Raw genomic sequence first — 144,179 nt, forward strand, 5'->3', positions numbered from 1 at the left:
TGCTGGATCAGGCCGTAGATGAGCGTGAAGAGGAAGAGGAAGAGTTGTGGTCACCATCACCACCACCAGAAACAGCCTTACCATCGATTGCTGGACCTGCGGCAACACTGGAAGAGGAGTGTGAGGAAGAGGAGTCAGAGGAGGAATGTGGCTTTGAGGAGGAGGAACACCAACCACAGCAGGCATCCCAGGGTGCTCGTTGTCACCTACAGTGGGTACGGAAAGTATTCAGACCCCCTTAAATTTTTCACTCTTTGTTATATTGCAGCCATTTGCTAAAATCATTTAAGTTCATTCTTCTTCCTCATGAATGTACACATAGCACCCCATACTGACAGAAAAACACAGAATTGTTGACATTGTTGCAGATTTATTAAAAAAGAAAAACTGAAATATCACATGGTCCTAAGTATTCAGACCCTTTGCTGTGACACTCATATATTTAACTCAGGTGCTTTCCATTTCTTCTGATCATCCTTGAGATGGTTCTACACCTTCATTTGAGTCCAGCTGTGTTTGATTATACTGATTGGACTTGATTAGGAAAGCCACACACCTGTCTATATAAGACCTTCCAGATCACAATGCATGTCAGAGCAAATGAGAATCATGAGGTCAAAGGAACTGCCTGAAGAGCTCAGAGACAGAATTGTGGCAAGGCACAGATCTGGCCAAGGTTACAAAAAGATTTCTGCTGCACTTAAGGTTCCTAAGAGCACAGTGGCCTCCATAATCCTCAAATGGAAGACGTTTGGGACGACCAGAACCCTTCCTAGAGCTGGCCGTCCGGCCAAACTGAGCTATCGGGGGAGAAGAGCCTTGGTGAGAGAGGTAAAGAAGAACCCAAAGATCACTGTGGCTGAGCTCCAGAGATGCAGTCAGGAGATGGGAGAAAGTTGTAGAAAGTCAACCATCACTGCAGCCCTCCACCAGTCGGGGCTTTATGGCAGAGTGGCCCGACCGAAGCCTCTCCTCAGTGTAAGACACATGAAAGCCCGCATGGAGCTTGCTAAAAAACACCTGAAGGACTCCAAGATGGTGAGAAATAAGATTCTCTGGTCTCATGAGACCAAAATAGAACTTTTTGGCCTTAATTCTAAGCGGTATGTGTGGAGAAAACCAGGCACTGCTCATCACCTGTCCAATACAGTCCCAACAGTGAAGCATGGTGGTGGCAGCATCATGCTGTGGGGGTGTTTTTCAGCTGCAGGGACAGGACGACTGGTTGCAATCGAGGGAAAGATGAATGCGGCCAAGTACAGGGATATCCTGGACAAAAACCTTCTCCAGAGTGCTCTGGACCTCAGACTGGGCCGAAGGTTTACCTTCCAACAAGACAATGACCCTAAGCACACAGCTAAAATAACGAAGGAGTGGCTTCACAACAACTCCGTGACTGTTCTTGAATGGCCCAGCCAGAGCCCTGACTTAAACCCAATTGAGCATCTCTGGAGAGACCTAAAAATGGCTGTCCACCAACGTTTACCATCCAACCTGACAGAACTGGAGAGGATCTGCAAGGAGGAATGGCAGAGGATCCCCAAATCCAGGTGTGAAAGACTTGTTGCATCTTTCCCAAAAAGACTCCTGGCTGTATTAGATCAAAAGGGGGCTTCTACTAAATACTGAGCAAAGGGTCTGAATACTTAGGACCATGTGATATTTCAGTTTTTCTTTTTTAATAAATCTGCAACAATGTCAACAATTCTGTGTTTTTCTGTCAGTATGGGGTGCTATGTGTACATTCATGAGGAAGAAGAATGAACTTAAATGATTTTAGCAAATGGCTGCAATATAACAAAGAGTGAAAAATTTAAGGGGGTCTGAATACTTTCCGTACCCACTGTATCTGGTACCCGTGGTGTTGTACATGGCTGGGGGGAAGAACACACCTTCAATGACATCAGTGAGGACGAGGAATTGGACATGAGTAGCTCGGCATCCAACCTTGTGCAAATGGGGTCTTTCATGCTGTCATGCCTGTTGAGGGACCCTCGTATAAAAAGGCTGAAGGAGAACGACCTGTACTGGGTGGCCACACTACTAGACCCCCGGTAAAGGCAGAAAGTCTGTGATATTTTACCCAATTACCGGCAGTCGCAAAGGATGCAGCAGCTACAAAATAAGTTAAAAAGTATGCTTTACACAGCATATAAGGGTGATGTCACAGCACAACGGGAATACAACAGGGGAAGAGGTGAAAGTAATCCTCCTCCTACCACCACAACCACGCCGGCAAGGACAGGACGCTTTACAGACGTCTTGTTGATGGAGGACATGCGGAGCTTTTTTAGTCCTATGCATCGCCACAGCCCTTCGGGGTCCACCCTCAAAGAACGACTCGACCGACAGGTAGCAGACTACCTTGCCTTAACTGCAGATATCGACACTCTGAGGAGCGATGAACCCCTTGACTACTGGGTGTGCAGGCTTGACCTGTGGCCTGAGCTATCCCAATTTGCCATTGAACTTCTGGCCTGCCCCGCTTCAAGTGTGCTGTCAGAAAGGACCTTCAGCGCAGCAGGAGGTATTGTCACTGAGAAGAGAAGTCGCCTAGGTCAAAAAAGTCTTGATTACCTCACGTTTATTAAGATGAATGAGGCATGGATCCCGAAGGGACTGACAGTGGGGGATGCATTTGACTAAAAAAGGCCTGGTGATGACTGAGATGCCTTGGCCTAAAAATGGTCCACACGCTGCTGTATATAATCATTCTCTGCATGCCGGATGACTTACGTGACGTCTCCGCCACCAACTACGGTTCAAGCCGCAATTTTTTAGTGCACTTTCTGCCTTAAAACCTCAATTTTTCAGGCCGCTGCTACAGCAGCGGCTGCAACAATACCTGCTTTTTCATGCATGTGTACATGCCTAATTTTTCTGGCCTCTGGTGCTACACTGTGGCTGCAAAAAAACAAAAAACAAAAAAAAAGGCATATACATGTGTCAATTCCCCTTCGTGATCGTTACCTTGTCGTGGTGAAGGGGCTTGCGCATCACAATGAAGCGATCACCTCTAGGATTGTGTTGGCACACCCCAGATGATAAGGTCGTTGCTTCATTGTGAACAGACCAAAAGCGATCTGCAGGATAATTTTTCATAGAAAAAACATTCATTTTCTTTCATTCTTTCTGCGGAGCTGGGTATTTTTTGGCCGCGTTACTGAATGCTCATGAACAATGGCTGTAGGCTCATGCGTCCTTTTGCGGAGGTGACAACCCTGGTGGTCAGTCGAACCCAAGGCAACATCATCGACCTCATCCCATATGCGTTTTTTCTGGAGCGTGCCCTGCGAAGAGTACTGGATCAGGCTGTAGATGAGCATGAAGAGGAAGAGTTGTGGTCCCCATCACCACCAGAAGCAGCCTTGTCGTTGTCAATTGCTGGACCTGTGGCAACGCAGAGAGAGGAGTCTGAAGAAGAGAAGTCAGAGGAGGATGTTGGCTTTGAGGAGGTGGAATACCAGCCACAGCAGGTGTCCCAGGGGGCTTGTTGTCACCTTTCGGGGACCCTTGGTGTTGTACGTGGCTGGGTGGAGGAAGAGACCTTCAATAATGTCAGTGAGGACAAGGAACGGGACATGGCTAGCTGGTATTCAACCTTGTGCAAATGGGGAGTTTGCGGTTGTGCAAATGGACTGACTGACTGTTAAACGGGGAGTTTGGTCTGTCAGAGTTTGGTCTGTCACTGTGAAGCGGGCGACGGGCGTAACCCTTACACTACTTGACCGATAAAACATCATACCTGATCGTATTCACACACTGGATATTTTAGTGCTGGTTTACACTGCCGCTACCACTAAAGTAGCGTCGCTTCCAGTGTGACTTTGGCGCGACTTAGCGAGACTTTGGCGCGACCTCATCGCGAGGCGACTTTTTATTTGGCCAATCACAATATCATGTTTTGTGACCGTCACCTAATTTCCTTTTCCTGTTTTTTGTTTTACATATTTCCCCATGTGTGCAGTGTTGTCTGTGTCATAGCTCAACTGATAGGCATGTTTGCCTTGGCATATCATATTTCAGCTTGCCAGAAAGAAAAAAAGACAGCTGGAAAGACACTGCATTAGTTTTCTACTAAAAATTATAAGAAAAATGCTGTTTTTTTGGGGTTCTGGACATACTACAGAGCTGAAACTTGACAGGTACACTTTTTAGACCCCCCAGACACTAAATACAAAAAATGACATGCCTGCCTAAAAAAATGCCCGATAAATGCCTGCAAGAAAAAAAGCCAGCCGCAGAGAAGCCATATTCCTGAAAATATAAGAAAAATGCTGTTTTTTAGGGGTTCTGGACATGCTACAGAGCTGAAACTTGACAGGTACACTTTTTAGACCCCCCAGACACTAAATACAAAAAATGACATGCCTGCCTAAAAAAATGCCCGATAAATGCCTGCAAGAAAAAAAGCCAGCCGCAGAGAAGCCATATTCCTGAAAATATAAGAAAAATGCTGTTTTTTAGGGGTTCTGGACATGCTACAGAGCTGAAACTTGACAGGTACACTTTTTAGACCCCCCCAGACACTAAATACAAAAAATGACATGCCTGCCTAAAAAAATGCCCGCTAAATGCCTGCAAGAGAAAAAGCCAGCCGCAGAGAAGCCGTATTCCTGAAAATATAAGAAAAATGCTGTTTTTTAGGGGTTCTGGACATGCTACAGAGCTGAAACTTGACAGGTACACTTTTTTAGACCCCCCAGACACTAAATACAAAAAATGACATGCCTGCCTAAAAAAATGCCCGCTAAATGCCTGCAAGAGAAAAAGCCAGCCGCAGAGAAGCCGTATTCCTGAAAATATAAGAAAAATGCTGTTTTTTAGGGGTTCTGGACATGCTACAGAGCTGAAACTTGACAGGTACACTTTTTAGACCCCCCAGACACTAAATACAAAAAATGACATGCCTGCCTAAAAAAATGCCCGCTAAATGCCTGCAAGAAAAAAAGCCAGCCGCAGAGAAGCCATATTCCTGAAAATATAAGAAAAATGCTGTTTTTTAGGGGTTCTGGACATGCTACAGAGCTGAAACTTGACAGGTACACTTTTTAGACCCCCCAGACACTAAATACAAAAAAATGACATGCCTGCCTAAAAAAATGCCCGCTAAATGCCTGCAAGAGAAAAAGCCAGCCGCAGAGAAGCCGTATTCCTGAAAATATAAGAAAAATGCTGTTTTTTAGGGGTTCTGGACATGCTACAGAGCTGAAACTTGACAGGTACACTTTTTAGACCCCCCAGACACTAAATACAAAAAATGACATGCCTGCCTAAGAAAATGCCCGCTAAATGCCTGCAAGAGAAAAAGCCAGCCGCAGAGAAGCCGTATTCCTGAAAATATAAGAAAAATGCTGTTTTTTAGGGGTTCTGGACATGCTACAGAGCTGAAACTTGACAGGTACACTTTTTAGACCCCCCAGACACTGAATACAAAAAATGACATGCCTGCCTAAAAAAATGCCCGCTAAATGCCTGCAAGAAAAAAAGCCAGCCGCAGAGAAGCCATATTCCTGAAAATATAAGAAAAATGCTGTTTTTTAGGGGTTCTGGACATGCTACAGAGCTGAAACTTGACAGGTACACTTTTTAGACCCCCCAGATGCTAAATCCAAAGAAATTTTTTATTTTTATTTTTTTTTAATTTTTCCAATAATTTTTAAGAACTTTTTTTTGCGTGATCCCTCTCCGGCATGCCACAGTCCAGGTGTTAGTCCCCTTGAAACAACATTTCCATCACTATTGTGGCCAGAAAGAGTCCCTGTGTGTTTTAAAATTCGCCTGCCTATTGAAGTCTATGGCGGTTCGCCCGGTTCGCCGGTTCGCGAACATTTGCCGATGTTCCCGTTCGCCGTTCGCGAACGGCGAATTTTAGGTTCGCGACATCACTAGTGAACGCCTGTGGGCTAATTTTTGGGGCCTGTAATGGCCGACACTTACTTCTGTATCCTGTGAATGCCTAATTTTTCAGACTGGAATTGAAAATCAATGGGTCTGTAAACGTTCCGCTAAATTGTGGAACGGATGCGGACCCATTTTCCAGACGTGTGAATGGACCCTATATCTGTTTGACATGTATTTACCGGCTGCTGTCAGTTCTGGCTGATTTTGGCCAAGCTATTACACTAAAACCGAGCAATCTTACAAAAAAACTAAATACACGTTATAACTGTATAAACGATTTATATAACTTATAAAAAAAATAAAAATGTATGGCAACCTTTCCAATAGCAGGATCATCTCCTGCACCCCCTTCATAGCCTGAAGTTGCCTCTCCTCCAAAGCCTTCATGCGCTCCTGAATTGACAAAATTTTGCAGATAAAAAAAGAATGCTTGTCAATCGCAGATTCGCTTAATACTTCTGCTATGTCAGTGTCCATGTTGTGGGACTATGTGCGCACAGCTAGTAAGTATTTTGTTGCTGCAAATATGACCTGGAGGTTTTTCATGTTCGCCTGCCATTAAAATGAATGGGACCCTCCGCAAACCTGTGGTTCGCGAACATTTGAGCGAGTTTGCGCGATCGCATTAGCAAACCGTCCCATCAGATATTCGTCCATCACTACATGTAAGGTGAAGTTTGCTCATTTGACATTGAATCTTTTGGACATTTTCATTAACTGTACTGTTTTTTCTGATGAGAAACAATCACTAGGATAATGGCTTTTAGTTTTCAAGTGTTTTTTTTTTCTGTTTTAATAAACTTGATGAAGATTGATTCTTCGACAATTTCTATTGCTCTTTGCTTATATTCCAACATTGAAAATAACATCTGAAGATACCGCAATGATCAGTCTCCTGCGCTGTGCAGTAAGTCCCCACGTGGTGTCAAACTCCTATCTTGAATGTTTATGTATGTGGATATGCATTCCTCTTTGCCTTCTAGAGACTGGGGATGTCCAAGTAGACTGCAAGTATAGAAAAACACAAATGGCATGTAGGCCCATCGCATTATCCTTTATAAATAAAAATAGAAACCAGTGCAGCGCTAACCATGACACTGCAAACATGTCATACATAAAAATGCATGTACCATAGAAACAGTATTAACAAGCAAACAAAAGGGGGGGGGGGGTGAATATACAGTGAAAACTTTCTATGGTGCAAATAAAGAAAGTTCCAAGTGCTGGTGAAAAAAGTCCAAATCAGATCCAAAAGGAAATAATAGTGACTTTTAGAAGAATCCCACACCACCAAAACTTGAATGCGCTCACCAGAAGGTATGGACCCAAATTACTGTATAGTAAATGGGTCATACACGCTGAATAAGGGATCTCCACAACACTGAATACAGGGATGTCCACAACGTGTCTGGATCACTGGATGAGCCGAGGTATGGTGTCCACAGAATACTCCAATAATGTTGCCAGGAAATCCCACTCACAGGCGTATATGGAGGGATAAACCAAACAACAGCGACATAGTGTAAAACTGTTTGGACAATTTATTAAGGATAAAGAAATACACTTACAAACTTCCACAGAAAAGAGGCAGTCAGTGTACAGGATGGCACTTGTGACGTTCCTGATGCGTTTCGTTACATATAACATAATCATAGGAGGTTGCCAACTAATAAAGGGGATACACTTACAAACATGCAGGAACAAGAGCAGTATCAAAGAGACACACAGATCAGGCAGTCTTTGGCATGGTCCTGGCTGCCATAGGCAAAGTTCTGACACGCTTCATCAAATATGACTTTATCAAAGGTAACGGCCACATCAATGCATGGATGACGTCATCCCGGCTCCCCCCCCCCCCCCCCCCGCCTCTCAAAGGACAGCCCTGCCGGCTGCCAGTGCACTCTAAAGTTAAAACAAATTAGTGTCAGTGACTCCATTTCAGGGACCCTTCCAGTGTGTAAGGGTTAATGTAAACTGATCCCTGATTTTACCTTATTATCTCTCCGGTCTTTTCATCACCGTCAGTCAAGTGCTATTTGGCCTCCGATCTCCTCCAGCCCCTCCTCCCCGTCGACCTGCGCGAGACTGACGATGAAAAGACCGGGAGATAATAAGGTAATATCACTCAGGCATCAGTTTACATTAACCCTTAAACACTGGAAGGGTCCCTGAAACTGAGTCGCTGACACTCATTTTGCAAATATGTGCTGAATGTGCTAGTACAGTCCTGATGTGAAAAGTAATACAGTAGATCAAACGGTATAAAGGTGCTAGCAAGAATGTCTAGTATAAAACATATATGAACTCACCCAATATAATATATAAGTGCGAAAAGTAGTGCAAATTGGCAAAAATAAATCACAATATATAATACAGTGCAAGTGACATAGAAAACCTCTAGGAATAATAATATCAGTAATAGAGGTTTTCTATATCACTTGCACTGTATTATATATTGTGATTTATTTTTGCCAATTTGCACTACTTTTCGCACTTATATATTATATTGGGTGAGTTCATATATGTTTTATACTAGAGATTCCTGCTAGCACCTTTATACCCTTTCATCTAGTGCTTTTCACATCAGGACTGTACTAGCACATTCAGCACACATTTGCAACATTTGAACACCATTTATGTTAGTAGCGCTGTATCTTTCTATTCATTTATGACCCTTCTATGTGCAGTGATTCATACAATTTGATATAGCTGCTGCGAGTATTATATTTTCTACTAGTGTGCGATTACACACATAGTCGCACTGATACTTTCACTTTTTTGATTACTGACACTAATTTGTTTTTAACTTTGGAGTGCACTGGCAGCCGGCAGGGCTGTCTTGGGAGTGCAGGGGGGGGGGGGTGGAGTCTGCTATATAATGTAAATTGGCTGTGTTATGTCAATGGGGGTGTGTTATGTCAATAGGGGGGCTGTTATGTAAATGGGGGACTGTGTTATGTAAATGGAGGCTGTGTTATGTTAATGAGGGGCTGTATATTGTAAATGGCGGGCTGTATAAGGTAAATAATGTATAATGTCTGTACATTGTTCAGACTTTCCTATATGTATGCAGGCCACACAGGGGAGGACTGGCAAGGGGGGCAGGGTGGCAATTGCCCCCCGGGCCACTTTGAAAAGTGGTAAAAAGGCCGCACTCAGGGTTGGATTAATGTAGGGGCCAGACACTGTATACAGCTGTCAGTCCAAAACCAGGTGGGCATGAATGGTGAGCTGATTCAATGGTTCAATGGGCCACTTGACTGGACTTGCCCCCCAGGCCAAAGGCTGCCAGCCCTCCCCTGAGGCCACAACCAGGGTCCAGGGAAGTGTCCTTTAAGAGCAGATGAAAATAAAAATGATTCTTTAATTTTTGACTTCTTGATTGTTTTTTTTTTTTTTTTTGCTAAAATTTTGGGCAGTGGGCTGGGCATGGGCATTGGGCAGTAATCGTGATGCATCGTGATATCAAATCGAATTGAATCATTGCCTTGATAATCGTAATCAAATCGAATTGTGAGACGAGTCAAGATGCGCAGCCCTAAATAGAAGTGTTTGTTCACCAATGCCAGAAATCTGCCAAGCAACAATCTACTGTATAATGCAATGCTTTCAACATACTCAATGGTATCTACTCAGACTCCTAGCCAATGATCCTCCAATTGATATTCCAGACCTAAAATTTAAGGCCTCCCTCTCTTCCCTTTGCTTTCTACTTACTAGTCTGACCACCATCCATTCAAATATGTCTTAATGTACACCACTAGACCCAGCACTGATAGGTCTCTCTCAACTTATACTAACATACTGTATACTGTCTTTCTTGATTTATCTTGTAGGCCAAATGTTGCGGCCATTGTTCTTGTTAATTGCATTCTCGCAATAAAATTAAATAAAAAAAAAAAAAAGGAGAATTGGAAGCATGGGTGCTGATGCTGAATCCTGGCTTCATTCTTCACATGACTAGGCTATTAATATTCCTAGCTATGTTCTCTTTTGGAGAGACAGGGTAAATAAAAAAGGTGGTGGTGTCTGTCTCTATGTGGGAAATGATCCTAAAGCGAGTATGAAAATGAGCCTTGTAATTAAAGAGTGTAATGGACCTGAGGTATTCTGGGTGGAGCTGCATTTAGGTGAGGGTACTTCAAAGTTAGCTATGGAAGTTTGGTATAGGCCATTCTGTCAGAATGAGGAGATACTCAGCTCCTTGCACAGATAGAAAGGACTGCAAGGGCTGGGACAGTGATAATAATAGGTTATTTTAACTACTCTGAAATTGACTAGAGTAATGGCACCACTGGAACAGTAAAGGGTGGAAATGTATAAGCCTATTAGGCCCCTTTCACACTTGTGCAACCTGGCCGCAATTTGCTGTGACTTTGATGCAATTTTGATGTGACTGGACTTGAAGCAATGCCTGTGTAATCTTGAGGTCTTTGGACCTCAAGTCGCATCAAAGTCAGACCAAAGTAGTGCAGGGACTACTTTGAAGTCCCACAGATATGAACGATACTCTTTGGAAATCATGGTGTACGACCTGTCATGTGACTTTGCAGTTCCAACTCACAAGACAAGTCACACAAGTGTGAAAGGGACCTTACGGGACTATTTTATGGTACAGTTTATAGAAACCCTAACTAGAAATGATGCTCTGCTGAACTTGTTAATCTCAAACATTGTGGAGGTTGTTACTATAATTACTACAAATATTATCATCATACAAAAGAACATCTGGGTAGCAGTGTCCATAACATGATTTTAATTAATACAACAGGGGGGGGCGTAAGGATACGCCCCCCCCCCCCTGTTGTATACAATATTAGGGATGGAGGTGGTTGCTGTGATGCTTTGGATCATGTATTTTTTCATACATATGATTTTATTTAATGTTAGCTGTAAACAATATGCTCAGACTAGAAAAAAAAACACTACATTTTATGAGTGCAAATTTTCTAAGGCTGAGGGCTGCTCAAGACTTAGGCAGCCCATTATTTTTTTTGCTCAACCAGTGATTATGCAATTCCCCTACTTTCGCCTTCCCAACCATTGGATTGGGAAAAACCTGACAGGCTGGTTGTACAGAAGTCGAACAGTAGATCGACTTCTGTACAACCAGGGAACCCATACATGGATTGAAATTTAGCCAAACTCTGCTGAACCAGCCAAATTTCAGTCCATGTATGGCCAGCTACAGAATAGAAATGGGAATGTTTAACCTCTTCCCGCAAACCGACGTACCTGTACGTCGGCTTGCATAAGTGGTTGTACTGGGATGATGCCTACAGCTGTAGGCATCAACCTGCTACTGATTTTTAGAGCCTGCAGTCGGCCTTTAGGAGATAACAGCCGATTTATAAAACTGTCAGCATACAAAAATGCCAATTTCGGCATTTCAAAAACTTTGAAGTGCAGTGGAGGGGTCTGGGGTCTTTTAGAGCCCCGATCTCTCCATAAAGAGTACCTGTCACTGCCTAGTACTGTCACAAGAAATGTTTACATTCCTTGTGACAGCAAGAAAAGTGATCAGATTTTTTTTTTTTTTTTTAAAAACAGTGCTAAAAATAAAAAATTAAATAGGAAAAAAAAATGTTTAAAGCGCCCCCATCGGCACTAGCTAGTGCACGAAATAAAACGCATACGCAAGCCCGCAAATGAAAACTGTGTTCCAACCACACGTCAGGTATCGCCATTATCGCCAGAGCGAGAGCGATAATTCTAGAAAAAGACCTCCTTTGTAACTCTAAACTAGTAACCATTAAAAACGTTTAAGCCGTTAAAAGCTTTCTAAACCGTTAAAAGCATCTTTTAGCTTTTTAAGTACTGTAGTTTCCCGCAATTCCACGAGTGTGCGCAATTTTAAACCGTAACACGTTAGGTATCCATATACTCGGCATGATATCATATTTCACAATATACAAAAAAAAAAAAAAACTGGGCTAACTTTACTGTTTAGTTTTTTTAAATGCAGTGAAATTTATTTTTTCCCAAAAACATTGCGTTTGAAAGACCACTGCGAAAATAATGCGTAACAAAATTTATTGCAACGCCCGCCATTTTATTCTCCACAGTCTTTACTAAAAAAATAAATGTAATGTTTGGGGGTTCTAAGTAACTTTCTAGCACAAAAATATTGATTTTACCTTGTAAACAACATGTGTCAGAAATAGGCTTGGTCCTTAAGTGGTTAACTTCAACTGTATGCAAACATTATATATTCCCATGAGCAAAAAGTTTAAAGGCTAAACAAAAAAAACTCATGTACAGTAGCTCAAGTAGAAAGCTAAAACATGCTATAAATAATAAGAAAAGAACATTTAAAAAATGAAGGAACACTATCATCTTTTAAAAGTTACAAAGAATATAACAGAATATGTAAAAAGGAAATCAAGGCTGCAAAAAATTCAAACAAACCAACACGTTTAACAAGAGAGTAGGACAAACCCCCAAACATTCTTCAGATATATTTATAGTAAAAAGGCTGTCATATTCTAATGATTCACAGTGGGGTAACTCTTCTTGGCTTCAGAGGCAGGAGGAGTGTTTCCAGCTGAAGACCTAGGCGTTTTCTGCTGGGGCAAATGAGTACTCTTACCGCCAGTGATGTGCTTTTAGAAAGTAGTCTAAAGTGGCACCAAAGAGATGTTCACCACATTCACCATCTATCATTGGGGTACGTTGGCCCTACAAGAATACTGCCAGAAGAAGTTGCGGCTCCTGACCATCTTGACCTGTGCTTCTTTTTACGGCACAGGTATGATCCCTAGGAGACGCAATGATGGGACTGGGAGCAGTGGTGGGATTCAGCCGGTTCTCACTGGTTCCACCGAACCTGTTACTAACATTTTACAAGTTCGTGGAACCGGTGGAAGCCGAGAGCAGCGGCAGAGACGGCTCTTTAAATAGGCAGTTGCTAATTAAAGAGCCGTCTCTGGGGGTGGACAGCAGAGCTTCCTGCTCACCTTCGCGCTGGCTGCTCCTGGTCTTGAGTCCCCCCCCTTCCTGCTCCACTAAGCAGCACAGTCTCCTCTCCTCCCCAGCCAGAGTCCAGACCTCACTCCCCCTCTCCCTCCCCCCCAGTCGGCTCCCGCGCAAGTGAATGAACTGAAGCACACAGCCAGGTGCACTAAGAGAGCCGGAGGACACAGCAGGGATGTCTGCAAAGCTAGCCCCCCTCCTCCCCCCTGTCATATCATACACAGGTCGCCCTCGGAGCTGATTGCCCATCCATGCTGCTGCTGTAAGAAGCCCAGGTCGGTGACTGTGGATGAGTGTCTTGCAGCTTGGTAAAGGTGAGTGAGATGACCCCATCCCCCACACACCATCCCATACCCCACACTATCTCCCCTGGGGACAGGGACCCCTTCTAACCTGGGAAAAGGGACCCCTTCTCCTCTGGAGTCAGGGACCCCTTCTCCTCTGGAGTCAGGGACCCCTTCTCCCCTTGGAGTCAGGGACCCCTTCTCCCCTTGGAGTCAGGGACCCCTTCTCCTCTGGAGTCAGGGACCCCTTCTCCCCTTGGAGTCAGGGACCCCTTCTCCCCTTGGAGTCAGGGACCACTTCTCCTCTGGAGTCAGGGAGTCAGGGACCCCTTCTCCCCTTGGAGTCAGGGACCCCTTCTCCCCTTGGAGTCAGGGACCACTTCTCCCTTGGAGTCAGGGACCCCTTCTCCCCTGGAGTCAGGGACCACTTCTCCCTTGGAGTCAGGGACCCCTTCTCCCCTTGGAGTCAGGGACCCCTTCTCCCCTTGGAGTCAGGGACCCTTTCTCCCCTTGGAGACAGGGACCCCTTCTCCCCTTGGAGACAGGGACCCCTTCTCCCCTTGGAGACAGGGACCCCTTCTCCCCTGGAGACAGGGACCCCTTCTCCCCTGGATACAGGGCCCTGGACAGGGACCCCTTCTCACCTTAAGGCTTCTCCGTGGCCATCTCCCACCAGGAGCTCCTTCCCTACAGGGGGTTCTGGGGGACCTACTGCTGCCCGAAGGGGATGATGAGACCCCTGAGGTGAAACTCACACAAATCAATTTTTTTATCATTTTAGGCCAATTTGTTATCTGCTAAATCTTTTTGGTTAAAAAAAAATTGCAATAAGTATTTTGATTGGTTTGCGCAAAATTATCACGTCTACTAACTACGGGAAGGATTTATGTCTTTTTTTTTTTTTTTTTTACTAGTAATGGCGGCGATCTGCGATTTTTAGCGGGACTGCGACATTTTCGGCAGACAGATTGGACACCTTTACTGAAAGTCGAAACTGGTTACTAAAATTTTTGAATCCCACCACTGACTGGGAGGGTCAGTATCTGCCATAGCCTTGTCTGCATTTTCCTAAAAAGAAAAGAGTAGAATGTGATCACTAATTTTAATTCACACCTCATGACTAAATCTAAAGAGAGAAATGCCGGAAGATTCCCGGCCTGACTACTGGTAATTTTGTTGTCACATGTAAACCAATAAACCTATGTTACTGGTCAAAGGTTTTAGGGAGGTGTGGATAAAATGTTCCTTGCAGCTTTCGGGCCCAGCGAGATGTAATACAGCTCATTGAAGGTGGAAATGCGTCCACCTAACATCCAGCTGTGGGCACTTGGCAGGGGGCAGCTTTTAGTAAAATTGAAATACCTTGTCTGGACTAGGGATGATTGAACTTTTGAAAAGTTCGGTTCGGCCAGAACACCCGAACTTCCTGAAAGTTCGGGTCGGGATTCCAGAACCCCATTGAAATCAATGGGACCCGAACTTCGGTAATCAAAAAACACCATTTTGAAGCCCTAAAACCCAATAAATGCCCCTAAAAAGTGTCTAGGGTTCTGGGTCATGCCCCAGGGACTATTAATCACACAAAAAAAAAGTTCTTAAAAATTGTCGTTTTTGATAGAGAGCCAATTATTGAAAAAATTATTGAAAAAAAAAAATGAGATTTCTTTGGATTTGGTGTCTGGGGGGTCTAAAAAGTGTACCTGTGAAGTTTCAGCTCTGTAGCATGTCCAGAACCAGAAAAAAAAGATCATTTTTCATGCCTGCCTCCAAAGACGTCCACAAAAAAGCCCAATAAACGCCTGAAACAAAAATGCCCAGGTGTGAAAGGAGCGGAGCCCCATCCCTGCTCTACTAATAATTCTAAGAAAAATTATCTTTTTCTAATGGCGGTCACCCTGACATGGATGAGTTCTGTCACCCTGGCATAGCAGTCAGAGTCAGTTCACCCTAAACTACACTACGGTCACCCTGACACTTAACACTTTCCCTACAGAAACTAGATTATTGAATCTAACTATAGTGGTATATAGTACCCTAACTACACTGCATATCCCTTTCCTCACACTAATAATTGCTAAATGACACTGGAGCAGCAGGAGTAACAGAACTGCTTCCACTCTCTTCCACAGCCTCTCTATTACAGTGCTAGAGATTTGGCGGGGCTATGTTATATACTGGGGGGCGTATTCACTACTGATTGGCCTCTGGACCCCCTAGTCACTCCAATCACATTCCTAGCAGATTCTTGCCCCCTCAATTGGCTTTTACTCACGTTTCTGATCCAATCACGGGCTTTTAAAGCCCAGTTCCTGTCCCATTGCATTTTGGGCGGTTCTGGTGCCGAATTCCGAACATTTACCGCAAAAAGTTCGGAATTCGGCCGAATTTCGAACAGTCAATGTTCGGGTCGAACCAATGGTCGACCCGAACCGTTCGATCACCCCTAGTCTGGACCAAGCAGGTCCAAATGCACTATTATTTTCACTAACAGATGCAGTGGCTGTGAGCGCTGTATGTAGCCTCAGTTACATACATAAGATCTCCTGTTTTTTCAGGTTGAATGACAAAGCAGCATTACTCAACCGAGAAGACAGAGGAAACACTGGGAGTATAGAGTGCCACAGTCCTACCTCCTTCTCAGTGTCCAAAGAGCGGCACTGATGTCATAATATCATTGCTATTTCTGCATCATTCAGGACCGTCCACAACCACAAGACCGAGGAGGACCCTGTGCATCCCACAACTGGCCAGAAGCTAAGTAAAAAACAAAAAAATGAAAACAGGCATAAAATACAACTATGGAGTGCCTCAATGAGATGGGGGGGGGGAGAGGCACTGGGGAAGGCAGAGCACAGAACTCAAATTTGGTCTTTGATGTATTTGTTAATATCCGTTTGGAGTTATTTTGTAACAGTAAACATCAAGCATTTGGTAAAGGGATATGATTTCCTTTTCTTGAAGGATGCTCAATGCAGGCGGTATATAGAAACCCTCAGAAACAAATTAGGAAAAAAAAAAAGAAGGAATTTCTTGGGTGTAATAACTGGTAGGAACACGGACACACTTTTTGCCGTGATGCACTTTAATGGCCTATGTAAAACTATCTAGTCCAGAGACAGTCTCTGGATGATACCAGAGGTGCACTGGACCTTTATTTTGCTCTGCAAAAGGTGCCAATTTTCTTTAGACAAAAGGACATCAATTGGTAATGCACCAGTAGTCCCTCTGATAGCCATATCTCTTTGATTTCCAGCCGATGTCTAAGACAACATTTCTTTGTCTCCGTAGGTGGCAGAAAGAAGCACAATAACCAATAAATATTCAGATGAATGTACAGGAATTTCTGTAAAACAAACAAAAATATCAGGAAAAACTCATTACACCAATGTTTTATTTCTTTAGTAAGGCTTCTCTTTTTGGTAGCCAGGGAGACTACCTGATTTATTTGTAAAGGTAGCAAAAATGTATTAAATTTCATGCAAGGCATGTTGCTAAATGCACTACTGTAATGCATTAACTGCCAAAGGATTTGTGATTCTGTCCTGCCCGTCTTGTGATCCAGCTGTTCCTGTCAGATATTACTAATAGTCCTGGGACCTCCCTGCCAGCTGTAATACAGCGAAGCTATACCACGTGTTTCAGGACCAACCCCAGCCTGAGATTGGAGCAGTAGCATGTTCATAAGTCCATCCCTGTGCTTCTCTGTCCTGTAACATATTCACTGAGCTGGACTCACAGCACTGTACAAAGTAGTAGAGGGTGCTGTACTTCCTCCAGTTTTGTTATGCAGAGGATTACAGGAAACTGATATCCAGACACCTAACAAATATTGATGTCGTGAACCTAAAATTCACCGTTCGCGAACGGCGAACGCGAACATCGGCAAATGTTCGCGAACCGGCGAACCGGGCGAACCGCCATAGACTTCAATAGGCAGGCGAATTTTAAAACACACAGGGACTCTTTCTGGCCACAATAGTGATGGAAAAGTTGTTTCAAGGGGACTAACACCTGGACTGTGGCATGCCGGAGGGGGATCCATGGCAAAACTCCCATGGAAAATTACGTAGTTGACGCAGAGTCGGGTTTTGATCCATAAAGGGCATAAATCACCTAACATTCCTAAATTGTTTGGAATAACGTGCTTTAAAACATCCAGTGTGTGAATACGATCAGGTATGATGTTTTATCGGTCAAGTAGTGTAAGGGTTACGCCCGTCGCCCGCTTCACAGTGACAGACCAAACTCTGAAAGACCAAACTCCCCGTTTAACAGTCAGTCAGTCCATTTGCACAACCGCAAACTCCCCATTTGCACAAGGTTGGATACCAAGCTAGCCATGTCCCGTTCCTTGTCCTCACTGACATCATTGAAGGTCTCTTCCTCCACCCAGCCACGTACAACACCAAAGGGTCCCCGAAAGGTGAGAACAAGCCCCCTGGGACGCCTGCTGTGGCTGGTATTCCACCTCCTCAAAGCCACCTTCCTCCTCTGACTTCTCTTCTTCAGACTCCTCTCTCTGCGTTGCCACAGGTCCAGCAATTGACAACGACAAGGCTGCTTCTGGTGGTGATATGGACCACAACTCTTCCTCTTCATGCTCATCTACAGCCTGATCCAGTACTCTTCGCAGGGCACGCTCCAGAAAAAATGCATATGGGTTGAGGTCGATGATGTTGCCTTGGGTTCGACTGACCACCAGGTTTGTCACCTCCGCAAAAGGACGCATGAGCCTACAGCCATTGTTCATGAGCATTCAGTAACGCGGCCAAAAAATACCCAGCTCCGCAGAAAGAATGAAAGAAAATGAATGATTTTTCTATGAAAAATTATCCCGCGGATCGCTTTTGGTCTGTTCACAATGAAGCAACGACCTTATCATCTGGGGTGTGCCAACACACTCCTAGAGGTGATCGCTTCATTGTGATACGCAAGCCCCTTCACCACGACAAGGTAACGATCACGAAGGGGAATTGACACATGTATGTGCCTTTTTTTTTGTTTTTTTGCAGCCACAGTGTAGCACCAGAGGCCAAAAAAATTAGGCATGTACACATGCATGAAAAAGTAGGTATTGTTGCAGCCGCTGCTGTAGCAGCGGCCTGAAAAATTGAGGTTTTCAAGGCAGAAAGTGCACTAAAACATTGCGGCTTGAACCGTAGTTGGTGGCGGAGACGTCACGTAAGTCATCCGGCATGCAGAGAATGAATAAATACAGCAGCGTGTGGACCATTTTTAGGCCAAGGCATCTCAGTCATCACCAGGCCTTTTTTAGTCAAATGCATCCCCCACTGTCAGTCCCTTCGGGATCCATGCCTCATTCATCTTAATAAACGTGAGGTAATCAAGACTTTTTTGACCTAGGCGACTTCTCTTCTCAGTGACAATACCTCCTGCTGCGCTGAAGGTCCTTTCTGACAGCACACTTGAAGCGGGGCAGGCCAGAAGTTCAATGGCAAATTGGGATAGCTCAGGCCACAGGTCAAGCCTGCACACCCAGTAGTCAAGGGGTTCATCGCTCCTCAGAATGTCGATATCTGCAGTTAAGGCAAGGTAGTCTGCTACCTGTCGGTCGAGTCGTTCTCTGAGGGTGGACCCCGAAGGGCTGTGGCGATGCGTAGGACTAAAAAAGCTCTGCATGTCCTCCATCAACAAGACGTCTGTAAAGCGTCCTGTCCTTGCCGGCGTGGTTGTGGTGGTAGGAGGAGGATTACTTTCACCTCTTCCCCTGTTGGATTCCCGTTGTGCTGTGACATCACCCTTATATGCTGTGTAAAGCATACTTTTCAACTTATTTTGTAGCTGCTGCATCCTTTGCGCTTGCCGGTAATTAGGTAACATATCAGAGACTTTCTGCTTATACCGGGGGTCTAGTAGCGTGGCCACCCAGTACAGGTCGTTCTCCTTCAGCCTTTTTATACGAGGGTCCCTCAACAGGCATGACAGCATGAAAGACCCCATTTGCACAAGGTTGGATGCCGAGCTACTCATGTCCAATTCCTCGTCCTCACTGATGTCATTGAAGGTGTGTTCTTCCCCCCAGCCACGTACAACCCCACGGGTACCAGATAGGTGACAATGAGCACCCTGGGATGCCTGCTGTGGTTGGTGTTCCTCCTCCTCAAAGCCACATTCCTCCTCTGACTCCTCTTCCTCAGACTCCTCTTCCAGTGTTGCCGCAGGTCCAGCAAGCGATGGTAAGGCTGTTTCTGGTGGTGGTGATGGTGACCACAACTCTTCCTCTTCCTCTTCACGCTCATCTATGGCCTGATCCAGCACTCTTCGCAGGGCACGCTCCAGGAAAAAACATATGGGATGATGTCGCTGATGGTGCCTTCGGTGCGACTGACTAGGTTTGCCACCTCCTCAAAAGGACGCATGAGCCTACAGGCATTGCGCATGAGCGTCCAGTAACGTAGCAAAAAAATACCCAGCTCCGCAGAGGCTGTCCTAGCACCCCGGTCATACAAATACTCGTTGACCGCTTTTTCTTGTTGGAGCAGGCGGTCGAACATTAGCAGTGTTGAATTCCAACGTGTCGGGCTGTTGCAAATCAAGCGCCTCACTGGCATGTTGTTTCGCCGCTGAATATCTGCAAAGTGCGCCATGGCCATGTAGGAACGCCTGAAATGGCCACACACCTTCCTGGCCTGCTTGAGGACGTCCTGTAAGCCTGGGTACTTCTGCACAAAGCGTTGCACAATCAGATTCAACACATGTGCCATGCACGGCACATGTGTCAACTTGCCCAAATTCAATGCCGCCAACAAATTGCTTCCGTTGTCACACACCACTTTGCCGATCTCCAGTTGGTGCGGGGTCAGCCACTGATCCACCTGTGCGTTCAGGGCGGACAGTAGTGCTGGTCCGGTGTGACTCTCTGCTTTCAGGCAAGTCAACCCCAAGACAGCGTGACACTGTCGTATCCGGCATGTGGAATAGCCCCTGGGGAGCTGGGGGGTGCAGTTGGTGTGGAGCAAGATGCAACAGGAGAAGAGGACTCAGCCGAGGAGGTTAGCAAAGAAGATGGAGTAGGAGGAGTAGAGGAGGTGGCAGCAGGCCTGCCTGCAAGTCGTGGCGGTGTCACCAACTCCTCTGCAGCAGAGCCACGCATTCCATGCTTGGCAGCCGCCAGCAGGTTTACCCAATGCGCAGTGTAAGTGATATACCTGCCCTGACCGTGCTTTGCAGACCAGCTATCAGTGGTCAGATGGACCCTTGCCCCAACACTGTGTGCCAGACGTGACATGATTTCCTTTTCCACAATAGAGTACAGGTTGGGGATTGCCTTTTGTGAAAAATAATTTCGGCCGGGTACCTTCCACTGCGGTCTCCCAATAGCGACAAATTTTTTGAAGGCCTCAGACTCCACCAGCTTGTATGGTAAAAGCTGGCGGGCTAAGAGTTCCGACAAGCCAGCTGTCAGACACCGGGCAAGGGGGTGACTCTGTGAGATTGGCTTCTTACGCTCAAACATTTCCTTGACAGACACCTGACTGTGGGCAGGTGAGCAGGAACTGCTGAAGGTGAGAGGCGGAGGGGCGGGTTGTTGATAGGGGGCATGGAGGACAGCAGTGGTTGACGTGGCTGAAGATGCTGGACCTGGAGGAGGATGGTGGCTTTCAGTTTGTGTGCTGCTTTTACTCATGTGTTGATCCCATAGGCGTTTGTGATGTGAGATCATGTGCCTTCGCAAAGCAGTTGTACCTAGGTGGGTGTTGGACTTCCCACGACTCAGTTTCTTTTGGCACAGGTTACAAATGGCATCGCTGATATCAGAGGCAGACACACAAAAAAAATGCCACACTGCTGAGCTTTGCAAGGACGGCATTCTGGTGGTGGCAACAGCTTGCGTTGATTGGCATGCTGTCTGGCTGACCCCGGGTGCCGAATCTACATGCTGTCTGACTGCGCCACTAGCTCCTTGCGATCACCTCCTCCCCCTGCTTCCAACTCGTCTCCTCCTCCTCCTCTCTGTCTCCCCATCTGAACTTTCCCCCTCTTCTTCTGCTCTTCGAGCAGGCACCCAGGTGGCATCCACAGACACACCGTCATCATCAGCCGCTTCACTTGACAACTCAGCAAAGGCAGCAGCAGCAGGTACAACATCATCATCATCATCACAATGTACGTCCATGTGTATAATGCTGCCTGACTGAGACATATCCCCGTTATCTACATCCTCTGGCACTAATAGTTGCGCATCACTTATTTCTTCCAACTGATGTGAAAATAACTCCTCTGACGGATCAAGTGAAGCGGCTGTGGTGCTAGTGTTGGTGGTGGTGCCCGGCGGGCTTGCGAGTGGTAAATTGAGAGGTGCCCGAAGCTAAACTGGAGGAGGATGGTGTACTAAGGTTCCGAGCGGAAGCTGTAGACGATTGGGTGTCCTGTGTAAGCCAGTCAACTATGTCCTCAGAATTTTTTGAGTTCAGGGTCTGTGGTGGCCTCTGAACACTGGGCATTATTCTAGGGCCTAAGGAAATCACAGCACCACGACCATGACGGCCCTTGCGGGGTGGCCTGCCTCTGCCTGTCATTTTTTTTTTTTAATTGTTGTACTATGAGTGAAAGGTGCTGTGCCACCCTATAGGAGTGTTGGGCAGTGGGTACAGTACACTCTGTGGGCCTGACAGTCACTGGCACCCAGGCAACTGCAATTATAAAATAAATATATATTTTTTACTTTGCAAGCTGCTGTGCCACCTTATATATCAGTGGTGGGTGGGCAGTGGCACAGTACACTCTCTGTGGACCTGACAGTCACTGGCACCCAGGCAACTGCAATTATAAACAAAATATATATTTTTTTACTTTGCAAGCTGCTGTGCCACCTTATATATCAGTGGTGGGTGGGCAGTGGCACAGTACACTCTCTGTGGACCTGACAGTCACTGGCACCCAGGCAACTGCAATTATTAACAAAATATATATTTTTTTACTTTGCAAGCTGCTGTGCCACCTTATATATCAGTGGTGGGTGGGCAGTGGCACAGTACACTCTCTGTGGACCTGACAGTCACTGGCACCCAGGCAACTGCAATTATTAACAAAATATATATTTTTTTACTTTGCAAGCTGCTGTGCCACCTTATATATCAGTGGTGGGTGGGCCACCCCGAAATTAGTGTGGTGTGCACACAGTACAGTCTGTGGTGGGTCTGTGGCCTCTCACACACAACGGGCAGGCAACTGCAGTGTACAATAGATATATATATATATATATATATATATATATATATATATATATATATATAAAAAGGAAAAACTCAATTACCAGCCCTTAAAAGGGCTTTTGGGGACACTAGATATTGTGAGGGATTAGCTCGGTGGCGGGTGTGGATGACCCCTTGGGGGGTGCGTTTTCCCAGAGAGGTAGCCGACAAGTGCTTGCAAACAAACAGTGTGGTTTATTAAATGGTGTTTTCTTCACCAGGCTGTATGCAGCAAAACATCCAAAATAAAATAAAACACAAAATAAATCCTGGCCGCTGTGGGCGTCTACCTTCTCACAGCTGGAACCTACCTAAGAAGTCTTCCCAACCTACTGTTGGGCCGACACTGCTGATCCTACAGCAGACACTCAAATGTCCATTTGTTTGCTTTTCACACAGCACAAACATTGTCCATTGAACATGTCCCTTTGTTTTCTTTCACACAGAAACACTTCGTCTTCTCACCTTTGAGACGTCTTCACTCGTTTTTACCCTCCTGAGCGCACACCGCTTCAGGAGGTCTTCCCCATGCTCACTCAGCTTTCAGGGGGCACACAGGACTGTCCTCTACCCACATGGCGTCAGGATGCAGCCGTTTGTCTGCCTTCCTCTCCCAGCCCACACGGCGACAGGAGGCAGCAAACAATAGGAATTTCTCTGAACAAATTATAGAGCCTTAACTCCCTCATTCTGAACAGGTGAAGGCCTTTCAACTTCCTGCTGGCTAGCTCTGTAGCCAACACCCTAAATTAATTAATGGACTTTCTAAATCAGGTGGAAATGTATCTCCTTCCTGTGACTACATTCCCAGATTTAGCTGACTTCCTGTTACATACCCCCCCCTCTTGTTTCAACCCTAGGGTTGGGACACAGATTTCCAGGCACGCATGTGTCAAGCACTGCTGACTCACTGATAAGCCTCCTATTATCCTCAAGCTTCCGGATGAAACTGTTTTGTCATCTTCATTGACGGATTTCTCATAAATGCCACACAGTTTGTCTCTCATCTCATATACACATTCTTCAACTGCATTTTTGGCATCATTTTGCTCCTTCTCGTTTCTGTCATCTTCATTGACAGCTTTCTCATAAATGTCAGACAGCTTGTCCCTCATAACCGTCTGTCCAATCCACCATGGAGGACCGTGATCCATAGGCAACTCAATTGGGCTAGTCTTAATGTCTTCAACATTCTTAAGACGCCTCTCTCTGCAATCCATAAATGTTTTCCACAAAACTTTGAGAACCTTTGCTTCACTAAGCTTTGTTCCAAGTAGGGACTCTTGACATCCCTCTGTGACTTGAGTTGCCTCTCCATACAGCTGTACACAATCATTGACTTTTTGTTGTAAAAGGGAATGATCTTCCTTCTTGAGCTTTGCTTGCTCTAAGATGCTGTGCAGAGGATTTTCCAATTGAGACAACAGGCTGTCACACATTTCTTCAAAGTGACCCCTGTTCCTTTTCCCAGAGATATCAATATCATTCACCAAACATTTCATATTCATAGGCAGATCTGAAGCATTTGCACTCATCAACTTCTTAAACTTTTCGCCCTCCTGAGCGAGTCGCAGTAAAGGCCTACTATTTGATTTGATATTCAGTTTATATTTCTTGCCAAACTCTTCACAGAAGTAGTCAACCAGAACATCATCAACTTTCCTTACACCAACATAGGGGTTAAAGGCAACAACACAGTTGAACCCAGCGATCTGGGTGGTATCCATTATAGACCTCCTCTCTGCATCAGTGAAGAAGCATGGAACTGCAACACATTCTTTTACAGGTTTCTTCAATGCACTTTCTGCTGAACTATTTGACCGCTCAAAGTCACCTAGTTCTTTTTCTCTATCTGAATTCCACATGGAATGCATCTCAAGATCACGATCAAACTTCTGCCACCCGTCTTTCACCAGTTCCATTTTGGAAACACTCCCTGAAAGGCACTTATTCATTTGCTTCACGTTTTCACCAACAGCCTTAGTTTTCTCCACTAGGTTTTCAGCCTGAACTGAGAAATCACCACATTTCTTACTCAGCTCCTTTGTTTGCTGAAGCTCTAATGATACATTTTCCAATGCTTGAAGTTTTTGAAGGAACGGTTTATTCCAAAGGGGTGATTCAAGCCACATGTCGTCACATTTCTGAGGCTCACTCAGGACAGACCCCAAAACACTGATCCTTTTAAAAACTGCATCAGGCACACTATCCCCTCTTTGGGACAGATCCTCTGTTGCCTGGAATTCCTCTTCCAGTTCCTGCAACGGAATCTTCATCTCTTCTAGTTGCTGTTCTAAGGCTCGCTTAGACTTTTCTAGCTCCTGAACGCTTTTCACAACATCATCCTTGGAGCTGACCAATTCTTCCATTTCTCTACGCAGCTGTTTAACACTTTCTAGTTCAGCCTTACACTCTAGAGCTTCCTCCAAAGAGCGAGCCAAGAACAGGGCTTTGCTCTCGTTATCACGCACCTCCGTTTCTGCACGGGCGCGTTCTTCTGCATATTTTGCAGACACAGTCTTCTCTTCACCAAGCATCTGATCAAACTTCTTTTTCACATCTTCAACACACTGTAATGAACCAACGCTTTCTTCCATGCGTTTTTTCATATCCGCTATCTGAGCTTGCAATGTTGCGACTTGCTCTGATAGGTTTTTCTTTGCTTCCGCCTCCTCTTTTAATTGTTCCAGGAAGCCATTTTTCTCATCTTCCATTTGTTTGAGCTTTGTGCTAAAACTCAGCCTTTGACACCTCTCTTCCTGTAAGAGTTCCTGCGTGTCTTGCAGCTGCGATTCCAAGATAGAAAAATCTTCCGCAATTTCTCTAGATTTGCTGTCTGCTTGAGAAAGCTGATTTGTAACATTGTCCAACTCAACCTGCAGTCGGTTTGCCTTCTCTGACAGCTTAGCACACAATCGGTCACCTTCTGACACCTTGACTTGCGATTCCAGAAGCTGTGCCTCTACTTTTTCCCTCTTATGTTCACAATCTCCTTTTCCCTGCATAAGAGCCTTCACCTCATTGGCTAGTTTCTGGGAATGAGACTGTAATTCTGCCACACAGGCTTCTTTCTCCTTTAACTGCTGCTGGAAACGTTGGGCTTCACCTTTCCAACTTTCACAGTCTGCACGTAATTCATCTACCACATTGCTCAAAGTGGTGAGCTCATACACAGTACTCAGTAATTTAGCCTCTCTTTCACTTTTCTCGTTGTCGCTGAGAGACAATGTCGTTTTCAGAGCGACATTCTGTTCCTGCGACTCCTGCAGGTCTATTTTTGTAACTTCCAAACACTGAAGACTTTTTTCCAGCTGATTACGCAACTCCAACATTTCACACATGCTTTGCTTCTGCAAAGTCTGAATTTCAATTTCCTTTTCCATGAGGATGGTATCTTTCTCCATTATAGTCTCTCTGCGTTTTTGCAACTCGACCAAAAGAAGAGCAGTGGATTCTTCCCACTGTGACACATGAGACTTGAGTAGTTCATTCGTTTCCTGCAAGTTTCTATGCTCCATTTTAAGCAATTCCACGGCTTGTTCCTTTTCTTCCATTTTCCGTTGCAAGGCATCCAACTCAGCCCTGCACACATACTCGGTTTCTTCCAAACCGATGGCCTCCATTGGCTGCTGGCGTCTCTGTTTCCAGCCTGCCATGCTCTCTTGGTGATCCTTTTGTTGAGCTGCAAAGCTCCGTTGTTTCAGCATCTCCCCCATTTTGAGTTTACTTTTCATCCGAGCACACTGCGTCTCCAAAGCAGTTTCATCAGTGTTGCTAGGGACAACACCCTTCCTCTTTAGTAGACTCTCTTTAGGCATGGATGGGGCTGGTTCAGACGGTAGCATCCCCTCCATCCATAGAATCCGGTCTCTCATTTCATCTATCTTTGCATTTTTCAGGCGTTTGGATCGCCCCATCTTCAATAACTCCACAAACAAATTTTTCACAGTCCAGCAAAAAAATTTTCAGACCACTGTCTCTTTAACACATGTAGTTGTTCTCTCTCTTGCAAGATCTCTTTTCCTGCGCACACAGTTTGTGCAGTCACTTGCACCAGACACAACAAAGTTCATCAAATAATTTTGAGACCGCTGTCTCTTTAAAACACTTTTTTTTTTTTCTGTCAGGATCTTCTCTCCTGCACACATAGATTGTGCAATCTCATGCACCAGATAAAGTTCATCAAACATTTGCACTTCCTTGCAGGGATCTCTGCTTATGCCCACTGCATACCTCCACCATATGTGAGGGATTAGCTCGGTGGCGGGTGTGGATGACCCCTTGGGGGGTGCGTTTTCCCAGAGAGGTAGCCGACAAGTGCTTGCAAACAAACAGTGTGGTTTATTAAATGGTGTTTTCTTCACCAGGCTGTATGCAGCAAAACATCCAAAATAAAATAAAACACAAAATAAATCCTGGCCGCTGTGGGCGTCTACCTTCTCACAGCTGGAACCTACCTAAGAAGTCTTCCCAACCTACTGTTGGGCCGACACTGCTGATCCTACAGCAGACACTCAAATGTCCATTTGTTTGCTTTTCACACAGCACAAACATTGTCCATTGAACATGTCCCTTTGTTTTCTTTCACACAGAAACACTTCGTCTTCTCACCTTTGAGACGTCTTCACTCGTTTTTACCCTCCTGAGCGCACACCGCTTCAGGAGGTCTTCCCCATGCTCACTCAGCTTTCAGGGGGCACACAGGACTGTCCTCTACCCACATGGCGTCAGGATGCAGCCGTTTGTCTGCCTTCCTCTCCCAGCCCACACGGCGACAGGAGGCAGCAAACAATAGGAATTTCTCTGAACAAATTATAGAGCCTTAACTCCCTCATTCTGAACAGGTGAAGGCCTTTCAACTTCCTGCTGGCTAGCTCTGTAGCCAACACCCTAAATTAATTAATGGACTTTCTAAATCAGGTGGAAATGTATCTCCTTCCTGTGACTACATTCCCAGATTTAGCTGACTTCCTGTTACAATATATATATATAAATAAAAAAAATCCTCAATTACCAGCCCTTAAAAGGGCTTTTGGGGACACTAGATATATATATATATATATATATATATATATATATATATATATATATATATATATATATATAAGAAGAAAAAACTCAATTACCAGCCCTTAAAAGGGCTTTTGGGGACACTATATATATATATATATAAAATTACACAAATACCAGCCCTTAGAAGGGCTTTTTGGGGTGCTGTCAGGAATAGGATGCTGTCCTTACAGCAGTAGTGGACCAAGAACACTGCAAGACCAGGAACACTGACTAACTGTCCCTTGCTTGACAGCAGCAGCAGCAGCTCTCCCTGCTCTCACTAACACACACTGCTTCAGAATGATCTAAGATGGATGCTGCCCTTGCTTATTTATAGGTGGTGGGAGGGTGTGGGAAGGAGGTATGCTGATTGGCTGGAAATGTGCCTGCTGACTGTGAAGTTCAGGGTCAAAGTTTGCTTTAATGATGTATTATAGGGGGCGGACCGAACATCGCATATGTTCGCCCGCAGCGGCGAACGCGAACATGCTAAGTTCGCCGGGAACTGTCCGCCGGCGAACAGTTCGGTACACCTCTACTAACAAATGTAATAATTTACAACTAACTTTTGAGCAAGGGAGATAGCTTAGCATTTATCATTTTACCCTATATCTAGCAATCTAGTGACAGTCTTATTGTTTCTTTTTTAGCAGCCTTTAAGTGAGATTGTAGACACACTGAAGTGCCCGGTGTAGTTCCACAAATCGGCCACTAGATGTCCCAATAGGTAGGGCTGGAAATATTCTAGTGAAGACGAGTAGGCAGTGTAACTGCCTAGGTAGCCATTACAGCTTCCCAGAATAGTGAGTGGGGTGTACCATTTATAATGAGGAGGTATCAGCACTGCCTAATGCCAGTTGGTAAAAGGGCTTTGCATAAATGGTCTGGTTGGAGTCCACCCAAGGGGAGTTGGTCATTGGAAGCAATCCATAGGCCAAGGCATGCAAATGTGTAATCTTTGATGCTCTAGCTTCTAGGAAGGAGAGGTGCAGGACTGTTGGGATCTACTCACATCCTGTAGTGATTGGATGTAAGGGACTCAGACAAAATTCCTAATGGTATAAACAGCTCCTTAACTGGGCTCTCATCTCTGCTGTTCTTTATCTGGTTGCAACTAAGGAATGTGCCATCACCACTAAGATGACTGAAAGGATGTATATATGTAAGTCAACGTCATTTCAGTAAATAAGTTAAAAGGCTTTCACTGTTTGGAATTTTCCCTCTTCTAACCTCAAGGTGAAAGAATCTTCAGAAAGTAAAACTTGTGCTGGGTGAGGCTGCTATAGGATCCATTGCTGTAAGGAATGTAAGTATGTAATGGACTACTAGTGGAGCTGCTTAGGTCAAGTCAGGGGCCTTCTGATGGTCCATCTGTATGGCACTCAAGGGAGGATTCTGTGCCCATAATGCTTTAGTGAGTCTTAAGGGAACAAACTTTTACCGGGAAGGAATAGGGTAAACAGTGTAGGTGCTCCACCACCACGTGACTGTGCAGGTGGAGGACATGCTCCCCAGCACACAGCCAGGCTGTGACACAACAAGATTATGTTCCAGGAGAAGAACAGATGGAATCCAGGGCAGTAGCTAAACAGGTGTTGGGAACCTGCCAAAGCCTTAGCTTAATTGTTGGTCTGCTTTGGGGTTATACAGTGGTGTATTTAGGTTTTGTGCTGCCCTAGGCCGGACTAAACTCGTGCACCCCCTAATTTAACTACGACCCACCCCTTCCTGTGAAGGCCACACCCTTTTATGTTTCAGACCCGCCCTGTCATCTGTAAATCCCACCCCTTCCTCATTAGGCTCCACCTTTTCCTCTTAGAGCTCCATCTCTTCCTCTCTGTACCTTAAAAGTGGGTACAAAGTGCCTACTTGTATATTTTGTGGTTTTGTATGGGTACGTCATTTTGGGGAGCGTTCCTGGGGGCCCCGCTAGGCAGCGGGGATGCCAATCCACAGGGCCGGTGGCTGCAATTGCCGCCGGGCCCCCGCGATCACTCCACACTGAGAGAGAAGAGCAGTCCGCTGTTGTACACGCGGCAGACTGTTGTTCTCTCTGAAATGATCACAGAGCGCCTGTGATCCTCCTATTTAGGATCACATGTATCTGTGGTCATTTCACAAGTCCCCCCCCCATACAGTTAGAAAACACCCCCTAGGCTCACATTTAGCCCCTTGATCACCCCTGGGTTAACCCCTTCCCTGCCAGTGTCATTATTACAGTAACAGTGCATATTTTTTGCACTGATTACTGTAGTAATGTCACTAGTCCCCCCAAAAGTGTAAAAAATGTCAGTTAGAGGTCCGATCTGTCCGCTGCAGTCCCGCTAAAAATCGCAATTGCCGCCATTACTAGTAAAAAATGAAATAAATGAAAATGACATTTCTCCTACTTTGTAGACGTGATAACTTTTGCGCAAACCAATCAAAATACGCTTATTGGGATTTTTTTTTAACAAAAATATGTAGCAGAAAACAAATTGGCCTAAAAGGATAAATAAAATTAGATTTTTTTAATTTTAATAACAAAATTAATAAAAATTGCAGAAGTGATCAAATACCACCAAAAGAAAGCTCTATTTGTGGGAAAAAAGTACATCAATTTGTTTAGGGTACAGCGTCGCACGACCGCGCAATTGTCCGTTAAAGTAATGCAGTCCTGAATTGCAAAAAATGGCCTGGTCAATAAGGGGGAAAATCTTCCAGTCCAGAAGTGGTTAAAGCTTGGAGCACTTTGTAGTACATGAACTTTCACTGCCTGTGAACTGTTAAATGCATTGATTTCAGCATGCATGGAGCACTTTGTACACGCTGAAACCAATGCAAACTCTTTTACCAGTTCACATGCAGTGAAAGTTCATGCACTGCAAAGTGCTCCATATTTGTTAAAAATATATTTACTGCAAAAATGTAATGGAATTACTAATTTATAATTGTAGCAATAGCAGTGGGTGGTAACCTAAAATCGTGATTCCTACCTGCTGTTGGATGTCCTGACCTGGATGGGGGTTCCCTTTTCCTCCTCTCTCTCCTCCTCCTCGACATAGATAGACCCTGCCCCGTGGAGAGGTTAGTCCCTCTTACATGCCGCGCGGAGGGTGGGTAGGTGGTATCCGCCCCCACCCACTCATTGAAGTGCATCCGTCTGGCCACTCACTGCCGCTCTATGGGGGCAACAGTCCCTCCCTGCCTGGCAAGTATGTACGCCCCTCAGTGCTGGGACATGGCCATCCAGATTCCAGTGCCCTGGGCAAAGATGGCAAACTGCGCCCCCCCCATGTGTATTCACAGTTCACATCTCGATGTTAGTGTGACACCCGCTGGGAGTGAAGGCAGCTTCTCTTGTCTCCAGTCATGTGATATGTCAAATGATAAGACAGTCTGCCCTCACTCTATAGTGGCACTGCGCTGAGACTGAGGCATTGCACGCAGTTCCGGGGAGTTTGCAGTGTGGCCCCATTCACTTGAACAGGTTGCCTTCAGCAGATGGTAGTACATGCTGAAAGTGACGGACGGTATAATTCCTGCCACTGCTGCAAATCAAAATATTACAGCAGTGGCATCTGTAAACCTCTAGCTGCTGCCTCTGCAGCTTAAATGACAGGAGTGATAGGGAGCTGTATTATGAGGCTCAGCAGCATGTTTTATTGCCCGCCCGCCAACCGCAAGTGTAAATGAGCCCATGGCTAGGTTCACACTGTTACAGGTGGTTGCATGTGCGGGACAGCGTGTAAATGGCACCAATTCCCACAACCACCTGCAGGAAAAATTCCCTGCTCTTTTACAGATGCACAAGGCTGCCATTTATTCTTATTGGCACCCCCACACATCTGAAAATGCAGCACCTTTTTTGGTGCGGGACATTGCATGGTGCTTTTGCACCATGCGATTTCCCTTCGGCTGCATTTTCATAAAGTTGCAGGGACCTGTTTCCTGCAGGTACAGTAGTCCATTTAAATGAATTGGCTGCTGTGCCTGCGCAAATGTGAGTCACAGCAAACACATTAGAGTGAACATGACATAAAAGTCACCTAAAAGGAAAATACATACAGCAAGGTGCCTCCAACATATTGTACTTAATAGCACAATGTCACTTTATAAAATACTTCTGCTGAGTACTTCCCTAATTATCAATAATATACACAGTGCTCAGATAAAAAGAGCAGAACATCACTGCATTGTACCTGTAATTTTCAGAGTTCTTGGGTTTAATCTGGGCATCTTCTATCTGCTTCTGTCCCCCATCTGAGTGTCAGCCTGCCCTCCACCTGCATTGCTTTAGTATTCTTAGCTCTGCCATGAGTCCCGACATTTTCTTCATCTTCTGCCAGACTCTATCCCCGCCCACTGGCCCGCCCACCACGTACAGCACTTCCCTAGACCATTAACTACAGGTCTGATAGGAGGTGGGCGGGGACAGAAGATGCAGAAAACGCCGGGACTCAACCTGGACACAGAGCTAAGAATTCTAAAGCAATGCAGGTGGTGGGCGGGCTGATGGTCGGGGACAGAAGCAGACAGAAGATGCTGAGACTAAACCCGAGCCCTAAGCATACAAAAGCCTTGCAGGTGGTGCTCACATTATCAGCACTTCACCTCCGCTGCGCCCTCCGTCCCGCCCACCCCTTGTACGAGCCCTGACGCGGCGACGCCCCTTCACTAAAAGCTGGAGAGTGGAGACTGTGTGTGTGGGAAGAGGCGGCGACAGGCAGGCAAGGACCAGGGGAGCAGACAATGAGGCGGGACTCAGCACGCAAAGTGACAGGAGCACTGCAGACAAGCAGGCGAGCCTCACAGAGTGGATCGTTTTTTTTTTTTTTTATGCGGGGACGGCGGCTTTTTTGCCGCCCCCCCGCAAAGTGCAGCCCTAGGCCTAGGCCTTGTCGGCCTAGGCCAAAATACAGCAGTGGGGTTATATACGGACTCTCCTTCCTACTGACCCCTGAACTTTGTGTCACTTACTACTTATCTCTGCTCTCTGCATTACTTACTACTAACCCCCTGAACTCTGCATCACTTATTACTAACCTCTGAACTCTGTCACTTACTAATGACCCCTGTACTCTGGTTCACTTACAACTGACCCCTGAACTCTGCATCACTTACTGCTGACTCCTGCCCTCTGCATCACCTACTACTGACCGCTGGGTTACATACTACTAATCCCTGAACTCTGAGTCACTTACTAATGACCTATGAATTCTGCATTACCAACTGCTGAACTCTGCATCACTTACCACTGACCTCTGTACCCTGAGTCACTTACTATTGACATCTGAACTCTGCAATACTTACTACTGATGTCTGAATTCTGAGTCCCTTACTACTGAATTGTGTACTCCGCATCACTTACTACTAACATCTAAACGATGCATCACTTACTACAGAAGCTCTGCACTCTACTAATGAACAACTGCACTCTGTGTCACTTACTACTGACCTCTGAACTCAGGGAGCCACAGCACATTGTCATGACCCTCACCATCTCTCACTTATGACTTATGAGTATTGTCACGATTTCCTGTTTTTACTCATATATTGTCATGATTACTGATTTGTTGCCCATGTATTGTAGCAATGTCAGCATAGGTGAGAAGAAAAAAACTTGGGAGGTAGTGGCATCTGGCCCAGGGAAATAACTAGTCAATGTAAAACAATTCCAAGCTCGGTTGATACAATTCAGGGAGGGAAGCAGGAATTTGTGCTGGAATGTGGAGTGGAATATATTCTCAAGAGGTACTCTACTTACTTCTGACCTCTACACTCTGTGCATTACTTACTCATGGCCCCTGCATTCTGTACGTTATCATGATCCTGGGACTCATGCATTATGAACTCTTGACTGGAAGCAAAGTAGGCTCAGGTTTTATTTCACCACTCCCCTATAGGCCCTTCATTGTTAGCACAATTTGGCCACACCCACCATATTGTGCTACTAGCCCCTCCCCTGACTCACCCACATTAAAATGCTTTCAAAAACATATATTTTAATTGTTTATTTTTATCAGCTTTCAAAATGCAAAGTAAGCGAACACAAAAAAAATCTAAATCAAATCAATATTTGGTGTGACTACCCTTTGACTTTAAACCAGAATCGATTCTTACACTTGCACACATTGTACACTTGCACAAAGTCAGGCATTTTGTAGGATTAGAATCAGGTGTATGATTAACCAGTTAGACCAAGCAAGTGCTAATGATCATCAATTTCATATATAGGCTGAAATACAATCATTAACTGGAACCGAAAAAGCTGTGTATGAGGCTTCAAACTGGGTGAGGAACATCCAAACTCTTCTAATAAAGTGAGGTTGTGAAAGACAGTTTCATATCACAGGTCATACAACACAGTAAGACTGAGCACAGCAACAAAACACAAGGTAGTTCCACTGCATCAGCAAAGTCTCTATCAGGCAAAGATTTCAAAGCAGACTGCAGTTTCAAGATGTGCTATTCAAGCTCCTTTGAAGAAGCTCAAAGAAACGGGCAACAATGAGGACCAGAGACGCAGGGCCATAGGGCTGAAACAATGAATCTACAAACCCAATTCCAAAAATGTTGGGACAATGTACAAATTGTGAGTAAAAAGGAATGGACTATTTTACAAATCTCATAAACGTATATTTTATTCACAATAAAGTATAGATAACATATCAAATGTTGAAAGTGAGACATTTTGAAATGTCATGCCAAATATTGGCTCATTTTGGATTTCATGAGAGCTACACATTGCAAGAAAGTTGGGACAGGTAGCAATAAGAGGCCGGAAAAGTTAAGTGTACATATAAGCAACAGCTGGAGGACCATATTTCAACTTATTAGGCCAATTGGCAACATGATTGGGTATAAAAAGAGCCTCTCAGTGTGGCAGTGTCTCTCAGAAGTCAAGATGAGCAGAGGATCACCAATTCCCCCAATGCTGCAGCGAAAAATAGTGGAGCAATATCAGAAAGGAGTTTCTCAGAGAAAAATTGCAAATAGTTTGAAGTTATCATCATCTACAGTGCATAATATCATCCAAAGATTCAGAGAATCTGGAACAATCTCTGTGCATAAGGGTCAAGGCCGGAAAACCATACTGGATGCCCATGATCTTCGGGCCCTTAGACGGCACTGCATCACATACAGGAATGCTACTGTAATGGAAATCACAATATGGGCAAAGTAATACTTCCAGAAAACATTGTCGGTGAACACAATCCACCGTGCCATTCACCGTTGCCGGCTAAAACTCTATAGGCCAAAAAAGAAGCCATATCTAAACATGATCCAGAAGTGCAGGTGTTTTCTCTGGGCCAAGGCTCATTTAAAATTGACTGTGGCAAAGTGGAAAACTGTTCTGTGGTCAGAGAATCAAAATTTGAAGTTCTTTTTGGAAAACTGGAACGCCATGTCACCCGGACTAAAGAGGACAAGGACAACCCAAGTTGTTATCAGCGCTTAGTTCAGAAGTCTGCATCTCTGATGGTATGGGGTTGCATGAGTGCGTGTGGCATGGGCAGCTTACACATCTGGAAAGGCACCATCAATGCTGAAAGGTATATCCAAGTTCTAGAACAACATATGCTCCCATCCAGACGTCGTCTCTTTCAGGGAAGACCTTGCATTTTCCAACATGACAATGCCAGACCACATACTGCATCAATTATTACATCATGGCTGCATAGAAGAAGGATCCGGGTACTGAAATGGGCAGCCTGCAGCCCAGATCTTTCACCCATAGAAAACATTTGGCACATCATAAAGAGGAAGATGCAACAAAGAAGACCTAAGACAGTTGAGCAACTAGAAGCCTGTATTAGACAAGAATGGGACAACATTCCTATTCCTAAACTTGAGCAACTTGTCTCCTCAGTCCCCAGACGTTTGCAGACTGTTATAAAAAGAAGAGGGGATGCCACACAGTTCTAAACATGGCCTTGTCCCAACTTTTTTGAGATGTGTTGATGCCATGAAATTTAAAATCAACTTATTTTTCCCTTAAAATGATACATTTTCTTAGTTTAAACATTTGATATGTCATCTATGTTGTATTCTGAGTAGAATATTGAAATTTGAAACTTCCACATCATTACATTCTGTTTTTATTCACAATTTGTACAGTGTCCCAACTTTTTTGGAATCGGGTTTGTACATAAAATAATTATAATGGATAATAAAAATAGTTAACTCAACATATCTTTTAATACCCATTAGTTGGTCAGCCGATTCATTGGCCTGCATACAGAATGCATTATTTGTTTACATGTCAGTATGTACAGTGCAGCACACATAAAGCTCAGTAAACCATCTATACACATTAGTAAGTGACTGAGAACTTGTGAATGTGTGAGGAGTAGTGCCTCATGGTACATGTAGCCCTGAGCAGGAGAAGTAAGTGATTCTAAAAGCAGAAGGTTTTCGTTTATCTTAATGCAATCTATGCGATCTTCTGTGACCTGCTCCCCACCCCCAGCCCCCCCCCCCCATATGCGTACACCGATCTTGATCCAGCACTGTGCCTGAGAGAAGTTCAAAAGCGCCAATGAGGGACCCCAGAAAAGGAGGATCAGGGCTGCTTGATGCAAAACTATTCAACAGAGCAAGTAAGTATGACAGGTTTATAATATAAAAAAACATTTTTTTTTTTTTTAAATTTGACAAATTTTATTGGGTTTTATTTTTTACAGATACATACCAATTGAACCATAAAAGAATAAAACATACATCAGGATAAACAACAAGAAAAGAGAAAAAAAAAAAAAACCCAACACACCTCCCCCCGAAGTGTGAAAAAAATTTATTCATCATTATGCTCATTGTGAATCCAAACTCAGCATATCACACTTGTGGCAAATCCAAGCACACCCACAAAAAAAGAAGAAAAAAAAACCCCCACTAAAGAATAATCTAAACAAACGTGCACGTGTTCAAATAATCCCCCCATGAAAGGGGGTAATAAATAAATTGAGAAGACTCTTCCTTGGGATTTAGTGCAAATGTGTCTTTCCCCCTAATGGGAATATCGTGTATTTAGAGGCATAGCCAGACCTTATAAGACCCCCTAGGATCTTACATAAAGAAAGAAAAAAAAAAGAAAAAAAACCCCCCTTGAAAAATTTGACAACATAAAAGGGTAAGGGTCGGGAGGGGAGGAGGGCACATACCCATGCAACGCAAAATCTACACCTCAATAGAATTGGAGTAAACCTCTGACCCAGTGAAAGATACCCACGGCAGCCACCGAGCTCTAGTCACCTCCTTTGAATTTTTTAACACCGATGTCAGTTCCTCCATCTTATGAATCTCTTTAACTTTTTCGAACCACATTTTCAGAGAGGGAGTCTGAGTTTGTCTCCATAGAATAGGTATGCATGCCTTCGCAGCATTTAAGAGTCTAAGTGTCAGAGATTTTATATATTTTTTTGATGATCCCTTTGTAAGATGCAGAAGACATAAAGCGGGATCATCCTGTATCTCTACCTCTGTCAACTGTTTAATTATTACAGCGATTTTCATCCAAAATACCCTTATCAGGGGACATGACCAGAAGATATGGACCATAGTCCCTACTTCCGATCCACAACGCCAACAACTGTCCGTGTATTTCTCATCCATTTTATGTAGCACCTCAGGGACTCTATACCACCTAGTGAGTATTTTGTAGCCCATCTCCTGGATCTTACAATCCATAGATGTTTTATGAACTGTAGCCAAAATTTTGTTGACTTGCCCAGGGGTTCAGGATATCTCAAGCTCATGTTCCCACCTCTGTATAAACGAGAGGTGTTGATCTTCTTGCTCTTCTGACAGCCATGTATAAAATAGAGATATCAAATGTTTGGGCGGGGCCTTCGAGATACATATCTCTTAGAAAGGGGTTAATTTCCTAGGGACATACCCCCCTTTCTGATATGTCCTCAGGAAGTGTCTTAATTGAAAAATACTGAAATAATCCAGATCAACATCTGGCCATTCCGCAATCTCTTCCTGTGTAGGTATTTGCCCCTTCTTCCATATATCATATATACGAACTTTACTGATATGTGCCAAACTTCGTACCTTTGCGCTTACACATCCCGGAGGGAATTCAGGGTTCCCTAGGATCGGTATCAATGGGGATGGACTGGGGGATATCTTAGAGATATGTTGAATACGTCTGGTTTCCCGTATTGTCGTCCCTATAGTAGGCTGTGCATACACCTCGTCCGCAGAAGAGTATATCGACCATGGTGCAGGAGGGGTCATTTGGCCCGCCTCCTTTACCTCAAGCCCAACCCATCGTTTAAGGGCCCCATTGCAATTCCAGTCCACTACCCGTGTCAAGTGAATAGCTCTATAATACCTACGAATATCCGGAAGTCCTATCCCCCCCCCCCCGGTCTTTGGGGAGGTGCAGGGTCTGTAACCGGATCCGCGGGGATCTTTGAGTCCAAATGAAAGAGCGGAACATCGTCTTAATCTGCTGAAAAAAAGTAGACGGAATTGCAATTGGTAGGGCCTGCATTATGTATAGAATCCTAGGTAAAACATTCATTTTTAGTGCATTACACCTACCAAACCAAGTTAAAAATAGCTGTTGCTAGCTTCTCAGGTCTCCCTTGATCTTCCTCAATAAAGGTAGAAAGTTTTTCCTATATAAATCTGAGGGGTCTGCTGTAATCTGAACCCCCAAATATTTTATCGAGCCCTCAGCCCAACAGAATGGGAATGATGTGTGAAGTTCCTCCTGTATTGACATAGATATGCTCAGTGCCGACGACTTAGTAAGATTAATTTTGTAGTTAGCTAAAACTCCGTATTCTCTGAGTGATAAAAAAACATTTTAACTTTACCATAACTTCAAATTGTAGATGTATACCAGTGCTAGGTGAAGAATTCTCTGCAATGCCCACACTATATTGGTAAATGAAGGCATTGCAATTAAATTTTAGTAAAAGTTTACTAGTATTGTGCATTATATTTTAAAAAAATATTATATCCATGCAAAAAAGTCTCAGCCTTTAGTCAGACTTTAATATAAACCTATTTATATCCCCTCCTAACACTATCCTTCAAGTAGCTTCCAAAAAATAATTGGCCAGCTAATTGATTATGAAAATAATCCTTAATTACAGCCCTAGTCGGCCAAGGAAACCTAATGCAGCAGATGAAAGACGCATCATGCTTACTTCCCTTCGGCATTGGAAGATGTCCAACAGTGCCATCAGCACAGAAGTGGTGGAAACCAGTGGGACTGGTAAACTGATAAACTGTCAAACTGATAAACGGATAAACTGTAAACTGGTAAACTGATAAACTGTAAACTGATCTACTGTTCAGAGAAGAGTGGCCAGAAGTGGTCTTCATGGAAGAATTGCAGTCAAAAAAACAAACCTCTGACATGGAAGCAAGGGCTAAGCTACTTAACTATGCATGAAAATATAGAAACTGGGGTGCAGAAAAATGTCAGCAGGTGCTCTGTACTGCATAGTAGTCATCAGTAGTAAATGACACAGAGTTCAGACATTAGTAGTACAGTAAGTGATGCGGGGTACAAAATTCAGTAGTACAGTAAGTGACACAGAGTGCAGCTGTTCTTTAGTAGAGTGCAGAGGTTCAGTAGCAAGAAGCCTAGAATGCAGAGGTTCAGTAGTAAGTGACGCAGAGTTCAGACATCAGTAGTAAGTAACACAGGGTTCAGACATTAGAAGCAAGTGATGCAGAATTCAGTAGTAAGTGACTCAGAGTACAGAGGTTAGTGGTAAGTGATGCAGAGTTCAGTAGTAAGTTACGCAGGGTTCATAGGTCAGTAGTAAGTAATGCAGAGTACAGAGGTCAGTAGTAAGTAATGCAGAGTACAGATGTCAGTAGTAAGTGATGCAGAGGGCAGGGGTCAGTTGTAAGTGAACCAGAGTACAGGGGTCAGTAGTAAGTGTCTTCAGGCAACAGTGAAGCCCAAGTTTGGGGCTACATTGCTGCAAATGAATTTGGAGATTTGGTTAGGTTCAATGGTGTCCTCAATCCTGAGAAATACAGAAAGACATTTATTCATCATGCCATACTATCAGGGAGGCATGTGATTAGCCCCTAATTTATTCTACAGCACGACAATGGCCCTAATCATACAACCAATGTCATTAAGAATGATCTTCAGTGTAAAGAAGAACAAGCATCCAGGAAATGAAGGTTTGGAGCAGCCTACTTGTCTAGTTCCTTGAAAAGCTGTGTGCAAGTGTACCTAGAAGAACAGATGGTGTTTTGAAGGCAAAGAGTGGGCACACCAAATATTGATTTGATTTGGATTTGGATTCCATTCATTTACTTTCCATTTTTTAATCAATAAAAATAAACACTTCTTTTTCTGAAAGCACCAGTCAATTCAAAAGTTTAAGGTGGTGGCCACTGCACCCCTTACTCCCCTCCTATTTGTAATGTTTTCTACTTCTGAACTCATTCTGAGAGAGAGAGAGAAAAAGAGAGAGTCTCCATAAATTTAGAGCTAGAGTCAGACATTGTACACACCCTTTATTAACCCTTTGCCGACCGCCGCACGACTATATATTGCGGCGGTCAGCCCCGCCTGGGCAAAGTGACGTATCGGTACGTCACTCACCCACAAGCCTCTAGGGGGCGACTGCGCGCCGCCAGAAGCGCGCTCCCGCCCACGCTCGTTCCCTGACATCCCCGCGCGAGTGACCAGCGGCTCCGATGTCCGCCAGTCACTCGCGATCTCCCACTAGAGAGGGAGAAAGGCAGACGGCTGATGTAAACACAGCCGTCTGTTATTTTCCCTGATGTAACTGCAGAGAGCATAGCAGGATCGTATGTCTCTGTGGTTACATCACAAGCCACGCCCCCCCCACAGTTAGAATCCCACCCCTAGGGATACATTTAACCCACTGATCACCAATAAAGTTAACCCCTTCCCTGCCAGTGTCATTTTTACAGTAACAGTGCATATGTATAGCACTGATTACTGTAGTAATGTCACTGGTACCCCCAAAAGTGTAAAGAATGTCAGTCAAGGGTCCAATCTGTCCGCCGCAATGTCGCAGTCCTGCAAAAAAAAATTGCAGATCGCCGCCATTACTAGTTTAAAAAAAAAAAACAATAAAAATTACATAAATCTTTCCCGTAGTTAGTAAACGCAATAACTTTTCCGCAAACCAATCAAAATACGCTTATTGCGATTTTTTTTTTTACCAAAAATATGTAGCAGAAAAAAAATTGGCCTAAAATGTTAAAAAATTTTGATTTTTACATTTTTTTGGGGGAATTTCATATAAAAAAATGTGAAAAATATTGTTATTTTTTCAAAATTGTTGCTCTTTTTTTGTTTATAGCGCAAAAAGTAAAAATCGCACAGGTGATCAAATACCACCAAAAGAAATCTCTGTTTGTGGGGAAAAAAAAGACATCAATTTTATTTGGGTACAGCGTCGTATGACTGCGCAATTGTCCGTTAAAATCACATAGTGCTGATCCCAAAATAGGCCCTGTTCTTTGAGCAGCCAAATCCTCCGGGGCTTAAGTAGTTAAGCATGCCAAATAGTATGGAGAGGAAATGTGAAAAGCATTGTAGGAATCTCAGTGCTGGTCAGGCAGGCAGTGAAGGAAGTCATAGGGTGCCCAACACTACCGGAATATTAAAGGGCCATAGTTAGGGCATCATGAACAATGATTCTTCTTCTCACTTTTAATGCGTTCACTTTTAATGCCTTCTTCACAATTTATGCCCTAAAATTCATCACTACTCATATCAAAGGGACAGTGGAAAGGGGACTCACAACTAGAATGCAAGGTCTTCTGGGCCACCAAGGGCCTGAACAATGGTTACATCCACCCCTGTTATATTAGCTAATAGGTGCACTTTATTTAATTAAGTTGATTAATAATTACAGTAATATCAACTCCATCATAGGATACTGTGTGTATTTTACTGTTGCTCAGTACATACTATTCTATGTACATCACGTAAAACCAAATAATGAACCTCTTCCAGGACTATAAGTGTCTCTCTTGTGAAGTAACCATAGTGATGAGCAGATCTCTAGGTATATACCTGCCAAGCCTTAGCACATTTCAGTAGCTGTCGTCATATGCCAATGGGTACGACCAACCACAGTTCTTCCAGTTATAGCTCAACAAAAGCAATGAATAGAACACTAGGTGCCAGTTTTGCCAAAGGCAATAACTACATATCTCTAACCACAAATAAGGGTGTGAATCGAGTCCTAGAGGAAAAGAAGACCTGTTAATAGAATTAGGATTCCAGTCTGAGCCAAAGACACATTGTTTAAAATATTCATTAAAAAAACTCATCTTACTTGAATACTGCAGATACAATAATAATGCTAGTCTAACAGAGAAACAGCATTCAATTAGTCAAAATAAGGGAACATCCCCATGCATCATGACTGCTAGGCTTGTTTTCTTGGTCCACTTATGACATACTTTCCATACGCAGACATCTTACATAAATCAGAACAAAAGAAGACTCCAATGCATCATGGCTGCTAGGCTTGTTTTCCTGGTTCAGTTATTACAGTATGTAATAGTGAAGTTCCCATGCATGTGCAAAAAAAAGAAGTGTAGTGGGGTACTGCCTGCTGGCTGTGTTTTTTATGCCACCCTTCCCCCACGGGGTGTGCTTCCGGCTGTGTGGAGGAGCTGGTTGTGCTGAGGATCAGAGAGCTGGCTGTGCTCTGCTCTCACAGCCGTTGTTCTGCTGAAAACTCCATCTCGCCAAAATCTCCAACCACATCACTTCCGGTGACTGTACAGCAGCAATAACTGGAGATTTCATTGAGTTGCTGTTTTTACAGAACACCGGCAGCCTAGGGTCAAGCCCTCGTTGTCCCCGGCTCGCTTAGCCAGGAAAGGATGTTTTGCAATGGAGCACAGGGGAGACGTGCAAGGTCTTTTAGACCCTGTATGTCTCATTAAAGAGAACCTGTCACCTTAAAATCATCACATAGGGACTGTTTGTAAAAAAGTTAGAGGATAAGTCCACCTAACACTTAAGTCCCTGCATCTATAGACCTTCATGATCTAACACTAACCTATCTAGCCCTGTAAAGAAGAAATCAGTATACTTACCTTTTTTGAAGCCAATCCGACCCGATCCCACCCTGAGCTGTCAGCCGCGGCACGCTGTGTAGGCGAGTGCAGAAGACACTGCTGACAACAGAAGCCCCAATGTAAGTCTATGGGTGACGTCACACCCCATTCACTTCACAGCCGTTGTGTCCTCTGCAGAGCTGCTGCTGCTGCTGGCGATCGGATCGGCTTCAAAAACAGTATATATACTGATTTCTTCTTTACAGGGCTAGATAGGTTATTGTTAGATCGTGGAGATCTATAGATGCAGGGATTTGAGTTTTAGGGTGGACTTATCCTTTAAATAAAAAAAAATGCAAAAAAAATAAAGTTACACCCAAGCACAAAAAATCCTCCCCAAAAAAATGTTGAGGCCCCCCCACCCCCCCATATACGCACATACGAATGTAAACGTATGCATCGGGGGGCGCCTACGAGTGAAAACGTTGATTGCGGTACACATTACATATCGCCGTGCACGCCAGAGGGAGAGCAATAATTCTAACACAAGACCACAAGACACTAAACTGATACCTATAGGGGGCTTTTGAAGCGTCACCTATAGAAAATATAGGTCACTGAAGATTGTCACCCTTTCAAGGGCGCACGCAAATTTAGGGTTGGACATGTAGGGTATTTATTTACTCAGTGCAACCTCATTTCTTATATTTTACCAATAATTTAGGTTTAGTTTATTGCATTTGTTTGCCCTAAAATTTACTTTAGTGTGTTTTCAACTGACATTTTATGTTCCCTAGACTTTTGCAGTAATAACGTGTGACATAAAAAATTGCAACTACCACTATTTTATTCTCTACGGTGTCTGCCTTCGGAAAATATATAATGTTTGGGGGTTTTGTGTAATCTTTAGGCCGAAAATTATTTTATACACGTGTGCAAAAAATGCAAAAAGGGCTCTGGCAGCGAAAGGGTAAAAGGGACAACTTCAGGTGTACCACCTTACAGAAGGGCCCCAATGATAGGCGGCTATTCTGATAATTAGGCACCAGGTACTTTGTAGCCACCTTCAGAGTACCCCTTTTCAGGAATGCATACACCCACCCATTAAAACACTGTGTGTGCAGAGGGTAATAGAGGACGTTTACTTTTGGTTAGCTATTGGTGCTACTTTTAACCCTGCTTGCATTAGTTAAAAAATGGCTTTTTAATTCATATTTACCTGTAAAATCAACCAATCAGAATTGATGACCCCCTATATAACCCCTCCCACACAGGAAGTACCTCAGTTTTATAGCAAGCAATAAAAGACCCCATAAGAGAGGGAAGGTACCTCTGTGTCCTGTGATGTTCTCTGCCATTTAAATGCTATTCAGCAACAAACGGAAAAAGGTAACAATAATATACCAGTTGCTGAAACTCAGAGGAGTTGAGTTGATGTACTAAAGGCAAATAGGTCGTTTGTTCACTTTGCAGGGAAAGTTGCACTTTGCATGGGAATTTGCCCCTAAACTTAGTGATTGAGGTGAGCATCTGCTGCGTTCCATCATCCAATCATGTACAAGCAAAAATGCTATTTAGTGTGGTGCTTACCCCCACAGGAGCTGTTGATGATGATGTGTCCTTTATTCTGCCTCTTTTAACTGCTCTGCCCCCCCACCCCCCACTGACACACTTGGTTATACACTAGAACCGTTTCAACCTGTGGACTACCTAAGGGTTAGGCTACCATGCGAATGCCTGGTATACACTATCAGTTTTTTTTAATTCAACCAAGTGAGCTGAACGAAAATAGACAGAGGAGGGGCTCGCTGTACTAACGACTGTACAATGACTTGGCGACTTGCAGATTCCAACCATCAGGTCCCAGATCCTTACACAGGCTGCAGTCTCTCAGCTTGATCCCTGAAGGCAAAGCGATTCTCTCTCTCTCAGCTCAGTCTCTGAAGACAGTTCCAGCAGCTTCGGGTTCAGGTCCATCCCCTTTCCCTGATGTGGGAGAACATGGGAGAACAGGGACAGCAACAGGTCCTCTTAGCTCCTATTTAATGGCTGCGGGTCAATCGGCTGTTGGGCACAGACCCTGGCTGCAGATTTGTCCCTGTTGCTCTCTTTCAAGGACTGCCCAGATCTCAATCAGTTTACCCAGGAAAAAGTTAAATCTTCTCCTATTGATGCAGGGACATGTGGGAATTAAAGTCCAGTAGTCGTTAATCTCCGTTCACAGGTATGGACCAGCACCCCCTTTAAGACTACAGCTCCCATAATCAGTTACACTTGCACAGGAGACTAGTGATGGACGAACATCGGCCGGGGCGGTTCGCGAACGTCAGCCGCAAATTTTCTCAAAAGTCCGCGAACCGCAAGTTCGCGGCGGGCCCCATTGACTTTAATGGGAGGCGAACTTTAAAAACCTTTAGGTCATATTTGCAGCCACAAAAGACGTATTAGCTGTGCACAAATAGTCCCAGCACATGGACAATGTCATAACAGAAGTATTGCAATTGAGAAAAATTGCCCTAAGTTCTTTTTTTTTTTTTTACAGCAAAAAATAATTTTTTTTTTTTTTCATAAATCAGCCAGAACTGACAGCAGCCGGTAAATACATGTCTAATACATATAGGGTCCATTCACACATCTGTAAAATGGGTCCGCATCCATTCCACAATTTGGCGGAACCTTTACAGACCCATTGTTTTTAATTTCCAGTCTGAAAAATTAGGCATTCACAGGATAAAGAAGTAAGTGTCGGCCAGAATTGGCCCCAAAAATTAGCCCACATGTGTTTACCTGACAGCTAAGAACATAGTATTCTGTGGCTGAAGGTACATTAGGCATTCACAGGATACAGAAGTAAGTGTCGGCCAGAATTGGCCCCAAAAATTAGCCCACATGGGTTTACCTGACAGCTAAGAATGCTGTATTCTGTGGCTGAAGGTACATTAGGCATTCACAGGATACAGAAGTAAGTGTCGGCCAGTATCGGCCCCAAACATTAGCCCACATGGGTTAATGGCTGAAGGTACATTAGGCATTCACATGATATAGAAATAAGTGACGGCCATAAAAGGCCCCAAAAATTAGCCCACATGCGTTTACCTGACAGCTAAGAACGTAGTATTCTGTGGCTGAAGGTACATTAGGCATTCACCGGATACAGAAGTAAGTGTCGGCCAGTATTGGCCCCAAAAATTAGCCCACATGGGTTTACCTGACAGCTAAGAATGCTGTATTCTGTGGCTGAAGGTACATTAGGCATTCACATGATACAGAAGTAAGTGTCGGCCATAAAAGGCCCCAAAAATTAGCCCACATGCCTTTACCTGAGAGCTAAGAACGTAGTATTCTGTGGCTGAAGGTACATTAGGCATTCACTAGATACAGAATTAAGTGTCGGCCAGTATTGGCCCCAAAAATAAGCCCACATGGGTTTACCTGACAGCTAAGAATGCTGTATTCTGTGGCTGAAGGTACATTAGGCATTCACATGATACAGAAGTAAGTGTCGGCCATAAAAGGCCCCAAAAATTAGCCCACATGCGTTTACCTGACAGCTAAGAACGTAGTATTCTGTGGCTGAAGGTATATTAGGCATTCACAGGATACAGAAGTAAGTGTCGGCCAGTATTGGCCCCAAAAATTAGCCCACATGGGTTTACCTCACAGCTAAGAATGCTGTATTCTGTGACTGAAGGTACATTAGGCATTCGCATGATACAGAAGTAAGTGTCGGCCATTAAAGGCCCCAAAAATTAGCCCACATGCATTTACCTGACAGCTAAGAACGTTGTATTCTGTGGCTGAAGGTACATTAGGCATTCACTGGATACAGAAGTAAGTGTCGTCCAGTATTGGCCCCAAAAATTAGCCCACATGGGTTTACCTGACAGCTAAGAATGCTGCATTCTGTGGCTGAAGGTACATTAGGCATTCACAGGATACAGAAATAAGTGTCGGCCATAAAAGGCCCAAAAAATTAGCCCACATGCGTTTACCTGAAAGCTAAGAACGTAGTATTCTGTGGCTGAAGGTACATTAGGCATTCACAGGATACAGAAGTAAGTGTCGGCCAGAATTGGCCCCAAAAATTAGCCCACATGGGTTTACCTGACAGCTAAGAATGCTGTATTCTGTGGCTGAAGGTACATTAGGCATTCACATGATACAGAAGTAAGTGTCGGCCATTAAAGGCCCCAAAAATGAGCCCACATTCCTTTACCTGACATCTAAGAACGTAGTATTCTGTGGCTGAAGGTACATTAGGCATTCACAAGATACAGAAGTAAGTGTCGGCCAGTATTGGCCCCAAAAATTAGCCCACATGGGTTTACCAGACAGCTAAGAATGCTATATTCTGTGGCTGAAGGTACATTAGGCATTCACATGATACAGAAGTAAGTGTCGGCCATAAAAGGCCCCAAAAATGAGCCCACATGCGTTTACCTTACAGCTAAGAACGTAGTTTTCTGTGGCTGAAGGTACATTAGGCATTCACAGGATACAGAAGTAAGTGTCGGCCTGTATAGGCCCCAAAAATTAGCCCACATGGGTTTAACTGACAGCAAAGAACGTAGTGTATTTGATGGCTAGAGGTACATTAGGCATTCACAGTATACAGAAGTAAGTGTCAGCCTGTATAGACCCCAAAAATTAGCCCACATGAGTTTAACAGACAGCAAAGAATGCTGTATTCTGTGGCTGAAGGTACATTAGGCATTCACAGGATACAGAAGTAAGTGTCCGCCTGTATAGGCCCCAAAAATTAGCTCACATGGGTTTAACTGACAGCAAAGAACGTAGTGTATTTGATTGCTGGAGGTACATTAGGCATTGACAGAAAAAATAATTGTCGGCCCTGAAAGGCCCCAAACATTTGCCATTCAATGGACATGAAATGTCTTTTATGCCGCTGTATGTAGCAAAGCCAAGGACCAGGAATTGGCAGATATTTGTGGCCTGGCATGAGGAATTTCAATGAAACATGGTGTCAGGGAATCCCTGTGAGACGTCTGGGACATGGCCGTGCGCATGCGCAGGCTATTCCCATTAGAATGGCTAATGGGCGTTCGCGCGAATGCGCAAACGTGAGTGCGCTTGGCACCAGATGGCCTATTTAAAGGAAGTTTAATCCTGTTTCCTTTGCTGACTGATCTTCAGCTGTGCCCTGTGACCTGATGATATCTGTATGCTTCCCTGTTGCTGACCTGGCGTGTTCTGGACTTGACTTTGGATTCTGCTTCTGCCTCTCTGCTAAACCTGACCTGGCTCCGTCCCCGACTTTGGCTCTGCTTGTGATTTGGTACCTTGCTACACCGCCTGTTGATGACCCTGGCTTTCCTGCAACGCTGACTCTGTCTCTAACTTCAGCTCTCAGAGCTACCCGAGTGCCTGCCTGGCTGTCCGCTGCACCTGTTCCATACATCACTGCATGTTCCAGTTTCCGGGATCCGGACAAGCTGCCTATCCTGACCCATCAACAACTACAGGCACTCGTGTTCCTCCTGTCCCTTGACACCCTCTTTCTCACCTTCAGTGGGGTCAGGGCGGGAGATATAAGAGAGGCCGACCTCGTCAACTCAGTCTCCTCCCAGGTACGTGACACATGGTCTACTGGTCACATGTGTTGAATTCCTCAGAGATCCATGCCTCATTCATTTTTATAAATGTGAGGTAGTCTACACTGTCATGAGCTAGGCGAGTGCGCTTATCGGTCACGATCCTCCCTCCTGCGTTGAACGTCCTTTCGGACAAGACACTGGACGGGGAGTAAGCCAACATTTCCATTGCAAATTGTGCAAGCTCTGGCCAGAGGTCAAGCCTGCCCACCCAGTAGTCCAGGGGTTCATCACTCCTCAGAGCGTCCACATCGGCCGTTAATCTGATGTAGTCGGACACCTGTCGATCTAGGCATTCCTTGTTGCTGGATCCAGAGTACAGCTGTCGATGGTTCCGCTGAAAGAAGGATCTCATATCTGAAGTGACCAAGACATCTTCAAACCGCCCTCTACTTGCAGGCGCTGTTGGATTGCTACCCGCAACTGTCTCTCTGTGACTGGAAATTCCTCTGCCAGCGTACGCAAAAGCAGAATGCAGCATTTCATGCAGCAAGGCCTGGAAGCGCTGCATTCTGACTGCCCTCTGTGATTGTGGTAACATTTCCGCCTTTTTATGATTGTACCGGGGGACTAAGTATGTTGCCACCCAGTACTTGGCCTTTATGCATTTTATAGGGAGGTCCCCCTTAAAACACTGGAGTATGAAGGCCCCCATTCGCACTAAACTGGAAGCGGTGTAGTGGCCTGCTTCCAGCCCATCACCCAGGATAATGTCGTCCTCGTTCTCCTCCCCCCATCCATGGATAACACCAGGGATCCCAGAAAGGTTTAAAGCATGCTCTTCTTGCTCCTCCTCATCCCCCCCAGCACCATCCTCCTCTGACTCCTCTTCAGACTCCTGCTGTTGATTTGTCTCAGATGGAGTAGCACCCACTGGGAATTAATCCAACATTGCGACTTCCTCCTGCTCCTGCTCCTAGACGGCTTGATCAGTGACAAGACGCAATGCACGCTCCAGAAAGAAGGCGTAAGGTATGATGTCACTTATGGCGCCCTGGCCGTGACTGACCAGTTTGGTGATCTCATTGAATGGCCGCAGAAGTCTGAATGCGTCGCGCATGAGCAGCCACTGGCGAGGTGAAAAAAACCCAAGCTCCCCAGAACCTGTCCTGCCACAGAGTTCGTACAGGTAGTCGTTAACTGCACGTTTCTGCTGGAGCAGCCTATCAAGCATATGCAATGTTGAGTTCCATCGCGTCGGGCAGTCACAAATAAGACGCCTGAGGGGCAGGTTGTGTCGCCACTGAATGTCAGCAAGGCGAACCATGGCTGTGTAAGATCATCGGAAATGGCCCGAGATTTTCCTGGCCTGCCGCAAGACGTCCTGGACCCCAGGGTATTTGCCAACGAATCGCTGCAACACCAAGTTCAGGACGTGTGCCATGCATGGCAGGTGTGTTATTTTGCCCTGTTTCAGTGCACTCAGTAGATTGGCACCGTTGTCACACACCACGTTACCAACTGTCAAATTCAGGGGTGTCAGCCACTGATCTGCACGTGAAAGGAAAGCTGAAAGGAGTGCAGCACCAGTGTGGCTCTTGGCTTCCAGGCACAACAGACGCAGCACAGCTGTAACGCTCCTGCGTTTTTGTAGTAGGCTGGATATGCAGCTGCAAAATCTCCACTCAGTAGTCATGTAGAGATGTGTTGAATAACCAGATCCAACTCTCCAGACTCATCACTGTGGGCCTGTCAGCTTCAACATACAGATATATACACACTCAATAAGGTGTTCCTGGAGTGGTGGAATGTATATGACAGTATGAAGGTGTTGTGCTGAAGGGACAGGTGTGAACAGAAATAGAGATGGTAAGTACTTGATAGGTTTGTTCAGGAGAGTACTAGATGGTATTAGGTAGAGTGCAGATAGGTTAGTAATCGAGTATGGTGACAGGTGGTAAGGACAGCAGATGACAATTACAGGATAGACTAACCCAGTGCAAGGATAGATGGTAGTAGACTCAAGAACTAGCAAACTATGTAGCAGTGCAGATGATAGATGGTAGTAGACTTAAGAGCAAACAATCTATGTAACAGTGCAGATGATAGATGGTAGTAGACTCAAGAGCTAGCAATCTATGTAACAGTGCAGATAGTAGATGGTAGTAGGCTCAAGAGCTAGCAATCTATGCAACAGTGCAGATGATAGATAGTGTAAGTAGGTTATGGAGGATTCCCCTGTGGGGTACTTATCACTAGTAAATGTTAGTAGTAGAGGGGTCCAGTAGAGAGGGGAAGATCCGGTAGCGAGATACAGGGATCAGTAGCGAGGTTCCGGTCTGCTCCAGGTAGAAGCAACCAGCTGGAGGTTCCGACAGCAAGACAGGCTTGAAAGCATGTGGATACACAAGGCAGGTTGAACGAACGATGTGAGTGAGAACGCCGGCGGTTGAAATAGCCGCTCTGCGGCGCTCAGCGATGACATCATCTGTCTTAAAGGTGTATGCGTACCACCTAGTAAGAAAGGTGGGACACATATTTGGAAGGAAATAAATTATTAAGGGTACCAGAGGTACCAGAATCTTACAACAGCACGGCAACATATCACCTGGCATGTGGAATAGGTTCTGGGGATCTTGGGCGGCGCAGTGGAAGAGACGGTAGCAACGGAAGAGGAGGAGTCAGCCGTGGAGGAGAGGGAGGATGGAGGAGGAGGAGGAGGAGAAGAAGAGGCAGGCCTGCTTGCAATCCGTGGCGGTACAACTAAATCTACACGGGTGCCACGGGTTACATGCTTGACGGCCGTCAGAAGGTTCACCAAGTGGGCAGTAAAAGTGATATACCTTCCCTGCCCTTGTTTGCTAGACCATGTGTCTGTGGTCAAATGTATCTTGGCACCAACACTGTGTGCCAGAGATATATTCACTTGCCGCTGAACATGGCCATACAGCTCTGGAATGCCCTTCTGCGAGAAATATTTCCTGCCTGGAACCTTGCATTGTCATGTTCCAATAGCCACAAATTTACTAAAGGCCTCCGAGTCCACCAGTTGATATGGCAGTAGTTGGCGGGCTATTAGTTCCGACAAGCCAGCAGTCAAACGTTGGGCAAGAGGGTTATCCGGCATCATCATTTTTTTCCGCTCCAACAGAAGCCTGCCTTTTTCCAGAACTACGTGACGACGGCATCATGGCAGGTGGAGTGGAGGACAAATGTGAGGAGAGAGGAGAAGAAGAAGGAGCTGGACGGTGAGCGCCTGGAGTGTGGCTTTGTGGGTTCTGACGGTGTTGCTCCCACTGGGCTCGGTGATAGGAGTTCAGGTGCCTTCTTAAGGTGGTTGTCCCTAGGTGAGTGTTGGACTTACCGCGACGTATGCGTTGACTGCAAATGCTGCAGATGGCAACACTTGTCAGCAATGGACACATTAAAAAAAGCCCACACTGCGGAGCCATGGGAGCGCCAGATGTGACTGTACATGGTTGATGGCTCACTCCTGATACATTTGCAGTCTGCTTTGTACCTCTTGTGCAATGCAAGTTCTGCCTGCCTCTCCTCCATATCTGCCGGTCCGTCTCTTCCTCTGAACTCCCCTCCTCTTCCTCTCTTGTGGCCACCGACGTGACGTCCATAGACATGTCATCATCCATGTCACCTTCCCCACCACTAACATTCGAGATCTCGGAGTAGGTAGCAACAGCGGGGACAAACCTCCTTGGGCTGATCTGGTTACTGTCGTCAGACTGCTGGATGGCGGCTGTTGCTACCTCCTCTTCCTGATCCGATTCCAACAATGGCTGTGCATCACAAACGTCTTGTGATGGATCGGAAAATAATTCCAGTGACTCAAGCGGAGGGTATGTGGTGGAGGTGGTGGTGTCTTTGGGGATGCACACAGCAGAGTGTGAAGAGGGTGCAGATAGAGAGGATGAGGAGGGTGCAGAAGAGGAAGGCTGAGTGAGCCACTCAACCAGGTCTGGTGCGTCCTTTGACGTAATTGCACGCGCATTTTGAAACTTCACTGTTTGGCTTCCAGTCTACTGCTCCTGCCCTACCCCTACCACCCCTGCGTACGTGTCTGCCTCTTCCTTTGCCTGTCATGTTTTTTAATTACCCTGTGACAAAAGTCTCTAGAGAATTGCAGTATATCTGGAAAAAGGTAGATAACACCCCGCTTCAATCTGTGGTATTGGGGGGCCACAGGTTTATCACACCAGTTCTACAAATAATTGGCCAGTAACTGTTGTCACTGTGTGTAGCACAGTTAACACAGCAAAAGAGTTTTGCAGGACTAAAATATACTCTTAGAAAAGTATACTGTTAAATAACACCCCACTTCAATATGTGGTATTGGGGGGCCACTGGTCTATCACACCAGTTGTTCAAAAAATTGGCCAGGGAGTTTGGCACTGTGTGTACCAGACTTAACTCAACAAAAGAGGCAATATTGTTGCAGGACACAAATACACTTGTAAAAGTATACTCAGATAACACCCCGCTTCAATGTGTGGTATTGGGGGGCCACAGGTTTATTACAACAGTTCTACAAAAAATTGGCCAGTAACTGTTGTCACTGTGTGTGTGGCACAGTCAGCACAGCAAGAGAGGCCAAATTTTTGCAGGACTAAAATACACTCTTAGAAAAGTATACTGTTAAATAACACCCCACTTCAATATGTGGTATTGGGGGGCCACTGGTCTATCACACCAGTTGTTCAAAAAATTGGCCAGTGAGTTTGGCACTGTGTGTATCAGACTTAACTCAGCAAAAGAGGCAATATTGTTGCAGGACACAAATACACTTGTATAAGTATACTCAGATAACACCCCACTTCAATATGTGGTATTGGGGGGGCCGCTGGTCTATCACACCAGTTGTTCAAAAAATTGGCCCGGGAGTTTGGCACTGTGTGTATCAGACTTAACTCAGCAAAAGAGGCAATATTGTTGCAGGACACAAATACACTTGTATAAGTATACTCAGATAACACCCCACTTCAATATGTGGTATTGGGGGGCCACTGGTCTATCACACCAGTTGTTCAAAAAATTGGCCAGGGAGTTTGGCACTGTGTGTACCAGACTTAACTCAACAAAAGAGGCAATATTGTTGCAGGACACAAATACACTTGTAAAAGTATACTCAGATAACACCCCGCTTCAATGTGTGGTATTGGGGGGCCACAGGTTTATTACAACAGTTCTACAAAAAATTGGCCAGTAACTGTTGTCACTGTGTGTGTGGCACAGTCAACACAGCAAGAGAGGCCAAATTTTTGCAGGACTAAAATACACTCTTAGAAAAGTATACTGTTAAATAACACCCCACTTCAATATGTGGTATTGGGGGGCCACTGGTCTATCACACCAGTTGTTCAAAAAATTGGCCAGTGAGTTTGGCACTGTGTGTATCAGACTTAACTCAGCAAAAGAGGCAATATTGTTGCAGGACACAAATACACTTGTATATGTATACTCAGATAACACCCCACTTCAATATGTGGTATTGGGGGGGCCACTGGTCTATCACACCAGTTGTTCAAAAAATTGGCCCGGGAGTTTGGCACTGTGTGTATCAGACTTAACTCAGCAAAAGAGGCAATATTGTTGCAGGACACAAATACACTTGTATAAGTATACTCAGATAACACCCCACTTCAATATGTGGTATTGGGGGGGGGGGGGGCACTGGTCTATCACACCAGTTGTTCAAAAAATTGGCCAGGGAGTTTGGCACTTTTTGTAGTATTGCTGCAGCAACGCTCAGTCACCACACCTGTCACAATGCTGCACAGTGCACAATAATACTACTAATCCACTATAATATGCTTTCTACAAAGTATATTACACTGTGGATTACCCCCCCCCCCCCTTTTTAGTGCACTGCACAGCAATACCAAAAAAATTGCAGCCCTTTAAATGACTTTCGTGGACATTAACAGTGCGATTTGTGTGACTGCTGCCGATCTCTAACTGCCCCTAAAGCACAAACTGGATTCCTGCCCCTAACCTGAAAAGAGACTGGACCTTTACCAAAAATTGCAGTCCTTTAAATGACTTTTGTGGACATAACAGAGCGATTTGTGTGACTGCAGCCGATCTCTCTAACTGCCCCTAAAGCACAGACTGGATACCTGCCCCTAACCTGAAAAGAGACTGGACCTATACCGAAATACCAGCCCTGAAAAGGACTTTTGTGGACATTAACAGAGCGATTTGTGTGACTGCTGCCGATCTCTAACTGCCCCTAAAGCACCGACTGGATACCTGCCCCTAACCTGAAAAGATACTAATAGACCTATACCGAAATACCAGCCCTGATAAGGACTTTTGTGGATCTTCACAGAGCTATTTGTGTCTGGCAATCTCTCCCTCATGAACACAACAGACCTTTCCCTACGCTGGCAAAAAGCAGAATGTGAAATGGCCGACAGCTCAGGTCTATTTATAGGGTAGGGGGCATGTCCATGTGCTTAAATGTTTTGATTGGCTGTCCCGTTCCACTTGACGGCTGTGTCATGGATCAAAGTTCTCCCCAATGTAAACTAATATGGCCGCCGCGAACAATGCCATGTGTTCGCAAATTTGGCGGGTAGCAAACAAGCAAAATTTGCCGCGAACCGACCACCGGGCAAACCGCAAGGCCATCTCTACAGGAGACCTCTCTAATTCTCCCATTGGCTCTTCCTCTCCTTTCCCCCATTGGACCCGATCCAACTGCAGATAAGAGGGGCGAGAGCGAAGAGCGAGATGAGAGGAGAAGTTCACACAGAGCCTGCAGCCGGCAGTTGCTCAGCACACACACACACGTCTCCCTTTGCCGGGGCTGGTAAGGAAGGAGAGTGAGCACATAAACAGCCAGCCATAGGTGTGTTCACTGGACAGTGAATGAATGGGAAGTGCTCTGTGATGAGCCGCTTCCTGCTCATTCACAAACTGAAGCATAGTTTACTATGCTCCCTTTATAAATGGACACAGTGAACAAGAGTGTTCATTTAGAAAAGGCGAGGGGCCAGTAAATTACATATTTACCAGCCCCTTTCCCTGCTCTCCATCTTGAAACATCCCTCACAGCAGCCGGGGGGAGAGGAGGGAAGCCAGCAGGACTCTGGGGTGGGGGACAAGCCCGGGCAGTAGGGGGAATCCACACCGCACAGTGATTAGGGTGTGCCCAGACATACCTGGCACACCCCCCTGCACACTCCTTTCCAGCAATGTTTACAGTGGGAGAGGGGAAGTCCAAGCCGGCACTACAATTCTTTAGTCAATGAAAGGTAGAGCCGGCATTAGCAGTTAGCAGCCCGCTTTGTCTCTCTCTCTGCTGACAAGCTGATAAGCAAGGGGGGTGGCTTTGGAAATCGGCTGTTCACTACATTTATTTTCCTTTATGTGGTTAAGTATTGTTTGCAAAGTGAAATTTCACCACATTTACTAAGCTCTGGGGTAAATTAATTTGCTAAGTGAACAGCCTAATTGTCTTTAGTAAATCATCCTTGTAGTAAAAATAACCTTCTCTAAACTGCCCTTGCTACAATATACTGAAAATTGGTTGCATAGATTAAAACACTTTAAACATCGTTTCTCTTTGCAATGCCTTTTGCCTGAGCCTATGCTGTTGGCATTAGCAGAACTCTGGGAATATAGAATTAAATACAGTTTGTCTTGTCAGTTTGTGCAGTGACATCTTTTCAGATTACTAGGGACATGCCAGTCATGTATGATAGAGAACTGCTTGTGGTGATGGGTACCTGCTGTTCCCAGCATCTGTGAGTGACATCTAACAATGACAGCAGTACTCCCAGTGCTCTTATCAGGAGCAGGGATGTATTTCCTGACACTATCACAGTGACCTAGAGGAATCCGCAGGAAGGGTCTGCTTTGAGCTGTTCATATTACAGCACAAATCAAGCAAAGAAAGCAGATATGGTTTTCCATTACTGTCAAGCTGTCCTACGTTTAGCAACAGAATCCAAATTTGTATGCCCTTTATCTTTATAGTTTATTTTTAACGACTGCCCCCAGGATTTAAAGAACATATTTCATCCAAGAAAATTAAAGGGAACGCATAGGCTTTCCAATATTCTAGTATATACCTTGTGGCAGGTTAAGCAGGCACACTAATGGCTCAGGTGTGTTCTGGGTTTGTGTTAGAGCCAGAATTAGAGGTGAGTGGCCCCATCCTCTGGACAGGGTCAGTGTGTGAAGGGAGCTGTGGGGGGCACATCTCCCAATACTGTCCAGGCCAGGACAGACAAAGGACCCAGCCTGTGAGGATATAGCAGCATGGAGTTGCAAGAGAAACAGTCAAGAGCTGACAAAGGTACAGAGTTTTGTTCACGAGCACTGAGACTGTGTGTTTCAAGGTCTGGAGACCCAAGACAGGAGGCCTAAACAGTTGAAAGGTTGAATATTGTTTGTTTTTTTGCATTTATGGTGAGCAGTGTTGGGGAATGGTCATAGGGCTCCCAGGCCAAAGAAGCTAAACCGCTCCTCCCTCCCCCTTCATTATGTGTGAGCTTAAGGGATGATACCCCCAGCAGTCATCTGCTTGTCAAAATGCTTTGTATCAGAATGAGCTCACTGGCGCCTTCATTCATACAGTAAACCATTGTGCCCAGGGCAACTGCCCCTCCTGCCTTTTCATTTTCCCAGCCCTGATGGTGCGAACCCCCTGTGTGGGAATACATCCATGTGAACCTTTGTGTTTCTATTCGCTTTGTTTTAAATAAAAGTAGGCAGAAAAATCCCTGAAATTCACTTCTGGAGTGAAGTAACGCACTGTTTGGTGCTACCAATGGGCTACAAATTCCCCAACTTGTCACAACCTTTCGAAGAGATCAGCTTTATGTAAATATTCCTATCAATATGTGAAAGCTGAACTCTAGGTATGATTCTTTATTGTATACTTACATTGGTCTAGCTTGGACCAATGTAAATATCCATGTAAGCGTAGGGGGAAGTAGGGTGCAGTGGTGGTTGTCACATTCTCCGTGTTTCCCTCCTCGTTGGGCGCTAAGCAAGGGTCACATGATAGGCCTACCCCGGGGTGTGTTCTTCTGGCTACGCTAGGCACCTTTTACAGGATCACTTTACTACACATGGGGTACCTTTGTTTTGTGCCATTTTCACCAATGCCCTGGGACAAGGCTGAGGCTTCCGTGGGGGAACTCTTGACCTTAGGGCAGGCCTCTACTCTTGGAGATGAACGCATGCCATTTATACTTGCACTGCAACTGTTCTCCAGTCAACTCTCGGGCCCCATTGACAATGACACCTTCACTGTAACTTGCATTTAGGAGGGACATGCTGAGCCTTGTCCACATACACCTGTCCAGCTTTTCCACTACCATTCCCCAGTAACAAAGTGGTCCCCCTCCGCACACCCTGCATGGGCTCCACACATACACTTGATATAACTCTTGAACTTCCATACCTCTGTACAGGATGGTAACCTCTTAATCGTGAATCCGCCTCTCGTTGTTCTGGGAGACAGACCGCTGGCAGAAGGAGTGCCGAAAACATTTTTCTCAATGATACAGGCCATTCCACCCATAACAGGTACACACTACCAAAGGACTGCAGTGAAACTTCCATTACCCTAGGTAACCACTTGTGTCTTCACACTGCTCCTTCCAAACTGATGTCTTCATACCCCAATATATTTAAACCCATTCAATATTTTGTGCCGGTTAGTTGCATTACACCCCTTTCAGTAACTTCAGACTAGGCAAGAAAACTTTTCTAACGCTTTACTTAGAAAAGTGCAAAAGGGCAATTACAGAGTCCAACTTTCAAAGGCATAATACTTTCCTACATCCCTAAAGGCTGTGTGCTGCTGCCCCAGCACACCTACAAACATAGTGTTCATGTAATGCAGAGTCCATCAGAAGCCTTCTTCCAGAACTAGTGTCTTCGGTGCAAACTCCAGGTTCAGATTACTTTACATGCAGGTAGTAGAGAGTGACATTCTTCTGTTCCTTGTGGGTGTCATTCTCTGTCTCATTCCCTTCGGACTTCACATGGGCCTTGGACCTCTGGTAACTCTCGTAGGGGCTTTTCTGTAGCCTCTTTGCTGGGCCTGTCTCAGGGAACCTCAGTACCGGACCACAGTCCTGTACATACAATATCTCACAAAAGTGAGTACACCCCTCACATTTTTGTAAATATTTTATTATATATTTTCATGTGAGGGCACTGAAGAAATTACCCCTTTGCTTCAATGTAAAGTAGTGAGTGTACAGCTTGTATAACAGTGTAAATTTGCTGTCCCCTCAAAATAACTCAACAGACAGCCATTAATGTCCAAACCGCTGGCAACAAAAGTGAGTACACCCCTTAGTCAAAATGTCCAAACTGGGCTCAAAGTGTCACTATTTTGTGTGACCACCATTATTTTCCAGCATTGCCCTAACCCTCTTGGGCATAGAGTTCAACAGAGCTTCACAGGTTGCCACTGGAGTCCTCTTCCACTCCTCCATGATGAGCTGGACCTTCCATTTGAGGATGCCTTACAGGTGCTCAATAGGGTTTAGGTCTGGAGACATGATTGGCCAGTCCATCCCCTTTACCCTCAGCTTCTTTAGCAAGGCAGTGGTCGTCTTGGAGGTGTGTTTGGGGTCGTTATCATGTTGGAATACTGCACTGCAGCCCAGAATCCGAAGGGAGAGGATCATGCTCTGCATCAGTATGTCACAGTACATGTTGGCATTCATGGTTCCTTCAATGAACTGTAGCTCCTAAGTGCCAGCAGCACTCATGCAGCCCCAGACCATGACACTCCCACCACCATGCCTGCTTCCTTTGGCCCTCTAACCGGCCGGCAGGTGGTGCTGTGGAGCAGAGGAGCAGAGCGCGGGATCAGAGGCTGTCAGGGCGTGCAAGAGAGAGGAGTGTGTGAGGAGTGTGTGCGTGACCGACCACGTGTGAGTGTGTGAGTAACCCCCCCCCCCCCCAGGAGAGCAGCGGTGGGGAGTGGCGCTCGAACCCCCCCCCCCCCCCAGAAGCGAGCGGCGAGCGGTGAGCGGGTCGGTAACCCCCCCCTCTCTTGTCGCGGGTGGCGAGCGGTACAGTAAACCCCCCCCCCTTTTGCGGCGGGCGGCGAGTGGTGCGGACCCCCCCAGACAGAGAGGGAGCAGAGGAGACTAGCGGAGCAAAGGCTGACCGGGAAGTGACAGAGGAAGGCGGGTGCAGAGCGGAGACTGACCGTCTGAGGGAAAAAAAAAAAAACAGCCAGGAACTGCTAGTGGCAGACTTAAAGGGACACAGACTAGGTAAGTAAGACTGGTGACTGAGATTGTACACTGACTGAGGGTGTAGTGTAGTACCTGAGTATCTGTGAGTACCTGTTACTACCTGAGTATCTGTGAGTACCTGTTACTACCTGAGTACCTGTTACTACCTGAGTATCTGTGAGTACCTGTTACTACCTTAGTATCTGTGAGTACCTGTTACTACCTGAGTATCTGTGAGTACCTGTTACTACCTGAGTATCTGTGAGTACCTGTTACTACCTGAGTACCTGTTACTACCTGAGTATCTGTGAGTATCTGTTACTACCTGAGTATCTGTGAGTACCTGTTACTACCTGAGTACCTGTTACTACCTGAGTATCTGTGAGTACCTGTTACTACCTGAGTATCTGTGAGTACCTGTTACTACCTGAGTATCTGTGAGTACCTGTTACTACCTGAGTATCTGTGAGTACCTGTTACTACCTGTGTATCTGTGAGTACCTGTTACTACCTGAGTATCTGTGAGTACCTGTTACTACCTGAGTATCTGTGAGTACCTGTTACTACCTGAGTATCTGGGAGTACCTATTACTACCTGAGTGTCTGGGAGTACCTATCACTACCTGAGTGTCTGGGAGTACCTATCACTACCTGAGTGTCTGGGAGTACCTATCACTACCTGAGTGTCTGGGAGTACCTATCACTACCTGAGTGTCTGGGAGTACCTATCACTACCTGAGTGTCTGGGAGTACCTATTGCTACCTGAGTGTCTGGGAGTGTCTGTGCGACTTAGTGTTGTGCGTCTGACCAGGCTGTGCGACTCAGGGTGGTGCGTCTGACCGGGCTGTGCGACTCAGTGTTGTGCGTCTGACCAGGCTGTGCGACCTGAGTACCTGTTACTACCTGAGTATCTGTGAGTACCTGTTACTACCTGAGTATCTGTTACTACCTGAGTATCTGTGAGTACCTGTTACTACCTGAGTATCTGTGAGTACCTGTTACTACCTGAGTACCTGTTACTACCTGAGTATCTGTGAGTACCTGTTACTACCTGAGTATCTGTGAGTACCTGTTACTACCTGAGTATCTGTGAGTACCTGTTACTACCTGAGTATCTGTGAGTACATGTTACTACCTGAGTACCTGTTACTACCTGAGTATCTGTGAGTACCTGTTACTACCTGAGTACCTGTTACTACCTGAGTATCTGTGAGTACCTGTTACTACCTGAGTATCTGTGAGTACCTGTTACTACCTGAGTATCTGTGAGTACCTGTTACTACCTGAGTATCTGGGAGTACCTATTACTACCTGAGTGTCTGGGAGTACCTATCACTACCTGAGTGTCTGGGAGTACCTATCACTACCTGAGTGTCTGGGAGTACCTATCACTACCTGAGTGGCTGAGGAGCTGGTGTAGTAAGGAGGGTTTCGGGTTCCTGGAGAACTGGGCCGACTTCTCAGTCGGTCACCGGCTCTTTGGTAGGGACGGATTGCACCTAAATGGGGTGAGTGCAGCCGTACTGGGTGAGAGGATGGCCAAAAAGTTAGAGGTGCTTTTAAACTAGGGAATGGGGGGGAGGGTACAGATGTAGAATTAGCCAGTGGAAAGCAAGTTTCAGAGGGCAGAAATGGGGGCATTAGCGGTAGGGTGTTCGGAGCTCCTAAACCCAGGGTGGGTACGGGGAAAAATTAAGAGAACAGCCTAAAAACATCAAATGAGGATAAATGTAACCGATCAAAATTACGAGGCTTGTATACCAATGCCAGAAGCCTGGCCAACAAGATGGGAGAGCTGGAGCTGCTGATGTTTGAGGAGGACTTAGATTTTGTGGGGATAACTGAGACTTGGTTTGACAGCTCTCATGACTGGATGGCGATCATTCAGGGGTATTCCCTTTATCGCAGAGATAGAGAAGGTAAAAAAGGGGGAGGGGTATGTTTGTATATTAAGAACAGTATACAGGTAAATATGAGGGATGATATTAATAATGGAGCTATGGACGAGGCAGAATCCCTATGGGTAGAGCTTCAAAGGGAAGGCATGGTGGGGAAGGTAATATTGGGCGTATGCTATAGGCCCCCCAACCAGAGGGAGGAGGGTGAGGTGGACCTCATGTTACAGATAGGATTGGCAGCAAGGATGGGAAATGTCATTATAATGGGGGACTTTAATTATCCTGATATAGACTGGGCAGAAGGAACCGCGCATTCAGCCAAGGCTCGGCAGTTCCTAAATGTTTTGCAGGACAATTTCATGGGTCAGATGGTGAATGCACCGACAAGAAACAATGCGGTACTTGACCTACTGATTACCAACAATACAGACCTGCTCACAGATATAGAAATATGGGACAACTTAGGGAACAGTGACCATAGGTCAATTGGTTTCAGTATTAATTACAGTAATAGGAAACACAAGGGTAATATAAGGACACTGAATTTCAAAAGAGCCAATTTCCCTAAACTGTGCTCGCTGCTAGGAAATATCGAATGGGATAGAACCCTGGGAACAAAGAACACGGAGGAAAAATGGGAGTGCTTCAAGAGCATACTTAACAAGGGGGTGGGCCAGTGCATTCCACAGGGAAATAAATTTAAAAGAGCAAAACTAAACCCTGGGTGGCTAAACTCCAACATAAAAATGTATATTAGAGCTAAATAAAAGGCCTTCAAAAAATACAAGACTGAGGGGTCATTGGCAGCATTTAAGCACTACAAAGAGTGTAATAAGAAATGTAAAGACGAAATCAGGGCGGCTAAAATAGAACACGAGAGACATATAGCGGAGGAGAGTAAAAAGAACCCCAAGAAGTTCTTTAAGTATATAAACAGTAGGAAAGCGAGGCCAGAGCACATTGGCCCCATAAAAGATGATAAAGGAAAAATGGCCACAGAGGACAGAGAAAAGGTGGAAGTGTTAAATAATTTCTTTTCTTCAGTCTTCACAAAGGAATCGGGGGGCTACACGAACCCAGCTTGTAAGGCCGAACTAAATAATACACCTCAGGAAGTGCCGCCATGGCTAACAGAGGATAGACTTAGAGCTAAACTAGAGAAACTTAACATAAATAAATCCCCGGGACCGGATGGCTTGCACCCAAGGGTTCTTAATGAGCTCAGCCAGGTGATTGCCAGATCATTATTCTTGATCTTTAAGGATAGTTTACAGACGGGTATGGTGCCAGCTGATTGGAAAAAAGCCAACGTGGTACCAATATTTAAAAAGGGGCCGAGATATATCCCAGGTAACTATAGGCCGGTCAGCCTAACATCAGTAGTCTGCAAAATTTTGGAGGGGATGATAAGGGACCACATACAAGACTTTAGTAATGAAAATGGTATTATAAGTAGTAATCAGCATGGATTCATGAAAAATCGTTCGTGCCAAACCAATCTATTAACCTTCTACGATGAAGTGAGCTGCCACTTAGATAAAGGTAAGCCTGTGGATGTGGTGTATCTGGACTTTGCAAAGGCCTTTGACACCGTTCCCCACAAACACTTACTGTACAAACTAAGGAAGGTAGGTATGGACCATAAGGTGAGTACCTGGATAGAGAACTGGCTCCAGGGGAGAGTACAGAGGGTGGTGATTAATGGAGAGTACTCGGATTGGGCGGGTGTGGAAAGTGGGGTCCCCCAGGGTTCTGTCCTGGGACCAATCCTGTTTAATTTATTCGTAAATGATCTAGAGGAGGGGATATCTAGTACAATCTCAGTATTTGCAGATGATACTAAATTAGGCATGCCAATATCTTCTATGCAGGATGTGGAAATCTTGCAAGCAGACCTGAATAAAATAACGGGGTGGGCAACTACATGGCAGATGAGATTTAATGTTGAAAAATGTAAAGTAATGCACTTGGGGGCCAGAAATCAGAAAACAAGCTACTCAGTAGGGGGGGAACCTCTGGGTGAGTCTAGGATGGAAAGGGACCTGGGGGTACTGGTAGACAACAGGCTTGGCAGTGGCATGCAATGCCAAGCCACCGCAAGCAAAGGCAACAGAATACTGGGTTGTATAAAAAAGGGGATTCACTCCAGAAATAAAGAGATTATTCTTCCACTCTACAAGACTCTGGTTCGGCCACATCTGGAGTATGCTGTCCAGTTCTGGTCACCGGTCCTCAGGAAGGATGTGCTGGAACTGGAGAAAGTCCAGAGAAGGGCAACAAAAATAATTAGGGGAATGGAGGACATCAGCTATGAGGAAAGACTACAAGCACTGAACCTATTCTCTCTGGAGAAGAGACGATTGAGGGGGGATATGATATCAATGTACAAATACTGTACTGGCGACCCTAGCATAAGGAACAAACTATTCAGAGAAAGGAGATACAATAAGACACGTGGCCACTCACTAAAACTTGAGGAAAGGCGGTTTAACCTTAAAATGCGTAAGGGGTTCTTCACTGTAAGAGCGGTAAGGATGTGGAATTCTCTTCCACAAGCAGTCGTATCAGCAGGGAGCATTGATAGTTTCAAAAAACTATTAGATGGACACCTTAAAGACCACAACATACAGGGGAATACAATGTACGGTTAAAAGCAAACACACACACACATCATAGGTTGAACTGGATGGACTGATGTCTTTTTTCAACCTCACTAACTATGTAACTATGTAACTATGTAACCATGCTTCACTGTAGGCAAGACACACTTGTCTTTGTACTCCTCACCTGGTTGTTGCCCCACACGCTTGACACCATCTGAACTAAATAAGTTTATCTTGTTCTCATCAGACCACAGGACATGGTTCCAGTAATCCTGGTCCTTAGTCTGCTTGTCTTCAGCAAACTGTTTGCGGGCTTTCTTGTGCATCATCTTTAGAAGAGGGTTCCTTCTGGGAACGACAACCATGCAGACCAATTTGATGCAGTATGCGTCATATGGTCTGAGCACTGACAGGCTGGCCCCCCACCCCTTCAACCTCTGCAGCAATGCTGGCAGCACTCATACGTCTATTTACCAAAGACATCCTCTGGATATGACACTGAGCACATGCACTCAACTTCTTTGGTCGACCATGGCGAGGCCTGTTCTGAGTGGAACCTGTCCTGTTAAACCACTGTATTGTCTTGGGCACCGTGCTGCAGCTCAGTTTCAGGGTCTTGGCAATCTTCTTATAGCCTATGCCATCTTTATGTAGAGCAACAATTCTTTTTTTCAGACCCTCAGAGAGTCCTTTGCCATGAGGTGCCATGTTGAACTTCTAGTGACCAGTATGAGAGAGTGAGAGCGATAACACCAAATTTAACAGACCCGCTCCCCATTCACACCTGAGACCTTGTAACACTAACGAGGCACATGACACCGGGGGGGGGGTGGCTAAATGGGCCCAATTTGGACATTTCAGCTAGGGGTGTACTTACTTTTGTTGCCAGCGGTTTAGGCCCCTTTCACACACGACGGAGTCCATTCTGCTCAGCCCGGGAATCGATCCACCAATGGGGGAAGTGCAGGCGGATGACAGCTCCGTCTTCACTCTGTGTACAGAGACTGAGCTGTCAGATCCCTGCTGTCCTCTATGGGGGGATTGGATGAGAACGGACCGCCTGTTCCTTCTCATCCGATCCCATCCGATCCAATCCTCCAGACAGATGGAAAATAGGGTTTCCATCTGTCCGGATTTCACGGACAGGATCGGAATCGGATAGCAGCGGGTGTCAGCAGAGATGTCTCCACTGACATCTGCTGCCCTATATGGATGCATGGAGCATCCGATCAGGTCTGCCTGAAAAACTGACAGGTGAGTCAGATCGGATCAGCTGTGTGAAAGGGGCCTTAGACATTAATGGCTGTGTTGAGGGGACAGCAATTTACGATTTCATTTACAATTTACACTGTTATACAAGCTGTACACTCACTACGTTACATTGCAGCAAAATGTCATTTCTTCAGTGTTGTCACATGAAAATATTTACAAAAAATGTGAGGGGTGTACTCACTTTTGTGAGATACGGTATATCACAGGATTAGTCAACTGGACCTGGAGAAGAACATGCCAAAAGACCAAAACGGGAAAGGCATTAACTTCTACCCTCCTGGCCGGAACAGCACCTAATTGGCTGTTTTACCCTGCTTACATGCATTTTCCAAACCTGAGGGACCACTGGGGAAGCTGACAATCACTGTAGCATTCAGCGTCACTACAGTGATAACTGCAATCATCCGGGTCCTGGGCTGAGCGATTTTCCCTCTGCATTCAGATCACAGGGTGTCACTCACTTAACACTGCTGCAATTCACAGAATGCCTTGTATTTATTTTCAGTCAATACAAGGTATTCTCTGATTGGATAACGTGGAGAGGGGGGATGGTGAGCTCATGATCTTTACCTTGCCCATTTAAAGAATATTCTGTGTTAATTGAAAAAAAATACGCTTTGTGAATGTTGGTAGTGCCAATGAGCAACGCTTTGTTATTCATGTGCAGAGGGGAAGCCACTTGGCACAGGACCTGGAAATCGCAGCTAGGACGGTAGTAGCACTGACTGCTACAGTGAATGTCAGCTGGCCCCTCAGGTATGAGCTGTGCATGCATGCTTATATATGTCTGCCCAATACATAGTTACATAGTTAGTGAGGTTGAAAAAAGACATCAGTCCATCCAGTTCAACCTATGATGTGTGTGTGTGTTTGCTGCTAACCGTACATTGTATACCCCTGTGTGTTGTGGTCTTTAAGGTGTCCATCTAATAGTTTTTTTAAACTATCGATGCTCCCTGCTGATACGACTGCTTGTGAAAGAGAATTCCACATCCTTACTGCTCTTACAGTGAAGAACCCCCTGCGTATTTTAAGGTTAAACCGCCTTTCCTCTAGTTTTAGTGAGTGGCCACGTGTCTTATTGTATTTCCTTTCTCTGAATAGGTTTTTCCATATGCTAGGGTTGCTAGTACAATATTTGTACATTGATATCATATCCCCCCTCAATCGTCTCTTCTCCAGAGAGAATAGGTTCAGTGCTTGTAGTCTTTCCTCATAGCTGATGTCCTTGCATTCCCCTAATTATTTTTGTTGCCCTTCTCTGGACTTTCTCCAGTTCCAGCACATCCTTCCTGAGGACCGGTGCCCAGAACTGGACAGCATACTCCAGATGTGGCCGGACCAGAGTCTTGTATAGTGGTAGAATAATCTCTTTATTTCTGGAGTGAATCCACTTTTTTATACATCCCAGTATTCTGTTGGCTTTGCTTGCAGAGGCTTGGCATTGCATGCCACTGCCAAGCCTGTTGTCTACCAGTACCCCCAGGTCCTTTTCCATCCTAGACTCACCCAGAGGTTCCCCCCCTAGTGAGTAGCTTGCTTTCTGGTTTCTGGCACCCAAGTGCTTTACTTTACATTTTTCAACATTAAACCTTATCTGCCATGTAGTTGCCCACCCCATTATTTTGTTCTGGTCTGCTTGTAAGGTTTCCACATCCTGCCCAGAAGATATTGGCATGCTTAGTTTAGTATCATCAGCAAATACTGAGATTTTACTCGATATCCCCTCCTCTAGATCATTTATGAATAAATTAAACAGGATTGGCCCCAGGACAGATCCCTGGAGGACCCCACTTTCCACACCCGTCCAATCTGAGTACTTCCCATTAATCACCAACCTTTGCAACCTCCCCTGGAGCCAGTTCTCTATTCAGGTACTCGCCTTATGGGCCATACCTACCTTCCCTAATTTGAACAGTAAGAATTTGTGGGGAACGGTGTCAAAGGCCTTTGCGAAGTCCAGGTACACCACATCCACAGGCTTACCTTTATCTAGGTGGCAGCTCACTTCATCATAGAATGTTAATACATTGGTTTGGCACGAACGATTTTTCATGAATCCATGCTGATTACTACTAATAATACAGTTTTCATTACTAAAGTCTTGTATGTGGTCCCTTAACATCCCCTCCAAAATCTTGCAGACTACTGATGTTAGGCTGACCAGCCTATAGTTACCCGGGATATATCTCGACCCCTTTTTAAATATTGGTACCACGTTGGCTTTTTTCCAATCAGCTGGCACCATACCCGTCTGTAAACTATCCTTAAAGATCAAGAATAATGGTCTGGCAATTACCTGGCTGAGCTCTTTAAGAACCCTCGGGTGCAAGCCATCCGGTCCCTGTGATTTATTTATGTTACGTTTCTCTAGTTTAGTTCTAAGTCTATCTTCTGTTAGCCATGGCGGTATTTCCTGAGGTGTGTTGTTTAGTTTGGCCTTACAAGCTGGGTTAGTGTAGCCCCCTGATTCTTTTGTGAAGACTGAAGAGAAGAAATTGTTTAACACTACCGCCTTTTCCCTGTCCTCTGTGGCCAAAACTCCCTTATCTTCTTTTATGGGGCCAATGTGTTCTGGCCTCGCTTTCTTACTGTTTATATACTTAAAGAATTTCTTGGGGTTCTTTTTACTCTCTTCCGCTATATGTCTCTCGTGTTCTATTTTTGCCGCCCTGATTTTGTCTTTACATTTCTTATTACACTCTTTGTAATGCTTGAATGCTGCCAATGACCCCTCAGCCTTGTATTTTTTGAAAGCCTTTTCTTTAGCACTAATATGCATTTTATGTTGGAGTTTAGCCACCCAGGGTTTAGTTTTGCTCTTTTAAATCTATTTCCCTTTGGAATACACTGGTCAATCCCTTTGCTAAGTATGCTTTTGAAGCACTCCCATTTTTCCTCCGTGTTCTTTGTTCCAAGGGTTCTATCCCATTTGATATTTTCTAGCAGAGAGCGCAGTTTTGGGAAATTGGCTCTTTTGAAATTCAGTGTCCTTATATTGCCCTTGTGTTTACTATTACTATAATTAATACTGAAAATAATTGACCTATGGTCACTGTTCCTAAGTTGTCCCGTATTTCTATATCCGTGAGCAGGTCTGTATTGTTGGTAATCAGTAGGTCAAGTACCGCATTGTTTCTTGTTGGTGCATTCACCATCTGACCCATGAAATTGTCCTGCAAAACATTTAGGAACTGCCGAGCCTTGGCTGAATGCGCGGTTCCTTCTGCCCAGTCTATATCTGGATAATTAAAATCCCCCATTATAATGACAATTCCCATCCTTGCTGCCAATCCTATCTGTTAAAGGAGGTCCGCCTCCCCCTCCTCCCTCTGGTTGGGGGGCCTATAGCATACGCCCAATATTACCTTCCCCACAGTGCCTTCTCTTTGAAGTTCTAACCATAGGGATTCTGCCTCGTCCATAGCTCCATTATTAATATCATCCCTCATATTTACCTGTATACTGTTCTTAATATACAGACATACCCCTCTCCCTTTTTTACCTTCTCCATCTCTGCGCTAAAGGGAATACCCCTGAATGGTCGCCATCCAGTCATGAGAGCTATCAAACCAAGTCTCAGTTATCCCCACAAAATCTAAGTCCTCCTCAAACATCAGCAGCTCCAGCTCTCCCATCTTGTTGGCCAGGCTTCTGGCATTGGTATACAAGCCTCGTAATTTTGACTGGTTACATATATCCTCATTTGATGTTTTTAGGCTGCTTTCTTGATTTTTCCCCATACCCCCCCTGGGTTTAGGAGCTCCGAACACCCTACCGCTAATGCCCCCATTTCTGCCCTCTGAATCTTGCTTTCTACTGGCTAATTCTACATCTGTACCCTCCCCCCGTCACCTAGTTTAAAAGCCCCTCTAACTTTTCGACCGTCTTCTCACCCAGTACGGTTGCACCCTCCCCATTTAGGTGCAATCCGTCCCTACCAAAGAGCCGGTGGCCAACTAAGAAGTCGGCCCAGTTCTCCAGGAACCAGAAACCCTCCTTACTACAGTAGCCTGAAAGGGGGTGACAGAACCTCCAAGAAAAAAAACAGGAGAAGATAGCAATGGCAGAAGCGACAAGGGACAGAAAGCGGGGAGGAGGGCAAACAGCCTGGCGAGTTTGCCATAATGTGCAAGAATGCTGCTTATCCTTGCAAATTATGGCAAAAGCATTAATGAGCAAGTTATTATTGTTGCAGAAATGTTCCTGTACAAATTTTAAAAGAAAAGACTCCAGCATGGTGCATCTTCTCATTAGATGTGGGATTCTCAGGATTTTCAGAATCTAGACAGAAGGACCGAGATGTCACCTTCTCTAGTGTGAAAGTTGCGTGTAAGGTAAGTACATCTTTCCACATTTGTGTTTTCTTTCTGGTATGATGTGGGTTTTTTAGTGCAAGGTCTGCTTTAAGAATCTTTAAACTTGCCCCTCCACAGTTAATAATGGATAGATTGTTACGATTTAAAACCCACCAAAAGTTTTAGTGATGTTGCCTGAGCTTGAGACTTTTCTTATGTTTTACCGTTTTTCCCCAAAAATAAGACCTACCCTGAAAGAAAGACCTACTGTTATTTTCGGGGATGTCTGCAATATAAGCCCTACCCCGAAAATAAGCCCTAGTTTAGTGTCTGTGAAATCCTTGCATCCACTTTATTACTGTTTTATATAATGTCCAGGGTGTTTCTGTAATATAATAGTGTGAAATACCTTCAGTATAGCACCGCACGGCGCTCAGCTGATCCCCCGCTGCTGTCCTTCTCTTCTCATAGCTGTCAGGGGTGGATCTCAGCCCCTCCCCTCTGCAGTCTTCAGAGCGGGTCACGGAAGCGCCAAGTATTATATTATAATTGTGTGAAATACCTTTGTTACAGCGCCGCTCGGCGCTTCCGTTGCCCCCAGCTGTCAGCGGGGGAGAAGAGAAGGAAGAGCAGAGCGGGAGATCAGCTGAGCGCTGAGCTGCGCTGTTCCAAACGTATTTCTCACTATTATATTATAATACTCCCATGATCCCCAGCTGTCAGCAGGGGAGAAGAGAAGGACAGCAGCGGGGGATCAGCTGAGAGGCGCTGTACTGAAGGTATTTCACACAATTATATTACAGAAACACACTGGACATTATATAAAACAGTCATAGAGTGGATGCAAGGATTTTCCAAACACTTTTACTAGGTACAGGCAGGGAGGGAGAAGACAGCACATTACAGATAAGACCTACCCCGAAAATAAGCCTTACTGTGTCTTTTGCTGCCAAAATTAATATAAGTCCCAGGGTTATTTTTGGGGAAACACTGTATATATAAGCGTAGGTATTTTAACATTTTGAGCAGATGTCCTTTAACAAGTTTGGGTGGTTTGATTAGTTTTTCTTTCTTTTGTTTTCTTTTTTTGTACAAAACCCTATATATGTGCTACATACTATGTGACCGCCTTATATTTCTCTGTCTGTATATGTATATAGTATGTACAATAATTGTGTTCTGATTGGTCTGTATACCATTGTATTGTACTGTACGGTCACTTACTATCCTTGTCAATAAAAAAGTTTTGATACAAAAAAGAATCTTTAAAAAAACTAAACACACATCCCCTCAAAAAAAGGAACAGCTACTAAAGGAACATCTACAGATAAAATCAACTATATAACTGTAGAAATTGGCAGTTTTTACAGTTATGGTTTATCTTTGATTCTATATCGTTTTGTACTTTCATGCTCTTTTTGATAACTTTAACAAAAATGATTGGAAAGAGATTAAAGCAAAAGTACGTTAAAAACTGAATGAAGAGTAACCATTCTCATATCATGCAAGATAAAGAAGTAAGGTTAAGAGGACACATCAACAGATTGTGCCATTTTTTAAATCTGTAATCTCTGCAGTCAGATGCTCTGGACATTTTTAAGTCATTCTTCTTGGCAGCCCATTATGAACTTGCTCTTTTTTTAAAGAAAATCCGTCATTAAGTAAATGCAGAGGCTAAAATTGCTGACCTCCTTCCAAAAAGGCTAGTTGCTAGCTGTCTCAGTACTTTCTGAGTCACTGAACTGGAACAAGCATGCAGCCAGTGAAGTCAGGTGTGTTGATCTGCATAAATATTCCAAGTCAATGTATTAAAAAGCGTGGAAACAGATCAGCATGACAGGCAGGCATCTACCATTTCCATAATGATGGATTTCCTATAAATAAGACATACTGTATAATCAAATTTAGGTATACTATATGTATGGGCAAAATAAATACATTTCTGCAGTACATACGAATTTCTTCATCTTATGGTAAAAATGCTGCAGAACTCTAATTTGCTTCCAACTTCCTGCAGTGAGTGACAACACTTGACTAAGGCTTCTTTCACACGGTCCGCCTCCGCAGGCGGATCCGTGTTGCTCAGCGGGGATCGATCCGCGACCCCCGCTGAGCCGGGCGGATAACAGCTCCGTCTCCGCTTGCAGAGCGGAGAGGGAGGTGTCTCAGCACCCGCTGCCCTCTATGGGGGATCGGAGGAGAGGAGGGGGATCGGAGCTTGTCCGCTCTCATCAGATCCGCTCCGCTCCGATTACTGAACGGATGGAAAAATAGGGTTTCCATCCGTCCAGATTTCAGCACAGGATCGGATGCGGATGGCAGCGGGTGTCAGCGGAGGTGACCTCCGCTGACACCCGCTGCCCCATAGAGCTGCATGGAGGATCCGATCAGATCCGCCTAAAAAACTGACAGGCGGATCTGATCGGACCGCCTGTGTGAAAGAGGCCTTAGGCACCCCAGATGCAATTATGACACTTACCATAACCCTTATCCCAAACCCCTTAAATACCCTTCCTGCAATAAATACATGGACACCTTTATTGGAGTAAAATTGGCCAACGTGGCCATTGATTAACCAATAACAAAAATATATATAACACGTTCCTTAGAACAGGAACCAAAATAGTATAATAAAAGATAACCTAAGGTTGGCCAATAGCAGAAAACCCCCACGACTGCCTAACTTTGTTAACCCCTGCTAAGATAATTCCCCTGCTGGCCCAGTCATGCTAGCCCTCCACTTATTTCTTCGATATTTTGCTCCGGGCTGTACTTTCTGCTACATTGAACTCCTGCCTTGAATTGAACTAGAATAGAATTAGAGTAGAGTAGAATTGAACTACCTGCCTTGTCCTCTGCAGGACAATAGAACACATCCCCCTTATATTATAGAGATGAGCAGAGGGGGAGGGCACTTCCAGCTAATACAGAAATGGAGAATGCAAATACTGTGCTAGCCCTGTGCAGACCAGGCAGCTGAATGTACATTTTCTACTTTTAAACAGTACTAGTTTATGCATTGTCATTATACAGGCTGACCGTTGTAGGTGATCATTGGTTATTAAAGCATAATAATCCTTAAGGTTTTCTTTAAAAAATGTTATTGTGCTTTTGTTCTTTTGCAGCAGTACCTGATTACTGTAGCTGTTCTTGTGCTAATCCAGATAAAGTAATGCAATGAATGAATCTAATGAGATTTCTGTAATTAGAAAGCCCCCCAGGGCTCTGTTTTCCTTGGCCTGGAATTATAAAAGATTTTCCTGTGCAAATCTAATCAATGGCAATCAATGTAGATTTCCTTCCTGCATGAAATGTCGACAGATTGTTGTAGAATAGGGCGATTTCTGATAAACATACTTACCTACTTAATTTTCCCCCCGTGAACTGAAATATGCAAATGAGAATCTAGTGGGAGATGTTAACCATATTGTTCTCGTCATATTTCCATGAATGATTGTACTTGTACTCCAGTTTACAATACCACCATTGTGATGTGAATATTTTTAGTAAATGCCCCAAATAAGCTTTGGTTTAATTTTCTGAAATATTATAGGTCAGGTCCAAACATAATGTTTTAAAGGTTCGTAACTTCAACAGGCATTCTTCCCTGAAACAATCCATGCATTTTTGAATCAGAGGTAAGAAAGTCTCTATGATGCCTCACATCTACTTTCCAGAAATTGTCAGCCCACGGTTCAATGCCAAACCGGAGGTCCACTTTTTTTACATGCTCTGCCCCCTAACACATACCGCTTTATAAAGCTATAAATAAAAACAGATCGCCTGTAAAAAATTAAAAAAAAAAAAAAAAAAAACGACCTCGGCTTCAGCCTCCAGTGCTTCAGGGAGGCACAGGGGATGTCACCATGCCCTTCTACAGAACTGTGACCATGACACCCCCACAAAATGTGTTTCAGCCAATTGCAATAGTGCATGCCCAGAAGTCTCAGGAAGCAACAGTAAGGCGTGGCACTTGCCTTCTGGAAGTGTCGTAGAGAGGAGTCATTTTTGGTTATAGTTGGCATTTTTAAAGCAATTTGTTTGGGCAGGGGGTTTGCAAAAAAAAGCAGACCTTCTGCTTGATGTGAAAGGTCTGATTTAAAGAAACCTTGTCTGGTTCAGGAAAAACTGCAGATAAAATGTCCCGGCAATAGAAATATTATACCTACACCCTAATTGGATAAAAGGTGAAGAGAAATCCCAAATTTTACAGATGTCACAGAATACAGTATGTGAGGGGAACTTTCCAAGAGGAGTAAATGTTTTGGTGACATTTTGAGCAAGATATAGTTCAATTCGGAAAGATAGACTTCCTCTTATGTCTAGTGGACAGCAAGAGAGGGATAACCTCTGAGTTTAACAAATCTCATGCACATTTTGTCCAAAACCTAAAAAGAGAAAACAAAATTGTCTTGAGATACACTTTAATAAATCCACAGTATGCTGGAATGTGGGTAGCAATTGCTCCACGTAGTTCTACTTTTTTACTATAGCAGATTCTTGATGAATCCATGATCAATGAGCCTGCAGAGTGGCATCTTTAAAAACTGATATAGTGGATTCTACAGTGGCGGATAGAAGTCATTAGTACCTAGCGATTGCAAGATTTAGGGAAGGCCAAGTAAATTGCAGGCCAATTCTGCTGCTCTCTAATTTCCTTTACTGAGCTCCATTTACCCAATTGCAGAACTTTACAAACTTTATGTTATGCTTATTCCAGAAGGAGAAACTATGGTGAATCAAACCACCTTGGCCAACCCCTTCGCCAATGACACAGTTTTTGAAGAGCCTCTAACCACCAGAGGCATTTACTTCACTTTCTAGATGTTCAGAAACAACCCAAACATTTGCAACCAACACTTGCAGTTGGGAGCATCACTGGTAATTATAAGATCTTCTATTGCCCGCTTTACTTTTCTTTTTGTCTGCATAGGTGGACTTGCTAGGTCTGACTAAATGACATTGACGCATTCACTACATGGCTAAATTTTATTTCAGGGATTGTTGATGAGTTAAGCCAGGCACAGACTTTAGAGCTTGATTTATCCTAGAGCAAATGATTAATTCACCCTGACAGCACATACTCGAATGTCCACCATGAACTTTTCAGTTTAGATCTGCCAAGCTGATTAGTTTACCTCAATAAAGATGGTAGTGGGAAATGGGAGGAAGAAGAGAGTGAGAGGGAGAATTGTTATGTTGAGGGCGATATTTGTTGTGTTTATGGTTGTGTTAATATTAACAATTAGGGATGAGCTGCTATTTCAGTTCAAACATCGGTTCTGGCCATATTTAACTTGTACAGAGTTTCAGCACTAAATTGGTGTTCAGTCGTGCCATACCTCTGGCAGCAGCTGGAAGTGATACATTTAGCAGTATTACTCCCAAGGTTAAATATGACAGTTTCCTCACAGGCTGCTTGCTAGGAAGGCAGCAGCTGCCAGCATCCCAACAACCATGACTAATCCCCACCCAGCCCATTCAGCTGTCAGTTTGGGATTCCCAGCTAACAGTTGCATGTAAACAAAGGTGTGGGAATTGTTTAAAAAAATAAAATAAAACATGGATAGGACCATATTTGATTAACCACTTGTCGCCCGCCCACCGTCAAATGACGGTGGAGCAGTGCAGCTCTCGTTCTGGGATGACATCATATGAGGGCGCCCCAGAACGGCCGCTCTTGGGCACCCGCAGGGGCACGCTGTGCAGCGATCATGGCCGTGCCATGTCCTAGGACCCTGATCTTGGTAAAGAGCCAATAAAGTGGCTCTTTACCCATGTGATCAGCTGTGTCCAATCACAGCCAGTCACATGTAAAGGAGGAAGTGCCGCTTATCGGCTCTCCTCGCCTTACACTGTCAGAGTGTGTGGCGAGGAGAGTCGATCAGCGGCTTCTCCTCAAAGAGGAGTCTAGGACAGATAATCAGAGCACTGATCATCAGTGCCCTGATTACAGTAGTAAAAGTGCCAATAAGTCACCCCAACCAATGCCCTTCATTGCCCACAATCAGTGCCCATAGTGCTGCCAGTCAGTGCCCATCAGTGCCTGCTCATCTGTGCTGCCCATCAGTGCTGCCCATCAGTGCCGCCCATCAGTGCCACCCATCAGTGCCACTGGTCAATGCCCATCAGTACCGCCTGTCAGTGCCCATAGTGCTGCCAGTTAGTGTCCATCAGTGCCTGCTCTTCTGTGCTGCTGTCAGTGCCCATCAGTGTCGCCCATCGCTGCGCGGTCAGTGCCCACAAGTGCCGCCCGTCAGTGCTGCCCATCAGTGCCGCCTATCAGTGCCTGTCAGTGCCACCTCACAGTGCCCATCAGTGCCGCCTATCAGTGCTCATCAGTGTTGCCTATTAGTGCTCATCAGTGCCGCCTATCAGTGCCACCTATCAGTGCCCATCAGTGCTGAATATTAGTACCTCCTCATCAGTGCCACCTCATCAGTGCCCATAAGTGTCACCTCATCAGTGCCCATAAGTGCCACCTCATCAGTGCCCATAAGTGCAGCCTATAGTGCCCATAAGTGCCGCCTCATCAGTGCATATCAGTGAAGGAGAAAAATTAATTATTTTCAAAATTTACCGACAGAAAATAAGAAAAACTTTTTTTTTTTCAAAATTTTCTGTCTTTTTTTTCTTTTTTTTTTAGCAAGATTTTTAAATACCTCCAAAAGAAAGCTCTATTTGTGTGAAAAAATTATAAAAATTTCATATGAGTACAGTGTAGCATGAAAGAAGAAAATGGTCGCACACCACCACGGAATCCAATGAAGAAAAGTTCCTTTATTCACATAAATGGTACAAGGTACAACAGCGTAGGACAGTAGACATGTTTCACATGACTGCTACGTGCTTGTGTCGTGTGAGACACATCTACTGTCCTACCCTGCTGTACCTTGTACCACCTATGTGAATAAAGGAACTTTTCTTCATTGGATTCCGTGGTGGTGTGCGACCATTCTCTTTTTTCATGCTTCTCCTGGTGGCGAGCCGAGGTTCAGCACCCACCTTGAATCGTGGACTTTGACTAGCCTGAGCGGTGTTATCTCTCTTCATTGTACAGTGTAGCATGACCGCGCAATTGTCATTCAAAGTGTGACAGCGCTGAAAGCTGAAAATTGGCCTGGGCAGGAAGGGGGTGAAAGGGCCCTGTATTGAAGTGGTTAACAATGTCACAAGAATCCACGTGTTGTCACTAGTCAGATATGGTCATGATCATATTTGGTCAATCCCATTACCCAGGAGAACCCGCCCCTTCGTTCACTTTAAAGCCAGGGAAAAGGAGATGTCATTCTGTGCAAGTGAGCCAATGGGATTTGATGTGTCTGTCGGCAGGCCGGTGGGCATTGTTTATCATGAGTGACATGGATCTGCATCACTGAACAAAGCTATTGATGGTGGATCTACATTGTTGGACTTTTTTTTAATAACCACTTGATCTCCAGGTAAATTCTGACATTTTTCACATATACAGTTTGTAAAAATCTGTTTTTTTTTCCCTTTTTTTTACTATAAAATTACTTAGAACCCACATTTTAATCTCCTGGGCAGAGGCCAGGATTCTGTCACACGGTATTTACACAGTTACACAAATTTTCAGGAAAAAAATTAAATTAATTTAATGAACACAAACACAATATAATACCCATTTTTTTTTTATAAAATATAAAAGATGATGTTACGCTGAATAAATAGACGTCAAATTACGCATGCCCTTTAAATGGTGGCCAACTATGATATATTAAATTATCCATAGGCAATGCTTTAAAAGCTTTTGCAGGTTACCAGTTTGGAGATACACTAGAGGTCTGGTACTAGAAATACTGCTGTCACTCCTATGTTCATGGTGATCCCTCATATCTCGGTTTGATCGATAGCTTTACAAGCCGGCAGTGGCCTGGAATTAAACAAACTGAAAACAAAAGTGACAAAATCCTCGTTGCTTCCGGTTTCTGATATCACAGAGTGGGAGGAACAACTGGCCGAATACCAGACCCAAAGGTAGGGTCTCCCTTAAAATCCATACCGTATTTCAAACAGATTAAATTGACACCAAATGGTATTAATAAAAAAAAAAAAAAAACGTTTTTGCTTTGGTATATGTTCCCCAGGGCAGTGCCCAACCCCCATGCCATTTGTTTTACAATTTCTGGGCTATTAGCCTAATAAATGGCCTTTACTGTTTTTTAACATTTGTATCCCATTGACTTCAAATGGGTTCTGATTCAGATCTCAAACTTTAGTCATGTTCGGCGAACCTGCCTCCAACTGTTCCTAGGTACTTTTGGCACATCCCTATTAATAGTGAGTAGATGTTTTAGAGCATGGTTCAGGTTTTGCTCAAGGGGCCCAAAGGAGCTGTTATTATATATTATGCAACAGAATAACTTACTTTCATTGGGTATACAATAGAAAAGGCCTGATCCTAAAGTGGTGGTTATAGTTCAGGTTTTGCTCAAGGGCCCTGAGGAGCTATTGCTATATATTATTCAACAGAATAGGTTACTTCCATTGGGTATACAGTTGTGATTTGCTTTTAAGGGAAGATGCTAAGAAACTTGCAGAAGAGCAGTGCTGAGTCGGGAACAAACATTTCTCTATAGAATAGCACAGCTATACAGTATTTGATGAGAAACATCTGTCATTAAATTTCACTTCAAATTTACTAGATTCATTCAACAATTGTGCAATTTTAACCTGATAGCTTTTAGAAATTCATGAGTCTAGGATCTCCTTTATTAAAATGGCTTTCAGTGCGCATAGCATGCAAACGTTTTATTCCTATGTGACACATGTAGCTAAATTGATGGTAATGTGCTTGAAAAATTGATGCTGCATCATGTGTATTGTGCTGCGCCAAATTGGATGCCTGGAAAACTAGCCTAAATAGTTTAATAGTAGCAGGCCTGCAGGCCTTTACAAGAGAAGTTACGTCAAGTAATATGGTCTCCAAAACAGACATGACTGCTATGCTCACTTTTGGGCAACTGTGGCAACATAGGAGCAATTTTGGCAATATTAGGAAATATTAAAGAAAATACATGGGCTGGTATAACACTACATGGGCAATTTTGACCATACACAGGCACATGGGATATTACAAGGGCAATAAGTGAGTGGTTGTGGCAACAGAGGTCAAACACCTCCATCCACTTCTATTCCAGTATGTTGTTGCATATTTTGATCCCTTAGGCCAAATGGTGTTTTTCTGCATTACCTCCATCCCACTATTCCAGTTAGCCAATGTGCATATTGCCATGGGTTACACTAGTAAATTCTGGAGACATGAGTATCTTACTGATTACCCAGCATCCCCACACCAGTGCCTATAGTTCCCAGGTATGTTAGTTATCACGAAGATAGTGAACCAGTGCGCTAACCAATAAGTATAAACAATGTAAAGTGTAACTGTGTAAAAAAGAATCTCCATCCATTAATAAAGTCATGTTGTGAGTGATGCAATGCGCCGGGAGGAGACGGGTGACGTCACTTCCAGTTTTTGGCCGAGACCGGAAGTTCCATCCTAAACCTACTTATGGCACTTTTCCACTGCAAGTACCGGCTAGTACCGGCTCGGCTCTACTCGGCCCTGCTTGGCCCAGTTTGCTTTTCCACTGCGGTACCACATGGTATAGTGTCGGAACGGTTCGGTACGGTATAGGTTTGCTTTTCCATTAAAGTAGTACTAAAGTTAAGTGGGTGGGACAACAACGGGGTGGGTGTGATTCTCTGACCAATCAGTGGCTAGTAGTGACTGCATGCAAAGGATTGTGGGATATGGTACCAGTTTGGTACCTGTTGGAACCACAATCGAGTAGGTACTGTTTTTTCAGAGCTGTACCGTACCGTACCGTTCGGTTCCATGCAGTGGAAAAGCAAACCTATACCGTACCGAACCGTTCCGACCCTATACCATGCGGTACCGCAGTGGAAAAGCACAAAAGCGTGCCGAACTGGTACGGTTCCATGCAGTGGAAAAGCGCCTAGTATCTGGGGACCCTACCGTATTACCCTCCTTACATCTACCACTGTGTTTTTAAGTGTAAGTTACTCTATTTTTTTATAAATATTTTATGGTACATACTACACTATGGAGTTATTTATTTGCCTTCCATGAGCTGATTTATACCGTGGTGAAGGATCCATTTTCCAGTTTGGGATTATTATAAATGCGATTCATTCCCATCAATTAAGGTAAGTTGCCATGGCACTCATAGCTGGATTGGTGTATGTTTGATACCTGTGATTGTGCACAGAAGACACATGTTTGAATATCGTTTGTTGTCACCGATTTATTGTGGACTTTGAGTAAGTGTGTGTAAGATTCTGGTACCTTCGGTACCCTTCCAGCCCATTTCTTCCGCATTGCGTTCCACCATTTAGGTAGGTGGAACGCATATAGCTACCTGTCCCTTTAAATCTCATGACGTCATCACTAGGCGCCGCTTTGAGCGGCTATTTCAATCGCCGGCTTTCACTCACAAGGTGTTTGTGCAAACCGCTTGTTATACAGCCTTGTCTGACGCTGCCGAAGCCTCCAGCTATTTCCCCAGTATCTGGATAGACCGGAGTCTCACTACTTGATCCTGTATCTTGCTACTGATCCTGTATCTCGCTACCTGATCCTTATCTCATTACCGGACCCCTCATCTCTCTAAACCAACTAGTGATAAATACCCCACAGGGGATTCCTTCCTATCAACTTACACTATCTACTCTTGCATACTAAAGACTGTTGCTATCTATGCATTACTATTTCTATCATCTGCACTGTTACATAGATTGCTAGCTCTTGAGTCTACTACCATCTATATCCTTGCACTGAGTTAGCAATTCCTGTACACTTCATCTGCTGTCCCCTACCACCTGTTATTTGTACATGATTGCTAACCTATCTGCATACTATCTATCACCATCTGCTAACACTCCTGAACATTACTATTGAGTGCCTATCATTGCTATCACTACTCACGCCTGTCCTTTCAGCACATCACCTCTATACTATCGTATACAACCTATGACTCCAGGAACATCTTATCTGAGTGCCTGTATATTTGCATGCTGAGGCAGGCTGGGCCACAATGATGAGTCTGGAGAGTTGGATATGGTGATTCAACACATCTCTACACGACTACTGAGTGGAAATTCTGCAGCTGCAAATCCAGTTCACTAAACAAACGCCGGAGCGTTACAGTGTGACACCTTTTTCACTCATTTGGACTATCACTAGATTTTATTTGGAGAATTTTGCACTTTACTGTGTGAATTTTTTTACTTTTTTTTCACAATTAGCATGTTTATGCACTTTATTTGATTTTCTACATATTTATATTGGTCCATACTTTATGATCTATTTTAAGTTGATTTTTTCATGCTATTTTGATTATATATTTTATTTTAGCGCCGATTTCTTTATGCTTTTAACTACATGTTAGTTATCATGCCATCAATCTCTCCTTCACCTGAAATGAAAAAAAAAATAAATAAAGTGTAAAGGGGACAAAATAAAGGTATTTATTATGAGTATGGTTATGGATGATACAGGTACCACATCCACTTTAAATAAAATAAAAAACAAGAAAGAAGTTGAGCAGAGGGTATAACTAAAACAATTCTCAAGTATAATTTCTTAGGTGCCTTTATGCTGTGTTATATTAGGGGCCATACACACGAGCCGAATATTGGTCAGGATCGGCCGGTTTGACAGAAGCTGGGCAAACCCCAAACTTCTGTCGAAGGGGCATGACTGAAAAAGGTTTGTTGATCAGCATCCCGATCAGCGCTGTCAGCCAATGGCGGGGGGACAGTACACAATGGCTCTGTGGGGGGGATTGCTGTGCTAACATTGGATTGTTAGTACAAGATCTCCTCCCAAGCACTTCAGATGTTTTTCATTCAACCCGCTGGGTTGAATAAAAAAAAAAAAGCTGTTAGTATGTATTAGGTTTTATAGACATGTGTTGGGTATGGCAGGTGTCCAGATAATGGAAAATTTTATACTTACCTGACGGTAATTTATCTTTTCTGATGCATAAGTATGACAGCATACATGTATGGGTATAGGCTCTGCCCCTCGCCCAATCAGGACTGGTTATACTATATAAGCGAGTCGCCTCCCCCAAGGCAGCATTCTCGTAACTAGACTTAAATGCAAAGCCCCAAAGGGAGGGACCTGTATGCTGTCATGCTTATGCATCAGAAAATAAAAAGTACCGCCAGGTAAGTATAACATTTTCCGATTTCCTGACACAAGCATGACAGCACACATGTATGGGATGTAGATCTCCCAAAAAAAAAAAAAAAAACCACAAGGGAGGGTATGCTGAAGTATTTTATTCATTGTTAAATTCGGCCAGTACAGAACAACTAAACTCTACAGAAGTTAAAGTGCCGGTCTATTTATAGTGAGTCAAAAATGTGCTATATGTAGACCATGTTGAGCTCTACATATTATTTCTGGGGATACACCCTTGAATTCTGTCCAGGATGCCACCAGGCTTCTCGTCGAGTGAGCTCTCACACTGGTTGGAGTTTCTAAACTGCTTGCCTCATAAACCCTATTAGTGGTTTTGACCAGCCACAACGCCAGTGTTCTGGTAGATGCTGCTAGCCCTTTTCTTGTCCCACCTGGGATGACAAACAGGTTTTCTGTTCTTCTGAAATAGGCAGTTCTCTGTATGTGTACTTTCAAGATAGACCTGATATCTAACTTGTGCATCTGATTAGATGTGTCTCTCTGCCATGTTGGGAAAACAAAGGTCTTGTTTCCGATGAAATGGTTTGTTTACCTTTGGCAAATGTGGCAGAGTTCTTAATATCACTGTGTCCGGTAAGTGGCAACAATAAGGAGGTTTGTATCCTAAGTCCGATATTCTTCTTCCTGATTTAATGGCAATGAGGAAAACTTCTTTGATCGTTATATTCCACAACGAGGTTGCTTGGTGCACCTCCACCAACTGGAAGTCTGCCAGGTGCCATTTTGTAAAGAGCAGTCTGCAGCACGGCCGCTGGAAGTCACTGGATGCCATTTTGGAAATGGGAAGCTGCCCTGCCAGCTGTTTCTATGCTATCTGCCTGGTATTTCACCCCCCCCCCCCTCCCAAACAGCGCTCCACGACCCCCACAGCCTGAAGGAACCTTACAGCCATGGAGAGCAGGAAGAAGGAGAGAGAAACCCATGTCACCGGAAGAATTACTTACCTGTCCCCAGAGACCAGTATGCTACCCCCAGTGCCTGAACCTGTGGGAGGCTTCCCTCATATAGGCGGTTTACACCCAAACAGAGGGAACTTCGACACAGGAGAGGCTGAACCTGTGCGGCTGGCCAGATGAATCTGGCAAGGTGAGGGCAAAAATAAAAATCTTCTTTCAATAGTAATAACCGGTTGAGCATTTGAGGAACAAAAAGAGAATGCCGCCTTGGGGGAGGTGACCCATTTATATAGTATAACCAGTCCTGATTGGGCGAGGGATGGACCCATATGTGTATGCTGTCATTCTTGTGTCAGGAAAGGTGGAATTTAGATATGTTTTAAAAGGAAGAACTGATATTTCATAGATAAATTGTAGTCTAAAAAACAATGGAAGTCTACCTTCTCAGGTTAAGGCTGGGTTCACACTTGTGTGATGTCAGACATCGTCTGTGATTAGCACTGCATTGCTGTGCAGATCACATGCGATATCTGTGCGATGCAAATTCAGCCATACAGTTTATATGGCTGAATTTGCATCGCATTCGTACCAAAATGGTGCAGGACCCTTTGTTCACGCCCATGTGATCCGATTCCATAGTTCGCACTGTGTTCTAATGTGTTCTGTGAACTGATTTGGGGTTGTCATTAACTTTCTATTGACACCCACAGCAGTTCCCAGATAGTAGTTTAAACTGCCTGTGAGTTAAATGCACAGGAAGTGCACTGGTTCCCGCATCCCATATGTGTGAACCCAGCCTAATGGAGCTAAACATCATGTAGAGGACTGATAAAACCAAAGAGCTGCATGTAAAAAAAAACTCAATTTTATAGATTGGCACTATCTGCTTGAAAACATTCTATTAATAGATGGTCTATAAAAACAGCACAGCCAAAAATGACAATTAATTACAGCGTCCTTTGAAAACAATTACTCCACCAAACAGGTAAGCTGGAATAACCTATTTTGAAAGTTTTAAGGGATATCCGTTGCTGTTTGGACTCAGTTTATACTTTAAAGGATATCCTTGCTGATTAGTTTTACACCTGTTCTGGTTATTTTTAGTGGAAGCTGGGTGACTGTCCAGATCAGCCTTTCTCAACCTTTTTAACACAGAAGAACCCTCAAAATAACTTTCTGCTAATATATATTGTATCTACAGCTCACTGCACATAAGTGTGATGGCATTGGTCAGTGGGAAGAATGTCCTTTACATTTGTGGTCATTGTAGAATACCCCTATAAAGCCAGCTAAAAGGATAACCGGCGTCAGTGGTTACTTACCTGAGGGGCAGACTATGCTCATTGCTCAAGGAGCCCCTAACAACCTCTGAAGGAACCCTGGTTGAAAAAGGCTGCTCCGGATATTTAGTGCACGCTCTCACAAAGTTAATAAGGCTGACCTCTAAACACACAGATAAAATATATACACTATTCTACCAAAAGTATTGGACGACTGCCTTTACACACATGAACTTTAATGGCATCTCAGTCTTAGTCTGTACGGTTCAATATTGAGCAAGCCCACCCTTTACAGCTAAAACAGCTTAAACTATTCTGGGAAGGCTGTCCACAAGGTTAAGGACTGTGTCTATGGGAATGTTTGACCGTTCTGCCAGAAGTGCATTTGTGAGGTCAGGCACTGATGTCGAGAGAAGGCCTGGTTCGCAGTCTCCGTTTTTATTCATCCCAAAGGTGTTCTATCGGGTTGAGGTCAGAAAGGGGCCATCCCCAAACTGTTACCACAAAGTTGAGAGCATGAAATTGTCCAAAATGTCCTAGTACTCTCTCATCCATGTCTTTATGGACCTTGCTTTGTGCATTGGTCCAAATCATTTGGTGGAGGGGGGATTAGGGTATGGTTCTTTTTCTCAGGGGTTGGGCTTGGCCTCTTAGTTCCAGTAATGGGAACTCTTAGGGTATCACCATACCAAGACATTTTGGACAATTTCATGCTCCCAACTTTGTGGGAACAGTTTAGGGATGGCCCCTTCCTGTTCCAACATGACTGCGCACAAGTGCACAAAGCAAGGTCCATAAAGACATGGATGAGCGAGTTTTGGGTGGAGGAACTTGGTTGGCCTGAACTGGGTCCTGATCTCAACCCAATAGAACACCTTTGGGATCAATTAGAGCAGAGACTGTGAGACAGGCCTTCTTATCCAACATCAGTGCCTGACCTTACTAATGCGCTTCGGGGAGAATGGTCAAATATTCCCATAGACACACTCCCAAACAGGCATGACTGAAAAAGGTCTGCCGATCGGCTCCCAATCAGTGCTCTCAGCCAATGGGGGTTGTCCCCCTGTCAGAACACAATAGCACAGCAGGGGAGATCGCTGTACTAACATCGGATAGTTAGTACAATAGCTATCATAACAAATATTGGGATAGAAAAAGACGGGGCTTTGCGGGCCAGTGGGAGTAGAAGGATCAAAAAGTAGAACCAATAGTAAAATCAAAAATACATTTTATTGGTTTATCAAATAAAAAACAAGCATGGATTACCATGCATGTATGATAACAAACAAGTACAACATACAATTGTTAAAATATATAGTGTCACTGTAATTATAGAAACATATCCCACAAGGGGTTAGAAGCTGAAAAAACAAAGCCTGTGTAGGTGGAAGATACGTCTCAAGCTGGATTCGGTCACGGTAGGTCCCCAGCAAGCCGACGCGTTTCGCTTAAGGCTTCCTCAGGGCCTGAGAGACCATAACAGACCGATGTTTCCTTTTTAACAGTGACTTGTGTTAAGCGGCAAGGCTGTAGCGGTACATAGGCTGTTCGGAAGATAATATCTCCGTATTCACCATACAGAATTTATATGAGTATCAAGGAAAACACTTTTGTATTACATCCGATGTGTTGGGTTGCAGCTGCATCATCAAGGTCAAGGCTGCTATAAATAGCTCCAATCTTGGCCTCTTGGGGTACCATCACCCCTCAGCATATAATTGTCCTCTTCCTGGATTATTCATCCATATATGTAATCACCCTCAGGTACAATCAATTTAGTGTCAATATTGCACTCGTTTGAGCCAGGTTTCAAAGACCTCTATGCAGTTTGTAGGAAATATATCCCCAATCTACTTGTCCTAAATGGCAGCAGGGTTGACCTCTCCTCAGACTGAAGGGTGCTCCAGGCAGGGAAATAGGACCTATACAGATGTATATTTCAATTATATGGACCCAAGGTCCTGGGCTATCCAAGCCCTCTGTATCACCGTACGTTCACCACCTGCCTTTAGTACAATAGCTCCTTCTGAGCTGTCAGCTTCTTTTTCATTTAACCTGCTGGATGAACAACAAAAAAAAAAATAGTAATGTTATCCTTTTCAGCATATGTGCATATATCACACCAGAGTGGCTCCCAGCACTGACACTTCACCTCACAGCCTGCTTTGCAGTCAATTAAAAGAAGGTAAGATCAAGTCAATTCAAGTATTTATGTTACTTGCCTTGAAAAATAATAAATTTAATGATCTAATAATGAATACAGAGCTGCATTCTCGTGTGTATTTTACATGTGCCTGGGGACCGAAAGTGTATGGTGGGAATTTAAAGGGGAAAGGAAAACAGCGTCTTCTAGGAATTTTCTTGTTTATATAATGAATAGTAATTAGTACAACCATGAGTTGACTTTCCCAAAGTAGGAGTGTTGGCACTAAGGCACTTGCACAATTCCATCACAATGAAATTGAGGTGTGCAGAACTTATATTGAAAAATAACCAGCTACCCCTGAGACTAAAGGCCCGTACACACGCACCGATTGTTGGCCGTAAATTGTCGGCCAACGTCCGATTGGCCGATTATTGGCTTGTTAGTATGATGCTTCCGACAACCGACTGCGACTTTTCAGCCGAACAAAATCTGGTGTGCAGGCTATAAAATTTTTGTTGGCGAACAAAGAATGGCCGATTGTTCGTCAGTCAGTACAGATTTCGGCCGACAAAAATGTGATCAAGACTGGGCATGCTCAGTGAAGAAAGAACACACGAAAAGTAAACCAGAACATGACATCACTTTTGCAGTTGGTTGTTGTTGGCCTACAAAATTTGTGTGTAGTCTAGAGCACATTTCAACCAACACAACAACACTGGACAAAAGACGGCCGATCGGTCGGCCAACAATCGGTGCGTGTGTACGGGGCTTTATACAGTGTTCCTCCAAATGGAGCACTGAGCTGGAAGCCCAGAGTGCAAGGATGTACCAATTCAGATGGCAGAATGAGCAGCAAAGTCCTTCCCCAAACCAGGTAGCTTTCAGGGATTTACAACCCACCAAAAGCTGACCCTTCCCCACAGAAACTTTTACCTATGCTGAGCTTAACTCTCCCTAGCAAGCAAGCGTCTTTTCCTATCTTACATCCTCCACACTGTGGGGTTTGCCAAACTGACCCAGCAGGGGCTCTATATCCCCTCTATAGGTCCGAAATGGTTGCCAAAATCTCAATAGAGTTCTGTATACAATCAGTCACAGACACCCCAAAATGACCACCAGGGGCCCATTGTAGAGGACAAATCAGTCCTCTTCAAGGCTCCCCTAGCACCAGAACTAATTACTGATCTTGTGGGATAGTGTTACCATTGATATATAAGTCTGGGGAACAAAGGGTACAACCAACAAGATAGCAGATTTAAACAACAATGTATTAATGATGGAGATCTGAAGATATCTCTTCTGCAATCTCCACGAGGGACATAAAGGGGCTTTGAACTGGTACAGTAGAAGGGAAGTGGTACAGAATCAATTATACTTATTCATAGTCTACAGAGGAATGTTTTCCCTTCATACACAGTATAAGCCACACATTAAAAAATATCCAAATTTAGCAAACCCAGACATTCCAAGAAAATACAAATGGAGGAGGGAGGGTTAGAAATTCCAGAAGAAAGTAAAAAAAATAAAAATAAAGGAAAAGCAGAAACAAACAGATCAAAAGTCCCTTTATTTTTGTGTTGGGGGATAATAGTGAGCTAACATCTGTTGTGTGCGTTCGGTCTGTTGCTGTATGGACGCCTTATTTTCACATGCGCTGGAAGCTATTAGAAAATGCCAGGACGAAGGCTGATTAAAGACACGGAGAACAAGGACCATGTGTCTTAAGCCTCTATTGAACTGGCAGACAGCTAATAACAGGCAGTTTGTGGTTATAGGCAGTTGTGCAATGAAATGAAATGCATTGCATTCTAATGAAAAGTTTCCTGTGCCATGTGTATTGTTTATAAAAAAATGAGAAAAAGAGTTGAAGTTGCGTACATGTACTTGATTATTTACGCACTAAATCTCATTGGGATTGTAACCAATTCAATCAATCGTAGCAATAGACAGGCGATGCAAATGACCAAGACCAAACAAAGGGTTGTTTATAGCAAGTGCCCAATATACTGAAAATCACTGCAAAAACGTATCAATTCATTACATTTTCCATGCAGAAATAATGGGATTTACCCTATTCCCAAGCCGAACGCAGCATCAAACAGGACAGGTAGAAATGTAACTTAGGCATCTGGCACTTTCCAAGAGGATAGTTCACCTCTTGTCGCCTACAACAAATGCCTGTCCTTGTCCTCCAGTTATGAGATTTAAGTAGATGTAAACTCTAAGATTTTGTTTTTTAAAATACTGTTTTCACCCTTTTTCTTCTTAGTATTGCTGATTTCCAGTAGCCTTTTTTGCAGTCACTTTCTATCTACATAGATGCACTCCAGCAAAGACTGCATTGCCTTTCTCAGGGTGGGTTTCCTGAAGGTGACATTAGTGGGCCATGCTTGTGTAATATGTGTCCAAATGGTAAACTTCGTCAGAAGCCCATGTGACAGAGTGACTATACAGAGGCAATGACCACTCAAAACAGGAAGTGCCTGAACAGGGACCTTCATGGCAGGATTAGCAGGCATTATTTAAGTGAAAGCTGCAGGTTTTAAATTACTTTTGAAATAACAAAGTAGAATTCAAGGCAAAACCTAACTAATAATGCTCCCTTCTCCTAACACCTATTCTGACTACCTGTGTAAGAAAGATCTGTATACTTACCTATTTCCAGGTCGCTCTTGTATTTTTTGTTATTATTTGTTATTTTTTGTTATTTTGTTATATAATTATAGCGGGTTCCATATTGAAACCAATATTTGTGAATATTATGGTGTCACAGACAATTACTGAATGGATGAAGTTACTAAAAGGTAACTTGGAAGCTGAGCAGCTCCCCCGAGCGGTGCTTGAACTAATGGACCAGATGGCTCAAGCCCTGGTGTTCATGTGTGATGCGTCCCTGGATGCAGGTCCCTTAGTGGCCGAAGAGTTGGCAGAGGGGATTGCGATTAGATTCATGGTGTGGTTAAAAAGCTGGTCTGCGGACCAGGCTTCCAAAAAGGCTTTGACAGATCTTCCCTTTATGGGGGAGAGGTTGTTTGGATCCTCTCTGGATGAGTTGATCAAAGGCCTTACAGTTGGGAAGAGTACTCTTCTTCCTCAGTCCTCTAAGGGCAAGGCACCACGTCATAGATGGGGGCCTTCCTTCACTGCTCATAGGCAGCTTTACCTACCTCCGGGTCACAAGAGAAAGGAAAACTGTTCAGGTCGTCTGGGAGTTCCAAGAAGCCATGGTCAGGTAAATCAAAGACCGGCAAGTCCGGATCTGCAGACAAATCCTCGTCTGCATTAAGGGGCACCCTCACCCGCTTCTGGGGTGGGGGGATGTCTTTGCTTCTTTCTGGAAACTTAGACTTCCTTTATTCAGGACAAATGGGTTCACAAACTGATCCAATCAGGCTACAAGACCGAATTCTAGTCTCATCTGTCGGACAGGTTCTTCCTGTCCAATCTGCCTATCTCCAGACCGGTTAGGGAATCTATGAGAGGCGGTGCAAGATCTGCTGTTGGAAGGGGTGGTTGTGCCAGTTCCCTCTCAGGAACACTTTCAAGGGTTTTATTCAAACCTGTTTACTGTGCCCAGAAAAGAAGGCAAACCGTGTCCAATTCTGGACCTCAAGGCTCTGAACTGCTTCGTGCAGGTACAGAGGTTTTGCATGGAATCCATTCAAACGGTACTGGCGTCACTACACCAGGGAGATTTTTTTGGCCTCCGTAGATATCAAGGACGCATATCTACACATCCCTATCTACGCTGAACACCAGCAGTTTCTTCGCTTTGCCGTAGCAGAAGAGCATTATCAATTTGTGGCGTTACCCTTTGGTCTCTCTTCCGCCCCCAGGGTGTTTACCTGGCCACGGTGTTGGCATTGCTAAACATGGGGGATTGCGGTACGGGGATATCTGGATGATCTCCTATTGAAAGCAGACTCTCATTCAGCCCTGATGATCGACCTGACAATCACTGTCAGATCCCTGCAGGAGTTCGGGTGGAACATTAATTTCAAGAAATCCACCTTGATGCCTTCCTTGAGACTGGATTATCTGGGCCTGACTCTTGATTTAGCTTTGGCGAGGGTCTTTCTTCCCCCGGACAAGCTGCAAAAGTTGCAGGGGGTGATCCGGTTGTTGTTAGCAAAAAATCTTTCCTCTCTGCAAACTTGCTTGCAGGCCTTGGGTCTGATGGTATCAACCTTCGAGGCGGTTCCGTTTACTCAGTTCTATACAAGATCTTTGCAAAAAGAGATTCTTGTCAAATGGAACAAGGATCCAGAGTCTTTGGACACTTTGATTCGGTTGAGACACAACACAAGATTTGCTCTGTTGTGGTGGCTTTATTCACTGGCATTATGCCAGGGCAAGTCCTTTCTCCCATTGTTTTGGACTGTGGTAACCACAGACGCCTCGTAAAGGATTGGCTGCGTCTGCTGCGACCATTTCCAGATGGATGAGGCAGATGGTTGTTCAGGCCTATTCGCTGAAGGGTCAGGTTCCTCCTTTCCCAGTGAAGGCGCATTCTACTAGAGCGCTGAGTGCCTCTTGGGCTTTTCACCATCAGGTGTCAGTGATGCAAGTTTGCAAGGCCGCAACTTGGGCGTCTGTGCATATGTTCACGAAATTCTACAAAGTTGATGCGTTGGCATCTTCAGATGCCTCCTTTGGCCGCAAGGTTTTGCAGGCTGCTGTTTAAAGAGAATCTTTTTTGTTCTCTTTGAGGGTGTATGTTTTTTATAGGTGAGCTCCAGTTGTTCCTGGTTGAGCTCCATGTTACCTGGTTGGCTACGTTTAGCCTTTGGGAAGTTACGTTCTTCTTTGCGTTGTCTTCCCACCCCTCATGAAAATACTACTTTGGGACATCCCAATGGTCTATGAACTATAGAGAAAACTGGATTTTTGTACTTACAGTAACATCCTTTTCTCTGAAGTTCATCGACAGACGCAGCACCCGCCCCTCTACTTCTGAGTGAATGGGGTTTTTTGTCTTCTAAACACTGCTTGCGACAAAACTAGAGGCTGTAGCGGATTGTGTGGGGTTATGCCCTGCAGGGATAGCCCCCATAGGCGTGGTAAAGCTTTTTCCTGCCTAGTGTCCTATTCCTGATGGGAGGAGCATAACCCAATGGTCTAAGAAGATGTGGAGCTGCGTCTGTCGATGAACTTCAGAGAAAAGGATTTTACGGTAAGTACAAAAATCCATTTTTTTTTATGACGGAGACTGTTACAGGATTAGTACTATAGAATTTCTACAGGATTTCTAATATAGCAAAAATGGTTAGCACAGCTTCTGTCAACTGCCTGCACATCTAGGTTTCACAGGCCTTTCAGCTATACTAACTTCAAACAGCCCAGTGGCACTCTCCACATCTCTAAATTCCTGATGAAGGTGGTGTGTTGGACCCCCAAAGCACATTTGCTAATCCTTTTTTTTACTTATTTTTAGTAGGTACCCACTTCCATGTGCACTCAGATCGCCTAGGCGATCCGAGTGGACGTTCTCCTCCCTCCCTCTCTGCCTGCAACCTCCTGGGAAATATCACAGGTCAGAAGGGTGCCGGACCAATCACAGAGCACAGTGCGCCTTGAACATGCACAATGGGGAGCCGGTTGTGAAGCTGTGGGGAGTCACAGCCATCTTCCCACAGTAAACATGGCTGTGCCAGGGACCCAAAGACCAGCGGAGAACCGGCTCAGATAAGTACAGGTCCGGATCCCTGGGCTGTCTCTTTATTATTTTTTTTAAAAAACTGACTGAAGATCCTTTTTTAATAAGGTGACATATAACATATCTGACGCAATTGATCAATTCCCCTTTTGGCACTCTACTTATTATTCATTTTGAATGCCACCCCAATGCAATCCTCCAACATACCACCATGCCATCTGTGCATTATGATGCAGTGGAAAAAATGTGCTGCATGCTGATGCTGGTGTATATTTAGGTCGGTTTTTGTTTGTTAAAAATGAATGGGCTGCCCTAATTCAATACAAGTAAACGCGTAACTTTGTTATGCATATGTTATCCAATCTTTGAGACACCTGTTGTCCAATACCTATCATTTCAACAGATACAACAAAGTGGATACAAAATCATGGAGCACCTTCATGAAAAAATACTTTTTTTCTCTGTTAATACAGCACAGGATGTTGTATTTAAATAACTTTCTTAAAATTAGCATTTTGGAGGTGGGTTTTGTCAGATCTAAGCAGCAACATGAAAATGAAATGTTGCTGGCTGAAAAGATGTAGATGCGAGATTCTTTTGATTGTGTTTTGAACTCACGGGAACTTATCTGATAAGCTGCCGCTAACATGCTAGAAAGATAAGAGAGAAATTTGTTAGAAGATAAAATTCAATTTATCAGGAACAGAGTTTAATCTCATTTATTTCCTAATCTCTAACAGAAACGAGACACATGTTTTCCTAATGATTAATTGAAATTTTCTACTTATTTTTACATTACTTAATAAAAGAAGTGACCTATGACCACTACACAGTTCCTTAAATGCAGTTCACTACAATGAATGGAAAATTTGAAAATAATTGACCGCTTCAGATTCTTTAATGTACATTTGAATCAAACCTCAGATCCTTATTTAATGATGATAAATGGACATGAGCTTTTTTGTGTGCTATAGACAATGGCAGGCGAGTGCTTTTAACATCATGTCTTTTTAATTAACAATAATTTTGTTTTTCACATATTTTAGTGCAACACTAGATATGCCAACATATTTTAAGAAGAGTTTATTCATGGATAATTTTCATAAAAAGATGGTGCAAGTCTTAAAGTACATCTGACAGGCTCCAGCACTGCACTGCAGGCACCACCATATGGTCCCTGCTTTTACCTTTAGATGCACTTTATTGCATTGTTGGCTCCACTTCCTACATCTTGCCATTTGGTAATAACCATGATGGATGGCATTAATGGCCAATAGAAATACCCAGGAGGCAGGAGGAGGCAGTACCTGAAGTGAACATTTTACTAAAATGGATATATACAGTATATAAAAAACAAAAAACAATGCAACACAAAAAAAACCTGTAGGGGCCGCTGGTGAATGTGGTCGTCCCCCACCCTGCACAGCCAGGCACACATATTTCACTTCAGAAACAAGAAGCAATTTTCATTCACTATTGTCACACAATGGGCGGGCTCGGGGCGCACTGCTCTGTGCCCCCCGGCTGCCACTGCCGAAGTTCCTCGGGCGGCCCGGTAACGTTTGATCCACGGTACTGGTCCGCGGCCCGGGGGTTGGGGAACACTGCGCGCTCCGCGGGCCGGATTAAAATGTCCGCCGGGCCGTATACGGCCCGCGGGCCGTATACGGCCCGCGGGCCGTAGTTTGCCCATTCCTGGTCTAGACCTCCAAGGCTTTATGCACCCCACTGCAGGACCTGCATAAGAAGGTTGGGGGAGCCAGGGTGACTATAGAAATGTAATTCATGTTCTGTACTACCTTGCCTGGGACTTCAGCTCTGCAAAGGTCCTTTAGATCAGCACTGCAGATTACATATTAGCAGTCCTGGGATATCTCATTCCCATGCCCCATCTACCTGGGCTCGTTTCGCATTGGCATTTAGATGGGCACTAACTACACCCATGCATTACTAAGGAGGGACTTTTCTAAAAGTGTAGCCATACTAAAATTAAAACAGAGCCATCTATTGTCAAGCAAACTAACTGCACCTGCCAACATTTATTTGAGGGTTTTCTTGCTTGATAATTATCTGTTCAGTATTAATGTCTATTCAACTTAACCTCTATCCTTTCCTTTTTTTTCTTTAAATATTTCCCAGTATAAGAGACTTTTCTAATGAGTCATGCCTTCTTATTTTGTGGCCAAAATATTTGAGCTTTAGTTTTGGTGTCAGTGCTTCTAGTGAGCAATCTGGATTTATTTCCTGGAATACTGATTGATTGCTTCCTATTCAGGCCAAGGAACTCTCACCACTTCTCTCTAATGGCACAGTTTAAAAGTGTTGGTTTTCTAATATTCGGCCTTTCTAATATCAAGCCCAACTCTCGCTGCCACTTATTACTATTGGGAAAACTTTAGTTTTGACTATGAACCTTTATTAACTATATGATATCCCTGCTATTTACTTTTTTTTGGCTATTTGCCAACAGCCATCTGTCAAAGTTTAATATCCTAGCTTCATCATCATCTCCAGAGGTCTTGAAGCCCAGAAAAATAAAATCTGTTATTGCCTTATTTTTTCCCATCTATCTACAGAGAGTTGACTGTGATCTTTTTGCATTCACTTTGAACTATGAAATCTTCAAACCTTTGAGAGTTTCTGTCATTGGAGCAGTAACATTGTTATATCTGAGGCTGTAGTATTTCTCCTGATGATTTTAATATTCATGATCTGATACGCCTTGGCCAGTATTGTTTTGGGAATACATTGAATAAATACACTATATTACCAAAAGTATTGGGACGCCTGCCTTTACACACACATAAACTTTAATGGCATCCCAGTCTTAGTCTGTAGGGTTTATTATTGAGTTGGCCCACCTTTTGCAGCCAAAGCAGCTTCAACTTTTGTCTTCAAGATTGTCTTCAAGGTTTAGGAGTGTGTCTATGGGAATGTTTGACTATTCTTCCAGAAGCGTATTTGTGAGGTCAGGCACTGATGTGCCCGAGAAGGCCTGGCTCACAATTTTCCATTCTAATTTACTCCAAAGGTGTTCTACCGGGTTGAGGTCAGGACTCTGTGCAGGCCAGTCAAGTTCCTCCACCCCAAACTCTCGCTCAACCAGGTCTTTATAGAACTTGCTTTGTGCACTGGTCCAAACCATTTGGTGGAGGGGGGGTTATAGTGTGGGGTTGTTTTTCAGGGGTTGGGCTTGGCCCCTTAGTTCCAGTGAAGGGAAATCTTAAGGTATCAGCATACCAAGACATTTAGGACAATTTCATGCTCCCAGATTTGTGGGAACGGTTTGGGGATGGCCCCTTCCTGTTCCAACATGACTGGGCACCAGTGCGCAAACACAGCCCATAAAGACATAGATGAGTGAGTTTGGGGTGGAGGAAATTTACTGGCCTGCGAAGAGTCCAGACCTTAACCTGACAGAACACCTTTGAGGTGAATTAGAGCGGAGACTGCGAGCCAGGCTCTCGCCCACATCAGTGCCTGACCTCATGAATGCACTTCTGTAAGAATGGTTAAACATTTCCAGAGACACACTACTAAACATTGTGGACAGCCTTCCCTGAAGAGTTGAAGCTGTTATAGCTGCAAAGGGTGGACCAATTTAATATTGAACCCTACGGACTAATACTGGGATGCCAATAAAGTTCATGTGCGTGAATAGGCAGGCGTCCCAATACTTTTGGTAATATAGTGTATGTAGGCAATATATAGCCTTGTTGGACTTTTTTTCAAACTTTTTTTGCTGTCTTTGCTTCCCAATCTGCAAATTGTTTTATTAGGAGGCAAATGGTATAGTATTGCTTGGGGTAACTTGACTGCATTGGCGATCGCAAGGGCAGATCAAGCACATACTGTATGTAAGATAAACTAAAAAAAAAAAAAGTTATGGTGGGTCCTTGGCACTGCAACATCCTGAATTAGAAAACATACACCTGTCAGTTGTCCTGTTTTTGATGAGTGGTCTTCTGCCTAGTGACGTTATTTAAGCCCGAAATCTATATCTGTGTTGGCACCAAGTGCTATGACTGTGCAACCACAGGCCTTGCTCTCTTGAGGTTGTGTTTTATTCCAGGCTTTCCTCTATACTAGCCATTCAGTCTCTTGCAGTTTTACCACAAAAATATTTTATTAACTCTATTATTACTGTAAACTGCACAAGCATTTTAGGAGATAGCTGCAAATATACTATGAGAACAAATACAAAAACATGTTGCACTAACCCTAACACTCTGAATGGGTGGATGAAATGTCAAATATATTCACAAACAATAAATGTGATATAAAGATAATTATATCATAAATGTGCAAAGTCCAAACGTGAAGATAAATGTAAATAAAAGTCCAACCAAAGATGTGATAAAAGTAGACGCATCTACCCAGGTAAGCAGTTGAGTTAAAGGTGTCTTGAAAAGAAATTGAAGGATCCTCCAGCCAATAGTATTACCAGACAGCCATGACTTTCTGATGACAGGAAGGTCAACATGCACATCTACCCCAAAGAGCTAATAGGAACACTGCCAAACAGGGTCCTTATAACACTTGAATTATACCACTCCTCATAACGGGGACCTCAGAGAGTCCTCAATCATATATCCATGTGTAGTCATACCCAAAATAAGAGAAAACTCCACATAGTGTGTACCAGTAAAACTCACTATTTAATAAAATAAGAGTAAAACTCAAAATCTATATAAATAGCGCTTAACACACAAATTCAGCTGATGTACAAAATGGCTGCACGTAAACATCCGGTAGCATGATGATGTCACAGCAGGCTCCGCCCATAATTAAGAGTTTAATTAAGGAGTCAGCAACCAGCAACTTAAAGAGGAACTTCATTATATAGTCAGAAACATAAAGTCCCCTTCCCCCAACTCATAGTAACTCACAAGCAGTGATTTGCTGTTCCCAATGCAGAGGATGCACCCTTCATGGACAGAAAGTGGGCCATCTTGGAAAATTGATTAACCACCACAAAGATGGCAGAGTATCCCTGTGATGGGGGAAGTTCAACAATAAAGTCCATAGCAATCATCTTCCATGGTCTATCAGGGATTGGAAGGGGTCTGAGCAAACCCCAAGCCTTGTTTCTGCTGCTTTTATTACAGGTAGAATTTACACAGGAACTTACATAAGCCATAAAGTCCTTGCCAGATCAGGCCACTAGAACAGGCGTGGCACCAAATCGGTAGTCTTATGGATCCCAAAGTGACCAGACAGTGGGTGGTCATAGCACAGCTCCAGCACAGCCAAACCGACTCCTTCAAGTAGAAAGATCCTGTCTTCACAGGTCACACCACAGCAACCCCTCCTTTGCCTAAAGAGAGACTCCCGGAGGTGGAAAAATTCATACAGATGCCTGCTAAATCTGGCTGACGAAGTCTGCCTGCAACAACTAGAAATTACTGGCTGACAGAAAGGTATCTGAAGAGGGTGGTTGCTTGGGGTCATCAAACATGCGTGACAGGACGTCTACTTTGACGTTCTTGGACCCGGGTCTGTATGTAATATGGAATACAAATCTGGAGAAAAACAATGCCCACCTGGCCTGACTTGGTCTTAGTCACTTGGCAGTCTTTAAGTATTCCAAGTTCTTGTGGTCGGTATAGATCAGAATGGGGTGAGCCTATCCCTTCAGGAGGTACCTCCCCTCCTCCAAAGCAGATTTTATAAATCGATAGTTCATGGTCACCCACCTCCTTAACTTTTTATCAGCAGATGAGAGTTTACATGAGAAAAAAGTAATGGGATCTATGAGAATCTTTAGTCCTTGGGGTTGCGACAAAACTGCTCCAAGTGCGTTTTCAGAAGCATTTACCTCAAGGATGTAAGGTAGAGCTGGATCAGGATGGCTCAAGATGGATGCAGAGGTGAATAGTCCTTTTTTTGAAGACAGCTTGTGCCTCAGCTGACCAACAGAAACATGCACCTTGCTTGCTAAGTTGCGTGATCAGAGCAATGATGACAGGGAATCCTTTGATGAACATCTGATTGAAGTTTGCAAAGCCGATGAATTGCTTATTTACATTCTTGTCAGTTGTAGCGGGCCAGTTCAAGATGGCAGACATTTATGTTGGTCCATCTTTATCGTTTCTGTAGAGATGATCAACCCCGAGAACTGGAGACTGTTCAAATTCACATTTCTCTGGTTTGGCGTACAGCCCATATTGCTGGAGCCGACCCAGGACCTTCTTGACATTCTTGACATGCACATGGTGGAGTTCCAGAGAAATGGAAAAGATCAGTATGTCATCAAGGTAAACAATGACAAAGATGTCTAGAAAGTCTTTGAAAATGTCATTAACAAAGTATTAAAGAGTGGCTGGCGCATTGCATAACCCAAAGTGCATCACCAGATATTCAAAAGGCCTTCTTTCATTCATCCCCATCCCTAATTCGTACAAGGTCATAAGCCCCCCACAAATCCAGTTTGGTGAAGCTTGCGGCAGATCTGAATCTTTGGAACAGTTCAGGAATTAAGGGAAGGGGGTATCAGTTTTTCACTGTCATCTTGTTCCGATCTCTATAGTCCACACAGGGCTGGAGGGAGTTGTCTTTTTTATCCAAAAACAAAATCCCTGCTCCAGCTGGAGAAGTAGACAGCCAAATAAACCCTTTACTGAGACTGTCATTCAATTATTCTTTCAGAGCAAAGGGAAAGATTTAACTAAACAGAATCTCAGCCCCAGGTATTATTTCGATAGGGCAATCATAGGGTCTGTGAGGTGGCAGGGCATCAGTCCCTCTCTTGTTGAACACGTCAATGAAATCATGATAGACTTCAGGAACCATTAAAGTTTGTTATCAGCATTCATACATAACAGAGATGAGGTTTGGACTTGAAGTCCTCTTCCCCTGTGACCCAGTTGATGAGGTGGTTATGTGCCTGTAGCCATAGCATACCCAAGATGACGGGGTACATTAGTGACGAGATATAATAGATGCGCAACAGTTCCTTATGGTTCGAGAAGGAAGTAGTGACTGATAGTGGAATAGTCTCCTGAGTTACAGTCCTGGAATTAATAGTGGACCCATCAGCAAGGTAAACAGAAAGTTGGGTTGTAAGAGAATCTGGTGCTGTGCTTTCCAAGGATAAGTCTATGAAGCAGCTGCAGGCCCCTGAGTCAATAATGGCAGATACCGGCAGGGCTCTTAATGGGAACTGGAAGGAAATGTGAAGAGTTACTTGAGCCAATGCAGACAGGACAGGTGGTTTACTGGCAAAAGAGATGGAGAGGCACTTTTTTAGTTTCGCCGAGCAATTCCACACATAGTGGCCTGTTTGGCTACAGTAAAGGAATACGTTGTTCTGTCCTCAAAACTGGCATTCTTCTGGGGTATGAGAGGGATACGGGAGGCCCAGCTGCATAGGTTCGTATTTGACTTGCTTGCTTTTCGCCACAGTAACTTGGGACTTGCTTGAGACTTGAAGGTTAAGACTTGAGACTTGCTTGTGACTTGCACATGTGTGACTTACTCCCATGTCTGCTGATAAGACTTCTGCTGGAGAGTGCTGGTGGACATCTGGATGCGCAGGAGCAGCTGGCTGGCAGCACGCTGGCAGAAGAGTGGGAACTGATAACAGGCACAGCTACGGCTGGATTAGGTGCAGGGAGAAGATCCAGGGCAAGATTACAGAGTCCAATTCAGCAAGCAGCAGGCAGATAAGACACTGGTGGCAGGCAGAAGAGTAGTCAAAAGCCAGGCTGGGTTCAGTAATAATAAGGCAGATGAACAGAAGGATAAGGCAGAGATGTAGTCCAGGGACAAGCCAAGGGTTGGTGCAGGCAGAGTTCAGACAAAGTCAAGAGCAGATCAGGTTGGCAATGGGTGAGCAATACAGGAATAGATGCACAGATGCTTCAGGAATGTAATAGACCAAATGGCACTGACACAAGGCACTACATAGTTAGTCAGGTTGAAAAAAGACACAAGTCAATCTGGTTCAACCAACAAAAAAAAAAAAAAACATACAGTATTGAAAACCCAACCATGCAATCCCATATACACAATCCTATACCCGCAGTTGATCCAGAGGAAGGTGAAAACACCCCAACTTCCCTGACACACAGCAATTTACTAAAGGAGAATTGTCACTCAAACAATCGTGTGTGAATGTTTACTGCAATTATCCACTCATGTGAAAAGCATCTACACATGATTGGGTACTCAAAGTCAACAGGAGTTGCACATGACTAGATAATTGAAGTGAATATCTGCACAATTGAAAGTTAAGACTGAAGACTCTCGACTCCTTTAAGTAAATCAGCCTCAAAGTTGGATACCGGTCTATTTGATGATGGGAATTTGCCTACCCGTCTTTCATCCTCAAGGATATAACTGCTTATTTATTCCATTAGTTATTTCTTTATATATATATATATATATATATATATATATATATATATATATATATATGGAACCTCTAGTATTTTTTTTATTTTTGCATGCTATAAATTGAATGCACATCTCATTTTGCTTTTATCAATTCATTTTTACATCATCGTTTAACGTTAGCATACTTCTGATTTCCATAGTCGTGCCTTTAAACACATTCACATCTTCTGATTAGAAGTGCGTATTTGTTGTGCAATATTTCAGCCTCTCCTGTCATATTGTGTAACTTAATTCAATTACATGCACATCCTTTGCAGATTTCGGCATTGTTCCTCGTGATTGCCTAAAGCCGTGATTTGCAGGCCGTGTACTGCTGATTAATAGACTGTGTCATTCTGTTAACAGTTGCCTCATGCCTGATTCTCTCATGCAATCATCACATAGCTGAGTGCCCCTGTTATCTGAGAGGAACAAGGAAGACATACACAGAGCTCTCACCCTGCCAACTTAATAAATTATTGATGACCCCAGTGACAAAGGACTACAGGAGCCTGACATTTGCAGTTCCCACTGTCATTACTCTGTGATCTCACAGATAATTCTGCAATATATGATGACCTTTTCTCTGACAGACTGCATCATCACAGCAGGACTCTTTGATTTTAGCAGCAAATACAAGGTGTGGAAAGAATTGGACCAATGATGTCATCTATGCTTACTGAAGAGGTAGATTCAGAAGGGTTTCATTTTTCTGACTTCAGGACAAAAAATGCTAATAAATCTACAGTATGTGCATGTCGTTTTTGATTCCCTTTTCCTGTAATGAAAATTCAGATTATTTTCCAGCCGCTCTGCAGACTTATGGAGAACAGCGTGTTACGTTGTCCATTGTTAGATATATGGGAACAGTGTTGGATTAGAAGTCAAAAGCAGCCTGCCAATGTACTGGGTGCTAGCCAAGATTTGTGAATGGTACCAATTTTTGCTAAGCCTGGTGAAGTACTATATTTCATGAACTGGCAGTGCTGTTAAAGTAGTTCAACATAGATGCCAAGTGCAGGGTATGCCTAGACCACAGAGAATGTAGTTATTTATTTCAAACAGGACTAACTGTGTTTTTGAGCAGCCAATAAAAGGTCCCAAAAGACCTCAGAAAGGTAGCGCAGTCCTGCAATAACCATAGGGGACCTTATGTGAGCGTAGAACAATTGTATTATTTAAAATACAATCAAACTTTCAATTTACAAACAAATGGTATTTAACTTGGTTGTAAAGGCACAAGGTTTTTTACTTTCATACATTCTATGCCTGAAGGTAAAAAAACATTCCGTGTGCAGCAGCCCTCCCAGCCTCTAATACTTACCTGAGTCCCCTCTCGATCCAGCGCTGTCCATGAGAGCCTTGAGGGGAATTCCCATGAGGGGAATTGCACTCCTGATTGGTATTGGCAGCAGAGGGAGCCATTGGCTCCCGTTGCGGTCAATCAAAGACAGTGAGCCAATCAGGAGGCAGAGGGAGCAGGGTTGAGCTGCAGTTCCATGTGTGAATGGACACACAGAGCTGCAGGTCGTGAGCGCACCTGCTTGGGTGCCTCCAGAGCAAGCTGATATCACTTTAATGTCTTATAGTTCATATTTATTCCTAAAAAAGCCAGAGGGGGGCATTTGCTCTGCGTGGAAGCAGTGGTCACATATATGAGGTCCAATGCACCTTCTTCTGAGTCAGACCTATAGCTGTGTAGTGATGGACGAACATCGGCCGGGGTGGTCCGCGAACGTTATCCGCAAACTTTCTCAAATGTACGCGAACCGCAAGTTTGTGGCGGGCCCCAATGACTTTAATGGCAGGCGAACTTTAAAAACCTTCAGGTCATATTTGGCTGGAGGTACATTAGGCATTCACAGGATAAATAAGTAAGGGTCGCTCATTACAGCCCCCAAAAATTAGCCCACATGCGTTTACCTGACAGCTAAGAACGTTGTATTCTGTGGCTGAAGGTACATTAGGCATTTACAGGATACAGAAGTAAGTGTCGCCCGGCCATTACAGGCCCAAAAAATTAGCCCACATGCGTTCACCTGACAGCAAAGAACATTGTATTCTGTGGCTGAAGGTACATTAGGCATTCACAGGATAAATAAGTAAGTGTCGTCCATTCCAGGCCCAAAAAATTAGCCCACAAGCGTTCACCTGACAGCTAAGAACGTTGTATTCTGTGGCTGGAGGTACATTAGGCATTCACAGGATAAATAATTGTCGGCCATGAAAGGCCCCAAAACTTAGCCCACATGCGTTCACCTGACAGCTAAGAACGTTGTATTCTGTGATTGAAGGTACATTAGGCATTCACAGGGTACAAAAGTAAGTGTCACCCATTCCAGGCCCCAAAAATTAGCCCATATGCGTTTATATGACAGCAAAGAACATTGTATTCTGTGGCTGGAGGTACATTAGGCATTCACCGAATAAATAAGTAAGTGTCGCCCATTCCAGGCCCCAAAAATGAGCCCACATGTGTTCACCTGACAGCTAAGAACGTTGTATTCTGTGGCTGAAGGTACATTAGGCGTTCACAGGATAAAGAAGTAAGTGTCGCCCATTCCAGGCCCCAAAAATTAGCCCACATGCGTTTACCTGACAGCAAAGAACGTTGTATTCTGTGGCTGGAGGTACATTAGGCATTCACAAGATAAATAAGTAAGTGTTGCTCATTACAGCCCCCAAAAATTAGCCCACATGCGTTTACCTGACAGCTAAGAACGTTGTATTCTTTGGTTGAAGGTACATTAGGCATTCACAGAATACAGAAGTAAGTGTCGCCCATTCCAGGCCCCAAAAATTAGCCCACATGTGTTCACCTGACAGCCAAGAACGTTGTATTCTGTGGCTGAAGGTACATTAGGCATTCACAGGATACAGAAGTAAGTGTCGCCCATTCCAGGCCCAAAAAATTAGCCCACATGTGTTCACCTGACAGCAAAGAATGTTGTATTCTGTGGCTGGAGGTACATTAGGCATTCACAGGATAAATAAGTAAATGTCACTCATTACAGCCCCCAAAAATTAGCCCACATGCGTTTACCTGACAGCTAAGCACGTTGTATTCTGTGGCTGAAGGTACATTAGGCATTCTCAGGATACAGAAGTTAGTGTTGTCCGGCCATTACAGGCCCCAAAAATTAGCCCACATGCGTTCACCTGACAGCAAAGAACATTGTATTCTGTGGCTGAAGGTACATTATGCATTCACAGGATAAATAAGTAAGTGTCGTCCATTCCAGGCCCCAAAAATTAGCCCACAAGCATTCACCTGACAGCTAAGAATGTTGTATTCTGTGGCTGGAGGTACATTAGGCATTGACAGGATAAATAAATGTCAGCCATGAAAGGCCCCAAAAATTAATCATTCAATGGACATAAAATGCCTTTTATGCCGCTGTATTTACCAAAGACAAGGACCATGAATTGTTATGGGTGGATGGCGGTCTGGAGGATATTTGTGGCCTGTCATGAGGAATTTTAATCAAACATGGTCTACTGGTCACATGTGTTGAATTCCTCGGAGATCCATGCCTCCTTTATCATGAGCTAGGCAAGTGTGCTTATCGATCACGATCCCCCCTGCTGCGCTGAAAGTCCTTTTGGACAGGACACTGGACAGGGGGCAAGCCAATAGTTCCATTGCAAATTGTGCAAGCTCTGGCCAGAGGTCAAGCCTGCCCACCCAGTAGTCCAGGGGTTCATCACTCCTCAGAGCGTTCACATCGGCCGTTAACCCAATGTAGTCGGACACCTGTCGGTCTAGGCGTTCCCTGATGCTGGATCCGGAGTACAGCTGTCGATGGGTCGGCTGAAAGAATGATCTCAAATCAGAAGTGACCAATACATCTTCAAAACGCCCTCTTCTTGCAGGCGCTGTTGGATTGGTACCCGCAACTGTTTCTCTGTGAGTGGAAATTCCTCTGCCAGCGCACGCAAAAGCAGAATGCAGCATTTCTCAAAGAAAGGCCTGGAAGTGCTGCATTCTGACCGCCCTCTGTGATGTTGGTAACATTTCCGCCATTTTTTGTTTGTACCGGGCTCTAAGTACCGTGCCACCCAGGACTGGTCATTGCCCTTTATGCTTTTTATGCGGAGGTCCCCCTTAAAACACTGGAGCTTGAAGGCCCCCATTTTCACTAAACTGGAAGCGGTGTAGTGGCCTGGCTCCTGCTCATCATCCAGGATAATGTTGTCCTCCTCATTCTCCTCCCCCCATCCACGGACAACACCAGGGATCCCAGAAAGGTTTAAAGCATGCTCTTCTTGCTCCTCCTCATCCGCCCCGGCACCATCCTCCTCTGACTCCTCTTCAGACTCCTGTTGTTGACATGTCTCAGATGGAGTAGCACCCCCTGGGAATTCATCCAACATTGCGACTTCCACATCTTCCTGCTCCTGCTCTTTGACGGCTTGATCAATGACACGACGCAATGCACGCTCCAGAAAGAAGGCGCTAGGTACGATGTCACTGATGGCGCCCTGGCCGCGACTGACCAGTTTGTTGATCTCATCAAATGGGCGCAGAAGTCTGCATGCGTCGCGCATGAGCAGCCACTGGTGCGGTAAAAAAAAACCAAGCTCCCCAGAACCTGTCCTACCGCAGAGTTCGTACAGGTAGTCGTTAACTGCACGTTTCTGCTGGAGCAGCCTATCAAGCATATACAAGGTTGAGTTCCATCGCGTCGGGCAGTCACAAATAAGACGCCTGATGGGCAGGTTGTGTTGCCGCTGAATGTCAGCAAGGCGAGCCATGGCTGTGTAAGATCTTCTGAAATGGCCCGAGATTTTCCTGGCCTGCCGCAAGACATCCTGGACCTCAGGGTATTTGGCAACGAATCACTGCATGACCAAGTTCAGGAAGTGCGCCATGCATGGCACATGTGTAATTTTGCGCTGTTTCAACGCACTCAGCAGATTGGCACCGTTATCGCACACCACTTTACCAACTGTCAAATTGAGCGGTGTTAGCCACTGATCTGCCTGTGAACACAAAGCTGAAAGGAGTGCAGGACCAGTGTGGCTCTTGGCTTCCAGGCACAACAGACAGGCAGTAAAACCAAATCTACATGGTGCCACGGGTTACATGCTTGACAGCCGTCAGCAGGTTCACCCAGTGGTCAGTAAAAGTTATATACCTTCCCTGCCCATGTTTGTTAGACCATGTGTCTGTGGTCAGATGTATATTGGCACCGACACTGTGTGCCAGATATACATTCACGTGCCGCTGAACATGGCCATATAGCTCTGGAATGCCCTTCTGTGAGAAATATTTCCTTCCTGGGACCTTCCATTGTGGTGTTCCAATGACCACAAATTTCTGAAAGGCCTCCGAGTCCACCAGTTGATATGGCAGTAGTTGGCGGGCTATCAGTTCCGACAAGCCAGCAGTCAACCTTTGGGCAAGAGGGTTATCCGGCGTCATCATTTTTTTACGCTCCAACATTTGGGCCATGGAAGCCTGCCTTTTTCTTGAACAACGCGAGGATGGCATGATGGAAGGTGGAGTGGAGGACAATTGTGAGGAGAGAGGAGAAGGAGAAGAGGCTGGACGGTGAGAGTCTGGAGTGTGGCTTGGTGGGTTCTGACGGCGTTGCTCCCACTGGGCTCGGTGATGCGAGTCCAGGTGCCTTCTTAAGGCGGTCGTCACTAGGTGAGTGTTGGGCTTACCGCGACTTATGCATTGCCTGCAAAAGCTGCAGATGGCAACACTATTGTCAGCAGCAGACACATACAAAAAAGCCCACACTGCGGAGCCATGTGCCGGCATCCTGGGAGCGCCAGATGTGACTGTACATGGTTGATGGCTCGCTCCTAATACATTAGCAGTCTGCTTTGTCCCTCCTGTGCAATGTAAGTTCCGCCTGCTTCTCCTCCCTATCTGCTGGTCCATTTCTCACTCTGAACTCCCCTCCTATCCCTCTCCTGTGGGCGCCCACGGGGCGTCCATAGACACGTCATCTTTGATGTCACCTTCCTCACCACTAACATTCGAGATCTCGGAGTAGGCAGCAACAGCGGGGACCAATCTCCTTTGGCTGATCTGGGTACTGTTGTCAGACTGCTGGGTGGCGGCTGTTGCTACCTCCTCTTCCTGATCCGATGCCAAGAATGGCTGCGCATCACAAATGTCTTGTGATTGATCGGAAAATAATTCCAGTGACTCAAGCGGAGGGTATGTGGTGGTGGTGTTGGTGGTGGTGTCTTTGGGGGTGCACACAGCATAGAGTGAAGAGGGTGCAGATAGAGAGGACGAGGATGGTGCAGAAGAGGAAGGCTGAATGAGCCACTCAACCAAGTCTGGTGCGTCCTTTGACGTAATCGAACGCACCTTCTGAAACTTCACACTTTGGCTCCGGCCTACTGCTCCTGCCCTACCCCTACCACCCCTGTGTAAGGGCCTGCCTCTTCCTCTGCCTGTCATTTTTTAAATTACCCTGTGACAAAAGTCTCTAGAGAAGCGCAGTATATGTGGCAGAAGGTATATAACACCCCACTTCAATCTGTGGTTTTGGGGGGCCACTGGTCTATCACACCAGTTCTACAAAAAATTGGCCAGTAACTGTTGTCACTGTGTGTAGCACAGTTAACGCAGAAAAAGAGGCAAATTTTTGCAGGAAAAAAATACACTGTTATAAAAGTATACTGTTAGATAACACCCTGCTTCAATCTGTGGTTTTGGGGGGCCACTGGTCTATTACACCAGTTATACAAAAAATTGGGCAGTTAGTTTGGCACTGTGTGTAGCAGAGTAAACGCAGCAAAAGAGGCAATATTTTTGCAGGACACAAATACACTGTTATAAAAGTATACTGTTGGATAACACCCCGCTTCAATCTGTGGTATTGGGGGCCACTGGTCTAGCACACCAGTTCTCCAAAAAATTGGCCAGTAAGTTTGGCACTGTGTGTAGCAGAGTAAACGCAGCAAAAGAGGCAATATTTTTGCAGGACACAAATACACTGTTATAAAAGTATACTGTTAGATAACACCCCACTTCAATCTGTGGTTTTGGGGGGGCCACTGGTCTAACACACCAGTTCTACAAAAAATTGCCCAGTAACTGTTGTCACTGTGTGTAGCGGAGTTAACGCAGCAAAAGAGGCAATATTTTTAAAGGACACAAATACACTGTTATAAAAGTATACTGTTAGATAACACCCTCTTCAATCTGTGGTTTGGGGGGCCATTGGTCTATCATACCAGTCCTACAAAAAATTGGCCAGTAACTGTTGTCTCTGTGTGTAGCAGAGTTAACGCAGCAGAAGAGGCAATATTTTTGCAGGACACAAATACACTGTTAAGAAAGTATAAAGTTAGATAACACCCCACTTCAATCTTTGGTATTGGGGGGCACCTGGTCTATCACACTAGTTGTACAAAAAATTGGCCAGTAAGTTTGGCACTGTGTGTAGCAGAGTTAACGCAGCAAAAGAGGCAATATTTTTAAAGGACACAAATACACTGTTATGAAAGTATACTGTTAGATAACACCCCACTTCAATCTGTGGTATTGGGGGGCCACTGGTCTATCACACCAGTTATACAAAAAATTGGCCAGTAAGTTTGGCACTGTGTGTAGCAGAGTTAACGCAGCAAAAGAGGCAATATTTTTGCAGGACACAAATACACTTATAAAAGTATACTTTTAGATAACACCCCGCTTCAATCTGTGGTATTGGGGGGCCACTGGTCTATCAAATATAAAAAGCTTAAATACCAGCGCTATGGAGTCTTAGTACCTTAATTGAACCAGGATAGTGGTTATTGTGGTGTAAGCTGCCCCCAACCTACCTCTGAGGTAGTGTGTTGGAAAAAAGTTGCAAGAAAGTTGGGACCGGCGCTACCACTTTAAATCAAAACTTGTGTATTTGTGCAGTCTCAAAAACCTGCACGAATCATACGTATTGTGAAAGTGCATTTAGTGCATACAGTGCGTTTAAAATTGCAAAAGTGCTACGTGCTAGTAAAACTGATAATTTATTGAAGTTTTACTAGCACGTAGCACTTTTGCAATTTTAAACGCACTGTATGCACTAAATGCACTTTCACAATACGTATGAATCGTGCAGGTTTTTGAGACTGCACAAATACACAAGTTTTAATTTAAAGTGGTAGCACCGGTCCCAACTTTCTTGCAACTTTTTTCCCACTGGTCTATCACACCAGTTATACAAAAAAAATGGCCAGTAACTGTTGTCACTGTGTGTAGCACAGTTAACGCAGCAAAAGAGGCAACATTTTTGCAGTAACCAAATACACTGTTATAAAAGTATATTGTTAGATAACACCCCGCTTCAATCTGTCGTTCAGGGGGGCCACTGGTCTATCGCACCAGTTATAATACATTTTTAAAAGTGCTTTTGTCACTATTTGTAATTATCGCTGCAGAAACGCTCACCACACCAGTCACATTGCTGCACAGTGCACAATACATTTACTTTTATATTAGAAAGTATATTATAAGTGTATTACACCCCTATATAGTGCACTGCACACCAAAGAATAGTACACCTATACCAAATACCAGTCCTTGAAAGGACTTTTGTGGATCTATAACAGAGCAATCTCTGTCACTGACAATCTGTCCCTGCTCCCCACAGCAAACCTCTCCCTACACTGACAAAAGCGACAATATAGATAGTACACCTATACCAAATACCAGTCCTTAAAAGGACTTTTTTGGACCTATAACAGAACAATCTGTGTCACTGATAATCTGTCCCTGCTGCACACAGCAAACCTCTCCCTACACTGACAAAAAGCAGAATGTAAAATGGCAGCCAGCTCTGGTCTATTTATAAGGTAGGGGGTATGTCCATGTGCTGAAATGTCTCAATTGGCTGTCCTGTTCCACCTGATGGATGTGTCATGGGTCAAAGTTATCCCCAATGTAAACTAATATTGCGGTCGCGAACAACGCTATATGTTCGCAAGATCGACGAACTGCGAACGAGCAAAGTTTGCCGCAAACTGACCGCCAGGGCGAACCGCAAGGCCACCTCTATAGCTGTACATTCATGCTCCGCACTGGTTGGAGAGCTCGAGCAGGAGGTGTGTTTGACCTCTGCAAGGAGATCTCTGAGTCCCCACAGAGAGTAAGGGCACAGGCTTTCTCCTCACGCTGTGGCTGATTTTAAAGAAAACAAACTGTAAAACATTGCACACCTTTTGCTTTGACTCTCCCAAAATATATTTAAATATTTTAAGCTGAAAGTTTATTTGAACTTTTAAGTATAACTAAAGGCAACACTTTGTTTTTTGACAAACTGGATAGGGATAAGAACCCTTGTCAGGTTTTATTGCTGTCTGTGCCCCCATTAGGGGGGTTTGCCTCTCTTAGTCCTGTTTACCCTTTTCACTGAAAATGAAAGTGATAGAAAAATTTACATTTTGAGTTATCACCAGAGAGAGCAGAAGTTGTACAATGTGGACACAAGTTCTGGTGACAACTAGGGATTCTGTGACTTTGTATTGATTTCCTCTTACTTTTGGTTATGGAACAGGACGTGAAGGGAAATCTCCTCAGTGTGACACAGATGACAAAAAAAAACTGACATCTTGTAACCCTCCCTTATCCTATCCAAAATGAAAAAAGGTTTGCCTTTAATCCACCTTTAACCTCCTAGGCGGTAATCCCGAGCGTGACTCGGGGTTGAATTTTCATATCAAGAGCGGTAACCCCCGAGTCACGCTCGGGGTAGAGTTGCAGAGTGCCAGCGGAGCCTCCCTTGGCTCCCAGAAGCATTCCACTTACCTTGTCCCGGCGATCCAGCGATGTCCTTCGCTCCGATCGCCGGGTGACCGGCATCTGACTTCCTGGTTCCGTTCCCTGCGAGCAGAGGCGGCGCACGGGAGCGGAACTGGGCGGGAGTTTTGAAAGTGAAACAAAATAAAAGAGGTGATACAGTGTAATCTGATAGGATTACACTGTATCACCACAGATCACCTCAGATCTGACATTACAGTGCCCCTCTCTTCAGTAAACTTGTGATTTGTGCCCAAAAAAAAAATAAATATTATGGCATCAAAAAAGCGCCAGTCTAAACCGCTTTTGGACCAGCTGAGTGACAGCGGCAGCGACAGCGACCCAGAGGTGCTCGCGGAAGTGAGCGATAGCGAGTCATGCGGTGATTTGTCGTCCGACACTGACACTGACACGGATCTGGCAAGTGAGAACGGCGATGACCCTGACCTCAGCGATGTGCGCACTTGGTGCGCTATTGATTGCGATGCGGACCAGGTAGCGCCTCCAAGATTCCCCTTCACCGGATCACCTGGGATGAAGGTAGATGTCGAGCATGACAATCCTCTGGCCTACCTGCATTTATTCCTCACTGAGGAGTTAATTGAATTAATTGTCGCCGAGACGAATCGCTATCAACAGCAGCAATCCGCAACGCTGCATGCCAGGCTTTCCCGAAGCAGAAGGTGGGAACCGGTAACGAAAGAGGACATGTGGCTGTTTATGGGACTCCTCTTTCTTCAGGGGTTGGTGGGGAAACCGTTCCAAAAATGGTACTGGACCACCAACAGGTTACTGGCCACACCGTTCTTTGGGACCGTGATGTCTGAGTATCGCTTCTCCCTGATTATGAAGTATTTCCACTTCACAAACAATGAGGAATTTGATGAGGCCACGCATCCTGCGCCCAAACTGAAAAAGATCTGGGAGGTATGGCAACTTATTGTGGGAAATTTCCAGCGGACCTACGTGCCAGAAAGGGACATCAGCGTGGATGAGAGTTTGATGGCCTACAAGGGTCGCCTAAGTTGGATTCAGTACATCGCATCAAAAAGAGCGCGGTTTGGCATCAAAACATATATGCTCTGCGAGTCATCCACAGGGTACATATGGAATTCCATAATTTACACCGGCAAAGGCACTAAATTCGACCCCAGGTACAGCAACTATGGGATTGCCACATCATCCGTCCTGACACTTCTTGACCCCTTGCTAAACCAGGGATATTGTTTGACGACGGACAACTTCTATACCTCCCCGGAACTATATGATGTTTTGCTACAAAATAGAACCGACGCATATGGTACCGTTCGGCCTAACCGTCGAGACATGCCATCTTTTTTTGCCAAAAAAAACCTAAAAACCGGAGAAATGGTTGCCTGGCAGAAGGGAAAGATGATGGCAATGAGATGGAGAGACAAGAAGGATGTGTGTCTTATGAGCACTGTTCACACTACCTCCACTGCCACGGTCCATACAAAACGTGGGACTGATGTGCTGAAACCACAGGTCGTAATTGACTATAACAAAACAATGGGAGGTGTGGACAGAGCCGATCAGGCCATGATCTTCTATCCCGCTGTACGAAAACAGCAAAAAAAATACTATAAAAAAATATTTAGACATCTTCTGGAACAATCTCTATGGAACGCTTACATCCTGCACAAAGCCAACAGTGAAAACCCTCTTGCTCATTCCGAGTTTGTCTGGAAGGTGGCTGAGCAGATTTTTGCCAAGTACCAGACACCATCAGGAGTTGAAAATAGACCTGGACGTCGCGCTGTTGACGTGGTCAACCCAGAGCGTCTGACCGGCCGTCACTTTGCAGACTATATTCCGCCAACTGCAAAAAAGGCAGCACCAACCAGGATGTGTGTTGTTTGCTGCTCGAAACGCGATAGAAATGGAAATAAAGTCCGAAAGGAAACTAGGTTCCTTTGTCCTGACTGTGACGTTGGACTTTGTGTAGTTCCTTGTTTCAAGATTTATCACATGCAGCATTTGTATTGAATTTTCTTTCTTTGACAAATTTCCTTATTTACTGCATTATTGAATAAAATTACATTATTTATGAGATTATAATTCATGATTTTGTGTTTCAAAATTTATCACATCTGGGATGTCTACTAGAGTCTTGTTTTGCTCAAGTTTAAGTCAGTAATTACTAAGAATTGTAGGCCTATAATACATAACACCAAATTTCCATGAAAATAATTGTACCGCTTTTGGTATGAACTTCCAGACATAATCATACCGCCAGGGAGGTTAAGGTATAAAATGAAGGATGTCCCCTTTTTTTAGCTGTTCCACCCTCTATTGGCATCAACAATATGACATTGTCATGACTGAACAATAAAACCAGGTTAGGCGTCTTGAAGCAGGATACTTTGTCAACACTTCTGGCATAACCCACCAATCATAAGCTTACAGGGGAACGTGGGAACTGACACTCGTTTCTGAAAGCGGGCACCACAAGTTAAATTAAGCATGTTGAGTGTTCTTTTGTAGAACCAAAGAATGTATGTCCACAGATAAAAATTTAAGCCCCTCTTTAGGCTTCTCTCAGTGATGCCTGTTAATGGAGACAAAAGTTAGCTGGACAAGTTTTTATGAGGAAATTTAACTAAAGTTATCTATTAGTTACAGGTGGAGCCTGGCTGGCCGTGTCAACGCTTGGCTTCCTATTTGTCTTAAATAATCAAGTAGCAAGTATTTAATGCCAAATGTCCTTGGTAGATGTTGATGTTCCCACCCACTTGTATTTTCTACCTTCTACCATTGCATTCTCCAAAATATAGGAATAAAAAAATACAGTGTGGTCACAACACGTGTGGAGTAACACAAGCACATGTATCTTACAAATAAAGTCTCTATGAAACCATCTGCTGCCTCCATTTTTGCATTTTGTGTGTGTGCAGAACATTCAACCATATACAGTCATAGGACCACATCGGTCAACCCAGCCATTCAGGATCCAAGGTGATAACTATCTGTTTTGGGATTCATTCATGCCAGACACACAGTTATGGCCATATAAAGTTAAGGGTGACCATACAGAGAAGATTTCATTTTTTTATTCCACAGAGCAAATTAATATCTTTGGGATCTTTGTGGTATTGAGATTATTGTAAGTGAAGGGTTAATATCACTGTTCATACAGTAATTGCTTGGTGAGTCTTCAGGTAAGATCATTTGTTGTTTCTGATAATAAAATCCACCTACACAAATAACAGGCGTTCTAACCACAGCATAGCTAGGATTGATAAAACCAATAAACGAATAAAGCATGTATAAACCCAATCACTAAAGTCTTATGAGCTTTTACTTGTAATATATTTTCCAAAGGTGTTTTCAGACTTTCTAAATCTGCAGCATTCAATATAATAATACCTTCCTGCTATGAAGGTTCTTGTTTAGGGACTTCCTGTATTACATAACTCCAACTGTCCCTGATTTCGAGGGACTGTCCCTGATTTGGAACAAAGTCCCTCTGTCCCTCTTAACTCCTCATTTGTCCCTCATTTTGGTCTGATCTATATATTGCATATCAAATGCACTTTGTATCTTTCAAAATTACTAAATTGCTACATTTGTAAATGTAACCACTTACCGCAAAGTGACGTAGGGGTACGTCGGCAGACTTTGCGGGGTTATACCGGGATGATGCCTCTAGCTAGAGGCACCATCCCGGTACCGTGGTTTAGTGTCAACGGTCGGCTTTCCGTCCGTAATGACCGATGCGGCTCGGGAGCCGCTCGATCGTTACCCGGGTGAGCGGGAGAGGGACGTCCCCCCCCCTCCCGCCGCCTTTCTGTGACTTTGCTCGGGGCTCCCGTTCCACCGGGAGCCCCGAGCACCCAGCCTGCACGTCCTCTGGCTGGATGGAGTCCCGATCAATGCCGGAAACGGCTTTGATCGGGTCTCCGATGACGTAACACAGAGGCGGCGTCCATGACGTCACTTCCGGGTTACTGTGCTGCAAAAAGCGGCAAATTTAAAAAACGGCTGTATGCCGTTTTCGGTGTTTTGCATACATGGAAGTGCATTGGAGGGGTGTGGAGTCTTTTAGACCCTCGATCCCTCCATAAAGAGTACCTGTCACTACATATTGATGTCACAAGGGATGTTTACATTGCTTGTGACAGCAAAAAAAGTGATCAGATTTTTTTTTTTTTTAAAAAACCTGTAATAAAGTTAAAAAATAAAAATAAAATAAATAGGAAAAAAAAAAAATTTAGCTGCCCCCCGTCACCGTTAGCTCGCGCACAAAAAAAAACGTATACGGAAGTCGAGCCGCAAATTAAATCGCTGTTCAAACCACACATGGGAGGTATCACCGCGATTGCCAGAGCGTGTGCAATAATTTAAAAAAAAAGAGCTACACTCTAACTCTAAACTGGTAACCGTTAAATAAATTTAAAGCGTCACCGATTGAGATCTCTATTGACCGTAGTTTGTCGCCATCCCACGGGGGGGGCGCAATTTTAAACCGTAACATGTTGGGTATCTATTTACTCAGCGTGACATCATCTTTCACAATATACAAAAAAAATGGACTAACTTTACTGTTTAGTATTTTTTAAATGCAGTGAAATGTGATTTTTCAAAATTTTTTCAAAAAAATGGCGTTTTAAAGACCGCTGCGCAAATACCGCGTGACAAAAAATATTGCAATGATGGACATTTTATTCTCCAGAGTCTTTGCTAAAAAAATATATATAATGTTTGGGGGTTCTAAGTAGTTTTCTAGGAAAAAATACTGGTTTTAACTTGTGAACAAAAAGTGTCCGAAATAGGGCTGGGGCTTAAGTGGTTAAAAAGCCAGTATAAAGGAATGGCATTGGTAAAAAAAAATTGATGGGTACAATCACCTAATGTATACAGCTTACTGGGTTTACATGTGGCCACACATTACGCAGAAATGGTCCACTGTTGTCACTATCAGGAAACCCATCCTGAGTAATGGCATGCATTTATCACTGGAGTGAATGCATATAGACAGAAAGCTACTGCAAGTGCTGTAGCAAACTACATGTCATCAGTTGGGATTAACATCTATTTTAAGGGCAGCAAAGTATATTAGAAAATCAATTTCCCTCATATTAACTATTTAATCTGGTTTTATCCGGACTTTATCTTCTTTGAGAGACAGTGTTTTTATTCAGATGTATGAAGATGCCAATTGTGCAAAAATGTACAAACATATGGTCACTTTCAATAAAAATGTGTGACGTGCTAATAAGCACTCATTTAAAATATTCTGAATGCCACAATGTGTTTTTTATTGTATTTATCACACAAAATAGAAAAAAAATAAAAAACGATAAGCAAAAAGTGCAGAGCTCCAGTGCAAAGTTTTAAAAAAAAGGAAAATTACAAACAATGAACAAACAAAAAATAAATGTCAGCTTATTTAAAGGTAAATTGTAAAACATCCTACATATACATTGTGAAATGCAAACGAGTTCAAACAAGCTCCACTCATGTGCATCAGTGAAACAACAGAAACAAAGTCCAAAACACATGCTTGCAGTGAATCAAATTCTGTTGTGTCCTTATATGTTGATGAAAGACCCACCACCTTCAGATATTGACTACCTCCATACATGTGCAATAGTTGGACGTTTATCCTCATACTTTGACCTCTTTACTTACAGGAGGTCTTAAATGGCATAGGAAAGACAGCATCAGCTTCTCCTTATTAACCACTGGAAATAACAGACATACATCTCATGTCCACCCCTTCATGGTGAGTACTAGTGCAGAAGGTTATATTCTACAGCCATATTGTATAGTTACAAACTTGTCAGTATCAAAATTATAGACATGTTCTACCCTTACAATCTTCTCAGATCTACCATGATATAACTTTTAATTTATTAAGGCAATAGGTGGGAATAATGTAACCAATAATCACAGATCCCATAGTTTATTGAACTTCTAGGAACAGCACCTATGTTGGTAACCAGTGTTTTCTTTTGGCAGAGTGATGTTAAGCTGATTCCCCCATTCTTCTGTATTTGGAGGTAACCATATTTAAACCAGAATTTGACACGGCAAGAACAATACTGTAGTCTGGCAGTCCAGGAAATCCTCCTGAGAAAAGGTTTCCTCTTTTACCATACCTAGAGCCTTAAAGCGGAGTTCCACCCAAAAGTGGAACTTCCGCTCTTTTGTTTCCTCCCCTCCTCCGGTGCCACATTTGGCACCTTTCAGGGGGAAGGGGGGGGATGGCTACCTGTTTTTGACAAGTACCATTCCCCACTTCCAGGATACGGTGCTGTCCCTTGGAAGCTCGGCCCCCTACTCCCTCCTCCGCTGCTGAGCCAGTAGGAATGCCACAGAGCTTCAACGCCGGGTTCCCTTACAGGCAATGTCGGCGGCAGCACCCCGCAGCCGATGGAAACATCGGCTGGGGTGCCGACATCGCTGGACTCCAGGACAGGTAAGTGTCCTAATATTAAAAGTCAGCAGCTACAGTATGTGTAGCTGCTGACTTAATTTTTGGAGGGGGAGGGGAGGCGAAACTCTGCTTTAACTATAGCGTTAAATAGTCAGAGGCATGAGCCCTTCAGCAGTGTGATTAGATTACTTCAAAACACCTACTGTATGAATGCTAGGCAAAATGTGTACATTAAGAGAATTAAGTTCCTCTCTAAAGCCTGGTACACACTAATATGACCAACAAAAAACAGCACTTGCAATAGAACAATAAGCAATAACAATCATAAAGTAAAATATCACATTTGCAAAAATTAGTGTAAAAAAATAAATTTTTCCAAAAGTGCACTAGTGTTTAAAAAATAGTCCATAATTCCAAGCTGATGTCTCCCCGCTATGCCACTTCCCTGCCACTGGTTGTCTTCCCCCCCCCCCCCCCCCCTTCAATTACCGACTGGTACACTCGTGTTCAAAAAATAGCAGATATGGAAGAATTGGTACATCAGGCCAAAGATTCCCTTGATAAATTTTACAAGGTCTGGTCCCTGTGGATGGACTTCACCAACTCTTCAGAATTTCTTAGAACCAAGCACCCTACACCTAAATAGACCAAAGACGACCTGATTCTGTCTAGAATTGCAATAGAAATACTAAATCTTCATGACACTTCCCGTTTCCTTTCCCCATACCCCCCCCCTTTTTTTTTTGTTTCCCTCCACCCATTACCTGTCCCTCTTCTTTACCACCCCTGTCTCCCCAATATTGCTAGTCAAGACTAACAGGATTCACAATCACACTTATAATGACTACTCCGACATCTCCATGTAACCATATTTCTTTAGCATTCCCATGTTATTGTAACCAGATGTTTTTCAATTGTCTGGATATCTGTTGGTCTGCTACACATTGGATGGACTTGCGCCCCACCCCCCCCCTCGGTTCAGGCACAGCAAGATCCCCTCGGGGGTGCCTGGACCTATGGGAGGAGCAGATGTCTGCTTTGCTAGTACCTTATAATACTCTGTATGCGCAGAACGCTACTTGTATAATTCATTCCACACTGTGCTTTCTGCTATAACCATAGTTAGTCACTCAACATTGTTTTACTGCTTTGATGTTCATGTAAAGATATTGTTATTTGCTTGGATTTACAATCCTGTTTTTTTTCTTTTCTTCTCCTTGTATACTTTATTAAAACTTCAATTAAAACATTTTGAAAGAAAAAATAGTCCATAAATTGTGCAATTCCTTATAAGTGCAAACAGTGCTAAAAAGAGTCCATAAAAAGTGCAATATGCTTAACATAAATAAAAAAAAAATTCTTGGAGTGCCTCAAAAAGTGCTGGGGTGCTTTAAAGCAATCAGCCAGGGCACGTTGTTTCACTCCCTTACTGTGCCCCTACTTACCGGAAGTGATGGACCCTCAGCTGTTTCAGTCTGGGGGTCAAATCGACTTGAAACTTTTCATTCAACCCGCTTTTTTTTGTTCTGACAGCTCAGGAGAAACCGCGGTACTAACAATCCGATGTTAGCACAGCGATCTCCCCTGCTGAGCTGTTGTGTTCTGACAAGGGTACAGCCACCGCCAGAACACTCTGATCTGTGCTCTCAGCCATTGGCTGAAAGCACTAATTGGTAGCTATTTGGCTGTTGGTTTTCCAGCATGCTCCACCGACAGAAGCCAACCAACCTGCCGGCTTCTGTCTGACATATACACGGACGAAATGTCAGCCGGTTTTTATTGAACAGGCCGATGTGTCCCGATGTTCGGCCCGTGTGTACTAGGCATAAGGCTGGCCATACATGGATTATTTATTTTTGATCAGTCAGCAGGCTGATCAGAAAAAAATAATGGATTTCCCCCATCCACGTAAGCAAGGTGGATAGGGTGAAAGAATACACTGTCATCTCTGCCGCTGATTGGCTGCAGGTTCGGATCAAATGAAAGATTTCCAACAGTCCTGTTTGAGAGAAGTCCATCATTAGACCAACTTCCCTTGTGCAAGAGCGCATTTAAATTGATTGAAGTTCGGCTGGTCCCTGCTAAACCTGCCGAATTTAGATCCAAAAAGCTTAAGTAGGGAAGGGTATGATCACTGATAATTTCTAAATGGTTTCCTTTATATTCCTATACCTTTGTGATTTACTTGTTGCATAGACTCGCCCTTTAAATATAATGCAGCTACATCCATTTCTTGTACAGAACAATTTCACACTAAAATTAGGCATTGTGCTAGAAATTCTAAGACATCATTCACACAATCAGCTTGTCAGTGCTGTATCATTTGAACATGAAAATGAGATAGTAGACTGATCAAATATACTGCATACGTCAAATCAAAGCTAGATATATTAGACTGTCGCTTTTGTTAGGCATGCTTCTTTTTGTAGAGGTCCCAAGCAAATAGAGGATTTACATACATTGTCTCTAAATACTTCTCTAGTGAGAACACAAAACACAAATCGACACTGCCATGTCTGGGAGCTCCGCGTTATTTCCAGTGTGTGAAGTCACTCATTATATGCCCAATTCACATAATGCATGCAATGCATCTGACTATTCCCTATCATCTTTTCCATATTAAACAAAGATAGTTTATTTTTCTATGAGGCACACCAAAAAGCAACATGTTTAAATGGGGGCACATTCACATGGGCGTAACTAATAGGCATTTGCTTCACGTAATTTAAGCTTTTATAACACTTTGCAAAGCAAATGCATGTTCTGTACATGTCTAGCAAATGGCCTAGTACACACGGCGCCTTTTCTTGTTTTGCAATAATTTTGATTTGGCCTGCAACTTTTGGCAGGCAATACAACTGTGATTGCCAAATGTTTAAATTCACGTCAATAAAAGTGCACCCCGAATGCTTTCTGAGCACTACCTAGGCATTTGGCAGAGTACTATGGCAAGGCTCTTTTATTTGTCTTGCCACACACACACACACACACAATCACTTTCTGATGCTTCCAAAATGTGTCAAATGCAAATATCTACTATAGATGTTTTTTAGAGGTGTTTTGTTTTTGAGCCCCATGTGAATTTAGCATTAGATAGAATAGTACTATCAACTCCACAGGTAGATTAGGCAGGACATGGGGTCTTTAACACTGTAGTCTTATATGACAAAACTTAGCGGTAGCTTCTATGGCCACAGAATATTAATTGTAGAGCTTTGCCTGAAAGCTCCCTTGTCACTCTGCAGTGAAAGATGAAAGGCTTTGTGTTAATTGAATTAAAATAGAATCATAATTTCTACCTGTGACTGCTAACATCAAATATGCAGCACTGCCCCAGTTATTGAATGTCTATTGTTTTTAAGATACCTACAACATACAGTATGTACAGCATTATTATACACAATCAAATTTATGAACTAGCAATTGTATAATACAAATAACCTAAGGAAAAGAAAAAAAACGATTAATACTTTTCATATATAAATGAAAAGAAAGAATGAAAGAAAGTGCACTTAGCCTCTCCTTTCCTCCGCCCTGATCATTCCCCATCCCCACCTCCCCAGAGGCAGAGAACCATAATGTTTAAATCCTGCCAGTAAAATCTTTGAAATGGCTTCACCTGTGTAACCATTTAACAGGTAAAGGAATTGGCCAAACAGAGGACAGTTTTTACTGGAGCGTTAAAAAAATAGGTACAGAGTAAGATTAACAATCCAAACAGGGTCAAAGTGGCAAGAGAATATACATACAGTAAAAAGCAATGTTAAATGGATTATGAATCTGCACAAACAAGAGTTCATAAAAGTAAGGTCTCTGTGATTCAGTAAAATCACTATGTGGCAACACAGCAGTCTCTTTAAGGCTCTGTAGCCAAAAAAAAACACTACTTCAGTAAACATTACTCTAACAAATAAAAGTCCAGGATAGGTATGAGTACACAGAGGAACAGTTGGAGGGATCTCTGGGCTGGAACCTCAGGCAAGTGGCTGAAGGAGTCCCAGGACTGATACCAAAGGTGGGCAGCTGGAGACACACGGGGCTTATCACACTTGAAGTGCAGTACTCTGGTATAAATTGGAGAAGTGCTTTCCCCTGGGTCCCACATAGAATCTGTGTACTGCCAATCAATTGCCCAATGACCCCTTCCTCATTAGGTCTCGATGAGCACCTGAGGGAGGTAAGCAGGGAAACTTATATTCCCTAGACTAGCCATTTTCAACCAGGGTGCCTTCAGGTTTCTTCAGGGGTGTCTTGGCAAAATGCCTAAAAAATTGTTTACAGGCCAGCAGGTGGATCAAGCCTGCCTTTTAGTTACTCAGACCCCGTTCACACTGGGGCGATCCGACTTGCCGGGGCGACCTCACAGGTCGCGGCGCGCAGCTCACACCACGACCTTGGAGCGGCCGGCACGGACTTCATAACATTGAAGTCAATGCAGGTCGCTCCAGGTCGCCCCAAAGAAGCTCCGGACCCATTTTCTAAGTTGGAGCGACTTGTGTCGCTCCTATTAGAACGGGTCCACAGCTTCTCTATGGCAGGCGACCTGTCAGGCGCCTGACAGGTCGCCCCAGTGTGAACGGGGTCTTAAAGTCACAAGTTTTCATTGTGTACTATTACAACCTTCTAGCCGCTGGCGTCCTAATAACCAATGATGCCATCAGTTGATAAGGAGGACATGCGGCGCCTGAACAGCATCCTTGTTTACCCCTCTCTGTCAGCACTGGGTTCATATTGGCTGAGTGAGGGAGAGAAATTGAGGTAGAAGAGAAAAACTGAAATACTTGTCAGTATCAGCGTGCAAAAGTGTATTTGCCTTGGAAGAATAAATCACCTCTAACATTGGCTGTCCTACATGTTGGGAGGTTGCTGTGGTATAAAACTATGAGTTTAATTTTTTACATTTTTGAATGGGATGCCTTGAGATTATGCACAATTTTAAAGGGTGCCTTGACTGGAAAAAAGGTTAAGAAGTTATGCCCTAGACCGGTCAAGGAGCCCAGGAGATAATGGCAAACCAATAGATTGATTTCTATGCCATTAAATCCAGAGTTTCTCTTGCCTCAGTAGATGGCCCCATAGAAGTCTATAGGAATCAGTTGTGCAGACGCAGCCAGCACAAAGCAGTTTCTACCAGCAGAATATAAACTTTGAGAAGAGTTGGCTTCACAGCTGTTTATTATAGAACGTTCCAAGACCAATTAAAAAACCCATTCCTTCGTGCCTTCAATACCCTATCCTCCAATTCTCCCCAATCCTCTGGTTTGCTTGAGGCACACATAGCATTGATTCCCAAAACAGGTAGAGATGAGAAGGAAGTCTTAAATAGAGCTTTCTTTTGGTGATATTTAATCACCCCTGTGTTTTTTTTATTTTTTGCTATAAAAAAAAAAACACCGAAAAATTTGAAAAAAAAAAATTTTTTTTTAGTTTCTGTCAGAAAATTTTGTAAATAAGTAATTTATCTCCTTCACTGATGTGTGCTGATGAAGCTGCACTTGTGGACACTGAAGAGGCGGCATTGGTGGTACTGATGAGAAGGCACTGAAGAGTACTGATGTGGTGGCATTGATGGGGAGGCAATAATATGCAGCACTGATGGGCACTGATAGGCGGCACTGATAGGTGGCACTGATGGGCACCGCGCCCACGATTTGCCACGTGCTTAAACTGGGGAAACGTCATATGATGTTGTCCCAGAACGAGAGAGGATCCTGTCCGCTGTCATTTGTCTATACATCAAAGACCCTCATTTCACAGGCCTCATCTCTAGGCTTTACTTAGCAATGATCTCCAAACTTTCACCTCTTCCCCCATCGTACGCTAAGAAAAATGGATCAATTACCTAGTTTTACTTTAGAAATGTAATACTGGGAGGAATTTTGGACCACAATAAGTACCATCTCAGTGCCATCTAACAGGATAGCAAAATTTGTCCCCAGTTATACACCCACACCCTTTTGGGTCGGGAAGGAACTAGGCTCTCATTTACACATATGGTGGACTTGTCTGATTTGGGTCAGATATTTTTTGTATATTATCCAAACTTCTAGACTTTGTGTTATTGAAACTAAAAACAGAATCAACCGGGCCCTGGCCACACTCCTCAAATATACAAAGATATAGCAACCCTGGCTAGATAATTATCTCCCACCAGACTTTGAACACTTTTGAAGCCCTGAAAATGCCTTATACCATAAATCAATATTAGCCTCACTAACTTCTGGCTACCACTATGACAAGGGTTTTAATTTTTACCCAGTTTTAAAAATATAAAAAAACTATTTTGGTATGACATACAATTTAAGGGTGCCCATTAATGAGATAACGGTTGCCTGATCTGGCTTGCAAATTTCACCCATTACCTTGCTGCTGGAGTGCTCACACTTACTGTATATTCATGGATCTGGAGTAGTGGCACTGGCAACCCAGTAAAGGTAAATTAGATTGGTTGCAACTAAGCAACAAATCCAATAGAGGAGGTAATAGGATAAGAACAGATCGTTCTGTTCTTCTAATACCTTGACAGAGGGGTTTTACTTAGCAGACTGGGAAGCCCTGTAGTTATAACTGGTTCTTCTTGTCTGATGTAAAGAAACAAGCAAGAATGCAGATATTAGTTGTCTGCTAAGCACTAACCAATTGCATGTTAGTAACCACTTACATGGTAACACAGCTGCTGCTGTCTTCTTCTTCCATTGCGGATATATTAACCAAGATTGGTAGGGGGCTCTACTGATTTCCATGCCACAACAATACTTGGTATTTTTTTTAATCCCCCTTTCATGGGAAATATAAACACTTCAAGTATTAATTTACTATTTTATTGTATTTTTGTACAGACTTTGTGTAAATCTGCTATTGACATCACTTAGACCTAATTCACAGCACTGACGCACTTTATGCCCTAATTATGTTGCTAGTTATTTCAGATGCTGCCACTAAATATGAATTACAAGATGAGTTATGTAATGCAGTTTTTTTTTAACCATGTACTGATGAATATGTAATACGCAATTAAAAAAGGATACATTTAAAATTAAGGTGGTACAGGGGAAAGCAAAATTTGTTCTAAGGTACAGTAATCACAATACAGAAAAATGCCACGTAATTTTCATAAACCTCCTTTGGCCTCAAATGGTAACTAGAAATACAGTAGAGAACACTAATCTGCTCTGCAAAATCACATACAGGTCATTTGCTCCATTTTTTGTGGAGACAAAGAACCGTTCCATACCAATTTGAGATTATTATTATTATTGTTATTTCTTTACATTAAATGCTTTTTTGGTTAGATTTACTGGCTCATTAAAAAAAATCCCCAGTTGAGATTATTTTACGTGAAAGGCATGGGTTTTCTCAATAAAGCAGTCATGAAGCCATGACAATAGGTGCCAATTTCTGGAGAGATTATTTGCATAAAAAAGGTTGATTTCAGATTTTTTTACTTATAATCCTCTAGATGCACAGACAATAGGCTTGATTCACTAAAATGGATGTGTTATTATAACACCCCTACTCATTTTTTTTTATGATAATTTTTACTAAAAATGTTCAATTTACAAACAGAAATGTCACCAAGATGTGTATTTTTTATGTGAACATGAATCTGTGAAAAGTCCTATTTTTCCATAAATTGGTACTTTCTCTCAAGAAGTGTTACTTTTATCACCAACTCAAGCAGCTAATTTTACTTAAAACTTCAAGTTATCAACACCTTGAATATGGTGACATTTCTAAAGTGCACTTCCACTTTTGCAGGCAAATTGGGATAACGCCTTCTTTATATTTGTCACATGTCCCTATTCACTGACCATAACTTAAAAATATTTAAAAATTGCTACTTGCATTTTTAAATGTTTTTACTTTATTAAAAGCTAAGTCCACCTTTTAAAAAAAATAATAAATGTACATATTGTTGCAGGAGCCTGCAAAACACTGCATGTTTATGTAATGTTGAGGATGGGGGTGTCAAGCTAATGTTTTCCATAACTAATCTTATAGGTACTTTGCTGGCAGATCTCATTATCAGTTACAAACTAGATTGCAACGCTGTCTGTCCTAACAAAGGGTAAACAATCTTGAGGTTTGGATTCTGCATTGTATGCTAATGAAGGGATACTGATTCTGTCCCCGCTTGGTCACTTTAAGAACAGCTTGCTGTCTCATATTTAATCCTATTTCAAAGAAATAACTAAAAGGAAAAGTTTTTGAAGGAGAAGTACAGCCAAAGCTCATGAATTACTAGAATGCAGTTAGTTTTGCACTCCTGTGACCCGTTTTCAGCAGAGAGGAGCCTGAAGTCCACTCTGTGCTAATGTCACAGAATCGGTCCAGGCTTGAGCATCATCACGGCCAAAGAGTTGGGATCCGCCCACATGCCTGGACTGGCACTTGTCTCAGCCTCTCAGCAAGCCGCTGAGAGCCTGAGCTGGCCACTCCCGCCCTCCACAGCTCAGCACTCTAATGAGCGAGGAGGGGGCAGAGCAGAGAGCTGCTGATTGACAGTCAGCAGCTCTCTTTTCACGGAGCTGTGAGAACCAAGCAATTGGTGTTGGTTGATCGCTCAATGTTAGAGGCATAGGGGGACAAATGTAGCATCAGACAGATGTTGCATCCACCTAGGTAAGTATGAATTAAAAAAAACAAACAAACAATTCATCTCTTTTAAAATGTTTACTGTACACTGTGTAAATGGAACCTTTTTACAAACATATAGTAGGGGTGATAACCTGTGTGGAGATCTTTGTGAATTGATTTTTACAGGGAATTTGTCATAAAAACCAATATAATGGCACTAGTAATGGTAAAATTCCTCCAGTTACAGAGCTGGTCAGAAAGGAAGATGCTGTTCAGAGTGACATCAGTGCATGTATGCAGCTCTAGAATAAATAGTCCCATCGTCCCTCAAAAATATACAGGTGGATAGCTGCAGCCTGTGCCACTCATATGTGCTGTATTTTTTACACCTTGTTTTTCCAGATATAATGCAGTACGTGCAGTTAAATTAAACAAATTAGATGTTAGTTTCTTAAAATGTAACTCCAGCCAAAACATTTTGTGGCCAATCACATGCCCCTCTGATGGTATGGCATGATGGATAATTATCTGCCTGTATTTTTCAGCATTGAGGACACCATTAATCTTAACCAAATCTCCAACTCCAACAGAAATGCAACCTCAAACTTGCAAGAAACCCCCACCATTTTTCACTGTTGCCTACAGACACTCATTATTGTATTGCTCTTCAGCTCTATGTGAACAAACTGCCTCCTGCTACAGCCAAATATTTCCAATTTTGACTCACTGATGTTTGAAAGGAAGTAAACACCATGTGCCCCTCATCTGCTGAATTAAAGTGTCACTAACGCCACATTATTAACAGCTATCAACAAATGCTGTATTACATATTCACTCAGTTACTATGGGATTGGTTTTCTGTATTCTGCAAAAAACCTGGTTGATCCTGCTCTCCCCCTCCTGTCCATGTCCCCAATGCAGTTGGGGATTTTGCAGAGCAGTGTTGGCAGCTAGTGCACATGCTCAGTTTTCAGTGTATTTCTACCCTGAGCATTTCCTCCCTATCATATCTGAGCAGCCCATGTGACTATACATTCACACATGTTGGTGTATACAGAGTGGTAAATGATAGCCCACTATTTTCCTCCTCCTCCATGCCTACTAACCAGATAAACATAATCGGGTGGGATATTACATCTTTATTGATGGAGGCTTCACCTCCCTGTTATTCAAAGACACAGGCTGGAGGGGTGATGCAGCCTGTGGCTGGCATAAATCCTCCAACATCATTGCAATATTGCCAAAAAATAATAGAGATTTAATTTCAAATACATATATTTGTATTACAATTGAAAAGAGTTTATTGATATTAATTTTTATTTTTACTCTGTATCCTAAAGACAGTTTTTTTATTTAAAAAATTTGACTAGTAGCAGATGATTAGAATTTCCTCCTGCCACTGTTTCCCTACAGACAGACTTTGAAAGATCTAGGTCATGTGACAGCTGTATATCGATTAGGAAAAAGGTAGTTAGATGTTTTTTTTTTTTAAATTGGCTGACCACTGCGTCTACGGTCCTTAATGTTGCCCGATCAATTATGTCATCAATTCTGAGAAATACAGACAGATACTTATCCATCATGCCATACCATTAGGGAGGTTTGTGATTTGCCCCAAATGTATTTTGCAGCACGATAACAACCAAAAACATACAACCAATGTCATTAAGAAATATCTTCAGTGTAAAGAAGAACAAAGAACAAGGAGTCCTGAAAGTGATGGTTTGGCCCCCACATAGCCCTGATCTCAACATCATCGAGTCTGTCTGGGATTACTGTGTGTAGCGCTATTCATTTTACTCTTTGCAGCTACTGGGGTATGATGGTGCCACCTGTATAGTATTTAGGAGCAGAGTCTTTATAATCTGGGTGATTAGGACAGGATCTCTAACAAGCACTAGTGCCTCCACTCAATTGGGGCTTGTGAATAGCATGTGAAATTCCAATTGAGAAATGCATCATCCACATAGACAGTAATCCACACAGCACTGGATTTGAAAGTCCATGTATTGAAGAAATAACATTCAGTGAACCATCCAACATAAGGTATTTTCCAAGCAGGAACATGAAATCATTAATAGTCTCTATGTATGTCTAAGTGAGGGGAGGCTGCAGTAAATTACAGTCTGTGCTCTCTCAGCAGCAATCCACTGTTCTGACTCAACGTGTGCTCTCTCCTTTCCACACCTACCCAAGAATCCTTGCCATATCTCTGCTCTTCTTGATGACCTCATCCTTCTTGCAGATAAAGAGCATAGCAGCCATATTGGAAAAAGACAAAACAAACACTGCATAACAGGAGTATACACTTGGAAAATGGGCAAAGAAATTATCACATCACTACATTCCCCTCCTGCTGAAAATCCTTCCAACCTGGCAAGGATATACACATAAAATAACGACTAAACATAGCAAAAGTTGACATCGTTGTTACCTTCTGCAGACCACTTCTCCAGAAGCAATCTATTACAGAGATTAGCTGCAATGAAAATATGGCTAGTAACAAATAGGCATCTTGCTAACCAGTCCAGAATGAGCTGCAATCATGTCCATCAGATTATTTCCCTCTTTTCACCCTATTTTTTATGTAATCATGTCCATCAGAACATGGGGTTGTGCATAGTTCTGTACAGCATAGCAGGGTCTTCCCAAGGTGTCATAAGTAAACATTGGTGGAGTTCGTCAAACACGATCTCCTCTCCTCAAGCCCTCCAGCATTAGTTCAAATAACTCTGGGGCAGCATTAGTGGGAAAACTTGGTGCTCCAATCATGCCTCGAACTGTAGGCACAAGGTTTTGGGCTGCTGGTTCAAAAACAGGAGTAGCTGGGTTGAAACCTCCTCTCTGAGGGAGGCCCCCATCAGTAATAGGTGAAGAAACCTGTACAGTGGTCGAAAAAGACTTCTCAGCTTTCACAATACTTCAGGAAAGTTGTTTTTTTTTCCCCAAAGTAAAGCAAAAAATACAAAATGGAATAAAACAAAAATGGACAGAAGGAGAGAGAGATGTTACGTGTCCTCAGAGTGTAAGATGTTATTTTCTCTTCTCTGCTTAATCTGTAGATATAGTTGTCTTTTATACTGTATGTAAAGACAATGTCAGCAAAAAGTGTGTCCCAAGAAGGTAGTAATTCTAAATATAAATATAACACCCACTCTTGCATATATGGTTTGCGTCTATAGTAAGACACACCTCTACCTAACATAGGAACTCAGAATAGAAATACATACATAGCAAAATAGCTTCTCTGTCCTTCACAAAGACAAAATGAAGTAACCTTCAAAAACGAACATATTACATTATAACATTCATATGTATTTCAGAGACTTTTATCATCGGCATTCATCGGGACTCCATCCAGCCGGCGGACGTGCCGGCTGGGTGCTCGGGGCTCCCGGTGGGACGGGAGCCCCGAGCAAAGCCGCGGAAGGCGGCGGGAGGGGGGGGGACGTCCCCTCCCGCCCCCCCGGGTAACGATCGAGCGGCTCCCGAGCCGCATCGATCGTTACTGACGGAAAGCCGACCGCCGGCTTCAAACAACGGTACCGGGATGATGCCTCTAGCTAGAGGCATCATCCCGGTATAACCACTCAAAGTCAGCCGACGTAGATCTACGTGGCTGGTCGTTAAGTGGTTAAAATATTAAACTCTAAATCTCTAACAATTCCCCCTCAATGCACTATAATCAACTAATAAAAGTGCATTCATCCTAAATAAGAAATATCTCTGATCATCTTTTTTTTACAATACAAACAAATTATAACAAACGATACAATAAACAATAATGGATTGAATAAGTCAGATAATGTACATAAGCACTTCTTCAAAACCCAGAGATTTTCCTTTGAAAAATGTAACTATTTCATTCCATCAAGAGACTATAAATTATTATATTATTTATTCATTTTATAAAAATGGGTAAAGAGGCGCTGGTGATCTTTTAGCTGGATATAAATCTTAGTTGGTTACGTATAAAAATCATATATAAAAAAATATATATAGACAATATAGTATATGAGACACGTGCATAAAAAATATACTTATTAAGGTGCTTATTAATATTAATATTTATGTCCCAAATTTTTTAATAGTGTATAAATTATATAAATACGGTATTGGTATTTTAGGTGTAACAAACAAAAAAAATTTGTGCTTATAGTGCATAAACTTAATTAAAGTGCAAATGCTGACCTTGATTTTCCAATAAATTATTACGTATTATAAAAGTGCTTAATATCTCCACCAATAAGTTATATTCACATATAATAAATAGAAAAAATTAATAGTGCTCAAAAATTTGTGAAAAAAGTCTCTATGTTTCTGGATTTTTCATGCAACCAAATTGTGCGTTTTTTGTGATCTTTAATTCTTTCTTTAAAAAGTGCTCCAAGTGCTGGGGTGTGTCACACGTGGCCTCTTACCAGCTTTCCACAGGTCACAAGGACCTCCAGCGCATGTGATCCCTTTAAATTGGGTGGATCAAACCTCTCCTCGGTACTTTGTATATCCTGCTCCTACGTTACTCGAGGTGGACAATATAGTCCATACATATAAAGATAGGAAAAAAAGCCTCCAATAGTGAAATATTGTTTATTTAGTAAAAAACACACACTAAGGATAACAATTTGCCTCTTACTCTTTGTTGTGCCCTCCTGGCACTGGGCAATTAAGCAGTATGGGTCACGGGTGTTGGGAAGATATCCTCAGGGGATCTGCAGCTCCCTCATGTATCTCTCTCCCTGTTCCGTTTATGCCGATCGGCTTGCGTCCCAGCCACTGCCTCGAATGCCTCTGTTAGTTCCGGGTTTAGCATTAACCACAATGCATTTCGCTCATTGTGCGTCATCACACCTCTACCTAACATAGGAACTCAGAATAGAAATACATACATAACAAAATAGCTTCTCTGTCCTTCACAAAGACAAAATGAAGTAACCTTCAAAAACGAACATATTACATTATAACATTCATATGTATTTCAGAGACTTTTATCATCGGCATTCATCGGGACTCCATCCAGCCGGCGGACGTGCCGGCTGGGTGCTCGGGGCTCCCGGTGGGACGGGAGCCCCGAGCAAAGCCGCGGAAGGCGGCGGGAGGGGGGGGGACGTCCCCTCCCGCCCCCCCGGGTAATGATCGAGCGGCTCCCGAGCCGCATCGATCATTACCGACGGAAAGCCGACCGCCGGCTTCAAACAACGGTACCGGGATGATGCCTCTAGCTAGAGGCATCATCCCGGTATAACCACTCAAAGTCAGCCGACGTAGATCTACGTGGCTGGTCGTTAAGTGGTTAAAATATTAAACTCTAAATCTCTAACAATTCCCCCTCAATGCACTATAATCAACTAATAAAAGTGCATTCATCCTAAATAAGAAATATCTCTGATCATCTTTTTTTTACAATACAAACAAATTATAACAAACGATACAATAAACAATAATGGATTGAATAAGTCAGATAATGTACATAAGCACTTCTTCAAAACCCAGAGATTTTCCTTTGAAAAATGTAACTATTTCATTCCATCAAGAGACTATAAATTATTATATTATTTATTCATTTTAGTTAGTTTTCCGTCCAAATGATGTAATATCATCAAATATTTTCTTCCTTCAATTTCATAAATTTAATTAACCTTTTGTAAAACTCTTACATCTTTGATCATATCATATAACTATTTTCCTATTTCAATGTAAAGAAGAAGTAAATAATATCTTTGATATGCAAAATGATATTACCCTGTAATATAAATTATCAATTAATAAATACAATCTCTTCTATCCCAGAAAATTTTGTACAATTTAAGCCTTTATACATTATCTTTTACACCAAACAATTATAAATATGATAGGTAGTTATAACTCTCCATTATTCAATTGCCATATTCATTTTATATATTCTATCTATCTATCTATCTATCTATCTATCTATCTATCTATCTATCTATCTATCTATCTATCTATCTATCTATCTATCTATCTATCTATCTATCTATCTATCTATCTATCTATCTATCTATCTATCTATCTATCTATCTATCTATCTATCTATGACCAGCAAGCAACTATTTTCTATGTTCTTTTTTCAACATTCTGTATTATTTAGTTCAACAGTAACTCTGTTTGAACACATTAAATCTGATCCTTCTCTTCCACACAAGCCCGTATGTACTTTAACTATATTTTTTTTCATCTAGATATAATTAGCATCTTCTTCAAAAGAAGTATATAACTATAAGTCATTGTGTAAAATTCCAAAATCTATTCTTTTTAAATAAGATAAATCTATCCTCTTATTGGTAAAAATTATTTAATTTTGTACATCCTTGTTATAACAACCCATCCATATAACTTTCCCAAATTGTGTGTGTTCTAACAAAATTAGAAAATAAAATCTATGTTTACAAGTTTATCATAATATGTGCTTCTGTAAAAAAAATTAAGAAACCTAGATGTAACAAATATAATGTAAACTAAACTAGTATCATTATTAGTAGATTTTGATTAAATTTCAATCTTCCAAGGATCTACTAAACTAACAAAGGGTCCTTTCACACGGCCGCTCCGTGTGAAAGGTCCGCTGCGGGACTTTTTTTTTTCCACGGAGCGGATGACATTTCTGTCATCCGCTCCGTGTGCCCGCATATCATCCCATCCGTTTGCGGATGATATGCGGACATAATGTAAGTATATGGTACTGCGGATGTCAGCGGATGACACCGCTGACATCCGATTTTCCTTCCTTTCCGTTTTTTACACGGAAGAAAAAAATGGGGTTCTGTTCCATTCGTAAAAACGGAACAGAACTGAAAGGAGGAAAATCGGATGTCAGCGGATGGTATTCCGCTGACACCCGCAGTGCCATTCACTTACATTATGTCCGCAAATCATCCGCAAACGGATGGGATGATTTGCGGACACACGGAGCGGCCGTGTGAAAGGACCCAAAGGTTGTGTAGTAGAAAGTATCAAATTTCAATGTCAACATGGAGTCACTTATGTTTCCTTCTATCTTGTCACTACCATCAAGATTAATACAGCAGATTTTACACATAATATTCCCATAACTGTATAATTCATTCTATTTGAATAAGCAACACATTGTGTAAAATATTTTCAAGCTCTAAACACTCATATTCTCCTATATCAGACAATTCATAAAAAAATTAATATATGAGAATCACATTCCAACTCCCCCTCTCATATTGATCGAACGATCAGAATGACTCGCATGAAAAAAGTCCGGATGAGGAAAACATTGAAGTCCATCCAAAAAATTATAGTCCTTGATAACACAATTAGAAAGGAAGTAATGATGAAAGCAAATACAAGAAAATAGTGACAAAAAGAAGTTTAGTTTTGCTTGTCTCATGGTCATAGTAGAATTCAGAAATCCAAAAAAGATAAAATAATATTCTGTCAACTTAGAAATTAAAGACATATCTAAGAGAGAAAATTAAAACAAGTTTCAAATTCTTATCAAAAAATTATATGTTTTTCTTAAGTAATGTTCATTGATCAACATGGACTATTCTGGATTTATAGACCTTTCTACATTGTTTACCCATTTTTTAAACAAAAATAAACTATTGTCCCAATAAACTTAGGAATAACAAAATAACCTTCCCAGTTGGCATCCCAAGTACCTTTAGATCTAAAATTCTTAAGCATAACTTGAGTTCCTGGAATATATTTCTTGACATACTCAAAAGTAAAAATCTTATTCAAAGCATAATTTCCATTTAAATCTAGCAAGTGGAGTGCGCATGCGCGCGGCGCCGGGTCAGGACATGGATTGACCGCGCTCCGCACAACCCGCCGGCTTTACAGCAAAAATTGGCTGCTAGACCGGAGACTCGATCTCCCAACTAGGCGCAGGACACAGGCAGAGCAAGGATGCGCCGGGGGGCAACGGGCACAGGCAAGAAAAAGTCCGCTACAGCGGCCCATCCACCTTACAAGCCACGCCAGTCCCCCACAGGCTCTACACAGCATCCCAAGATGGCCGCGACCCGCGGCGCGGCCTCGCGGGGCGGCCCTGCTCCGGCCACTCAGCCTCCGGCGTCACCCTTACAGAGGACGACTACATCACCCTCGCACAGCGCTGGACACCCCTCACCGGCGACACCTCGGATGGAGGAGGTAGGGGATCCATTTTCTTCACAATCCCAGGGGGCCACGTCGTGCAGCTTCTCCCCTTACCGGGCCTCACTGCATGGGGACATGGAGGGGGCCTCATCCCCAGCGTCTTCCTTAGACAGACAAATGGCTGATATAGCGGAGATGGCCTTGAGCCAGGGCAGCCCCGCGGCCCCCCCCCCCTCCTCTCCAGGCCACCTACTCGGGCGATTCGGTTCTTATTGCCAGATTTTCGGCCCTATTACAGCAGGAACTTTCTAAGGCCTGCGCCACCATTACTGCCACCATCAAGTCAGACTTAAAAGGGGACTTTCAGGAAATAGGAGGCAGACTTGATTCCATAGAATCCAAAGTTGATGGCACCGTTAAGAAGGTCAACCAAAACCACAGGCTAATTGTCTCACTCCAGGATCAGCTGGATCAAGCTAAGGACAAAATTGAGGACCTTGAGAATAGGTCTCGCAGGTATAATTTTAGACTCAGGGGGCTCCCTGAATCGATAACTGACCTGGAGCCGGCCATACACAGGCTTATGACTGACCTTGTCCCTGACATCTCACAGCATCACCTGGAACTGGACCGCTTTCACCGGGCCCTGACGGCCCCGCGCTCGGATGGCTTGCCCAGAGACGTTATTGTAAAACCGCACTTTTACAGAATAAAGGAAAAAATCATGGCGGCTGCCCGCTTTCGCAATGATGTCACTCTGCTCGACCACCCGGTGCAGCTGTTTGCGGACATTTCCCAGACGACCATACATAAGCGACGGTCCCTGAAGCCGCTGCTGACCCATCTGATCAACCGCCAAATCAAATATCGGTGGTCATACCCATTCAAGCTGTCCTTCTCCTTTAAGGGTAAATCCCACTCCTTTTCCAGTTTCCATGAGGGAGAGGATATCCTCCTGGACTTGGGCATCATCTCCAGGGAAGCTCCCCCAGCCAGATCCCCGCGGGGCTCTCCGGAGGAGGACCCCAGGCCCTTGTCACCTTTGTGGTCGCAACCTGCGAAGAGAGGGAACGCCAAACCACGCACCCCACCGTGATAGTCTGACTGTCTACTAGTCCAACTGGGCTTCTACCTTCCCTTTATGATACATTTTTAGTCCCCCTCTCTCGCCCCGTTATTGCCCCCCATTCTCCCCCTTTTTTTTTGGTGGGGAGCTGGACCCGGGGTCCTGGTGCTCTGTGATCTGGGGGCGTCTTCTGGTATATTTGTCTCGGGGACGCCCCTGGGTTGCAGGCCCGGGTTGCCGTGGCTGAGGGGCCTGATTGTTCGACTGATTACCTTATCGCTGGAATCCTGGACGGTTCTCTTGAGAGGGGGATCCTGTTGGGCTTGCCCGCCCGGGCTGTTCTTCCTTTTTATTCTATACTGGGCCCTTATGGGGAGCTCCGGCTCTCAGAAAGGTTACTGTTGTTTACTGTTATTTACGATTTGTTGCTGTTGCTAATGCTATTTAATACTGTGCCTTTGCGATAGTTCACCTGTGCCTTTGGTATGCGGGGGGGGGGGTGCTTCCCTCCTGGCCGGGGTCCCCTACCTGGGGGGGGCTCGGCTTGGGGGCTGGTGCCCCTTTCCTGGTAATGCAAACTGCTCTACAGGCTAATAGTGAAGCGACGCGGGTTGTTTCCGCATGCCACTTCCTGCGGCCTTGCTCTCGGCGATGGGCTGTGAGCAACCTCGCACAAAATTACGGGGTGCTGGACCCCACAACCAGCCTACTATGTTTTTTGTGCTTGATTTTCTGGCGTGTCCACCGCCCCCCCCCTCCCCCTCTACGGGGGTTGGGGGGGGGCGGGGGATTCCCTGTTTCCCCCTTTGTGCTCTTTGTTGTCTTACTTTTCTCTAACCCCTCTCTCCTCTTCCCTTCCCTGGCGGCGGCTGCTCGACATCCGGATCCCTTTGGCTTGGCTCTGGGTCTTTGGAATCCTATAGTACGGGGTGAACGACATCTACCGACCTCCACAACATACAGGCGAGTACAACCTTCCGAACCAACATGACACGTCCTACTACCTGTGATTTTAAAATTCTCACACACAACGTGCAGGGCCTCAATGCCCCTGTAAAAAGGGCGAAAGCATTTCACTTTTACCACAAGCAGGGCATTGACGTCCTTTTCCTACAGGAGACGCACTTCTCTCGCACTTCGGCTCCTAAACGCCTTAGCGCTAAATTCCCCACTTGTTACATGTCCAACAGCGTAGACAAGAAAAAAGGGGTGGCGATCTGCATAGCCAAGAAGGTCCCGTTTACACCTAGGGAGGTAATCCGAGACAAGGAGGGGAGATATGTTATGGTCCAAGGCAGAATAAATGAACATGATGTAACTTTTGTTTCCTATTATGCCCCTAATGTGGGACAGCTCCCCTTCTTCCTGGAAATGCTGAAGGTGGTGATGCCACGCGCGACAGGCCATGTGATATTTGGGGGTGACAGTAATGTCCCCTTGGACCAGGTTATGGACAAATCTGATTCCCTGCACGCCTCATTGAAGCACGCCCCGCGACTGGGGGTTAAGTTGGCTCGTCTTCTGCACTCCATCGACTTGGTGGATGTGTGGAGGAACGACCACCCCACGACGCGTGATTTCACCCACTATTCCCACGCCCACAAGAGCTACGCTCGTATAGACCATCTGTTTGCCCTGTCGGCCCTCCTCCCCTTTGTGCTGAAAGCACAGATTATTTCTACCCCATGGTCTGACCACTCCCCTGTGGTTATGACCATCTCGGACCTATGGACTAAGCCTAAGCCCTCCTCCTGGAGGCTTAACGCCTCCTTGTTGAATGACCCGATCATCTTCCAGGAAGTGTTGGACAGCTTGAAACAATACTTTCTTGATAACCCAGCAACTGATACTTCCCCGGCTATAATATGGGCGGCGCACAAAGCGACGATAAGAGGTAAGCTAATCCAAATCGCTTCTCGGAAAAAGAGGGAACGCGACGGGGAGATACAGCGACAGGATGCTGAGCTGAGAGACCTCTTGCGGGAACAGAGGAGGGCCCCTGGGGTGGACATCAGGCATAAGATTGATGCGGCACGTGTAGCCCTCAACTTCAGCCTGACCACCAAAGCTGAGAAATCCATCCGTTGGTCAAGAAATAGATATTACACCTTGGGTGATAAACCCCACACCCTTCTGGCCCGCAGGTTGGCCCCGAGGCTCCATTCTCCGGCCCTTCCGAAGCTGCGGCTCCGGACTGGCCTCCGGACCCAGGACCCGCAGCTGATAGTGAACGAATTTTACCACTTTTATTCGCAGCTTTACTCCCAGCCGCAACCGCTTAGACAGGCCTCTTTCGAGGAATTTTTTCGCGATATTCCCCTTCCTCGACTCTCCTCCCAGCATGCGTCTATCATGGACCGAGAATTCTCGGACTCTGAGGTACTGGCAGCTATCAAAACTATTAATCCTAACAAAGCGCCCGGCCCTGACGGGTTCTCTGGCCACTACTATAAGAAATTTCATGAAGTATTGGCATCACATCTCTGTTCTTTTTTCAACTCCGTTCGGGCAGGGACCCCGATCCCGACATACGAGAACAATGCTTTCATCCATGTCCTTCCGAAACCTGGTAAGGACCATGGGAACTGCCTTAATTATAGACCGATCTCGCTTATAAACGTCGATCTTAAAATCATGGCGAAAGTGTTGGCAAACAGACTCAACACCTTTTTGGCGGATTACATACATCCGGACCAAGCTGGTTTTGTACCCGGTAGGCAGGCACCGGACCAAACGAGACGCGCGATAGATGTCATATCGGCCCTTCAATCCAACTGGGATGGCTTGGGTAGCCGGAGGGGTATGCTACTGTCCCTAGACCTTCATAAGGCGTTCGACTCCCTGTCCTGGGACTACCTTCTGCAGACATTGGAGCGCTTCGGTTTCGGGAGTAATTTTCTTACCCTCATTCGCACGCTATACGACGACCCCATTGCGAGGCTATCGATCAAGGGTTATGGGTCCCCCTTTTTGGACGTCCGTAGGGGTACCCGTCAGGGGTGTCCCCTATCCCCGTTGTTATTTATTTTAGCCTTGGAACCGTTGGCCATTAAGTTACGCCTCAACCCGGATGTCCAGGGTATACAATGTGGGGGCATTGAACATAAGTGTGCTCTATTTGCAGACGATATCCTACTGTATATCTCGTCCCCCCTTGTCTCGATCCCCAACCTGCTCCGAGACCTGGAGAAGTTTGCGTCCATCTCGGGACTTAAGGTTAACCCCTCCAAGTCGCAGGCTCTAAGCCTAACGTTAGATGGGGCCACTTTAGCTACTCTTAAAGCCAATTTTGCGTTTGCTTGGCAAGAACGATCGTTGCCTTACTTAGGGATACACCTCACTACGTCTATAGCCACCCTCTACACACACAATTATCCGCCATTGTACAAAAAAATGAGGGAGGACTTGGCTGCTTGGACAGCCAATCCCCCGTCATGGTTCGGAAGGTTGAATTCGGTCAAAATGAATATTCTGCCTCGACTGTTGTATTTATTTCGTACCTTACCTGTGATGCTTAATATGCCTGATCTTAGGGACTTTCAGGGGATAGTTCTCCGGTTTATTTGGGGGGACAAGAGGCCCAGAGTCAATAGGCGCACTCTCTTCACCCCAAAGCTGAGAGGGGGTCTGGGGGTCCCGGACTTGGGCAAGTACTATTACGCAGCCCAATTGGCTCATCTGATTCGCTTCCATTCCCGGGACCCTCTCCCCATCTGGATGCAAATGGAGGCGGCCCATCTGCGGGTCCCCATTCATCATGCGATGTGGCTGCGGGCCAGAGACAGACCGGGCATACTTTGTCCCGCCCTGTCTCTCTCCCTGGGTCTTTGGGATAGGTTGTCGGGCAGGCATGCCTTCCGGTCCCCCCATGCCCCATTGGCGCCCCTGCTGGGCAACCCCTTGTTCCCACCGGGCCTGACCCCTTCAACGTTTGAATGGTGGACAAACAAGGGGTTCCTCAGGCTGGCGGATCTATGCGACCATCGGGGCCTCCTCACCAGGGCCCAATTACTAGAAACCCATTCCCTCCCTGAGGGTGAGAGCTATCGCTATGCCCAGATATCCCATTTTGCTGCCTCCCTTAAACGTACCAGTGATATCACCACCTCCTCTCAGATGGAGAACCTCTGCCGAACGCTAGATAAACAAAAGAGTTACATATCCACGATTTATAATATATTGCAGAGCGATGACACTAAACTGTCTTATATGCAGCGTTGGGAGGAGGACCTGGGTGAGGACCTGGACCGGGCTGATTGGAATGCTCTAGCTCAATGTAGTTCTAAATCCATCCTTAACACCTCTCTAATTGAAGCTAATTACAAGGTACTTTTGAGATGGTACATGGTCCCGGTCAGGCTGGCTGCAGCGGTCCACACTGCGTCTCCCAACTGTTTTCGGGGATGTGGTCTGGCAGGCACGGTGCTCCACATTTGGTGGACCTGTTCTAAGGTGCGCGGATTCTGGATTCGTGTTTACAATTTCATTTACTCATTGACGCAAGTCAACTTGACCAAGGATCCCCTGCAAGCTCTCCTGGGCAAACCGATAGCGGGGATTTCTAAGCATAACAAACGCCTTATAGCTTTCGTGTTTATAGCGGCCAAGATTGCAATCGCACGATCCTGGCGCACCTCAGTAGTGCCGCTCGAGCTGCTCAAAGCCAAGCTGTCTTGGATTATGATAAATGAACGGATGGTAGCCATATTGAATGATAAAATGAAAATATTTGACAAGACCTGGGAACCGTGGATTCGCTATTTGGCAGGCCCCTCTTAGGGGGATTTTTTCCGGCTCTTTACTATTGCCGGACCGCACGCTCCGGGGACTCGTTCCCTGGGAGGGTGCTGAACCTGGATGTCGACTTTTTTCCTTCTTAACCAGCCGCTGCCGCTCTCCTTGACTTCCCTTCCTTTCTTTCCTTTTCCCTTTCTCTGCTTTCTCTTTTCTTTTGTTGTGTATTGATGGCGGGATGTCGTATTTTGTAGTCAGGTCCATGAGACTGCGGGTGGGGGTCGGGTTCCGCTTCCCCCTGGGGGCGCAGTGTGTTCCCGTAAGGGGCGCCCGGGGGGGGGGGGGCCTGGACGGCCCGCTCCTTTAAGCACTGAAGAGAGCGATCAGTACCTGCTTCACACTGGTTTGACTGCCATTGTTATTATTATTTGTTTTTTTTTCTCGGCTCCTGCTATCCACAATATTTACTTGTACACATTTAATGCTTTCTGCACCATGTGCTCCATGTTGTTTTCAATGTCTATGGTTGGGCCATTTTGGCTCGTTACACTCTGTTGTACTTTTTCTAAAAATCAATAAAAATGATTGAAAATTAAATCTAGCAAGTGTCTAGCCATATTTTGTACAGGAAACTTCTGAAGTACCTGTACCTGTTGTTGCAATGTTTGCAACCACACTTCTTTCTATACAGCAGATTGTAAATAAATAAGTATGCTTATCTCAAAAGTTAGAAGAATAGACATTATTTGTCCTGTCATCAACTCAAAAAGTGACAAACCTATAGCAGAAAATGCTAAAGCTCCTAAGCTAAAATATAGCAGATAAATAATTCACCCAATCTTTAGTTTAAGTTTACCTTTTCCTTTTGGATTGTTCTTTAACCAAATAAAACAAGTCAGAAGTTTGATCACAAAGGGCTCTAAAAATAAGTATTTCAAAAATGTACTTCCATTAGCTCATACAAAAAAATCAGGTACTGGATGTGAAGAAAGAGAATAATTCAATTTCAATAGCGTTCTAGCCATTATTTTTGAAATATAAGTAACTAATTGACCTTTAATATTTTTACAACAAATGTTATCTTCACTATCAATCTGCACTGATTCTAACTAAGATAAAATTACAATGTCCCCCTCTTTATCCTCTGACCAAATTAAATCTTATAAAGAAGTAGCCCTATCAGATTTTAGATTATTATATTCCCATGACTACTACACTCACAATTGCTTTAATTTTGCAAAAGGACCACTGATTTATTTTAATCTTTTCTATATGTTCTATTTCTGAAAGAAACTTGATCATGTTGAAGTGGATTCTTTTTTAAAACAACCATGCCTGTCATGGACCATATAGAAACATAGTATTAGTGAATGAACCACATTTGCACTGAAACTCTGACTGCAAAACAAACACAAGGCAGCCTCACGTTCAGCTCTTTGTGCAGACAAATTTCCAGGAAGCTTATATTGTAACAAAAGTTGCTCATCTGGAATCCAAACAGCAAATCCCATCACATACGCTCCATTGTGCAAAATATCTGGATCCATCTATATAGGCACAGGAAATTTATTCCCAACAAATGTCCACTAAATAGGTGAAGGAGGGACTTTTTCATGTTCAATTACACAACTGTGGCTCTGTCTCTCACATTTCGTCCTTTGAGCCAAGAAATATTTATATCCCACTTCAACTGACAAGCCTTTCTCTTCAAGATCCAATTGTCACTAGGCAAATCTTGGTGAATTAACATTCTTTGCCTTTCTTTGTAATAACACCTTTAGTGTAACCTGAGGTGTTAATAAAACAAGTGGTGCAAAACCCACAATGTGCCTGACTTGTAGCATTGTACAATGCACACTTAACACATTTTTACTGATGAAATTGTCTCATCATCCACTTACACTTGAATGTAAAATGGTTGAGAGAGATCTCTACATTAATCAGAAATACTGAATTTATAAGGGCTTTCTTTAGATCTTCAAATGATTGTATACAATGCCTCTCCTATTATTAAAAAATATTCACCCTATAGCCTCAGTAAGCCTCCATAACTCATTCAGATTTGCTCAGACAGATGCTTTGTCTGCAAAAATCTAAATAAATTCTCAAGAAAAGTTGACAAGGACTAAAAATCTTCTTAAAACAATTACATTAGTAGGTAATAGTACCTTTTAAATTGTTTTTTTTTTTTTTTTTTCTTTTCGTCCATGGACTCTCTTCAATGTATCTGGAAGGATTGACACAAAAAACATTCTCTGAGCCACAGAAGAAATGAAAACTGTCATGGGATAGCTAGCTAGTTTGGTTACTTGGATTTTGCTTCTCTGTATGCCTTAAATATTACATTCTTTTCCGAGAGCGCAGAAGATAATCTATTACTGTTAGATGTAGCTGTCACACTTGGTATCCCAAATACTGTTGGTAACAATCTCATTTATCGTTTTTATCATTTTTGACAGATTTTTATTGTACATCTGCAAAATAACTTGTACACTGCTTCTTAATATGACTTTCCTGATTATAACAAAAACAAAGAAATTGTTTGGAGACTGATTTTCTCGTGAAACTTACAGACCTGGGCCCGCCCATGAAATTTGCACTTGGTGAAATTTCCGCATAAACCTGCAACACTCTCACTCCCCCTGCTGGAAGCTCTATGGGATGCCATGGATTTCCCCACACACCCTCCAGGAAGATCAGGAGCAAAGGTTTGGCAGATATTTTGAAGTTGTGGAGCAACAGGCAGTGAAGGTAGGGGAGTTCCCTGTTGGGGGCTGAAGAAACCGTATGAAAGCAGCCTCAACGTCTTTAACATTGGAATCCACAATCATAGGAGCATATTTATTACCCCCAGGTGGAGGGCTCACATAAGCAATGACTTTAAGTGGGGGATCCTCATCAGCTATCACACCAGGAATGCGAAGCTCAACTTCTAGAGAACCATCTATAAAAACAGGATTTTCTGCCACACCATAAACAGGCATAGCGTCCACAGGTTGCAAAGGGAGGTGGTTTAGGTGTTGCTGATAGAAGGGTCTGTATATGATATTCAGCTGAGAACCAGTATCAAACAAAACCAGTAGTGGGTATATCATCAACAAACAAATTGAAACTACATCTGTGGCCTACCCCAGGTAGCTTGGTAAACTTTTATTTTCTTGATTTTCCCTGTTTTCTTTTGTACACACATTCAGCTTTACTGTGAATTTCAGAACTATCAGCAAGCAGTGGACACTGATGAACTGTGTGGCCTGCTTGTCCACAGCAGAAACATTTATTATGGAAGAGAGGCTTATCACTGAAGGTTTTATCAGCAGATAGAGCTCTAGGCTGTGGGGGTCTACCCACTTCTTTGTTATTAGCAACAGTCTCATTTTTGTACTCAACCCAAGAACTCTGTTTATCTTGGCTCTTAGAAGGGGTACTAAAAAGGATATCAGACTCCTGTTTCTTTGCTTCAGTCAAAATTAAAGTTTCTCTCTCTCTCAAAACAACTCTTAGGGCCGGTGACATTGGGTGATGTGGCAGTAGACCCTTTAATATTTGAGCAGACCTTAATTTGTCAACTTCTGTAGGAGCGGTTACCTTGTCAGTGAGCAATCTCCCCAGGAGTACTTCTAGCCTCTTCACAAACAGAGAAACATCATCTCCCTCTTTATGCTTTATCTGTTTAAAATCAGCAAACATCTGATCTGGGTCACGGTGCAGTCCATAAGCATCTGTCAAAATATCAATATATTCTTGAGCACTGGTACTCACATGAGTCTCCTTGTAAGCTCTGATGATAATGGATGCTGGTGGTCTTACACTTTCCATGATGCGCTGTTTTTTTTTTTCTTCTGAGCAGGTCCATTACTCTATTATTTGTTATGCAAACTCTTTCCACACCTCAAAGCTTTCTTCATCAGTGGGGACAGGTAGCACTGCTGAAAAAGCCTTTAATTTGCAATAAGAATCAGCATGTATAGTCTGAGCATTGACTTCAGTGACTTAGCAGCAGATGCTCAATATTTGTTTCCTGCTTAACAGCTGTAGCAAACAACATTACAGTTTCTCCTGATGAAGCAGTCGTATTCAATGGTTCACAGTTTACAGGCAGGGAAGGTAACTTCCGCCTTACTAGAGGTGAAATCACTGGAAACACTACAGCACAACTAATTACTTCAGCCCCTTTTGTATATACTGTATGCAAAAGGGACCTTTAACTGGATTTAAATCCACCTCACTGAGACAGAGATAATGGGTATACAGTTCATAACTCTCATCTTCTTCTCTTTTATAGAAGAAGATGGAGACGCTGCGGCCATTTTGTTGGCGGTTTTCGGCATACAGCGTTACATGGAGAGGAACACACATTGCCAGCTAAGATGCCAGTTATGCTCTACTATGATGTAAGTGTTTATAACCGTGTGTGGAAATAAATAGTTTTATGCAGTCTACACTATGAGGAGTGTCTCGCTTTATATTCCATGAGCCTATGTGTGGTTGATTCGTGAGCCCTGTGTCATCTGAGAGGAGGATCGTTACTGCACTGTAATCATTTGGCCGTATTAGTCCTATGTAATGAGGGTCATCCATCTCTAGTAAGAGGCAATGTGATCAGTGTGTTTGGTGGTGGTTCTCCGGGCCTGCGGCTCTCTACACTTACGTTTTGAACTGGACACTCAAGGACTGCTTATTCAGCTTAGTGTTTGGGACTTTTTTTAACTAGGATTAGCGCCACATTATTACCATTATTCTCTTGGATCTGTTTTATTATTCCAGATTTGTGTGGCTGCTCTCCGATCATTTATGCTTTGTTTTAATGTGTCTTAGCGCAGCAATACAGCCATATAACAGGAGTATACACTTGGAAAACGGGGAAAGAAATTATCATATCACTACATGTACATGAAGATACAGAAGGATTTGAGTCAGCCTACATCCACAGAAGATCTGTGATTAGTTCTCCAATATGTTTGGAACAACCTTCCTGCCATACCAGGGCATCATCAAGAATTGGGGTATATTATGTATTTTTGGGGGAAACTCCATGATTTTTCTTTTTTGGGGGGGTCGGGTCCACCATTAACATCTATATCAAATGTGGAGGATTTGAGTTTGAGGGTCATATTCTTCCAATAAGACTCCTCTTCACATAAGGGTGGTGTGCAGCAGTGGAGTTCCATACATCAATATTTGGATTCACATTATATAATTGGAAGATCTGAATAGCTACTTTACCTGATCTCTTTGAAAATTGGGATTTTCTCTTTTCACATGAATTTTTCATTTGAACTTTTTTCTCTTGGTTTTGGATCTGGCTGCTCAAAGACCAGAGCCTATTTTGTGATTCGGCACTGCGTGACTTTAACGGACAATTGCGCGGTCGTGCAACGCTGTACCCAAATGAAATTGACGTCCTTTTTTTTCCCAAAAACAGAGCTTTCTTTTCTTTTTCTTCTTTTTTTTCTTTCTGTGCGATTTTTACTTTTTGCGCTATAAACAAAAAAAGAGCGAAAATTTTGAAAAAATAACAATATTTTTCACATTTTTTTATATGAAATTCCCAAAAACAAAATGTAAAAATCAAAATTTTTTAACATTTTAGGCCAATTTGTTTTCTGCTACATATTTTTGGTAAAAAAAATCGCAATAAGCATATTTTGATTGGTTTGCG

This window comes from Pelophylax lessonae (assembly GCF_965119305.1).
Source record: "Pelophylax lessonae genome assembly, chromosome: 3".
NCBI classification, from domain to species: Eukaryota; Metazoa; Chordata; class Amphibia; order Anura; family Ranidae; genus Pelophylax; species Pelophylax lessonae.